This window comes from Marmota flaviventris, chromosome 1, assembly GCF_047511675.1.
Source record: "Marmota flaviventris isolate mMarFla1 chromosome 1, mMarFla1.hap1, whole genome shotgun sequence".
Lineage (NCBI taxonomy): Eukaryota > Metazoa > Chordata > Mammalia > Rodentia > Sciuridae > Marmota > Marmota flaviventris.
The window spans coordinates 93,316,149-93,429,574 of NC_092498.1; the positions used below are offsets into that span (position 1 = coordinate 93,316,149).

The following is a 113,426-nucleotide window of genomic DNA, read 5'->3' on the forward strand; positions in this document are numbered from 1 at the left end:
AGCTGCAGCAGATGGAATGTCAGATAAAGAATTCAGGATATACATGCTTCAGATGATCTGGAGTATCAAGGAAGACATTAGACAGCAAAATCAGACAATGAAAGATCACTTCGACAATGAATTACACAAACAAATCCAGGAAGCAAAGGATCAACTATACAGGGAGATAGAGGTTATAAAAAACAAACAAACAGAAATCCTAGAAATGCAGGAAGCAATAAACCAACTTAAAAACTCAATGGAGAATACTACCAGCAGAGTAGAACACTTAGAAGATAGAACATCAGACAATGAAGACAAAGTATTTCAACTGGAAAAGAACATAGACAGCTCAGCAAGACTGTTAAGAAACCATGAGCAGAACATCCAAGAAATATGGGATAAAATTAAGAGACTAAACTTAAGAGTCATTGGGATACAGGAAGGTACAGAACTCCAAACGAAAGGAATGAGCGATCTATTCAATGAAATAATACGAGAAAACTTCCCAGACTTGAAGAATGAGAGAGAATCCCAAATCCTAGAAGCCTAAAGGCAGAATGTGCAAAATCATAAGAGATGCACACCTAGACACATTATAATGAAGATGCCCAACATACAGAATAAGGAGAGAATTTTAAAAGCTACAAGAGAAAGGAAGCAGATTACATTTAGGGGTAAGCCAATCAGGATAACAGCTGATCTTTCAACACAGACTCTGAAAGCTAGAAGATCCTGGAATAACATATTTCAAACACTGAAAGAAAATGGGTTCCAACCAAGAATTGTGTATCCAGCAAAATTAAGCTTCAGGATGGAAGATGAAATTAAAACCTTCCATGATAAACAAAAGTTTAAAGAATTTGCAGCTACAAAACTATGTCTTCAAAACATCCTCAGCAAAACATTACAGGAAGAGGAAATGGAAAATAACAATGAAAACCAACAGTGGGAGGTAGGACAGTAAAGGGAGGGAAATAATGAAAGAGGAAAACAAACCATGTTTAGTAACATAAATAAACAAATATGGCTGGAAGAACAACCCATATCTCAATAATAACCCTAAATGTTAATGGCTTAAACTCACCAATTAAGAGACACAGGCTAGTAGAATGGATCACAAAACAAGACCCAACAATATGCTGCCTACAGGAGATGCATTTGATAGGAAAAGACATACATAGGCTGAAGGTGAAAGGTTGGGAAAAATCATATCACTCATATGGACTTCGGAAACAAGCAGGAGTGTCCATACTCATATCAAATAAAATAGATTTCAAGCCAAAGTTAATCAAAAGGGATAAAGAGGGACACTACATACTGCTTAAGGGAACCATACACCAACAAGACATAACAATCATAAATATATATGCCCCAAACAATGGTGCAGCTATGTTCATCAAACAAACTCTTCTCAAGTTCAAGAGTCTAATAGACCACCATACAATAATCATGGGAGACTTCAACAGACCTCTCTCACCACTGGACAGATCTTCCAAACAAAAGTTGAATAAGGAAACTATAGAACTCAATAACACAATTAATAACCTAGACTTAATTGACATATATAGAATATACCACCCAACATCAAGCAGTTACACTTTTTTCTCAGCAGCACATGGATCCTTCTCAAAAATAGATCATATATTATGTCACAGGGCAACTCTTAGACAATATAAAGGAGTAGAGATAATACCATGCATCTTATCTGATCATAATGGAATGCAACTGAAAATCAACGATAAAAGAAGGAAGGAAAAAGCATACATCACTTGGAGAATGAACAATAGGTTACTGAATGATCAATGGGTTATAGAAGACATCAAGGAGGAAATTAAAAAATTCTTAGAGATTAATGAAAACACAGACACAACATATCGGAATCTATGGGACACATTGAAAGCAGTTCTAAGAGGAAAATTCATTGCTTGGAGTTCATTCCTTAAAAAAAGAAAAAACCAACATATAAATGATCTCATACTTCATCTCAAAATCCTAGAAAAAGAAGAGCAAAACAACAGCAAAAGAAGTAGAAGGCAAGAAATAATTAAAATCAGAGCTGAAATTAATGAAATCGAAACAAAAGAAACAATTGAAAAAATTGACAAAACTAAAAGTTGGTTCTTTGAAAAAATAAACAAAATCGACAGACCCTTAGCCATGCTAGCGAAGAGAAGAAGAGAGAGAACTCAAATTACTAGCATACGGCATGAAAGAGGCAATATCACAACAGACACTTCAGAAATACAGAAGATAATCAGAAATTATTTTGAATCCTTATACTCCAATAAATTAGAAGATAGTGAAGGCATAGATAAATTTCTTAAGTCATATGATCTGCCCAGATTGAGTCAGGAGGATATAGACAACCTAAACAGACCAATATCAATTGAGGAAATAGAAGAAACCATCAAAAGACTACCAACTAAGAAAAGCCCAGGACCGGATGGGTATACAGCAGAGTTTTACAAAACCTTTAAAGAGGAACTAATACCAATACTTTTCAAGCTACTTCGGGAAATAGAAAAAGAGGGAGAACTTCCAAATTCATTCTACGAGGCCAACATCACCCTGATACCTAAACCAGACAAAGACACTTCAAAGAAAGAAAACTACAGACCAATATCTCTAATGAACCTAGATGCAAAAATCCTCAATAAAATTCTGGTGAATCGGATACAAAAACATCAAAAAAATTGTGCACCATGATCAAGTAGGATTCATCCCTGGGATGCAAGGCTGGTTCAGTATACGGAAATCAATAAATGTTATTCACCACATCAATAGACTTAAAAATAAGAACCAAATGATCATCTCGATAGATGCGGAAAAAGCATTCGACAAAGTACAGCATCCCTTTATGTTCAAAACTCTAGAAAAACTAGGGATAACAGGAACATACCTCAATATTGTAAAAGCAATCTATGCTAAGCCTCAGGCTAGCATCATTCTGAATGGAGAAAAATTGAAGGCATTCCCTCTAAAATCTGGAACAAGACAGGGATGCCCTCTCTCACCACTTCTGTTCAACATAGTTCTCGAAACACTGGCCAGAGCAATTAGACAGACAAAAGAAATTAAAGGCATAAAAATAGGAAAAGAAGAACTTAAATTATCACTATTTGCAGGTGACATGATTCTATACCTAGCAGACCCAAAAGGGTCTACAAAGAAACTACTAGAGCTAATAAATGAATTCAGCAAAGTGGCAGGATATAAAATCAACACGCATAAATCAAAGGCATTCCTGTATATCAGCGACAAATCCTCTGAAATGGAAATGAGGACAACCACTCCATTCATAATATCCTCAAAAAAAAAAAATAAAATAGTTGGGAATCAACCTAACAAAAGAGGTGAAAGACTTATACAATGAAAACTACAGAACCCTAAAGAGAGAAATAGAAGAAGATCTTAGAAGATGGAAAAATATACCCTGTTCATGGATAGGCAGAACTAACATCATCAAAATGGCGATATTACCAAAAGTTCTCTATAGGTTTAATGCAATGCCAATCAAAATCCCAATGGCATTTCTTGTAGAAATAGAGAAAGCAATCATGAAATTCATATGGAAAAATAAAAGACCCAGAATAGCAAAAACAATGCTAAGCAGGAAGTGTGAATCAGGCGGTATAGCGATACCAGACTTCAAACTATACTACAGAGCAATAGTAACAAAAACAGCATGGTACTGGTACCAAAACAGGCGGGTGGACCAATGGTACAGAATAGAGGACACAGAAACCAATCCACAAAACTACAACTGTCTTATATTTGAAAAAGGGGCTAAAAGCATGCAATGGAGGAAGGATAGCATCTTCAACAAATGGTGCTGGGAAAACTGGAAATCCATATGGAACAAAATGAAACTGAATCCCTTTCTCTCGCCATGCACAAAAGTTAATTCAAAATGGATCAAGGAGCTTGATATCTAGTCAGAGACACGCCGTCTGATAGAAGAAAAAGTTGGCTACGATCTACATACAGTGGGGTCGGGCTCCAAATTCCTCAATAGGACACCCATAGCACAAAAGTTAATAACTAGAATCAACAAATGGGACTTACTCAAACTAAAAATTATTTTTCTCAGCAAAAGAAACAATAAGAGAGGTAAATAGGGAGCCTACATCTTGGGAACAAATCTTTACTCCTCACACTTCAGATAGAGCCCTAATATCCAGAGTATACAAAGAACTCAAAAAATTAGACAATAAGATAACAAACAACCCAATCAACAAATGGGCCAAGGACCTGAACAGACACTTCTCAGAGGAGGACATACAGTCAATCAACAAGTACATGAAAAAATGCTCACCATCTCTAGCAGTCAGAGAAATGCAAATCAAAACCACCCTAAGATACCATCTCACTCCAGTTAGATTGGCAGCCATTATGAAGTCAAACAACAACAAGTGCTGGCGAGGATGTGGGGAAAAGGATACACTTGTACATTGCTGGTGGGACTGCAAATTGGTGCAGCCAATTTGGAAAGCAGTATGGAGATTTCTTGGAAAGCTGGGAATGGAGCCACCATTTGACCCAGCTATTCCCCTTCTCGGTCTATTCCCTAAAGACCTAAAAAGAGCATGCTACAGGGACACTGCTACATCGATATTCATAGCAGCTCAATTCACAATAGCAAGACTGTGGAACCAACCTAGATGCCCTTCAATAGACGAATGGATAAAAAAAATGTGGCATTTATACACAGTGGAGTATTACTCTGCATTAAAAAATGACAAAATCATAGAATTTGCAGGGAAATGGATGGCACTAGAGCAGATTATGCTAAGTGAAGCTAGCCAATCCCTAAAAAACAAATGCCAAATGTCTTCTTTGATATAAGGAGAGTAACTAAGAACAGAGTAGGGAAGAAGAGCAGGAGAAGAAGATTAACATTAAACAGGGATGAGAGGTGGGAGGGAAAGGGAGAGAGAAGGGAAATTGCATGGAAATGGAAGGAGACCCTCAGCGTTATACAAAAGTACATACAAGAGGAAGTGAGGGGAAAGGGAAAAATAATACAAGGGGGAGAAATGAATGACAGTAGAGGGGGTAGAGAGAAAAGAGGGGAGGGGAGGGGAGGGGGGATAGTAGAGGATAGGAAAGGCAGCAGAACACAACAGACACTAGTATGGCAATATGTAAGTCAATGGATGTATAACTGATGTGATTCTGCAATCTGTATATGGGGTAAAAATGGGAGTTCATAACCCACTTGAATCAAAGTGTGAAATATGATATGTCAAGAACTATGTAATGTTTTGAACAACCAACAATAAAAAATTTTAAAAAAAAGATATTTGGATCCATTTCAATTTTCTTTGGATTAGTAGTGCACTTTTTTTTTTATTTGTGATGTCTCATAATAAGATCCTTGTGTATACATTAACTCATTTCTTGTAATTATACTACAGTGATATGTGCATACCCATACGTATAGCAGCACATTTCACAATAACCAAACTATGGAATCAGCATACATAGCCTTTACAATGTTGAGGTATGTTCCTGTTATCCCTAGGTTTTCAAGCATTTTAAACATGAAGGGATACTGTATCTTATCATATGCTTTCTCAGCATTTATTGAGATGATCATATGATTTTTATCTTTGAGTCTATTGATGTGATGAATTACATTTATTGATTTCCATAAGTTGAACCAACCTTGAATTCCTGAGATGAACCCTACTTGATCATGATGCACTATCTTTTTGATATGTTTTTATATTTGATTTGCCAGAATTTTATTGAGAATTTTTGCACCTATATTAGAGATATTGGTCTGAAGTTTTCTTTCTTTGATGTGTCTTTGCCTGGTTTTGGAATCAGGGTGATATTGGCCTCATAGAATGAGTTTGGAAGTGTTTCCTATTTTTCTATTTCATGAAATAGTTTGAGAAGTATTGGTGTTTGTTCTTCTTTAAAGGTCTTGTTGAACTCAGTTTTGTACCCATCTGGTCCTGGGCTTTTCTTTGTTGGTAGGCTTCTGATGGCATCCTCTATTTCCTTGCTTGAAATTGATCTATTTAAATTGTGTATATTATCCTTATTTAGTTTAGGCATATCACATGTCTCTAGAAATTTGTCGATGTCTTTGATATTTTCTATTCTATTGAAGTACAAATTTTCAAAATAATTTCTAATTATCTTCTGTATTTCTGTAGTGTCTGTTGTAATATTTCCTTTCTCATCACGGATGTTGTAATTTGAGTTTTCTCTCTCCTTTTCTTCATTAGGATGGCTAATGGTTTATCAATTCTATTTATTTTTTCCAAGAACCAACTTTTTGTTTTGACAAGTTTTTTGTTTCAATTTCATTTATTTCAGCTCTAATTTTAATTATTTCCAGTCTCCTACTGATTTGGGGATTGATTTGTTCTTCTCTTTCAAGGGCTATGAAATGTAAAGTTAGGTAATTTATTTGTTGACTTTTTTTTTGAAGGAATGAACTCCATGTAATGAACTTGTCTCTTAGCACTGCCTTCATAGAGTCCCAGAGATTTTAATATGTTGTTTCGGTGTTCTCATTTACTTCTAAGAATTTTTTATTCTCCTCCTTTATATCTTTTGCAACCTATTGTTCATTCAATAGCATATTATTTAGTCTCCAGGTATTGGAGTAGCTTTTATTTTTTGTCTTATCATTGATTTCTAATTTCATTCCATTGTGGTCTGATAGAATGCAGGGTAGTAGCTCTACTTTTCTGTATTTACTAAGATATGCTTTGTGGCATAACATATGGTCTATTTTAGAGAAGGTTCCATGTGCTGCTGAGAAGAAAGTGTATTTGCTCATTGATGGATAATATACTCTATATATTTCAGTTAGGTGTAAGTTATTGATTGTATTATTGAGTTCTAGTTTCTTTTTTCAGCTTTTGTTTGGTAGATCTATCCAGTGGTGAAAGAGGTGTGTTAAAGTCACCCAGAATTATTGTGTTGTGATCTATTTGACTTTTTAGCTTGAGAAGAGTTTGATTGATGAATGTAGATGCTCCATTGTTTGGTGCATATATATTTATAACTGTTATGTCTTGTTGATGTATGGTTCCATTAAGCAGTATGAAATGTCCATCTTTATCCCTTTTGATTAACTTTGGCTTGAAGTCTACTTTATTTGATATGAGGATGGAAACCTCTGCTTGCTTACGTTGGCCATGTGAATGGCATATTTTATCCTGACCTTTAACCTTCAGTCTGTTGGCATCTTTTCCTATGAGATGAATTTCTTGAAGGCAGCATGTTGTTGGGTCTTTTTTTTTTTTTATTCAATCTACCAGCTATGTTTTTGGATTGGTGAGTTTAAGCCATTAACATTTAGAGTTATTATTGAAATATGACTTGTATTACCAGTCATTTTTGTATTTAGCTTGACTTGGTTTCTCCTTTGGTTGACTTTTTTTTTATTCTTTGCAGATTTTCATTGTTGTTTTGCATTTCCTCCTCATGGAATATTTTGCTAAGAATGTTCTGTAGTGCAGGCTTTCTTGATATAAATTCTTTTAGCTTTTGTTTATCATGGTAGATTTGTATTTCATTGTCAAATTTGGAACTTAATTTTGCTGAATATAAGATTCTTGGTTTGCATCCACTATCTTTTAGAGCTTGATATATGTTGTTCCAGGATCTCCTAGACTTGAGAGTCTGGGTTGAAAAATCTGCTGAGATCCCAATTGGTCTTCTCTTATAGGTAATTTGATTTTTCTCTATTGCTGCTTTTAAAATTCTATCCTTATTCTGTATGATAGACATTTTCATTATAATGTGCCTTGAAGTATATCTGTTGTAATTTTATACATTTGGTATCCTATAGGCCTCTTGTATTTGATTTTCCAATTCATTCTTCATGCTTGAGAAATTTTCCGATATTATTTTATTGAAGAGATTGTGTATTCTTTTGGTTTAAATCTCTGAACTTTCCTCTATCCCAATAAATCTTAAATTTGGTCTTTTGATGGTATCCCATAATTCTTGGATGTTCTGTGCATGGTTTCTTACCATCTTCACTGTGAGATCAACTTATTTTCTTTTTTTTTTTAATTTTTTATTGTTGGCTGTTCAAAACATTACATAGTTCTTGATATATCATATTTCACAATTTGATTCAAGTGGGTTATGAGCTCCCATTTTTACCCCATATACAGATTGCAGAATCACATCAGTTACACATCCATTGATTTACATATTGCCATACTAGTGTCTGTTGTATTCTGCTGTCTTTCCTATCCTCTACTATCCCCCCTCCCCTCCCCTCCCCTCCCCTCCCCTCCCCTCTTCTCTCTCTGCCCCCTTTACTGACATTCGTTTGTCCCCCTTGTATTATTTTTCCCCTTCCCCTCACTTCCTCTTGTATGTACTTTTGTATACCTCTGAGGGTCTCCTTCCATTTCCATGCATTTTCCCTTCTCTCTCCCTTTCCCTCCCACCTCTCATCCCTGTTTAATGTTAATCTTCTTCTCATGCTCTTCGACCCTACTCTGTTCTTAGCTACTCTCCTTATATCAAAGAAGACATTTGACATTTGTTTTTTAGGGATTGGCTAGCTTCACTTAGCATAATCTGCTCTAATGCCATCCATTTCCCTGTAAATTCTATGATTTTGTCATTTTTTAATGCAGAGTAATACTCCATTGTGTATAAATGCCACATTTTTTTTATCCATTCATCCATTGAAGGGCATATAGGTTGGTTCCACAGTCTAGCTATTGTGAATTGTGCTGCTATGAACATCGATGTAGCAGTGTCCCTGTAGCATGCTCTTTTTAGGTCTTTAGGGAATAGACCGAGAAGGGGAATAGCTGGGTCAAATGGTGGCTCCATTCCCAGCTTTCCAAGAAATCTCCATACTGCTTTCCAAATTGGCTGCACCAATTTGCAGTCCCACCAGCAATGTACAAGTGTACCCTTTTCCCCACATCCTCGCCAGCACTTGTTGTTGTTTGACTTCATAATGGCTGCCAATCTAACTGGAGTGAGATGGTATCTTAGGGTGGTTTTGATTTGCATTTCTCTGACTGCTAGAGATGGTGAGCATTTTTTCATGTACTTGTTGATTGACTGTATGTCCTCCTCTGAGAAGTGTCTGTTCAGGTCCTTGGCCCATTTGTTGATTGGGTTGTTTGTTCTCTTATTGTCTAATTTTTTGAGCTCTTTGTATACTCTGGATATTAGGGCTCTATCTGAAGTGTGAGGAGTAAAGATTTGTTCCCAGGATGTAGGCTCTCTATTTACCTCTCTTATTGTATCTTTTGCTGAGAAAAAACTTTTTAGTTTGAGTAAGTCCCATTTGTTGATTCTAGTTATTAACTTTTGTGCTATGGGTGTCCTATTGAGGAATTTGGAGCCCGACCCCACCGACTGTAGATCGTAGCCAACTTTTTCTTCTATCAGACGGCGCGTCTCTGATTTGATATCAAGCTCCTTGATCCATTTTGAATTAACTTTTGTGCATGGCGAGAGAAAGGGATTCAGTTTCATTTTGTTGCATATGGATTTCCAGTTTTCCCAGCACCATTTGTTGAAGATGCTATCCTTCCTCCATTGCATGCTTTTAGACCCTTTATCAAATATAAGATAGTTGTAGTTTTGTGGATTGGTTTCTGTGTCCTCTATTCTGTACCATTGGTCCACCCGCCTGTTTTGGTACCAGTACCATGCTGTTTTTGTTACTATTGCTCTGTAATATAGTTTGAAGTCTGGTATCGCTATACCGCCTGATTCACACTTCCTGCTTAGCATTGTTTTTGCTATTCTGGGTCTTTTATTTTTCCATATGAATTTCATGATTGCTTTCTCTATTTCTACAAGAAATGCCATTGGGATTTTGATTGGCATTGCATTAAACCTATAGAGAACTTTTGGTAATATCGCCATTTTGATGATGTTAGTTCTGCCTATCCATGAACAGGGTATATTTTTCCATCTTCTAAGATCTTCTTCTATTTCTCTCTTTAGGGTTCTGTAGTTTTCATTGTATAAGTCTTTCACCTCTTTTGTTAGGTTGATTCCCAACTATTTTATTTTTTTTTTTGAGGATATTATGAATGGAGTGGTTGTCCTCATTTCCATTTCAGAGGATTTGTCGCTGATATACAGGAATGCCTTTGATTTATGCGTGTTGATTTTATATCCTGCCACTTTGCTGAATTCATTTATTAGCTCTAATAGTTTCTTTGTAGACCCTTTTGGGTCTGCTAGGTATAGAATCATGTCATCTGCAAATAGTGATAATTTAAGTTCTTCTTTTCCTATTTTGATGCCTTTAATTTCTTTCGTCTGTCTAATTGCTCTGGCCAGTGTTTCGAGAACTATGTTGAACAGAAGTGGTGAGAGAGGGCATCCCTGTCTTGTTCCAGATTTTAGAGGGAATGCCTTCAATTTTTCTCCATTCAGAATGATGCTAGCCTGAGGCTTAGCATAGATTGCTTTTACAATATTGAGGTATGTTCCTGTTATCCCTAGTTTTTCTAGAGTTTTGAACATAAAGGGATGCTGTACTTTGTCGAATGCTTTTTCCGCATCTATCGAGATGATCATATGGTTCTTATTTTTAAGTCTATTGATGTGGTGAATAACATTTATTGATTTCCTTATATTAAACCAGCCTTGCATCCCAGGGATGAATCCTACTTGATCATGGTGCACAATTTTTTTGATGTGCCTTTGTATCCGAGTGGCCAGAATTTTATTGAGGATTTTTGCATCTAGGTTCATTAGAGATATTGGTCTGTAGTTTTCTTTCTTTGAAGTGTCTTTGTCTGGTTTAGGTATCAGGGTGATGTTGGCCTCGTAGAATGAATTTGGAAGTTCTCCCTCTTTTTCTATTTCCCGAAGTAGCTTGAAAAGTATTGGTATTAGTTCCTCTTTAAAGGTTTTGTAAAACTCTGCTGTATACCCATCCGGTCCTGGGCTTTTCTTAGTTGGTAGTCTTTTGATGGTTTCTTCTATTTCCTCAATTGATATTGGTCTGTTTAGGTTGTCTATATCCTCCTGACTCAATCTGGGCAGATCATATGACTTAAGAAATTTATCTATGCCTTCACTATCTTCTAATTTATTGGAGTATAAGGATTCAAAATAATTTTTGATTATCTTCTGTATTTCTGAAGTGTCTGTTGTGATATTGCCTCTTTCATCCCGTATGTTAGTGATTTGAGTTCTCTCTCTTCTTCTCTTCGCTAGCATGGCTAAGGGTCTGTCGATTTTGTTTATTTTTTCAAAGAACCAACTTTTAGTTTTGTCAATTTTTTCAATTGTTTCTTTTGTTTCGATTTCATTGATTTCAGCTCTAATTTTAATTATTTCTTGCCTTCTACTTCTTTTGCTGTTGTTTTGCTCTTCTTTTTCTAGGATTTTGAGATGAAGTATGAGATCATTTATTTGTTGGTTTTTTCTTTTTTTAAGGAATGAACTCCAAGCAATGAATTTTCCTCTTAGAACTGCTTTCAATGTGTCCCATAGATTCCGATATGTTGTGTCTGTGTTTTCATTAATCTCTAAGAATTTTTTAATTTCCTCCTTGATGTCTTCTATAACCCATTGATCATTCAGTAACCTATTGTTCATTCTCCAAGTGATATATTCTTTTTCCTTCCTTCTTTTATCGTTGATTTTCAGTTCCATTCCATTATGATCAGATAGGATGCATGGTATTATCTCTACTCCTTTGTATTGTCTAAGAGTTTCCCTGTGACATAATATATGATCTATTTTTGAGAAGTATCCATGTGCTGCTGAGAAAAAAGTGTAACTGTTTGATGTTGGGTGGTATATTCTATATATGTCAATTAAGTCTAGGTTATTAATTGTGTTATTGAGTTCTATAGTTTCCTTATTCAACTTTTGTTTGGAAGATCTGTCCAGTGGTGAGAGAGGTGTGTTGAAGTCTCCCATGATTATTGTATGGTGGTCTATTAGACTCTTGAACTTGAGAAGAGTTTGTTTGATGAACATAGCTGCACCATTGTTTGGGGCATATATATTTATGATTGTTATGTCTTGTTGGTGTATGGTTCCCTTGAGCAGTATGTAGTGTCCCTCTTTATCCCTTTTGATTAACTTTGGCTTAAAATCTATTTTATTTGATATGAGTATGGATACTCCTGCTTGTTTCCGAAGTCCATATGAGTGATATGATTTTTCCCAACCTTTCACCTTCAGCCTATGTATGTCTTTTCCTATCAAATGTGTCTCCTGTAGGCAGCATATTGTTGGGTCTTGTTTTGTGATCCATTCTAGTAGCCTGTGTCTCTTGATTGGTGAGTTTAAGCCATTAACATTTAGGGTTATTATTGAGATATGGGTTGTTCTTCCAGCCATATTTGTTTATTTCTGTTACTAAACATGGTTTGTTTTCCACTTTGATTATTTTCCCCCCTTTAGTGTCCTACCTCCCACTGTTGGTTTTCATTGTTATTTTCCATTTCCTCTTCCTGTAATGTTTTGCCAAGGATGTTTTGAAGAGATGGTTTTCTAGCTGCAAATTCTTTTAACTTTTGTTTATCGTGGAAGGTTTTAATTTCATCTTCCATCCTGAAGCTTAATTTCGCTGGAAACACAATTCTTGGTTGGAACCCATTTTCTTTCAGTGTTTGAAATATGTTATTCCAGGATCTTCTAGCTTTCAGAGTCTGTGTTGAAAGATCAGCTGTTATCCTGATTGGCTTACCCCTAAATGTGATCTGCTTCCTTTCTCTTGTAGCTTTTAAAATTCTCTCCTTATTCTGTATGTTGGGCATCTTCATTATAATGTGTCTAGGTGTGGGTCTCTTATGATTTTGCACATTCGGCGTCCTGTAGGCTTCTAGGATTTGGGGTTCTGTCTCATTCTTCAAGTCTGGGAAGTTTTCTCGAATTATTTCATTGAATAGATTGCTCATTCCTTTGGTTTGAAACTCTGTTCCTTCCTGTATCCCAATGACTCTTAAATTTGGTCTCTTGATGTTATCCCATATTTCTTGGATGTTCTGCTCATGGTTTCTTAACAGTCTTGCTGAGCTGTCTATGTTCTTTTCAAGTTGAAATACTTTATCTTCATTGTCTGATGTTCTATCTTCTAAGTGTTCTACTCTGCTGGTAGTATTCTCAATTGAGTTTTTAAGTTGGCTTATTGCTTCCTGCATTTCTAGGATTTCTGTTTGTTTGTTTTTTATAACCTCTATTTCCCTGTATAGTTGATCTTTTGCTTCTTGGATTTGTTTATGTAATTCATTGTTGAAGTGATCTTTCATTGTCTGATTTTGCTGTCTGATGTCTTCCTTGAGACTCCAGATCATCTGAAGCATGTATATCCTGAATTCTTTATCTGACATTCCATCAGCTGCAGCTATTACCTCTTCTAAAGTTGAGTTGACCTGCAATGCTTGTGGTCCTTTCTTTCCTTGTCTCTTCATACTGTTCGCGTTCCTTTCTTCTTGGTGAAACTGTTGTGCTATTGAATTTTCCCCCTATATATTTATATTGGTCTTGTATAGTTGCAAAGTCTCCCTCGCAGGCGCGGGCGGCGGCTCTGCCCCTCCACCAATTGGGGCAATGTGCCTACCACGCCGGCAGGCCGCTGGGCCTGCTCTGCCAGTCGGTAGCAGGTCCGCCGTCCTTGCAGGCGCGGGCGGCGGCTCTGTCCCTCTGCAGGCCTCTGGGGCTGTACTGCCAGTGGGTCGCAGGTCCGCCTACTTTGCAGGCGTGGGGGGGGGCGGCTCTACCCTTCCTCAGGCCACTGGGCCTGTTCTGTCTCTCGGTTGCAGGTCTGACCTGTTCTGATGGTGGTCTCAGTTCCGACTACCTTGCAGGCGCGGGGGGGAGGGGGCGGCTCTGCCTCTCAGCAGGCGGCTGCTCCTCTTCTGCCGGTGGGTCGCAGGCCCGCCTACCTTGCAGGAGTGATTGGAAGCTCTGTCCCGCCGCGGGCCACTGGGCCTTTTCTGTTGGTGGTCACCCTTCCCCTACCTGGCAGGCGAGGGGGGTGGGGGGCGGCTCTGCCCCTCAGCAGGCTGCTGGGCCTGCTCTGTGTTTGGTCCCAGTTCCCTCTACTATGCCGGCGCAGGGGGAGGGGGCGGCTCAGCCTCTCAGCAGGCGGCTGCTCCTCTTCTGCCGGTGGGTCGCAGGCCCGCCTACCTTGCAGGAGTGATTGGAAGCTCTGTCCCGCCGCGGGCCACTGGGCCTTTTCTGTTGGTGGTCACCCTTCCCCTACCTGGCAGGCGAGGGGGGTGGGGGGCGGCTCTGCCCCTCAGCAGGCCGCTGGGCCTGCTCTGTGATTGGTCCCAGTTCCCTCTACTATGCCGGCGCAGGGGGAGGGGGCGGCTCAGCCTCTCAGCAGGCGGCTGCTCCTCTTCTGCCGGTGGGTCGCAGGCCCGCCTACCTTGCAGGAGTGATTGGAAGCTCTGTCCCGCCCTGGGCCACTGGGCCTTTTCTGTTGGTGGTCACCCTTCCCCTACCTGGCAGGCGAGGGGGGGGGGGGCGGCTCTGCCCCTCAGCAGGCCGCTGGGCCTGCTCTGTGTTTGGTCCCAGTTCCCTCTACTATGCCGGCACAGGGGGAGGGGGCGGCTCAGCCTCTCAGCAGGCGGCTGCTCCTCTTCTGCTGGTGGGTCGCAGGCCCGCCTACCTTGCAGGAGTGATTGGAAGCTCTGTCCCGCCGCGGGCCACTGGGCCTTTTCTGTCGGTGGTCACCCTTCCCCTCGAGATCAACTTATTTTCAAGATTGTATATTTTGTCTTCATTGTCTGAGGTTCTGTCTTCCAAGTGGTCTAGTCTGTTGGTGATGCTATCTATTGAGTTTTTTAAACTGGTTTATTGTTCCTTTCATTTCAAGGACTTCTCTTTGTTTTGTTTGTTTTTAGTATCTCTATCTCTTTCTTGAAGTAATCTCTTGCAGTCTGTATTTGCTCTCTTATCTCTTTGTTGGTATGATTGATGATGATTTTTATCTGTATCTGTTCACTTAGGTCAGTCTTTAATTCCCAAATAATTTTAGTTATGTATATTCTGAACTCCTTCTTTGACATTTCACTTACTTCACTATCTATGGATTTTATTGTTGTAGTGTCTTGGTTTGTTTGGGCACTTTCTTCTCTTGTTTTTTCATGATGTCTATGTGTCTTCCTCTTTTGCAGTGTAGATCTGAGGTATTACAGCTTCTGCCCTATTGTTTTACAGTGTGCCTACTGGTTTCCAATACCTCACTTTTAAGGGAGAAATCAATATTATAGCACTCAGTGTACCCAATATGCAGCCATATATAAGTTAGCTTCTATTTTTACATTTACAGTTTTGTCACTATAAACGGGAATGATGAGTTCGGTTATCTTCAACTATATAATCAATAAGTTGCAAACGTATTTGCAAAAATGGTTTACAGTTTCTGATGGTGGAAGGGGGAACAAGGGGTTTGGCTGAAATATTTATGAGGTAGGATGTGAGAATATGGATGTATTAGATTATATGACTAGTGAGAGGATAATCATAGAAAGTTGGCTGTTAGTAGGAGAAACAAGAGATAGGCAACCCTATGCAAGAGTCCCTGTTACCTCAGCAACAGGATAACTGTTAGCACCTGTTGAGAGCCACAGCCAAAGGGGCCCCAGCAAACTTCCAGCTGCCAGCTGATGATTGGCTTACAGCGGCCCCTGCAAACTTCTAGCTGCCAACTGATTGGCTCCCCTGCGGTGATGCTCATTGGGCTGTTTCCCTGCCCTTTCAGACCACGGGGCTGCTCATTGGGGGACTTTTTGGCTCCGCCCACATGACCCAGCCAATCAGCCTCAAGAGCAGGAGGAGTCGGGGAGGTTGAGAGGCTTGTGGGAAGCCGGTGGTGGCAGTTGGGCTCTGAAAGTTTTTCCTGAGGAGCTGTTTTGTTTGGCGGGTGTGGTTCTAAAAATAAAGTTCGTTTCTTTTGACAAGTGGCTCCTGAATTGTGCCCAGCCAGACTGCGGCAAGCACCCCTAGTAGAGAAACTTCTGTTGCAGCCAGGCCACAGGGACCTTGGTGACGTCTTATCAGGTCCTTATTTCTGCCTCTTGATAGCAGTGGCGATATCCCAGTTTCCTAGTGGTGGCAGCTTCAATCCTGTATGTTTCCTGATGTTGGGCTATGGAACTATGCTTTGGTGAATTAGGAACCCCAGTGCAGGGTGGCTCGGCCCCGGAACTCCGGGTCATGGTGGCACGGGGAGGACAGGCAGACTTATGCCTAGCCTTTTGAGGAGTCTCCATACTGATTTCCATAGCAGTTGCACAAATTTATAGTCCCACCAACAGTGTAAAAATATTCCTTTTTTCTCCACATCCTCTCCAGAATTTATTATCTGTATCCCATTCTGACTGTGAGTGAAATCTCAGTGTAGCTTTGATTTGCATTTCCCTAATTGCTAATGATTTTGAACGTTTTTTCATGTATTTTTTCACCATTTGCATTTCTTCTTTTCAGAAGTATCTAATTCATTTGCCCATTTATTAATTGATTAATTTGGGGTTTGGGTGTCAAGTTTTTTTGAGCTCTTATTATATTTTAGATATTAATCCTCTGTCCAAAGAGTAGCTAGCCAACATTTCTTTCGTTCTGTGAGTTCTGTCTTCTCATTTCTAATTGTTTCCTTTCCTGTGTAGCTTTTTAATTTGACACCATCTCATTTATTATCTGGCATTATTTCCTGAGCTTTAGAGCTCCTATTGAGAAAGTTCTTGCCTGAACCTAAACGTTGAAGTTTTGACCTCATGTTTTCTGCTAGGAGTTGCAGAGTTTCTGGTCTAATCCCAAGGTCTTTGATCCATTGAAGTTGATTTTGTGTAGGATGAAAGTTAAGGGTCCAGCTTCATTCTTCTACATATGAATAACCAGTTTTCTCAGCATCATTTATTTAAAAGGCTATCTTTTCTTCAATATATGTTTTTGGCACCTTTGTCAAAGATCAGATGACTGTAGATGTGTGGATTTGTCCCGTGTATTCTATTCTGTAGCATTGTACCTGTCAATGTGTCTGTCAGTTTTATGCTAGTGCTATGAAGTTTTGATATTACAGCTACAGAGCTATAGTAATTTGAAGCTATAGTAATTTGAAAACAGGTATTGTGATGCCTTGAGCATTGCTTTTTTTGGGCTTAAAATTGCTTTTGCTTTTCTGCATCTTTTTTTCTTCCAAATGAATTTTAGGACTATTTTTTCTAGTTCAGTGAAGAATGTAATTGGCATTTTGATGGGGATTGCATTGAATCTGTATATTACTTTTGGTAATATGGCCATTTTAACAATAATAATTCTGCCTATCTGGGAGCATGGGAGGTCTTTCCATTTTTTTGTGTGTGTTTTCTTTAATTTCTTTCTTTAAAGTTGAATAGTTTTCATTGTAGAGGTCTTTCACCTCCTTGGTTAAAATCATTCCTGGGTATTTTTGGAGACTATTGTAAATGAAATTGTATTCTTGAATTCTATCTCAGCAGATTTATTGTTGGTATATAAGAAAGCTATTGATTTTTGTATATTGATTTTGTAACCTTCTACTTTGCTAAATTTGTTTATTAGCTGTAACAGTCTTTTGATATAGTTTTTTGGCTATTCTAGGTATAGAATCACATCATCTGCAAACAGTGATAATTTGACATCTTCCTTTCCTATTTTATCCCTTTTATTTCCTTTTCTTGCCTAATTGCTCTGGCTAGAATTTTTAGCACTTTATTAAATAGGAGTGGTGAGAATGGAAATTTTTCTCATCCTGTATTTTAAAGGAAATTCTTTTATTTTTTTCCCCCATTTACTGTAAAGTTGGATTTGGGTTCTTCACGTCTAACCTTTATGATGTTGAGTTAGATTCTTTCTATTGCTAGTTTCTTTGTTGTTTTATCATAAATGGATTCTTAATTTTGTTAGTTTTTCTGCCTCTACTGAGATTATTAAGGGGTTTTTTTTGTCCTTAATTCTCTTTATGTGATGAATCACATTTATTGATTTGCATATACTAAACCATCCTTGTGTCTCTGGAATAAAACCAGCTTGGTCATGGTGAAAAATCTAATATGTTGTTGAACATGATTTGCTAATAATATATTTTTTTTAATCTAAGTTCATCAGGGCTATTGGTCTGTTGATTTCTTTCCTTGCTGTGTTCTTATCTAGTTTTGGTGTGAATGTGATTCTGGCTTTATAGAATGAATTTGGAATAATTTGAGGGGTATTGGCATTAGTTCTTCTTTAAAGGTTGTAGAATTCAGCTGAGAATCTATCTAGTCCTTGGTGTTTCTTTCTTGGAAGATCTTTTTTTGTATTTTAATTACTGCTTGTATCTCATTACAAGTTTTTGATCTGTTTAGGTTTTCTATGTTCTCTTGATTCAATTTTTAAAAACTTTTTTTTACTTGTAGATGGACACAATACCTTTATTTATTTTTATGTGGTGCTGAGGGTGGAACCCAGTGCCTCACATGTGCAAGGCGCATGCTCAATCACTGAGCCACAACCCCAGACCCCTCTTGATTTAATTTTGCACCATTGTGTTTGTCTAGATATGTATCCATTTCTTCTAGGTTTTCCAATTTTTGGAGTATAAGTTTTCAAAATAGTTGCTAATGATCTGCTGGATTTCTGAGATGTCTGTGAAGATTTCTCCATTTTCATCTCTAATTTTATTAATTTAGGTTAAACCAGTTTTTCTAGTGCACTAAATCATTTCGTTAAATGTAGGAAATTGCGGGGCATGGTAGCACATGGCTATAATCCCAGTGGCTTAGCAGGTTGAGGCAGGAGGATCACAAGTTCAAAGTCAGCCTCATCAAATGTGATGCACAAGCAACTCGGTGAGACCCTGTCTCTAAATAAAAAATATAAAATAGGGCTGGGGATGTGGCTCAGTGGTTGTAGTGCCCTTGAGTTCAAACCCTGGTATCAAAAAAAAAAAAGGAAATAAAGTAGAGTCATACCTCAGATTATGATTGTTTTAAGGGATAGGGGCTATAACTTAGTGACAGAATGATTGCCTACTATGGACAAGTCCCTGTTATCCCCAGTGCTGCAACAGAAAAACACAAACAAAAAAACATCCAAAACATAAAAATGTATCATTTGGGGCTGGGAATATAGCTCATTGGTAAAGCTCTTGCTTAGCATGTGTGAGGTCCTGGTTTCTGGGTTCAATCCCTAGCATGGAGGTGGGGAATAAAATTAACTAATTAACTAATTAAGGTTGTTTTACTTTCCACATTATTATAAAAAGAGTCTAACACAGATTATGTTTATTTAAAGTAGATGGGGTTAGCTGGAATAATTTTGTGATAGTGTTCCACATAAGTGAAGAGGGTGTTATGTGCCAAACTTTAGAATTTGAATGCTCAGCCTCTGCTGTTCCCAAGGGACTTTTCTCTATCCTAGGGCCTGGGCCTCTGCGACAGGGTGGGTTCTCAGGCATGCCTGTCTCCCCTCCTGACAACTGCTATTGTGCTGTAGCCTCAAAAGGATTCCCTGAGGGCTGGGCAAGGGGGTACTAGTAAGGCTGTAAAATGAATAATTAACTGTGTTGGTGTCATCATCTCTGGATGGTCAGGAAAATTCATGGAAAATTAGGACAGGTGAAGGGATAGAACTAGGAAGGGTGACAGCTGGTAAAGGTAGAGGAGGTAGGGGGAAAGGATTGAGCCAGGAAAGTCTTCAGGCTAAGAAGTCCACAGATACCTTTGAAAGGAGGAAATTATGGAGGATTATGACCATTTCCCAGCTTACCCAGTGAGAAGCTCCAGAATAAAGGCTTGGAGGAGTCCAGAGTTGGGCAGAAATGGCCATGTATAAACACCCTGCCTTACTCGGTCACTGACTGGGGACTGCCTGGGAAGACCATGACCTGGGCTTGACTACTATGCCAGATGCTGGTGTGCTACCATTGAAGGTTGTCAGCTAACTGTACTCCCAGCAGCTGGACATCAGGTGTCTTCTCAGAGGAAGGTTCAAGGGGGTGGTGCACTTTTGTGGCTGCAGCAACATCCAAGTTAACGAAATAACTCTTGTATTTAAAACCCTCTTTGTATTCCCAAGGGCTCTCTGATGAAGCTCTGTCTACAGATTCTTTCTCTTCCAACAGCTGAGGTGCTATTTTTGCATGAGAGTTAATCCCTAGTTCCTTGGGTGTGGTTCAGTCCAATGCAGTACATGAAGGGGCTTTGCAGTTTCATCTACATAATCTCAAGGTCAGTATATGTCACTCACATTTATAAAATGTAATAGGCACATCTTAAATAATTATAAAATTAACACTTCTGTATTACTTAGCACCTAAGAAAGAAATGGGACAGTAATATTGAACATTAATATTGAAGCACCCCTCCTGGATTATATTCTTTCCTAGAATTGAACAGTTTTCTATCAATTATGCCTGTACTTTCATAGTTTTGTCACTCTATATTCTAATAATAGTTTTGATTACTTTTTATGCTAGATATAAAATGTGTGTACACACACACTCACATACACAAACATAACATTTTGATGAGTTCATTTTTTCTCTTAGCATTATACTTGAGCTTAATTTCGGTTGGTGCTTGTGGGCATAGATCACTTTCACTCCTTAACAATATTCCATTGTATGAAAATATTTCATTTTATCCATTCTATTGGAAGCTTTTCTTTTCAGGTACAAATAATGGTTCCATGAATGTGGTTGTAACTGTTTTCCCTGGTATATTTGCACAAACATTTCTTTAGGGTGGAATTTTTAGTTACAGAACCACATTTCTTAAAAAATTTTTTAGGTAATACATTTTCCAAGGTGGTAGTACTAATTCATATTCCTACTATAATTTCATGAGACTCCTTGTTGCTCTGTTCTCACCAGTTAGCAGACCTGTAAATTTTGCCAGGTAGTTTTGGTTTGTAATTTCCTATTGCTTTATAAAGGCTTTAAAGATCTGGTCAGGTGCTGTGGCATACATCTGTAATCCCAGCAGCTTGGGAGGCTGAGGCAGGAGGATCACAAGTTCAAAACCAGCCTCAGAACCTTAGCAAGGCTCTAAGCAACTTAGTGAGATCCTGTCTCTAAATAAAATATCAAAAGGGCCTGGGATATGGTTCATTGGTTGTAATGCCCCCTGGGTTCAATCCCCAATAATAAAAAAAAGTTCTACCTTCTCATTTAAGTCCTTAACACATCTTAATTTGATTTCTGTACATAAAGCTATATATCTATCCACTCTTTTGAACAATTATTTTTTATTCTCATGGGTAAAAATTTTCAAAGGGCATTATTTTTCTTATCTATCCTTCATCATCTGTTTTAAGGAGACTCAATGGATTTATCAAAGAATATAACATACCACTGCAGAGAAATGTCCATCTAAAGAATGAGGTGTGAATTTTTATTTGAAAATGAAAATAATAATATCACATAGGGTCTAAAAAATTAGCAAGAAATGTATTTTTTAAAAGGCTGACCAATGCTAGCTTGAGTGCTGTAAAATGAGCACTGTCACACATCAACTTTTAGTGGGGAATATAATCCTTCTGCAGACGTAATTTAGGGCAAACTGCCTTGAAGGCTTTAAGGGTATCCACATTCTTTTAATGAAATTTAATTTTATGAAATCTATCCTATGGAAACAAATTTGAAGCAGAAAAATCTGAATGCATCACAGCATGCATTACAGTGCTTTATACATGGAGTCATGTGCCACATGACTGTCAGTCAACAGTGAACTACATACATGATGGTGGTCCCATGAGATTATAAAGGAACTGAAGAATTCCTGTCTAGTGACACTGTAGCTATTACGATGTAGCACATTACTCATGTTTTTGGTGAAACTGGTGTAAAGAAATCATTACTCAGCAATAAAAAAGAATAAAATCATGGCATTTGCAGGGAGATGGAGTTATAGAAAATAATTCTAAGTGAAGTAAGCCAATCCCCAAAAGCCAAATGCTGAATGTTTTCTTTGATATAGAGAGGCTCCCTATCTCCCTATGATAAGGAGATAGGGCAGAGGGGTGGGAAGGGAAGGAGGGGGCATGGGGCTATTAATGACGGTGGAATGTGATGATCAGTATTATCCAAAGTACAGTTATGAAGACACAAATTGGTATGAATATACTATGTATACATACCAGATATATAAAAAATTTTTTATATATCTGGTTGTATACAACCAGATATATAAAAAATTATGCTCTATATGTGTAATAAGAATTGTAATGCATTCTGCTGTCATATATAAAAAAAATCTAATACATTGCCAGTCATATGAAAGTATAGCACAATATGTATAGTGATTTGAGCAGGACCTCTGTTGCTGTTGCTGCAACTAAGGATGACACCAAGAAGACACTGCTGCAGTTCTAGAAGGATTACACAACTATGACAACATCAAGAGTCAGCCTGGGCTACAGGTGATGTCACCAAATAGAACATGAATGACATCTGCATCTGGAAGAATATACTTAAGTATGTCCATCACTTCAAATAATTTGCTACGGAGGAAGAGGTTGCAAAACTCAACAAGTCTTGAGGTTGAGATGAGAAACACCTGTACCCTGCCTGTGGAGGAGGGTGCAACTGAGGAGCTCCTGGGGGTGGTTCCTGAGGAACTAATGAGTTGTTGAACTGGAACAGGGACCCTTCGCTAAAGAGGAGGCAACAGAAAAGGAAACTGCTAGGGAAGATAAAAAACTGGAAGTTCATAGTGAAGGGCATAGCAAAAGCTTTTGCAGACCTCAAAAATCTCCTTAAAAAGTGTGAAAACATGGACTTCAAGCCTGAAAGGTTTTCGTTAATAGGAATGTTCCCTGGTGCACTATCTACTTACAAGCAAATCTATGGTGGAAAAAGAAGCTAGCAAGCCCCCATGGACATGTTTCTGAAGAGTACCACCTCCTCAAGAGCCTGAGAACAAGGTGTTGAGGCCATAGGCGATGACAGCTGCATAGTGTTGGTGTCCCTAAAGACCTGCAGAGGGACAAGATGTGGAGGTGGAAGACAGTGATGTTGATGATACTGACCCTGTGCAGGCTTGGGCTAACTGTATTTTAGTTTTTAACAAAAAAAGTTTTAAAGGCCCCCCAAAAATTAAATAGGAAAAAAATCCTTATAGAATAAGGATAGAAATGTTTTTGTGCAACTGTGTTTATTTTCATGTAATGTTCTTACAGAAGAGCCAAAGATTTAAATAAAAAAGTTTATACAGCAAAAATGTTAATTTATTATTGAAGAAATAAAAATGTTTCTTATAAATGTAGCATACCCAAAGGGTACTGTTATGAAGTCTATATGTGTGTCCAGGAATGTCCTTGGCCTTCACATTCACTCACCAACTCACCCAGAGCAACTTTGAATCCTACAATCTCCATTCATGGTGAGTGTCTTATACAGCTGCATCATGTTCAATCCTTCATACTGTATCTTTATCATAGCTTTTCTATGTTTACAAATATGGATACTTACCATTGTTCTCTAATTGCCTCCCATTCACGACTATAATATGCTGCACAGGTTTGTAGCCTTGAGCAACAAGCTCTACCATATACCTAGGTGTTAGGAGGCTGGACCACCTAGGTTTATGTCTGTATACTCTATGGTGTTTGCACAACAAGGATGTTGCCCAGTGACTCATCCTTCAGTACATATACCTATAGTTAAGGAATGTATGACTGTACAATAGTAGCAAAAATGGATATACCTCAGAAATGGTTAAATTATGCACACACACAGTATCATGCTGTATGATGTTTCAGTTAGTGATGAACCACATACACAGCAGTGTTCCCATAGATTATATGATATAAATTATAGTTATGCTGCAGCTGTCTTAGTCTGTGTATACTCTGTGATATTCAGACAATGACAAACTTGCCTAACAACACATTTTTCAGAATATATCAAATATCACTAAGTGATAAATGATTATACAAAACAGAATATTATATAGTCATTAAGTTGTCTATTTACAACAATGTAGCACTTACATGTTTATATGTGAAAAGAAAAGCATAAAATAGTTTAAAACTGTTAGAAGAAAATGGTTAAAAAAAAAACAAAAAAAAAAAAACAAGAATGATCCCAGTGGCTTAGGAGGCTGAGACAGAAGGATCTCAAGTTCAATAACACCAAGGCACTAAGCAACTCAGTGATACCCTGTCTCTGAATAAAATACAAAATAGGGCTGGGGATGTGGCTCAGAGGTTGAGTGTTCCTTGAGTTCAATCCCCAGTACCCCCCTCAAAAAGAATGAACAACATTTATGAGATTTTAATACAGCTTACAATATTTTCCCTTTTTTTCAAATTTCCAATCTTTTCCAAAATTAATTTTCAGTGAGTATGTTACTTATACAACAGAAGCACAGAAAATATAAACATATAATTTCATTTTGATTAAGATTAATATTTTGGATGTGGTATCTATCAGCTATAAAAGGGTAGAACACACATATTATTTGTTGAAGTCATGCATCAATTCCTGAGAGCTGGATGATGGAGGGGATTGCTGCAGCCTATGTACAGTTCACTCCTAGTCGTGGTTTCAGATCAATTTGCAAAAAAAGTTATTATAGGATACTAGTTTCGCTGAACTAGAGAATTAAGCAACATGACTGAGCTTGGTTACAGTGCATGGCACACATAGCACTTAATAAGTATGTTTAAATGGATGGATATACCTAATATATCCTAATATAGAAGAGCCAGAATTCAAACTTTGGTCCATCTTGTAACAAAGGCCAAACTATCTCCATCACAGTGCCTTCTCTTATAGCTGCAGCTATGCAGAATTGTCTAAAATAGCTAATAAAGGCCATTGCCAATGTAAACTTGGCTAATAAATCCAGCAATCTCCAATTTCTGCCTTATATCAGAACTCTTTCAATTTCAAAATGTATGCTTGATTAAGGATCAGAAGATAGAAAACACAAAGAATCTCAAGTGTATTTTTAATTATTTACCATACAGAGGACAGAAAAATAAAAATCCACATGAAATCATTATATGTACATAGAACATTTTATAGTTAATAAACTCATCCATTTTTGCCATATTCTGCCAATTTTTTAAAAATATGACCTATGAAAACATCATCCAAAATGTGTTTCTTGAATTTTATGAATATTAGTTGTTATGTCACTTTTCCTTCTTTGCTCCACACTTACAAAAGGAATTTATTCGAAAATTCTAAAATAAATGAATTGTGCATACTTTCTTAGCTGTTTTATATTCTATACTGAATATTTTAAACTACAAAGATTGAAAAGCAATTTTAATGTTTTTTTCTATGTGTGATTGCTTGCCTTCTATAAGTGAACTAATCTATGGAATTAAATCATTTTGTTATCACAAGAACATAAGTATGTTTTATTATCACAAGATGATTAACTTGAATGCACATTAAAATACTGCAGAGCTGGCATATTTAATATTTATCAAGCAGAGAAAAAGAATGTTACTCTGCAATTGGCAACTGATAATTACCTCTTTTCAAAGCATTATTGTTGGATAGGTTTTATAGGGGGAAAGGAGTTATAAAACCTGACCTTCCTCATCCAAAAACAAAAGTAAATGAGTATGCATTATGAAAGATGGTGGCTAGAAATACTATGTCCAACAAAGCTATCAAGCCATCAAGGTGAAAAGAAAGGCCTTTGCTTGATTCAAGGTCTAGCATCTGAAAATCTCACTCGATAAATTTAACTGGATTTTCTTTTCTGATTATGTTTAACCACCAAATTTGATTGTGTGCCATAGAAATTTTCATTTTACCTTAAGATTAAAAAAAAACCACTGGATTCTAAAGACAGATTAATACCTGTTTAGCTCAGGATAAAAACTGATCAGTGGAAAGCACATTACAAAACAAGCTGTTTTTTTTAAAGCATTCGAACACTATTAAAGATCTTTTCTGAAGTCTAGTAAAATAAAAAATACCACAATGGACACAGAGTTTCCTCACAGACTGTACAATGGTTGTCAGCAGTATCAGGGTCTCAGGAAGTGTCATTTCAGAGCTGCATTCTTCTAAGTGGTTGAAGGAGTCTGAGCTGATACACCTGGTACTAGAAAAAACCTGAAATGATTCACCTAGTTGGATAAGAAAGGATTTCCATATCCTTGATTTATTAAATTCCATTGCTCTTTTGCATACATTTTTCCTTAAAACTCTTAAGATGAACATTTTTTGCAATATAAAATGATTTAATCATTTATACAACAAGCTTAATAAAGCTGACATTCAATGGAAAACAATGAAGTGATCTACCTTTAGTAATCAAAGACTTTAATAAATCATTTTTATTATCTTGTTTTTAAGTGTCTCTTTTAATGCTTGTGATTTTATTAAATCACCAGGCAAAACAATAAGGCAAACCATGTTTGTTTTCAACACACCTCTTGCACCACAGTGTAATTCTTAGTTAACCTTTAATACTCTGTACATACTATTCATAAATACTGTGGTGAAGTAAGGCCTTGCATCCTTGAGCAGGATGCTACATAGGGGAGGGTTAGCAGCATTGGAAGGGTCTTCAACATCCCAGATTTCAAGCATGCTGCAACCAGGCCTGAAAAAGACACAAATATATCTATATTAAAAATATATTCATGCATAGAGAAAATACATAAATTACAAAGTATTTCCTAAATTTCCAAACACTTTAACAAATTAAAGATCTTAAGTGTCATTTCAAAGAGCACAACCTCAAAATTTATAAATAATAAAATGAAATTAAGTATGTTGAATTTTCATGTCCTACTTAATGAAATAAAGGTTCAGTATACATTCAAAAATACATATTTATAAATTCACTTTCAAAATGAAACAAATATATTTTCCAAGCACCATCACCATCCAAATAACAGGCCTATTTGCAGTGAAATGAGATGAATTAAAGGAAAGCTAATCAAATTTCTGATTAATCCCAATTTGTTTGGCATAAATTTCCTGATTAGCATGAAAACATACAGTCCAAGGCAGGGAAAGGAGGTTCTTATGTCAAGTTTGTTTTCTTCAATGCTTTCCTATTTTAGGTGGTTCTGAGTAGACTAAATAAGAAAATATTTCTCACTAGAGTGGATTAAATAAGATAATCTTTCTCACCCTGCAAAGGAATCAAATTGATTTCTAATTTTTATGTTTCTAATTTTTGACACTTATATTGAGGTATAATTTATGTAAAATAAAATTTACTCATATCCTATCCTATATGGTAAAAGTTTAAGTATGGTCAAATGTGCATAGAATGTATCAACATCAACACAGTTATAGAAAGTGTCCATCACTTAATAGTTTTCCCCTATTGTCTGCAATCAATCCCTTTCCCCAAGCAAGGTCCCAGGGCTTCCCTGATCTCTTTTCTGCACTACAGAATTCAGAATCCTATCCAAATATATTAGGTAGGTAGGCTTCCCATTTCTGGTTTCTTTTCCTTAGAATGTTTTTGTATTCATACCTTAGATGTTGTAGCTCCTACAGCTAATATTGCAGATCAGTGATTTCTTAACTTTCATTACATGGAGTTACAACAATTTACCCATTTGCAAGCTAATAAACATTTGAGATACTTTGAGGTTTTATAATAATAAACAATGTTTTCCAATGACTTATGGAGGAGGCTTTGTATTGACATGTGTTATTACTTTAGGGCAACACCTAGTAGTAGGATGTTGTTTGATTAAATGTACATTTAACTTTTTAAGCAACTTCAAAATTGTTTTCCAAGGTCAATACATGATTTTCTATTTCCATCAATAATCTATAAGACTTAAGTTGTACTAAAAATTGTACTACAAATTCTCACAAACACTTGGTATTATCCATCTTTGTAAATTTAGTCATTCTAGTGTTGTTATGGGTCATTCAGGATATCTTCTTTGGTAAAGTGTTTGTTTAAATATTTTGCCAAATTTTATGTTGTTACTTACTAGTGATGTATGAGAGTTCTTTATATATTCCTGATAAAAGTCCTTGTAAGATATTTTAGCAGATGTATTAAGGCATACTTGATCAACCATTATTCAACATATTCCACATATTTAGAGTGTATAATCTAATAAAATTTAACATATGTATATACTTGTGAAACTATGGCCACAATAGAAACCATAAATATAAGACAAAATTTAAGATAGTAATAAATAAAAATTACATTACAATCTGACAATTTCTGATTAAAAATGGGATGTTTATATTTTATAAGAAAAACTTTGATTTATAAAACTCCTTATTGGAGCAGCTACATATGCTTATTTTCAAAATATTAGTTGATCTTTTCTAAAACATCCAATTATCCATGTGAACAAAGAGAAAAATGAACATGTGCTCCAACTGGCAAGGTCTTTTTCTCTGAGCATGAAATTTGTAATTATTCATATATTTTTATATCTGCTAAAAACTTATAACTAGATAAGATTCAAGTAAAATTAGAAAATAAAATTAATGAAAAGGGATTATATTAAAAGTGATTATTAACAATAGGATTTGGTTTTGCATGTATATCCTTAAAACTTGCTTTTCAAAACATTTATTTATAGTTAAATGAATTATTAGTTCAATTTAATGACTCATTGTTAGTAAAACTATAAAAGAAGACTAAAAGGTGGAAAAATCTTTCTTAATATTTGATATATTATTTTATCTTTGGAACATTTTATGTACATGTAATTAAATATACTCACCTCTCCCACAAGCTTACTCATCCCCTTTTGCACCTCTACTCTCTTGTCCCAATCAACATCCCTTCCTAGGCAACCATATACCAGTTTCTCTCGCTATAGATTTGTGTACATTTTCTGGAATTATTGCTTGCTTGCTTTTTTATGTCTGGTTTCTTTACTCAACATAATTGTTTTGAGATTTACCCATATTGTTCTTTGTATCAGCAGTTCATTCTAGTTTTTACTGAGGAGTAATACTGTATGGTCGAAATATTTCAATACTGTGTTTACTCATCCACCCGTTAATAGATATTTGGACTGCTCTTAGTTTTGGGCTATTATAAAAAAAAAACTGCTGTAAACATTTGTGTAAAATTATTGATGTGGATGTATGCTTTCTTCTATGCAAATACACACAGCAGGTGTATGTTTGAGTTGTTATGAACTGCCTGTTCTTGCAAAATGGTTATGCTAAATTACATTCACACAACCCACGTATGAGAGTTGTAGGTACTCCAGTGTTAGCAAAGTTGGCATGATCAGTTTTTTTTCAATCTTAGCCATTAAAGGAGTCATCAGACTCTGGAGTCTGTTTTGCTCTTCTGATTGCCCATTTGTCATTTTCATTCTAGGAGGCAATTAACTTGCCTACATCTGCTGTAATATATAGCAGCTAATATCTCTGTTCAGGAGTCTAAAGAAAGGCCTTAAGAATCCCTTAAACACCTTAAAGTTTTTTGATTCTTTTTTTAAGTTCAAAAGTTTTAAATTTTAATTAGTAACATATTTTTCTTATTATGTCATTTTGAGTTATGAGAAACTTTTCTCTTAAGTCTTATAAATCCAGTGTTGTTCAGCTATAGTACCAAAATGTTAATACTCCAATTTGTTGTAGATTCAAATCTACATTTCTTACATCTAATACAAATTGTCATAAAAATATAAAGAAGTATGAAAAAATTTAAGTTTAAGATAGATGTGTTTAACCTGATTTTAAACATATGATGTATACATGTACTAAAACATAACCCCAATAATATGTAAATTTTTTATGTTTTCATGTACCAATGAAAAAAATAAATGTTATAAAAGATGCTAAATGAAAATTAAGATACTAAGATGTTATAATAATTTTTTGAAATTAGATTATCCTTAAATGATTATTTCACTTTGCTAATTGAAATGATTTTAAGTAAAATGCCAAGGTAATAGTATAATGGAATTTATTTTAAATAAAGTCTTAAAAAATTAGGACTATTGTAATAAAATAAAACATTTGTTGCTTCAAAATATACCAAATCATAGTATAGTATTAATACTTACTTAGTTCTCACAACACACCATGCCTCTTCTAAAACATAATAATTCACATGTAACTCCAACAATTTATCTCTCACTTCTTTTGCAGATTTTCGACTATATGCTGAATAAACTATTTTTGTTCGGGCCCTTTAATTTTAAACAACAATTATAAACTGATTTTAAAATAAAGTATAATGGACTAAAGAAAATGTAATAGAAAATTGAAATTTCAATCCTCACAGGATGGGGTATTGGTATGTATGTAACAGAAATTATTTTTGAAATAGCTATTTCCACATTTCTACTTATATTTTGAATGCTCTAAAACAACCAGTTTGAATTTTGTATAATACTGCTTGTTTGTATGCAATCTAGTCTGGAGTTATACTGAATAGCAGGATAATTTCTCAGAATATAAAATTTGCTTCACATAATACACAATTAATTTGCTCACAGAATATTTTCAGACAGAATCTGAAAACAGATTTCACAAATAATATCTAAAGAAGCACAGAAAAATAGATGAGTTGAAGTTCAATGTAGCAAATAGAATATTTAGACACTGGGTATCAGAGAGGTAGAAGAAGCACATTACAGATTTTTCAGAACAGGGATATTCACCAAAATATGGTACAATGAATGATTTGACTTTAAATTTAAGTTCTTATGAAAAAATGAACAAATCACCCTTTACATGTTAAATGTTACTTAGGACTTCAAGCATATGGGATGTTCAATCACCACAACCAGGCATAAAACTTCAAATATTTTAAAAATTTTCCTTTAAGAATAGGCCAAAAATCCACTAAAAGAAAAAGATTACATTGACCATTAATTGAATAATCAAAATGATTTTTGGAAGCCAGTCATGTATAGAAAACAAACTTTCATGCCACAATGGAAATCAGATTTTTCATAAGCAGTTAAATACCCCAGATTTTCACAAAAGATGTAATAAGGCAAATTTCATTACTTTTTCTACCAATAAGATCTAGGAAGTTTCTTAAGTTAAGCAGAGGGACCTGTGTTAGAGTAGGGGTTGGCAAACTGGCTGTGGGTCAAAGCTGCTTCTAAGAGTTTTACCACAGCCTGTTCTCTTGCTCATACACACGTGCAATTTTTCAGTTTTCAGATGTTTATTAAACCTACTTTGAAGGAAACAGGTGCATATTGGATGATTTCTGGATAGTGATTATAATCGTTTTAATTTCCAACATGATATGAAGATGAAAGTGTGTGTTTGTGTGTGTGTGTGCAAACATTTCCCCTATTCCTAAGAACAAGTTAACAAGTAGGCAAATGATTCTGAGTGAAATATTCAGTCAATTGCTAACCTCAAGTCTGCATCTTCATAATGAGGGTGATTCACAATGGGATGAAGTGTAGACAGTTTGATGCTTGCCATTGTAGGCATAGCACCTGCAAAAACAGCATCTGAAAAATAAGATTACATTTCTTAATAAAATGTTTTAAGAAGACCAAAAATAAACTTATCCATAGTATCTGAATTTAAATTAAGCAAGATGAAGCATTTACTTGAATAAGAACCATTGATATCATTCATTTTATTCACTCAGTATTCACTGTCTACCATATGACATCTACCTTTGTTAAGTGTTATTTTGGTGTTGGGAATGGTGCTCAGTATTTTTATAAGAAGCCAATGATTTAATATGCATAAGAACTCTATGAAGTGAGTTCTCTGTTTTTCTTACTTTGTAGAAGAAGAAGCAGACAAACAGCAAAGTGAGTTGTCTAAGATTGTACAGCTAAAAGGTTCAAAGCTCACACCCTTAGGCACTCCACTATCTTGCTTCAGGATGACATTACGAGCCAGTACTACAGAGATGCACAGGACAAGGGACAATGTAAATCACATGAGTTATCATGAAATTAAAGCATTTAAAATTATTTAAAACGCTAGGGACTGAGAAAGTGTTTTAAGTGTCAAGGCTCAATAGTACATTTTTTCAAATGATTTTTGTATGTTGTGATATATAGTCATGTCTATGTGCCAGAGAACAGATACATGTCTTTCTTTAGATGATCTTTAAATATTCATAATTATGTTCTCTCAATTGCCATTTGAGTTTTCGCCATTTATACATTTCATCCTATCATTTTATAACTTGTGAGTACTATTTTTTAATGTAAAGGCATGTATAAATTCAATCATAAATAGGACTACATAAAAAACTATCTGGCTTCAGTGTCAGTTTTGTCTCCTGGTAAACCAAATGAACAAATGCTTCTAATTGTGAAGGTTGTTATCATTTTAATTAGCACAATACAAACAAGGTGTGCTATTCAGATCTACTAAAGCAACTATTTACTTTCAAATATAACCCAGCATTCTAAATGTAACTGTGAATGCAAATGCAAGACAAGCTATCTGCAATGTAGTAGGAACTATGGCCCAGTGCCACTGCCCAGCTTCAAGAGAGTATCATACTCTCAATGCAACTGGCCCGGAAAAAGATCATGACTCAAAGCTTAAGACAGTTTCTACTGAATGTGTATAGTGCTTCCTCGCTAGTGTAAACACAAAAAATTGTAAGTCAAACTACTGTAAGTCAGTCTGTGCACACACACACAGACACACACACAAAGTGCTAACCACCTAACTACACAGTATATATAAATGTCTGTATATGTGTAAAACAAAGTATGCATATAACTAAATAGCTACATACCAGGTCTGGTATTGTATTTGATCCATTGTATAATTTCTTCCTGAGGCAAATTATTAAATTCTCCTATTATGCTCCATTGATTGTGGAGGTTTGCACAACCTTGTATTGACATCACTGTCAGAATGCCAAAGATAACATTCTCAAAATGAACTTTGCAAAAAAGCCAGCCAAAGAGCTGAAATGAAAAAAAAAAAAACACACACACATTTATTTATAATTCTTATATGAAGAATGCTATTGAGTCAAAAAAAATTCTTATTGCTTAAACCAAGATTTACATTTGATATCAGTATATAAATACAGAATTATCATCAGCTATTGCTTAAAAACAATGAATACATTACTGGGCCTCTCAAAAGAATTAAAAAAGGCATACCTGATCCTTCTAGTAATGATTTGTAACCAGGGGTTAGGATTATCAAATCACACAATTTTGAAAAATCCTAACACTAGATCCATTAACATTTGGTTGCCTTGTGGGAACCAGGGAAACTTTATTAGCACTAATATGTATATTCCTCTCAGGAAAACAAACATTATGATATTTTCAAACTATATACTCATAATCAAAACTAAATAAGATGTTTCTATAGGTTCCAAAACTCCAGGTAATTTATCTGGAGTTAGATACACTAAGGGAATCCAGGATCAACAACTTTTTTTTAGGAATTCTCTGTTCCAAACAGGACTATACTTGAGCAATTATTTCGTATCTGTTCACTACTGAATGAATACTCGAGGGTGGTTTTGGTGGACAGGAAACTGGCACAAACAACTCTGAAAGACTATATTGTGGGTTGAATACTAAACAGGGGGAATGTGTACCTAATCACTCATCAGAGAAATATCAGTTACAATCAAGGAATAATATTTAAAGCCACTTGAAGATGCTTCTCTCACTCAATAGTAAATTGTTAACTAAAATTTTTAATGATTTAAGTTAACTAAATTAAAGCGCCTCATTTTATGTTTTGGATTACTCAGCAAAGCCATGGTAACTATACTAGTGTTGCTACAAAATGATAGTGTACTCGCACAAGATGGTGCCTTACCTGTCGGTTGCAGATCAAGGAAGCCATAATACACATGTGTGGTGTCAAAAACAGTTTCAGCCTCATAATTAAAACAGCAAGGGAAGTAAATGCCATCAACTGCAAAGTGTGAAAAACCAGCTATAAAACAAAACAAAGTCTTATTTTTTATATTTTATTATTAATAAGTATAAAGTATATTAAAACCATTATTATTCATTAGAACAAAGATCTTCTAACTATAATGTCTATTAATGTTTATTTATTCACTAAATGCTAGGCACTGTTCTGAGTGCTTCAGATATAACACTGAGCAATCTCTACCCTTGTGAGGCTAACATGTGAGCACAATTTAATATGAAGATACTGACAATAAATAGACATACAAAATAAATAAGTCCACTAGAATCCATAGAAAATAAATAAACCTCATATAGTCTATTAGTAAGTGATAAATGGGCAAGAAAGTGGAACAGGGAAAAGAACCACCCTTGCAGAACAACTCAAGTACTGCTAAGGGAGCCCCAGCAGCCAGGCTACGCTTTGTGAATTATCCTTGAACGAGAGTTTAATATGCAAGTCTACCAGAGAAAAAAATGACAACTTTACCTCACCACGTTCAAGGAGCTGTTTTCTGGAATAAAATAAAAAATATTATCTATTTACTGAATGCCCATTATACTATAATTACATAAAAATAGCTTCATTGATTTGTTCTTACATTTTTTGAAATTTTATTCTCTTAAAACTACTTGGGAGTTAACATTACTAAAATGTACAGTAATTTGAAAGGCATAATTTACAGTCATTGTACTGAAAGTATGTCAAAAAAGTCATTCTTCGGTTAAGATAAAAAATGTTTTGCTGATCCTTGAAGATTGTAATTCTGGAAGAATGAATACAAAGACTTTCTATTAAATATTCATATTATGTATAATAAATACTTTAGAAAACTACTATTGGAATTTTGAATTGTTTTCATTTTCACAATTAAAAACCTCATGAACATTCTTGTGCAGTAAGTTTTGTGAGCATCACTGAACATTTTCTTTGGATAAAGTTCTAGAAGAAAAATTATTGGGTAAAGCACATAAATATTTTTAGTTCTAGAAGGTGGTTCCAACTTATTGAGTACGTACAGGATACCTACTATGTTCTAACCACTGTATAGTGAAAAAGCTGAAACAGTATAGATAAATTCTTATCCTTATAAAGCTTACATGAGAGGCAAAAGCCTGCCTACTTTATTGTTCCACTGAAAGTATGGGTATTTTATAATACCCTGGATCCCTAATAGGGATTTAAAAGTAGAAAAGAGAAATAAGCCAGTGTTCAAAGGAAATTCAGGGGTATACAGATCTATAGTTTTTTTTTAAAGGGTGTTTGTGGGATGTATCTCAGGACAATTGTTACCAATTACTCTACCACCATTGTAGCTCCTTTCCTACATAGGCAGCCGAGAGAGAAAGGTTTTCCCATTTGTTCTGAAATTGTCCACTCACAACAGAATCCTGGAGTGAGCTATTGCATGCAGACAAAATGCCTGATAGGTAAGTATATATTATAATTGTCATGGACTGCCCCCCACAACAGTAAATACTAATACAAATAAATTTAGGAACTCATTTAAGATATGAATAAATAAGACACAAATAGCATGAAAGTGAAGCACCAGGATAAATGAGTAAAAACTCTGACCTCACAGAAAACAGAGCTAATGCAAGAAATAAAAGAGACTACTAAATGAAAATTCCAACTATGATCTTCAGAGAAGTTTGAGAGGATATCACATCCATGTAATCAGAAAGCTACCAAGAAAAGGAGCTTTCAGAAATTCTGAGAAAACATATGTGCATAATTCAAAACTTCAAAATAACATTGAAAATAGTGTACATAGCTGAAGTTGGTAATAGTGTACATAGCTGAAGTGTACATAGCTGAAGTTGGTAATGTTGAAAACTGAGCCATGTAATTCTGTGAAAAAAGAGAAAAAAATAGATGATATGATAAAAGCCATAACAGAAGTTCAAGAAAGAGAGACTGAGTCAAAAAATAAGGGAGCAACAATTCCCTCAGCTGAAGAAGTAAATACTCAGATCAAAATAAACCTCTCTCTCTTTTTCCCCATCTCCAACCTCTACAAATTTCCAGAAACACTTTATAGAAGATTTTTCATTTGCAATGCTCAATATTAGAAAATGAAAAAGAAATCTACAAAATGCTGAATAAAACCCTGATATATCTACTCAACAATCCATAATCAAAATGGAGGTCAAAAAAACTCTGTATATGAAACAAAAAAAGACCAGGACCAGCCAAATAAATCTTGAGAAAATGGCACAATATTGAGGCATCATAGTTCGTGACTTCAAAACATAGTACAAAACTACAGTAATTAAAACAGTATGGTAGGGGAAATCTAATGTGTTAAATTAGAGGATGAGTGTATTTTTCAGTTGTTCCATTTTGGGGATTCAAGCAATGGAAGCACTGCTTTCCAGTAAAGTGGGTGATAGCAGGAATTCACTGAAATCCTTTATCAGAACCAGAAATGCATGTATTTAGTTGCTTTGAATACAGGAAAAGAAAAAATATCCTTGAAGTTTTGCTTGTAGTGCTGATGGTGCCAATTCACTGTAGAGAGAAGAGGTCACAAAGGCAGAGAAAGAAAAACCATAAAAAAAATTGGCTTGGGAGAATGTGTGGAACACATAGACAGTCTGATTTAACTGATCCAGAGGTAGTGCAACAAGCTGGTGATCCATGTTTCTCTGCTGTTAAGTAGAGAATTAAGGCATATCTTGAAGTGGCCACATATCAGTTTTCTTCTGTGTGGCATTATAACAAGTGTCATCATACTGTTCCAGCAAGTGCCTGCCTTGAAGTTTTAGAGTGTGTCTGGTGGATGTGACTGAAGTGGTTTAAACTAACACTTGGATTAAACTGAGTCTGTCTCAAAGCTAATAGATATCAACAACACAGGATTCATTACAAAAGAGAACTACACAACAAAGGACACACTCACAATAGAGAAAGAGGAATGTTTCTCAACATGTGCAAGTCCACGACTTGTAAAGACAGGAGGAAACAGGCAAACAAGTCTTCCCCTGAAGTTTACAATTCCCCAACAAAGGAACACACAGACATTGAAGGGAATGAAATTTCAAAAAAGACTATAAAAATATATTAATTAAAATAATTAGTAGGTTAATAAAATACCTAAGTAAAGAATTAAGAGTAAATACAGGAAGTAAAAGACCAATTCAAAAAGAGAGAGATTCTGAAAAGAAATCAGTCACAACTTCTGGAAATGAAAGACAATAAATCAAATAAAATTTTCACTTGAAAGCGTCACCAACAGATTAGAATATGTTTAAAATATAATTTTCAGGCCTCAAAGACAGGGTCTGTGAAGTGGACCACTCAATAAATAGAAAATAAAAAATAAAAGAACAAGATCAGAATATAGGAACTCTGTGACAATAGTAAGAGACCAAATTTAAGAATCCTCAGGATAGAAGAGGGCATAGAGATACAGGCTAATGGCATTAAGAAACTTTTCAGTGAGATAACAACAGAAAATTGGCCAAACCTTAGGAATGAGATGGACATCCATATACAGGATGTTTACATGACACCAAATAAAAATATTTTTTAAAAAACTCGCCAAGACATATAATAATCAAAATGCATAATATAGATAATAAAGATAGAATAATAAAAGTCACAAGAGAAAAATGTCAGGTCACATTTAGAGATAAACTAATAAGCCTCGCTTTTGACTGCTCAACTCAAGCCTCTAAAATCCAGAATGACTTAATGAGAGAATGCATACTCTAAAAGAAAACAACTGTCATGCAAGGTTGTCATATCCAGTAAAACTAACATTCAAAATCAAAGAACAAATAAAAATTTTTCATAGTATGACTTAAGTATTCATGACCACTATATCAGCACTATAGAAAATGCTTACAGAAATACTACACAAAGAAAAACTGAAAAATAAATTCCAAAGCTCTCAAATGGATAAAATTCTCCAGAAGAGTAATTAAGTGAAATAAAATTAAGAACAAATTAAATTTATAAAATAAACCAAAATGGCTGGAAATAATAAACATCTCTGCATAATAACTGAATATAAGTGATCTCAACTCTCCAATTAAAAGTCAGACTGGCAGAATGGATTAAAAAACAAGATCCAACTATATGCACTTTGCAAGAAACTCATCTTGTAGGCAAAGACATCCACAGTTGAAATTAAAAGAATTAAAAAAGAAATTCCATACAAGTGGAGTCCAAAATTATGCAGATTTCAAGTAAAAAATTGTCAGAGAGACAAGGTAGGAGACTACACATTGTTAAAGAAAACAATTCAACAAGAAGATATGATAGGGCTGGGGTTGTGGCTCAGAGGTAGAACACTCACCTAGCATGCATGAGGCACTGGGTTCAATCCTCAGCACCACATTTAAAAAAAAAGATACTGTGTCCACCTACAACTAAAAAATAAATAATTTTTAAAAGAAGATATTGCAGTTAAGATTTATGCCCCAAATGTCAATACTTTTAGTTATATAAAGCATACACTTCTTGTCATTCCCTCCTAGAGAGACCCCAAAACGTGTGTGACTCCAATAAATAATATTGGTGATACCCGTTTCACCAATAGATAAGTCATCCAGATATAAAATCAATAGATATTTCCAGACTAAATAATACTATAAATGAAATGAACCTAAGAGATGTCTATAGAATAGTTCATCCAATAACAGCTGAATATTCTTTCTTCTCAGCATTTCATAGAATTTCTTCCAAAATAGAGCATATTTTAGGTCACCAAGTAGGTCTCAGAAAACAGAACAAAACTGATATTCTCTTGGCCATCTCATCAGATCATATAGAAATGAAATTAAAAATCAACAGTAATAAAAATTATAGAAACCCCACAAACTTATAGAATTAAACAATAGTCTTTTAAATGAAGAATGGATCAGAGAAGGAATAAGAGGGGAAATTAAAAAGTTCTTAGAATCAAACAAGAATAGAGATACAACATGCCAAAATCTTTGGGACAGTACAAAATCAGTTCTAAAAGGACAGTTTATAGCATTAGGTGCATACATTTTTTAAAAAGGAAAAATATCAAGTAAACAATCTAGTGGTACATCTCAAGGTCATAGAAAAGCTGGAGAAAATGAATTCCAACGCCAGTGGAAGACAGGAAATAATCAAGATCAGAGCTAAAATTAATGAAATAGAGAATGAAAAAATACAAAAGGTCAATGCAACAAAGAGTTGGTTCTTTGAAAAGATAAGTAAGGCTGATAAACTAATAGCCAAACTAAACAAGAGAGTGAGAATATGAAGTCAATAAATTAGAGATGAAAAAAGAGATGTCATCACAGACATTTCTAAAGTTGAGAGAACCATTAGGGATTATTTTGAAAACTTATAAATTGTAAAATCTAAAAGCTTTGATAAATTTTGAGACACAGATACCTTCCAAATTGAATCAAGAGAATACAAAAAATCTAAACAGACAAATATCATGCCATGAAATTGAAGCAGTAATAAAGAGCCTTCCAAAAAAGAAAAAAACCCCCGGACCCAATAGATTCTCAACTACTAGACATTTAAAGAACTAAGACCAATCCTCAAATTATTCCATGAAATTGAAAAGGAAGGAACATTCACAAACTCATTCTAAGAAGTGGCTATGAATCTGATATCAAAACCAGATAAAGCCCCATAAGGACAGAAAACAGACCAATATCCTTAATGAACATAGATGCAAAAATTCTTAATATTAGTGAACTGCATTCAAAAACACATTAAGAGCCGGGCATGGTAGTGCACACCTGTAACCTCAGTGGATCAGGAGCCTGCGACAGGAGGATTGAGAGTTCAAAGCCCACCTTAGCAACAGAGAGGTACTAAGCAACTCAGTGAGACCCTGTCTCTAAATAAAATACAAAATAAGGCTGGGGGTGTGGCTGAGTGGTTGAGTGCCCCTGAGTTCAATCCCCAGTACAAAAAAGAAAAAGAAAACACACATACACATTAAGAAGATTATATATCATGATCAAGTTGGATTTATTCCAGGGATTCAATGTTGGTTCAACATATTCATGATCAATAAATGTAATTCATCACATAAAGAGAATTAGTGAGAAGTATCACATGGTTATCTTGATGGATCTTTGACAAAATTCAGCACTGATTCATACTAAAAATGTTAGAGAAACTAAGTATAGAACAAACTTACCTCAACATTATAAATACTATATATGACAAACTTAAAGCTAACATTACACTAATGGAGAGAAACTGAGAGCATTTCCTCTAAAATTTGGAATAAGAAACTCTCACCACTCATATCCAATATAGTTCTTGAAACTCTAGCAGAACATCCAAGAGAAGAAAATTAAAGGGATGTTTGCTGACGACATGATTCTATACACAGAAGATTCCAAACACTCCACCAGAAACCTTCTAGAGCTGATAAACAATTTCAGCAAAGTAGCAGAATACAATATCAACATTCATAAATCAATCACTTTCAAATACTCCAAAAATGAATCTTCTGAGAAGGAAATCAGGAAAACTATCCTTGTTCGCATTAAGTTCAAACCAAAGCAAAACAAAACAAACTTGAGAATAAATCTAAGTAGGTGAAAGACCTCTACAATGAAAACGATAGAACACTGATGAAAAAACTGAAGACTTTAGAAGATGGAAAGACCTTCCATATTCTTTATAGGCAGAATTAATGTTGTCAGAATGGCCATATTACTAAAAGCATTATGCAGATTCAATGCAATCCCCATCAAAATACCAAAGACACAAAAGTCAGGCTGGAGGCACCACAATACCTGATCTCAAATTATACTACAGAGCAATAATAACAAAAACAGGATGGTATTGGCATCAAAATAGACATGAAGATCAATGCAACAGAATGGAAGACATGGCAACAAACCCACATAGTTATTGTCCTCTCATCATTGATAAAGGTGACAAAAATTATGTCAGAGAAAAGATAGCCTTTTCAGCAAATGGTGCTAAGAAAACTGGATATTCATATGTATAAGAAAAAAACTAGATCCATATCTCTCACCTGGCACAAAATCAAGTCTAAGTGAATCAAAGACCTAGGGATTAGACTAGAAACTTTGCAACTACTAAAAGAAAATTTAAGGTCAACATATTGGTGCAAGTGCTAATTTCCTTAATAAGACCATTAAATCTCATGAAATTAAACCAAGAATCAATAAGTGGGATGCTATCAAATTAAAAAGCTTCTTTACAGCAAAGGAAACAATTAGAAATGTGAAGAGAGATTATACAGAATGGGAGAAAATCTTTGCTAGCTACTCTCTGACAGATAATTAATGTCCAGAATATATAAATAACTCAAAAAACTTAACATCCAAATGCAAATCACCCAATTAATGAATGGGTAAATGAATTAAACAGACACTACTCAGAACAAGAAATACAAATGGTGGGGCTGGGGTTGTGGCAAAGTACCCAATTAATGAATGAGTAAATGAATTAAACAGACACTACTCAGACAAGAAATACAAATGGTGGGGCTGGGGTTGTGGCAAAGTGGTAGAATGCTTGCCTGGCACGTATGAGGCACTGGATTTGATCTTCAGCACCACATAAAAATAAATAAATAAAATAAAGATATTATGTCTACAACAAAAAAAATATTTTTTAAGAAATACAAATTGTGAACAAATATATGAAAAATGTTCAATATAATTAGCAATTAGGGATATGAAAATCAAAATTACACTGAGATTTCATCTCACACCAGGTAGAATATCAGCCATCAAAAATACAAACAATAATACTGGAGAGGATGTGGAGAAAAAGAAACACTTAACCCTGTTGGTGGGATTGTACATTAGTACAACCACTGTGGAAATCAGTATGGAGGTTCCTCAAAAGGCGAGGCATGGAACCACCATATGACCCAGCTATACCACTCCTTGGTATTTATCCTACAGAATTAAAGTCATCATATTGTAGCAATATATGCATTTCCATGTTTATAGCAACACAGTTCACAATAGCTAAGCTATGGAAACAACCTAGGTATCTATCAACAGATGAATGGATAAAGAAAATGTGGTATATATACACAATGGAATTTTATTCAGCCATAAAGAAGAATGAAATTACATCATTTGGTAAAAAAAGGATGGAACTTGAGAATATTATGTTCAGAGAAATAAGCCAAACTCAGAAAGTCAAGGATTGTATGTTCTCTCTAATATGTGGAAGCTAGAAAGGGAGAAGTAAAAAAATGGTTGGTGGGGGCACAGAGGAAATCTCATGAAAATCAAAGGGAGATGAGTAGAGGAAAGGGACCAGGGGAAGAAGTGAGGGAAGAGAGAGAAGAAATACTCAGGAAAGACACAACAAATAATATTGTCCTATTTTGTGCACGTATGAATATGTAACAACAAATCATACCATTATATACAACTATAACACACCAATAAAATAATGGGAAAAAATAAAATGCTTATGCACAGCAAAAGAAATAAAAGCATAAAGAGAGAGCCTAGGACATCATTACCCTAGATACATGTATGACGCTACTTCATGTACAACCACTGAAATGAAAAGTTGTGCTGCAATTGTGTACAGTGAATCAAACTGCATTCTGCTGTCATATATACCTAATTAAAATAAATAAATTAATTTTAAAAAGAGAAAGTCTAACAAATGGGAGAAAAGCTTTGCCATCTACTCCTCCAACAGAGGATTAATATCCAGAATATATGAAGAACTCAAAAAACTTAACATTAAAAAATAATCATGTAATCAATAAATGGGCAAAATACCTAAATAGACATTTCTTAAAAAAAGAAATACAAATGGTCAACAAATATATGGAAAAATGTTTGATATTCATAGCAAGCAGGAAAATATAAATCAAAACTACACTAATATTTCATCTCATCCCATTTAGAATGTCAATAATCAAGAATACAAATAATAATTGCTGGTGAGGAAGTGGGGGGAAAAGGTATACCGATACATATTTGTGGGACTGCAAATTGGTACTACTTCGGAAAGCACTAAGAAGACGCCTTAAAAGCCTAGAAATGGAACCGCTACACAACCTAGCTATTCCACTCCTCAGCACTTATCCAAAAGAACTAAAATCAAAATACTATAGTAATAAATTCATAACACTATTTATATCAGCACAATTCACAATAAACAAGTTATGAAACCAGGAGAGGTGCCCATCAATGAACAAATGGATAAAGAAAATGTGGTGTATATATACACAATGTAGTTCTATTCAGTCCTAAAGAAGAATGAAATCATGGCATTTTCTGATAAATGGATGGACCTGAAGAACATCATTCTAAGTGAAATAAATCAGATACAGCACTAAAAACATGTAACAAAAGCAAACAGAGACAAGTGGGACTATATCAAATTTATAAAACCCCTGTGCAGGAAGGAAACAGAATAAAAAAATTTGCTAAACATTTATCTGATAAAGGATTACTCTCCAAAATATATAAGGAATTCCTATAACTCAATAGCAACAAAATAAGAATAAGAGGAGGAATAGGAGGAGGAAGAAGAAAAAAAAAAAACAATTCAATTACAATACAGGCTATGGACTAAGAACTCGAATAGATATTTCTCCAAAGGTGACAAGGAATGACCAAATGATGCAAATTGAAATCATAATGATTTATCCCTTACATATGTCAAGATAGCTGTGATAAAAGAAATAACAGCAACAAGTGTTGGCAAGGATATGCAGAAAAAGAATCCTTGCATATTACCATAGGAAGTCAAACGTTATTTAGCTCCTATGGTTAAACAGTACAGAAGTTTATTAAAAAAAATTAAAAATAGGACTGCCATAAAATCCAGTATTCACACGTGTGGATATTTATCCAAAAGATTTGAAATTGAGATCTCGAAGCAACATTAATACTCCTAAGTGTAGTGCAGCATTATTCACAATAGTCAAGATGTGCAAACAACTTCATATCCTTGGACATATAAATAGATAAATAAAATAAAATATTACAATGGAATATTATCCATACTTTAAAAAATAAAATTTTGCAATATGTGACAGTATGAACGAACCCTGGGGTCATTACGCTAAATGAAACAAGCCAGTTTCATAAAGTTTCAATATTTCAATATACTTATATGAAGTATCTAAAGTAGTCAAATTCACAGAATATGGCTTTTGGCCATTTCCATGTTATCTCTGCAGAAATGTGTATCTGAATTCTTAAGCTATTTTGTAATCAAGTGGAATAAGAAGGAGATGTGTTCCTGTTTTTAACCTATTAGAAAAATAATGACAAGCTGTGATATCATTGGTGTTCATGGAGATGCAGGGAAATGAGCATGTTCATCATTATAATTTCTCAGTATATATTAAATTATAAAATGCTTATAGTTATGATCCAGCAGTCTTATTTTAAATTCAGTAAGGTACAGAAATAGCAAAAGTGTGAAAAGGCAAATATATAAGAATGTTTATTACTCATAACATTGTACATTATGACAAAAAATAAATAAAATTTAAATATTCATAGATACAGCAATGACAAAACACATGGTGGTCACCCATGATGGTAAACAATAAATGCAAAAAGTACTATGAAATGTAAGAAATATTTAGGCAGAAGCCCATGACACACTGTTAAATAAAAGTAACAAGCTGCAAAATAATAAGAATATTATGATTCTAATTTTTAAAATTTATATTTCCACATATGTTTTCTAGAATGATAAATATGAAGCTATTTACAATATCTGTGAAGTAGATCTAAGAGAGAGAATATTTTCTCTTTTTTTGATATACTGTTTTTCCTATATGCTATATAATATGCTATAAGCATGTATTACATTTGTGATTTAAAGGACTGCTCTGCCTGTATGCACAAAGGCTGTCATTTCTGGTATATAACCAATAAAAAGAGACTTGCTTTTTCTGAGTTAGGCATCTTCCACTCATTGACTCATGAGCCTGTCTTCTTCCACATTCTACACTCTCAAACACCTGAAGACAGTAGTCATGTACCTTCAATCTTTTATCCAATTAAACATCCCAACTTCCCTCTTGAATTCCTTATATGAGTAGTTATCAGTTTCAATACACTGTTTTTGAATGTCAAGAAACATTTCCACAGCCTCCATCTGTCTAGAACGGTTGAGTGGGTCTATTATCACCTTTATTTTGAAATGATTTCAACAAATGCCTCAAAGGTCTTAATTAGGTCTTCTGGCAACCACACAAAACTGCTAATTAAAAACTCAGCATGGGGCAAGAGATTCATAGAAACGCTCTGTGATATCGTCACAATTTTTTAATGAATCTAAAACTTCTGAAAAATAAAAGTCACTAAATAAAATAATACAACTACAGATACAAAATGTAAGTCAAGATAACATTTCCCTCAGAAGGTTCAAAATGCACTTTCTGTATCCTGAAGCAATTTATCTATGTGTGACATCTGAGACATGTTATTTTTTGTTGGCATCTGGTTAGGCCTTATATTCTAGTAATTTCACTAAAATCACTAAAAATATGACACAACAAACAGTTTTAATAATAAGTTTATAAAAACATTTCATTAATATTCAGAAAAACAACTGTACTTTCTTTAAAAGTTAAAAAGAAATAAGCCTGACCAAATTAAATTTTGAATTTAATTCAGGTTTATTACTTTAAATTCTAGTGACATATTAAATTTTAATCAATTTAAACTTTGAACTATTTCACAAGTATAAATATCTCCAAAACAAATTTGAATTCATAAAAGAAATCCATAAGAACAGTCTTGTTTTTTAAAAAAATAAACATCTAAATTTGGTTCCTATCTCTCTCCTTTCTTTTACATATATATGTTTTTAGATGTTAATGGACCTTTATTTTATTCATTTATTTATATGTGGTGCTGAGAATCAAATCCAGTGCCTTAGCCTTATACACTCTAGGCAAGCGCTCTACCACTGAGCTACAACCCCAGCCATAGTTCCTATATCTCTTAACCATAATGTTTAATGTACATTCATCTGAAAAATTAATATTTCAGTAATATATTTCATATTTAACCTGATATGTTTTAAAAACATTTACCTTAGATAAGTGTTTGTAGATAAGACACATAAAATATCACGATAAGTCTGTGAATAGAATCAAATCAATGAGATTATTCTAAGGAACATTGTAACATTTCAAGTGCTCTGATTAATTAATATAAACATCCTAAACTAGAAAGAAGTGTTTTTGAACATTAAAGTAAGTGCTCAGGAATAGTTTAGTCCCAGCTCTGCCCTAGGCAAATAACTTTTTAAAATTATAACTTCTGATTTTATTAGAAAAAAAAATGTTTTAGAATAAATCTTAAGTTCCACTTCAGCTCCAAAATTCTAACTTTTATAATGTGGATAACTAGTTTCTAATATTGTAAGTTTACATTTTTATTGTGCCAGGGAGTAGAGTAGGAGTGTATTGTTATCTACAAAGGAGTCAGCTTCTTCCATGTATTTTCGAGACTATTTTATCTTGGCCTCCCTAGCAAATTAGGAATCAATCAAATAATCACTTTCTCTACATATCTATATTCCTATTTTTCTTTCCCACCAACTTTATAGTCTATGTGAAACAGAGGAATGAGAAATGTGGATGTGGAAATTCCTTACAGAAGGTGTGCAATTTGACTTTCAACAGGACCATAAATAGTATTGTGGTAGAGAAATCATGTTATTGCTTTAAAATCTAAAATAAATACATGACTTGTAGCAAGACAATTGGTAAATAAACATGGTTCAAAATTGCTAAATAGATACATAACCCTAGAAATTTACTGTCATTAAATAGGCTCTTAAATAAACCACTCCCAGACCAAAAACATCTGCCAGAGGTATTTTAAAGATTTCTTTATTATGATATTATTTTCCTCTGCCGTGAAGACAGTGAACATGTAGAAAGAGATTTTTAAATGACTATACAAATTTTCCCTGTGTGTCTCAAGATTTCTTTGAATGTGCTTTATATTTGGAAGACACTAAAGCTGCACTTTACTTTGATTTCATAGCACATGTTACAATTAATAATTCTTTAACTTTTAATATGATTATTTGTTTAATTTTTGCCACTTTTCACTCCGCAGGACTATTCAAGACAGAAGTGGGTGTGTTTTATTTGTCCAACATACCTACAATGTTAATGTAGGTCTTCATATATAGTAAGAGATTGATAAAATCTTTTGAAGGAATAAAATTTCTTTAATAATGTGTATTTCTACAACAAAAGTATAATACTATATAAAGTAAGACCTGAATAAAAATTATTAGAAAGAGAAAACATAATTCTAAAAATAGGAAGAAATTCTGAGAAATTAGCATTAATCTATAATAATCTTTATCTTGAACCCAAAAACAAGTAATAAAATTTTTTAAAATACCTTTTTAAAGATAAAATAAGTAATCACCAAAACAACTGGAAGCAATAATGTCTTTGTGTATCTCAGTGGAGTCTGAAATATAGCAAATTATTCAAAAATAGTTATTTATTCAATTTTACATTGTTAGTAAAAATCTATGTCAAACTGAATGCAATAAGGATATTTCTTAAAGGTAAAATATCATTGTAATTAGCATAATATATATATTTATCAGCGGTCACATTCCAATATAAAAATAGTTAATACTAAGTGTTCAAAAAATTAATTAAAAACTCTTAAACCTAAGTTAGTTCTATAATATTGTCTTTTCTTTTGATTTTTTTCCTTATTTAATAATATTAAGTATTAACATGTGAGTCTACTGATGCCTAGGCCACATGTTGTCATTTCCTATACTGCAAAGTTCTGTTACTTTCATTAGTGAAACTGGAGCTAACAAGGAGGAAAACTAGCCAAAGTAATTACTAATAATATGAATGAAAGCAGAAACAGCACATCAGGTAGATATTCTCATGACCTGTTCTTGTGATATGGAGTGATTTGCTGTGTAACTAAATTATATATTTCTTGAAAGCAAGAGCAAGATCATTTTCCTCTGTATTCCCACAGCAAACTTCCTCACATATACTTAGTGGTCAATAACCATTTTTCAATGAATATATGACTGGTTGGATGGAAAAGAAAATAATGTAAAATTTCATTATAACATTGACCACTAATTAGTAGACAAGGACTGATCCAGTGACAATTTCTTAATTGTCTTTGAAGAAAAAAATTAAGCCTCAGAGAGAGGAAAGAACAATAAATTGGGAGTTCTAGGATGCAATTAGAACTCACAAGCTTTTCTTTCTGCATCTGCAAAAGAAAGAATTATGTTACACAGTTACTAAGATCCTTTCCTGCTCTGATTTTTCATGATTCTATGAGAAAGCAAATATTTAAAGCTTAACAATTTGAGCTTTTTTAAAGGATAATACCATGAACTTTATATAACTTGAGCACTTTTAAAAGATAATACTTGAATTTCTAAAACTTATAATAAATTTTATACATTTATTAACTTATTAATAATATACCTTTTTGACAATAACATGTTAAAAAGTTTCATAATATTTGCAGTATTTTTAACTTAAGATAGGGACTATTAGTTATTGATTTTACAGGTCATATGGTTAACAAAGTTATAGTTAAAATGATATAGTAAGTAAGTTGGGCATTTTTTGTGTAAAAATTTGGAATTTCGGATTAAAGGAAAAACTAAAGAGTAAAAAATAAAGAAATGTTCATACCGCTTTTTCCATAAAGTCAAATTCAGGAGCACAGGTATATACTAAGGTGTCGAAATCTGTATACCCTAAGATTCTGGCTGCTATAAGGTCACTCAGGCGAATCTGGAAAAAAAATAAAGTAAAATGAATTAAAATTACACAAATAATTATAGTCAGTAATAATTAATTTGATGTAAGAGTCATGAAGTCTACAGAGCAGATAAATCCAAGATACACAGATGTATCTAAAATGCAGTAAATCAAATGTATTATATGCTGACTTATCAAGATAAACTGAAAATAAAGAGAAATATCAAGTGAAAAAAAATGAGAAAGAGGTCAGATAAAAATAAGCAGAGAACATGATAAAGCTAAAATCAGCCCTTGTTGGGAAGAAACGACTATGCAGTTCAAAATCATGAGATTTTATAATCAGATAATTTATTATTTAAAAGGTTAATTTCACCCCAAAGATTTCATTTCACCTTTCACCACACACTATAAATCATAAACAAACTTTCTGTGCACTGTAACTTTCACAAAGCCTCAGATGCTGATTATGTTTGGTATTTCTTCACATTTTTTTAAACATACAGTTGAGTCATTAAATATGAAAGCTATTCCTCATAAGAATCAGAACAATTATATATCTAGATTTAGTTACTTGCTCTTAAGGCATTAAAATTATATGCCACACACAATCCCACTGTGGAGCTCCTATTATCCACTAATGATTTACTGTCTACAGTTGGTGAGACAATTATTTTTGCACTGAATTCTTAGAAGACCAGAAAAAGAAAAATATTTGGCACTAAAACCCTAATTCAAATTATTTGATAGGGACAGAAATTGTTTATACCAAGTTGATAATTATGAGTGTTTCATGTTCATTCACTGTTCCTCCTATCTACCAGTACCAAAACAAATTTAGAATTGCTCTTTCTTTTTCCAATTCTGAGTTTATCCTGGTGGCTAAAAAGAAGTTAATCAAACCACTAGAATTTCAAGTTTTTCAAGTCCTCATTGAAGACTACTAAGGGAGGATACCTGTGTTTCTTGTAAAGAGTTGGGTGACAAAAAGAAACAAAAATCAGAGACCATTCTCAATTGACAAATAAATAACTTAGAAGGCCTAAATAAACTTTATCATAAAATAATCTATTAAAAAAGCTAATAACAATAAAAAGGAAGGGTACAAGGGAGTATGTCAGATATATCAGCCAATAACACAACAAATAAAACTAATAAATCACCATTCAAAGTCAGCAATAAATAGTAAATGAATGTTTACACTTAGAAATTTTATTTAACATCAAAATGTATGCATGTTTTATTGGATAGAAACAGTAGTTGGCTTTTTAGAGAGGAAGTATCATAATCACTTGCTCCAGTTAGCATAATTTCAATATTAGAGAGGATATTAGTATTGGAAAGTACTAAGTAAGGTGAATTTCATACATTAAGGTATGATATGATCATGTATGATTATTTCTTCACAGAAAGTGCTATAAATCAAATGTAACTTTATGCATTGTTTTCTATTCCATAAACTAACTAGTTAAGTAGGGACTTAGGCCTAGAAAAGGGCCATCGCTTAAGATATTAGCTTTGAAAAACACATAAACAGCACACAAGAGATAAGACTCCACATATATTTTTAAAAAGCTTATTCCTTTTTATTTTTATTTTTTAGTTGTAGATGGACACAATACCTTTATATCATTTATTCTTACGTGATGCTGAGGATAGAACCCAGTGCCTCATACATGCTAGGAAAGTGCTCTACCACTGAGCTACATACAATCCCAGGCCCTCCACATATATTTTTTAAAAGTTGAAAGACTGAGAACTTTTAGCATTCTCTCTTTATATAACCATTAAAGATTAAAAATATCAAATCATATCTTAATTTAGTCCTTAATTATCCATAAATAAAACCACATTGAGATATTTAGTTCTGTATTTTGAAGCCAAGCAATGTTAAAAATCTATAAACACGAAAAAACATTTAAATAACTATATGTATTTTACCTAAAATATTATAAATAACTATACAAATTATTAGTAATTTTTTCTTTCCTAGAAGACTGAGTTAGCATTCACTGATACACTTTTTTCCTAGCTCTTGCAAAGACCATTGATCTGCAGGACTTTATTAATAAATCTGCAAATAAATAGTCTGGGAACCTTAAAGAAATGGGATTCTCTGTAAAATGAAGAGAAAAGAATAGATTTTTTTAAGGTTTTAATGCAGCTACATGCTTTTAGAAACTTAATGCTTTAATTAGAAAGTACTTACATGGTCTGAAACACCTAAGATTTTAGAGGTCAGAAATTTCAAAACGACAGTTCCAAACCACCAAATACCACCTTGAATTAGCTAGGAAATAAACAGAAGCCCAAGATTAAAAATATCATATTACTCATTAAAATGTTCAATCATACCTATATGTGACATAGAATGATTTAATCATGTGAGGAACATTAGTAAAATACATATATTGTGAGCTATAAAAAAAGATGCCCCTTTAGAAAATTTTAACAGCAAAGAATTGAAATTGATGACATTGCTGCAAAATACACAACAATAATAGAGCACTATATATCCTAAATGTAAAGGAAACTATAAAAAGGTATTTCTTTCAAATTTTGTTAAGAAAAGACAGTGGTTATGTATTTATTTCCAAATATTATTACTCAGCTGAAATGCATTTTTCAAAACACTAAGCTCTTTTCTCACTCTAGAAATACATAAGTCTCTCTTCAAGAAAAAAAAAGTCTAAAATTTGAAATTTGAACACTGAAGTTTTCATTTTCAGAAGAGAACTGTGTACTAAAACAGACAAGGAGGCTCCTGGATTTTATTATTACAGTTGTTTAAGTTTTTGTCCAGCATTGATTGAAAATAGACTCAGGGTAGTGAGAGGAATTATAACAGCCTAAATCCAAATCTCTCCACATACCAGCCAACAAGTAGAATAACACAATGGCAAATGCAGGAAACAACAGTATGAACTTCAAACTACCCATAAATGGAAAAGTAAACAACAAATACAGCAGAGTTGTACCTCATATTCCTGACCTAAGCCTTTGCAGAGAATGAGGGAGGACCCTCAAAGTACAGAGAAAAGAAAAGAGGGAAGTGAGGGGGCAGAACTGAACTCAAGTACCCTGGGAAAGAGAAAAGCCCTTGAAGACTGAGGCCAGGTACTGAGTGGGGTAAATGGTTTAGGTCTCAGAAAAGCATTCCTTTGGGATAGAAAGGAGGATAAACAGGGAGAAAATCCCTTTGGAAAAATATGGTGAAGGAAATAGAAGTAGGAAGGGAAAATTTAATATTCAGCAGAACAATCAACCAAAAATAAAAAGATAATCAGCCATGATTGCCATCATGAGGGGGAGAGGGAGAGGGACAAAGCCGGGGGGGGGGGGGGGGGGGGGCAAGGAGATAAGAGAGGAGAGAGAAGAAGAAACAGAGAAAAGGGGAAGAAAAAAGTTATATTTACTGAAAAAATTTTCTATATTGATAGAAGTAGTTGTACTTGAACTAGAAAACACCAATCCTGTCTATAAAATAATTAGATAAAAGATGCCTATATGTCTGTAAAAAAATTTCTATAAAAAAGATAAGAAAAAATTTGAGTCAAATATTTTAGCTGATGAAATCCATACCACCAAACAACACTAAGCTTACAATGCAGAAACAAAACAAAACACTATGCAGAAATAAGACCTGAATTAAATATCTTAAGACAATCAGGTAAGTATTCCAAAGGTATAAATATTTAAAAATCAGCTTAAATAATAAATTTAAAAACTAAAAAATAGAAATGAGAAAAAACAAAATTTATTAAACACAGAAGAGGAATGGAAGAAAAGGAGAATACCAGAAAATCAAGACTATTATTTTTAAAAATGACTAAAAGATTCAAACAAAAAAATAATAAGAACATTTTTAGGCTATAAAACAACCACAAAGAATGAAAATGAGATCAGAAAAGAGTTAAAAAGATCAGAGAAAGCTGTTGAACTGGAAAACTGGAAAAACAATGAATCACACAGAGCTGGTATTTTAAATTATAATCCAAGAAAATTTTCCACAAATAAGACAACCTGAATGTACATTTGAATGTAATGGGCACTAGGAAAACTGAACCTGTATGTAAACTAACTCAAGACATATTCTAATAAAACTATTTTTAAAAAATTCCTCTGAACCTCCTGGCAAGTGATTTTGGCTAGCATCAAACTGAATAAAAGAAACATACAGCCAGGCACAGTTGTGAAAGACTGTAATCCCAGCTGAGGAAGGAGGATCCCATGTTCAAGGTCAGCCTCAGCAAATAAGCAAGACCCGTCTCAAAAAATAAAAAGGTCTGGTATTAATGAGAATACCTACCACTCAGGTCTTGAGTTCTAAATACCTTTCTCCACTAAAAGGAACCAGGATTGATTCTAGGGATGGGGCAAGAAAAATACAAGATGAGCCTGGTGCATCTTGTTGAGTCAGAATGTATGCAAGCATCCAAAGACTTGTGGAGGCAGGTCAAAGGGATAAAAGATCCAGCTTGAAACCATCTATAATGGCACAATGGTATTTGTACATAATGTGAATTTTCCCTATATAAATAACAAATTATTCCAGCATCATTCATTGAAAAGTGACCAGCAAGTCAATCTTATTGAAATTCCTTGGAATCTAAACATTACCTGGGAAGAAGTGAGATTATAAGGAGTTTGTCTATGCATAAACATGGTTTATTTTTCTATTTAGTGGGATATTCTTTATGTCTTAAAAATTTAAACATAAGTTTCACCATGTAAATATTGTCATATTTTGTTAGCTTTAATCAAACACTATATATTTTTTCTTTCTGATATGTAAAGCATATTTTCAAAGCTATGTTTTCTGTTTGTTGCCAACTTTTCTATACTCAGACTTTTGTTTCTTTGATATTCTTGAGTTTATAGCTTAGTTAATTCTTATTGTTCCAAGTCTATTGCTGAAAATGCAGTCGAAATGTAATTTAAGTAAAAAAAAAATTTCCTTTAAGTATTGCTTGGCAGAATTCCTTAAATGACTAAGGGCATTGTTTTACTTGTTATTTTTCAATAGTTTGTGATTAAATTTTTGATTTTCTTTTGAGTTATCAAATTGCCTAATTTTTCTGAAGTGAAAAATATCATATATTAGAAGTCTCATGTCATCCAACAACTTAGTGATCAAATCTTTCTACTTTTTCACTAAAAGGGATAAAAAAAATGCCTCCAGAAAGCACAAACAGGCTTTCCATTTCCTGCTTTTGAATTCTGTGGAAAAATCTATTACCTCATCTTAATATAACTTTTCTAGTTTCACTTTTTCAATATATAATAGGTAAACATATAACTCTTCAATATTGAAGGTTTTTTAAAAATAGGAGCACATTGAAGACCCAGAGAAAAAGAATAAATGACATCTGAAGATGATTTTCTACCTTTGAAAGTAGCTATTGAGATTAAAGAAACTGTGTTTAAAAAAAAAACCTGAAACTTACCCAAAAGTTGAGTTCAGAAACTCCCAATTTTTGAATTTGATTTTTCTTTAAAATTATTGCCTAAAATACACATAACAGAAAATGAAAATAAAATTAACAATTATATTTTATATGAAAGGAACCTTTCAAAAACTACAAAGCCAGACTTTTCCATCTCAACTATTTTTTTTATTGGTTGTTCAAAACATTATAAAGCTATTGACATATCATATTTCATACATTAGATTCAAGTTGGTTATGAACTCCCAATTTTACCCCAAATACAGATTGCAGAATCACATCGGTTACACATCCACATTTTTACATAATGCCCTATTAGTAACTGTTGTATTCTGCTACCTTTCCTATCCTCTACTATCCCCCCTCCCTCCCCTCCCATCTTCTCTCTCTACCCCATCCACTGTAATTCATTTCTCTCCTTGTTTATTTTCCTATTCCCCTCACAACCTCTTATATGTAATTTTGTATAACAATGAGGGACTCCCTCCATTACCATGCAATTTCCCTTTTCTCTCCCTTTCCATCCCACCTCATGTATCTGTTTAATGTTAATCTTTTCTTCCTGCTCCATCTCAACTATTACCAGCCATTTTCCTAATTAATTGTTGACTTTTCAAATTTTGGACATGACATAGCTAAGTGCTTTGTGTGCTAAAATTTGCCTCTTAAGTTGATTTCTCAAATAGTTATGATGGACTTTTTCTGTAAGGTTTAAATACCTGAAAAGGTAGCTGATGTATGGACACCACCACTTTGTAATGCTAAAAAAGTATGAGACAATGTTGAAAACAACAAGAATACATTTTGTGGGGAAGGAGAAAGTGAAAAGATTGATTACCAAGAGAAAAAAAGGTGTAGGAAGCAGAAACGTTAAAATCTATAAACAGTCTCATAATCATCTGCACACAGCGAAGTGCTATATAAAGTGCAATACTGTGGATGGTATCATATTTGATCAGTGTGTAAATGGAAAGTAGCAGAGACTATTCCAGATTCTGGCTTATGTATATCAAAAGTGTGCCTAAAAGAATTACAACTGACCATGGAACCATCATTCCAAACATATCCACATAAATATCATTCTGTGAGAGTTAAGTTAGGTGAGGAGACGATATACTTATCCTAATTATGTTGTCATTGCTCAAGGAAATAAAATCAGTCTCTCTCCAAATTTTTACCTCACTTATTTTGTTTTACTCATAAATAAATTGTGTTAGTTAACACAAAAAAAACCCTATATGCATACATACATGAGAAAACATGGAGAAAAGGAAACAGAAGTGGAGATATTTGCTATATTATTGAAGGTTAATTTCAAATACTTTACCCAATGAGATAGTTTTTAATATTCACATTGCAATAATTTAAAATCTGTAAAAATATTTTACATCTGACCTAAAATATGAGATCATTCAGCACCTCAAAAGTTTTTTAGAATACAGAAAGGATTTGTGTATATCCAGTCTTGGAACAGAAAGTGGCAACGAGGCTGATTAAAAAGAATATTTTTTTTTTTTTTTACAAAATCTATACTTCAATCATCACTCTACCCTATTGTGCTATGTAACCTCCAGTTAGTTATTTCTCAGATTATTCATCCTTATAATAAAAAATAATTAACATATTTCATTCAGAAATCTTTCTAGGTCTAAAATACTTCAACCCAAATAATACTTCATCCATTTCAATGATAGAGGAATATAATAGAATATATGACTACCTCCTTGTTATACAAAGCTAATATATTAACAAATACAATTTATATATGTGAAATATTAGAAAAATTATAACTTTTATTTATTCTTTGTGGAAATTACACAAGTTGAATCATGAAATTTATTTTAATACGTGACTAAGAACTTTGATACTCTTTCTGAAGTTACTCCATTCTAAAATAACTGTTTATATCTCTTATTTTTAATTAATGGCAGATTTTTTTTCATTTCATCAATATTCACAACAACACATGGATATATAACTAATGTGATCCTGCAATCTGTACACGTAGAAAACTGAGAATTCATACCCTATTTGAATCAAATGTATGATATGTCAAGATCATTGTATTGTCTTGAACAACTAATAAAAAAAAGAAAAGAAAATATTCACAACAAAATTTAAAACTCTATTATTCTGTTTATTTCAAAAGCTTATTTGACTCCAAAGAACCAAGAAATCTTCTATGATATTAAAAAGTGTATGAAAAAGTCTAACTCAATTTGTATTTTAAGTAATAAAAAATCTGTGCTTGTGAAAAAGGAATTATGATTGCAAAATAACAACAAATATCTCAAACTGATTAGAGTACTTATCTACTCAAAATGTCCTTTCAAATTAAATTTCTTAATGATAGCGATACTAAGCCAAGTGGCTTCAAATATGTAGCTAAATGATAAGGGAACGTTTATTCTCTACAGGCTGTATTGTTATTTATAAATTTATAATATTGTGTTTTGTATGATCTAATATTTTTTAAGAAAACGTCAACATAGAAAATAACTTTTTATTATTCATTCATTTATATAGCAAATAGTTTTAGAGAACCTGTGATGTTTTAAGCATTAATCTATTTCTGAAAGTACAAATATAAATAAACATGAATAAAGCCTTCATGATAAGCCCCACATACAGGTCAGTAGGAGAAGCAGATAAACACAATAGCAAACATAATGTAGTATTCTCAGAGTATTTGAGAATGGGGTACTTGGAAAATTGTATAGCATTCAGAAGAGAATAAACTCTATTACAATTCTTTTCTTAATAGCAAATATATAATTTTAAAAGTTCATGCTTCAAAATATCATATCTAAAATTAATGTATATGCATTTAAGATAAAATTTGCTTTATTTATTTTTGGAATTTGACAATTTAATTCTAAAAATGAATAAATTTAAATTTTCCATGGAAAAAAGTCAGTCTTATTACATAATACTTTTTAATTTATTTGTATACTGCTTTAAACAGGGAAACTGTACTATACTGTATTTCAAGGATGAGATACAGAAAAAGTTTTTACTTGGGGAAAACTTTCTCAAGTTAAAAGATAATGAGAAAGGGCCATATTCATTCTCCTATGCTTACATTAGACAGAAAAGCCTGCTATTTGATGGATGAAAAAAAGAAAACTCATAAACTTAACAACACTTACCCATGTCATTAACAAAGATGAAGAATAATAAGAAGATAAGTACATTGGATTTCCAAACATCAAAATGAAACAAAGGAAAAGTGAAATCTGAAAAATGAAAAAACAAACTCATGTTTCATAGTTATTACATGAAGAGTATAATTCAAACTTCAGAGGCAAACAGCCACTTATAATGCAAATTTTGTTTGTATAAAGAAAATTAATAGTTCTTGGCCTAATTATAATAGAATTTTAAGTTACTATAAGGTACTAAGTATTAAACTTCAAGATCATAAAATCTATACAGCATAATATATTTTTTCTGTATCTGCTACTTGGATAAAGGAAAAATTAACTCTTATTTCTACTGCTTCAATAATAGAATAACATAATAAAAATATTTAAAGAATAAATATTAGTTTATTATTTTAGCAAATATTAGTTTTCCTAATCTTATTTTGATTACTACATAATTTGCATCACTTATGAAGCTTTATTCTTGTTTTATTTTAAAGGAAAATACATTTGTGAACTAAGATAAAAACCAAAGTTCAACAACATAAAATTTCTTTCTTTTTTTTTATCTATATACTTTTTATTTTTATTTTTTTTTAATTTATTTTTTTATTGGTTGTTCAAAACATTATAAAGCTATTGACATATCATATTTCATACAATAGATTCAAGTTGGTTATGAACTCCCAATTTTACCCCAAATACAGATTGCAGAATCACATCGGTTACACATCCACATTTTTACATAATGCCCTATTAGTAACTGTTGTATTCTGCTACCTTTACTATCCTCTACTATCCCCCCTCCCTCCCCTCCCATCTTCTCTCACTACCCCATCCACTGTAAATCATTTCTCTCCTTGTTTATTTTCCCATTCCCCTCACAACCTCTTATATGTAATTTTGTATAACAATGAGGGTCTCCCTCCATTACCATGCAATTTCCCTTTCTCTCCCTTTCCATCCCACCTCATGTATCTGTTTAATGTTAATCTTTTCTTCCTACTCTTCCTCCCTGCTCTGTTCTTATTTGCTCTCATTATATCAAAGAAGACATTTGGTATTTGTTTTTTAGGGATTGGCTAGCTTCACTAAGCATGATCTGCTCTAGTGCCATCCATTTCCCTGCAAATTCTATGATTTTTGTCATTTTTTAGTGCTGCGTAGTACTCCATGGTGTATAAATGCCACATTTTTTTTATCCATTCATCTATTGAAGGGTATCTGGGTTGGTTCCACAGTCTAGCAATTGTGAATTGTGCTGCTATGAACATCGATGTAGCAGTATCCCTGTAGTACGCTCTTTTAAGGTCTTCAGGGAATAGTCCAAGAAGGGCAATAGCTGGGTCAAATGGTGGTTCCATTCCCAGCTTTCCAAGAAATCTCCATACTGCTTTCCAGATTGGCCGCACCAGTTTGCAGTCCCACCAGCAATGTACAAGAGTACCCTTTTCCCCACATCCTCTCCAGCACTTGTTGTTGTTTGACTTCATAATGGCTGCCAATCTTACTGGAGTGAGATGGTATCTTAGGGTGGTTTTGATTTGCATTTCTCTGACTGCTAGAGATGGTGAGCATTTTTTCATGTACTTGAACAACATAAAATTTCAATTGCAGAGTGTCATATTTATGCAAAGTTCAAAAATCTTAGGTATTAGAGAAAGACAATTGCAAAAGTAGTGACAATAATAAATAAAACAAAAATTTAAAAAATAAAAGTTTTAGAAAGCACAACACATCTACAGTTTAGTTGAAAGTATAATCAACTATAATACAAGATTTGTGACAGTTCAGTTTTCCTTCTAGATGCCATTGACATCATTATGTATTAAATACTACCAAAAGGAAGTGTCCCATTAAAACAGAATTATTCATGTTTTATAAACTCTGAGAGCTTATTTTAATATTTGACTTATGAATTTTTAAAATATTACCATATTCATATAAATGATCTTCCGAAATTTGCTTGGCTCAATGTACCCCACAACGTACATGGGAAATAATGAGGCTATCTGAAAAAAAATATATAAAATGCAAAATTGAAAAAATTATAATAAACAAATACTTCAATGTTGATAGGCAAAGTAAATATAAGAGGGAGAGCTATTTCTGATAACAACAGGCAAAGTAATTTGAACCACTTTCAACTAAGAAGTAGAATAGCTAAGAAAAAATATAAATATATATATGCATATATATGTAAGAATATAAAAAAGTATGTAAGTATGAAAACCATAGATTATTAACAAGGCAAATTAGAAATTAGCAAAATAAAACCAGGAAAAAGATGTAAATCTATAGTAATGAGCATGACATTTTGGATTCCTTTTCTCTCAGTTCCAACAGAGGCAGATGCTTCTAGCTGAGAGGCAGCTGAGAGACGAGTAAGCAGAGCAGGCATTTTAGGCAGATAGGAAAGCAGGGTACACCAAGGAAGGAATGCTTTGTAGACTCCCAGACTTTGGTCTAAGAGTGAACCAGAAATCAAGCAGCCCTCAGAAAGACTGAAACCCACATTTGCATCATCTCAATCTAATTGCATGAAGATATTTCAGGATTGTTAGTGCCTTTCTTTACCTGTTAGAAGCAAATTTAATCTTGTCTGGAGAAAGTTCATATCAACTTAGCCTTAATTTAGCTCTATGCCATATCAAATAATTGCCAAGCATAAGAGGAGATAAGACAGTATCACAAAAACTGTAAAAACACGTTGTAAAGGATCTAGATAAGACATCAGTAAACTTGTCAGGTAAAAAGCCAAATAGTAAACATGTTATGCTTTATGGGACACATATGGACCCTGTTGAATAGACTTCTTTTCTGTTTTAAAATTTTTTTCTGCAATACTTTAGAAATATAAAAACAATTATTAGCTTGCAAATCACTCAAAAACATGTCTAGCATCATCAAACATAAATTTAAATTATGCTTGACATGTTCAAGGAAATAATAGGATCGAATATTCTAAGAGAGCACAAGTCATTAAAAAAAAGTGGGGGAAATCAAATTGGCTGAGCACCATGGTATACACTCATAATCCCAGCTACTCAGGTGGCAGTAAGATCACAAGTTCAAGGTCAGACTGGGCAACTTAACCCTGTCTAAAAATAAAAAATGTCTGGGATGTAGCTCAGAGATAGAGCATGCTTGGGGGTTCAATCTGCAGTACCACAAAAAAAGAAAGCCAAATGAAATTTAAAAACAATATTAAAATAATCAATATCAAGACATTAACAAATGAGTTTAAAAACAGGATAAACACAGCCAAATAAAAAATTGGGTGAACTAGAAGATGGATCAGAAGAACACATTTGGAAGGAAGCACAAAATGATAAAAGAACAAGAAATTTATCTGAACACAAGAATAAAGATCAGTTATGTTATACTTTACATCTTAGAGGAGAAAATTAGGTAGAAGCTATATTTAAAGGAATTATAGCAAGGAGCTTCCCCCAAATTTATAGGCAATATCAAGCAATGATTTGTGAAGTATCACAAATTCCCAAGGAAGAATAAAAACAAAATAATACAAAACAAACCTCCACAAAATCCTGAGGACATAGGCATATCATTTTAAAAGCTGCAGAAGAACAATAGCAAAGAGAAAACTCGTAAGAGCAACTGGAAATTAACATACTATAAAGCTATACTATAAATCAAGATTGAATATCAAATTGATAGATGGAACAAAATACAGAGTCTAGAAATAAACACACACAAAGGCAGGTAGCTAAACTTTGAGGAGAAAAGATAGTCTTTTCAGCAAATGGTACTGGAATAACTGTACATTCAAATGCAAAGAAAAGGATTCTAGATAGGGACCTTACATCAAAAAATTAGCCTAAAGTGGATTTTAAACCTGAAGGTATGAATCAAAACTATAAAACCGAAAATATGGGAGAAAATTTAGGTGGACCTTGGGTTTGATGATGAGTTTTAAAATATAACACCAAAGCCAATATCCCATGAAAGAAAAAAATTGTAAACTGAATTTCATTAAGCTAAAAACTTCTGCTCTGCAAAAGACACTATTAAGAAAATTAAATAATAAGCTAGAGACAGAGAAAATCTTTGCGAAACACATATGCAATTCAAATAGCAGAATTCCAAAATACACAAAGAACTTCCAAAACTAAGCAAGAAAACAAACAACCCAATTAAAAATGGGCAAAACACCTTTTGAAGAAACACTTCACCAGAGAACAAGGTGAAGAAGAACATATAAAGAAGAACAAGAACATATAAAGATACTCAACATCGTATGCCATTAGAGAATTGAAATTCAAACAATAAAGAGATATCACTGTTGCTTTAATCAGCTTGTGCATTGCTGTGACCAATATATATGACAAGAACAATTTAAAGGAAGAAAAGTTTATTTTGGAGCTCCTAGTTGTAGAAGTCTCAGTTCAGACAGTCAACTCCATAGCTCTGGGACCAAGGCGAGGCAGAACATTATGGAGGAAGGACATTCAGGAGGAAAACAGCTTGGGACCTGGCAACCAGGAAGCAGAAACAGAGCTCTGCTCACCAGGGACAAAATACAAACCCTAAAGGCAAACCCTCAGTGACCTACTGCCTCCAGACACACCCTACAGTTACCACCAAGTTAATCCATATCAGTGAATTAATCCAAGGTAGGTTACACTTCTCATAATCTAATCACTTTACCTTTGAAAATTCTTACACATTTGTGAGCCTTTAAAAAAAATTTTTTTAGTTGGAGATGGACACAATACTTTTATTTATTTATTTTTTATGTGGTCCTGGGGATTGAACCCAGGAGCCTCACACATGCTAGGCAAGCGCTCTACCACTGAGGTACACCCAAGTCCCCACACGAGCTTTTTGGGGGCACCTTATACCTAAACCATAACAAATGATTAGGACAGAATGGCTAATATCCCAAAACTTATAGAATCAGCAATTTCTTACAAAGTTAAACATAACCTTACCCCACAATCCAGTAATTGCCTGCCTGGATACATACCCAACATTTGAAAACTTATGTCCACTCAAAAACCTGAATACAAATGTTTATGATAGCTTTATTCATAATCACCAAAGCCTAGAAGCAACCATAATGTCCTTCAATAGGTGAATGGATAAACCAATTATGGTGCAATTATATATTTAAATATTATTCGGCAATAAAAATGAGTGATCAAGCCATGAAAAGACATAGAGGAATCTTAAACGCATATTGCTAAGTAAAATAAGCCAGTATGAAAAGACTACATAATGTATAATTCCAATGATATGACTTATAAAAAAGTAAAATTATACAGTTAAAGTCATTGCCAGGTGTTGTAGATAGGGTTGTAGGGTTGAATAAGTGAAGCACAAGGAATTTTTTTAGAATGTTGAAAATATTTTATATATTTGTTATGGTTTGGATGTGATGTGTCCCCCAAAAGCTCATGCATGAGACAACACAAGAGGGTTTAGAGGTAAAATAATTGGGTTACGAGAGCCTTAACCCAGTCAATGAATGAGTTTCCTGATGGGTTTAATTGAGTGGTAACTGAAGGTGGGTAAGGTGTGGCTGGAGGAGGTGGGTCATTGGGTGGCATACTTTTAGGGTATATATTTTGTATCTCTCTCCATGTTGTGATCAACATGTGGGCCACTTCCCTCTGCTATACTCTTCTGCCATGATGTTCTGCCTCACCTTGAGCCCTGAGGAATGGAGCTAGCTGTCTGTGGACTGAGACCTCTAAAACCATGAACCCCAAATAAACTTTTCCTCCTCCAAAATTGTTGTTGTCAGGTCTTTTAGTCACAGAAGTGAAAAATCTGACTAAAACAATACTATAATGGTGGATACATATCATTACGCATTTGTCAAATCTCATAGAATTGTATAAAGAAAGAGAACCTTAATATAAATTGTGACCTTTAGTAATAAAATACAAATTTTAGTCTATTAGTTCTAACAAATGTACTATATTAATGCAAGATGCTAATTATAGGGGATATATGATTATAGGATATAATCATATATCCCCTATAATTATAGGATATAATATATGGTTGTGTGGGGTGGGATGAAGTAGGGATGAGGTGGGAAGACTGAGAATGCCCTCAAAAACAAGATTTACAACTAACTTCTTAACAGAAATGAATCAGAAGATAATGGGATGATATTTTCACAACACTGAGAAAATAAATTTTAAAAATTCCCAACCTTGAGTTCTATACCAGAGATAATTACCTTTAAGAAAGAAGGCAAATTGAACATTCTCATACAAGAATGCAAAAACTGTCACCAACAGGTTCACACTAAAGGAAAATACTAATGAGTGCTCTTTGGACAGCAAAAAGATCCTCTGTGGAAGCTTGGAGACAGAAAGCATTCAAGAGGGAAATAAACATGTGAAAAATCTACTTAATCTTATAAAAGTTAATTACATAAAATAATACAGATGCTATGAGGTTTAAAAATAACTAAATATGTGTGTATACATGTAAACACATATAGCATACATATATGCATATATATATATATATATATATATATATATATATATATATATATATATATATGCAAATATATATGGACATACACACATAGCAAAAAACAAATGGCATTTAATCCAGAAGGAAAATAAATTGATTTAAAGTGTTTTAAGGTGCTTGTATTATTTGGGAAGAAGTGATAGTATTAATTTATACTGTAACTCAAAAATAAATGTTTTAATTTCTAAGGTTATCTTTAAAAGAGTAAAAAATAGTATGACTAAACGAATAAACACTGTAGGAATGTGGAACGATAAAAGCATTCAGCTGGCCAGATGGGAAAGAGGTGTATAAATATCACATAGCAAATGGGGCAATTACAAAGAAACTGCCTTAGAAAGATGATAAATTTAAAATTAATTATCAATAATTACATCATCATCAATGGACTGAATAACACAATTAAAGACAGTATTATTTAACAAGATTTTTAAAAAACTAATTATATCTAAAATGTAAAGATGCAGAAAAATCTGAACATAAAAAAATGGTGAAAGATCAATATAAACACTAAAAGAAAGGTGATATGGCTCTATTATAACAGAAATATAGGCTTTAAGGCAAAAACACCACTACCAATAAATAGGCACTTTAATGAAAGTAATATATGATAATTATGTACATAATAATAATGTATCAAAATGTTGAACACTTTACAGAACTAAAAGAGATATAGACAATTCTACCATAAGATTTTAACACAGACCCCCTCTATTAATTGAAATAAGCATACAAAAATCATGCTAGAATATTTTAATAATTAACAAAATTAGCTTGATTAACCTAACTAGAACTATACACTTAAGTTTAAAATACACCATTTCTTAAATGCATGAGAAATAGAAATTCCTGGGGACAAGTCTAAGAAAAAAAAACTATGAAGCATTATTGAAATAAACTGAATAAGAAATTAAATAAGTGAAAGTGTATATCATATTGTTTGTTTGAAGACACATCATTTAAGAATTTCAAATTTTTTATTTAATAAAGTGATACTTTTCTTCAGCCTAAAGGAAAGGAAAACATATAGAATCCCCTGAGATTTTACCTAAAAAGCAGCAGCCCAGAAAGCAGGTTTTAAGGGGCATTGGGACAAAGTTGCTTTCTGTTTGCTTGCTGTTTGAATACAGTTTATTTGATAAAATAGTTGTAGGTGTCAATAGAAAGATCAATAGAAAGATCAACCTGGTGATGAAAAAATTTACTAATTATGAAAAATGTAACACGTAGATTCCTATGTAGGAAAGCAACTAGGTAATAGATTAATTAGTTTTTTTACAAGTATATGTAATCTTCAAATCATTATAAACTTGTAGAGAGGGAGGTTGATATTTTTAATAAGAAAAGCTGCATCTACTTCCAGCAGAAGGAACATCAAATCCTCTCAGGGGTGGGGATATTTTGGTGGCTTCTTTCAGTTATTATAGATCAAACAGGTACACACTGTTTTTTGAGCAGAAGGTTTCCTTCACTTAAAAAAGACTATCATTACTGAGACTCTTGATGTGTGAGATTTGAAGTTCAATGAAGAGGGAGGAACTGGGAAAACATGTCGTATAGGAACCAGGAGTTTCCCCAAGTGGAAACCTTTTTCTGAGATATACTAATATTTGAACATCTCTGAAAACCTAGTGTAATCTTAACTTGGTTAAGCTAGCAAGATAGAACCCCAAAGAACTTGTAAAACACACAAAGAGTATGGGCTGGAAGACTCTGAACTTATGAGCTCACTTAACACTAAAGTCCCAGATCCTGTCCTAGGCAAAGGCTAGTTCTACAAAGGGCATGTGGGTGATGCTGAACCACCTTTGACTTGACTCAGATATTTTAGCATTTCCAGTGTGCTATGAGACAGAATGGCTGCATTCCCCTTGAAAAGAGTTGGGCCATTCCCAAGGGTAAACAGGGAATCCTGGTCCATTTTATTATGAAGCACCCAGAATATATGGCTGTTCCAAAGCTTTTTGTCTTTAAGAAGGTACATTTGAGTTTTTTTCTTTCCATGCCCATCAACAGGTCTTCTTCAAATCACTAGGAAAGCTTTAGGACAGAAAATTTAACTTGCCAGACGTTTCTCTTTAGAGAAAGAACTCACAGAAGTCCAAACAGCAGCCTTACCCCCAGGTTACATCTCAGAAGCAAAGAATCAGATACACATTAGGTAGATGTAGGAGCCACCTGGCCTACAGGAGCCTCCATATGGGAAATGCCATTAAAAGAGCCTCCTTACTCAAGAAAGCTCAGATAAGATTCTTCCCAACTTAGTGCAATTAGGCAGTCATCAAGCAATGTGCCTAGTAACATCATGCTAGAAAGTTCTCATGCAGAAGAGGAAAGTGCTTTGTAACAGCAGTGTGGTGGCATCTGCCATAGTACACAGAATCCCTGATAGTGATGAATCCTTCAGATTCAAGCAGCCAGATTTCTGGGCCAGGAGTAAGGATAGAACATCTACTATTGATCCTTGCCTACATAAATTGTTGACAATAGAAGGAGTAACTTCAAAGAGAGCAGTAGACATTCTTGTTTTAAACAGGATGGGGTCATGAAGTCACATTTAAATATTCAAAAAGATGTGACCTAATTTTGTACTCCAAAGAATCAGCTATATAGTGAGTGAAAATGAAATTGAAAACCAGTTTTGTATAAAATCTCAACACTCTCTTCTTTGAAAATAATTCACATTTCTATCATTTCTGATTTTACAGTTTCTTTTCTGCAACTATTCCTTTCTCTTTCCTTAGTCATAACAATCACTCCTACATGCCTGGAATTCCCCAATAAAATATAATATAGAATACTTAGTTGCCAGAACTAAATCACAGTTTCTCAGTGTCTTAGAATGATAACATCTATGGTCTTACCATTCCCAATATTCTACATTTCTATGATTGTCTTTCATAACATTTTCCTTTGAAAAAAGGAAACTTTTAATCCATAACTCTCATTTCTCAGACAATATGGGTTGGAGACATGAACTAATTTTAGCCTTAATCTAAGACACAATAGAGAAGAATATTTCCAGAAAAACAAAAGATTTATTTCATTAGTATGAACAAACAAAACTCTACACATTAGTTAAAAAAATAAAAGCCTCAGATATCCTGAGTGCATAGGAAAACACTAAGGGATTCAAACCTACCCAAACAGTTTCTTAAAAAGTTTCATCAGTCCCACTGGATTAATGAATTTGCTGACAATGAAATGTTGCTTATTAAAAATATATTCCATTATGTTGGCATGTGCAAAAAAATGAAAACCAGAGGGTAATTTCTGTGTAACAACCTGTAAGGAAGTATAGCAGTGGAAATACTTGAAACATTCTTTAAACATGCAATGTCAATTGAGTTGAGGTTATAATTGCACTTTTTGTGGACAATTGGCAGCATGAGGCCTCTTTGCAGAATTTTTCACTTTCAATTTACAGGATATTATTATTATCAGTGTTTGTTAGTTAGGTGGAAAGGAACCCTAATGAAAAATCCTAGTATCATGAAATTTCATCAGAACTGTTCTTTTATTTTCTCTACCCATTTCAGTTTCTTGACATTAGTTACTTAGATGTTTTGGGAAACAGGATATCTCAATTCCTGTAAGTGATATCATGATAAAAGCTCTGAGAAATGGTTCCTACTCAAATTCTGCTCTTTAGACAAAATGGTCAGAATTCAGCTACCCTAGAAGTAGAAACCCTACACTAGAAGTAGATCATAAAGAGCAGGAAAGACTTTAGCTATCTTGTGATGTGGCACCAAAATGAGTTGTAAGGCAAAAGAAAAACACACAGGTAGATAGATTCACAGATGTTATCTCAGCAACCAAAAAGAAAATTTGTTAACAAATTATAAATCCTTTACATTTTCATCACTAATATTCATCAAACTAACCAATACACTAATAGAATGTGGAATTAAATCATTGTAAATTATGCATTTATTATACACTCATAATTATTCTATATTTTAAAAGTCTTTCAGGGCATAAATATAATCACATGTTAAAATTCCTACAGAAAAAAAATGTTACATTTAACTTAAATTAGTTTAAAATCATCTTACCTGTGTAAAAAGTATAAACTGAGCAAATTGCCAGGGAAGCATAAAAGCAATATTGGAAGCACAGAGTGCAATGAAATGTTTTCCATTATTGTGTGAGGTCCTTAAATGGAAAGAAATGATACCAGTAAGTCTTACCACGAACATAGTCAATCATTTTTTAAAAATAAAGAAAAAGACTACTTGCAAAATAATAAAATCTAAATGATCCCCTTACCTTTGAAAAAACAGCTAACTTTGGAACTCAGTTTACTAAAAAGAACTAAAAATGCCTTGAAAATGCCCAGTGTAGAACAACTATAATTAAAGAGTTTTAGGAACAATATTTCAAAATTTATAATTAGATAAAATATTTTAAATATAAAAGTTTATTTCCCTGTAAATATGCCTGAAATTCAGAATTTAATATCCCAGGGAAGGTCAGAGATAGGACATGACAATAATCTGGCATGCCTCACAATGTTTTTCTTATATGCATAGACATAATGTTTATATACTACTATTTTTATGTTTCAGAAAATAATGAGGAAAATTATAAGTGCTAGTGGGGAAATAAGTTAACAACTATGGAATCATTTTAAGGCAAAAAAAATTTAAAAGAACAAATTAAAAATAGTTCCAGAATGTAGTTAAATCTTTATGGTTGAAGTTTAAATTGTCTGTTCTGCAATACTAAAACACATTGGTAACCAATTCCTTTTATCACAGAAAAGTTGAGTATATTTAAGAATCTGATAAAAGAAATACATATATTTTATGTAAATAATAAAACAGCAACAGTTCCTTTTGTAAAAGCTGTACTGGGTTTTGACAAATCCTTATATAAAAGTAGATAACTTTTCAAAAACAGCATTTAAAATATAATGTCAGTAATATTATCACAAAATATTCATTAAGCACTTGGTGATCTTGCATTTTATCAAGCAAAATCATTTTTGACTAAGGTGTAGAATATAGCACATGCCTTCAAGAATAATTTTAAAATATATAAGTAGGACATTTCAATCCAGGAACCCCTGTCTGGCCAGATTAATGTAATTTCAATAAATCTTCCTGGTAATTTAACTGGTAAGGGTTGGCGGAGGTACTGGCGGTTTCCTTCACTATAATCTTTCAGAGGAGGTGATGTACCAACCAAACCTATACAAATCTGTATATAGGAAGCAGACTCCCAAAGACAAATTCAACACCAAGATAAACTTGTCAGGTATGTGACACATCAGAGGTTAGTCTGCTGTCTCTCAAGATTTGTAAGCACATCTGGATGCATTTGTCGCCTTCATTTAATCAGCAATCATATAAGGCCTTAAATATTTGCATGGGAATATGCTAAGTGCTCTGTGGTTAAAGCACAGTATGGCATAGTCTGTGCTTGGGTATACTTTAATATATATATTAACACACATACATATATGTAGATGCAGGCATTTGTGTACATAAACATGATTCATAAATTAATACTTTTAAGAAAGAAAGAAGATATATGTACACAGACGATTTTCATATAAGATGGAAACTGCCAGGGATTCGAAAATGAAGCAAAATAAGGCTCCCTCAGAGTTTGGAGTGATCATTATTTCATTCAGTGAGATCTTACCACTAACATTCTATCAAACTTATTACTATGACAGTTATTTATAGTACTCTGCTACTAATTTTATATTGTTTCTCGGACCTCTTAAATTTCTGAAATGCTTCTAAACTTAATCCCAGCCAAAACTGTGTCTAAGAAAAACAGCTGAGATGACACTGGCTGATTGCTAGAAACACCATTAAGAAATAGGGGGGAATATATATATATATTCTCCCCTATTCAGAAATTATAACACATAATCTTTATCTAACACAGTATTTCCCAAATTTGTACACAGAGCACATTTTTCATGGCACCTGTATTAACGCTCCATCAAGACCACATATTGGAAAAAAGATGGGTCAGAATACAAAAATTTAGTCCTTGCAAACTATATATAAACACATAGATTTTGATCTATGGAGATATAATATATTTATCTAAAACCTGTAGCCTAAACTCTTAAATTGAGATTAATTTTTACATAGTAATTTTTAGGTTATCATCTTAACTCTACGCTCATTTTATTTATTTATTTATTCATTCATTCATTCATTTATTTTTATTTTGGGCAGGGGGAAGTACTGGGGATTGAACTCAGGGGCACTTGACCACTGAACCACATCCCCAGCCTTATTATTATTATTATTTTTTTTTTGTATTTTATTGAGAGACAGAGTCTCACTGAGTTGCTTAGTGCCTTGCTTTTGCTTAAGCTGGCTTTGAATTTGTGATCCTCCTGCCTCAGCCTCCTGAGCTGCTGGGATTACAGGCGTGCACCACCACGCCCAGCTCTTTATTTTTAAAACAACTTAAAAAAATCACCTATATTTGGTAATTGCAATTCAATATATTGAGTAAATTTTTATAAACATAAGTTAGAATTTATTTCATTTTCTTGTATAAATGAAAATTACCTGAGAGTCATAGTTAAAATATACATCTGAAGAACAAGGAATGGATATGAAAAACTTTCACGGAGAGGTGGTGTCCACATTACACGGGTAGCCTGAAATCAGTAAAATGCTCAATTTATGTCATGTTCCATTACAACAAACATTATTAATTTAAAACTTAGGGGTTGGCTTACTTAACAAATTTTAATACTAGGCTCACTAGATCCTATTTCTGTGTCTAAGAAAAACAGCTGAGATGACACTAGTAGAGCTTCTCAGGTTTGGGAGCTCACTTCCACACAGCCATTAAGTAGAGAGTGATTAACTACCTATTCCAGAAATCAGTGAAAGATACTTCAGACCAAGCACAAGGAAACCCAAAGGCCAAAGAAGAGGGTAGGGATAGGGACTGTGAGACTCCTGGACCAGGTCCACGTGCCAGTCCTGCAGGCTTGATCCTGGAGTTTCAGGCTTTGAGATGTGTACCTCTCCAAAAAATATGTAAACAGATGTCACCTAGGGCATTTGTAAATACCAAGATACCACTGAATTTATGACATACATCTTTAAAAGAGTTTACTGCAAATTTTAAAAACTGAAAAAAATCTTTTACATGTTGATCACTAATATTCATCAAACTAACAGACACACTAATAGAATGTGGAATTATATTATTTTCTTAAATCATACATGTACATAAGCTTTGTAATTATCCATATTTTGAAAATTTGGGGGTGTCTTTCTCAAACTAATGCATATAATAAATTATTCATTAAATTTTCGTATATACTTTAACACTTTCTAAGACGTATAGGTATATGAGTCAGAATTATAAAAAAATTTTATCAAAGATTCTGAGGGCTGGGGATATAGCTCAGTTGGCAGAGTGCTTGCTTTGCATGCACAAGCCCCTGGGTTCAATCCCCAGCTTCACAACTAAAAAAAAAAAAATGAAAAAGAAAAAAAAGAAATTATGGAAAGAATTTAAACTTTTTAATTTGCAAGAGTCTTTTATTGTTGTTCTTCTAAGAAATCAAAATTGTAAATCTTCAAAGATTAATTATGTTAAAAAAGTCAACTTGGGCTAAGAATGTAGCTCAGGCAAGGCAGAGCACTTGCCTGGCATATGCAAAGCCCTGGGTTCATTCCCATCACTACGCATGAACGTGTGTGCACATGCACATACACACACACACAAAGTCAACTCATACCACCAGCTGTCTGTCACACTCAAGTAAAAGGCTTTTTATGTTAACAGATACCTGAATTACAAGGCATTTTTTTTTGCTTTAAGTTAATATATTTGAAGCATTTTATGTGCAATTTTTATTATTCCCTTATATAACTTATTAACCCACTTACAACAGATAAAAAGACTTTTCTCCCATGTAATCTGTGCCATTCCAAAAGTTAGCAGTAAGATTCTTTTTTATTGCCACATCTTTGGCATCTAACGGAGTTTGTTACATGGTATACACTCAATATTTTGTCAAGTGAATCAATGATATTTCAAGTAAGTTTCTATGAGCTCTTTTTTAGGCAATTTATGTTGTTCTGGGATGAATTAGTAAGCTAATTTCTATCTTAAATTTAGCATTTGTGTTTGAAAACGGACCATGACATGATAGAAAGAAGTGAGACAGTTGGGTGGCAATGCCTCAAGTGAATGTCATCAGGCCTGAGGCCACTTCCATCCTTGGATATATGCAATGGCATAAGGTTTCAGTTATGCAAGATGAGTTAGTCCTATAGCTCTGCTGTTGTACAACATTTTATTAATGTCACATACTTAAAAATTTTTTAGGAGAGCAGGTCTTATGTTCAGTGTTCATGACAATTAAAAGTTAAGTACATATTTTATAAATAGAATGGAAAGTGAGGATCTAAAACTACACAGATATAGAATGAGAAACCCAGCTACATCAGGTAGTGAATCTTGGATAAGAAACTAATCTCTCTAAAATTCAGTTCCATATGTGTATGGTGAGGAAAAAAACTACCTCCAAAGATTCGTCAGAAATAAACAAAGTAAAGTGAAGTGCCTGACTTGACAAGTACAGTGTTTCCTCTTTTCTACAGAATATACGTGAATATTTACTAAAACCCATGCAAGATATTTCATATATTTAGTTCTAATGATTTAAAACTTTAAATCAACACAATTAAAATATCAACTTACAACATAAAGTTCTTTAAAATATTGCAAAATTACAAATAATATGAAATTACATATTATTTTAATGATATTTCTTTGTTCCTATACAGACCCTAATTTTTTCTAAAAACAAACCTCTCCATGGTTGAAAAAGAAGCACAGTACTGTAATTAGACCTCCTAACTGAGTCCCACTGTTTTATAAAAAAAAAAAAGAGCATAGTTACAATTTATGTATTGTAAGTTTTCCACAAAACTATATTAGAATTTTAAATCATGGTTATCCATACTTAAAACATAATAACAGTAAGCCATTACTTGTAAAAAAAAAATTAAATACTCAGGTAGTCAAAGTTTTAACCTTGAATGTATAAAGAGACAAAACAAACATATAACAATCTAAATTTTAAAATTTATTATATTTAAATATTTTCTGAATGATGATATAAGGTCTGAACATGATTATTTTTTAACAAACAGGTCAGCATTTCAGAGTCTGTATTCTTCAAAAAAATGTAAATGGAGATAAATTTTTGTCTTTTGAAATTGGATTTAAGGGACTGAAAGATGATACAAGAATCTAATAGCTTCATTTGATAGTAATTTCAAATTATATAAGTGACTGCAATTATTCTATTGTTGAATCTGAAGTAAGCAGTAATCAGAATACAAACATCAGATCAAGGATGGCTAATAATCATCAAAGACTAAGAGCCATTTCTTTTTTTTTGGCAGAGGGTACCAGGGATTGAACTCAGAGGCACTCGACCACTGAGCCACATCCCCAGCCCTATTTTGTATTTTATTTAGAGACAGGGTCTCTGAGTTGCTTAGCACCTCACTTTTGCTGAGGCTGGCTTTGATCTCACAATCATCCTGTGGGTCCTGGGGATGGATGTGGCTCAGTGGTTGAGTGCCCCTGAATTCATCCTTGGTACCAAAGAAAAAAACAAAAACAAAAATAGGAAAACTAATGGGGAATCATCTGCTATAGACAGACTCACTAAAGGAAATTTAAAAAGGAAGAAATTGAAAGAAGCAGTGTGAGAAACAGAGAATTCATTCTAATAGGAACTAGGAGCATGTGAATGAATCAAACATTTGAAAACAAAAACAACGATAACATGGGCTGCTATGGAAAGGTAATAGGAATACTAAACTAGGGTACTAACATGTAAGATGTGAGAGGCTGTTTTGAAATATTGTCCTAAAATACTTCACATTGATCAGAAGGGAAAAGATGTCAGTTCATTTTAGACTTATCAAGTTAGATGTGCATGTTAACATTTTATGGTTAATTACTAACGGAATAGAAATAATCTTACATTCCAAGTTAATGCCAGTGAGGGAGGGTGGCCAAAAATTCCCCAAAATTTCTATTTATTTTGTTGCTCATATGCTATAATTCCTAGTCTCTTCACAGTTTTGGTGACATTTTTATAGCCAATATTGGTTATATCTATGTATTTCTTAAAGACTAGTGACTATTAATGTATTTGGTATTCTAGAACTTTGTAAGCAATTTACAGAGACATATTTGCTATTTTTATGGACTTTTCTTCATGCTTACAAGATGATTGCTGGAACTCCAAGAATCATAACTAAGTAAAAGCAGGAAAAAATAGAGAAGGGGCAGCTGAATTTGTCCTTTTGTGACAAAGACAATGCTACACTAGCTGTAACCATGGCTGATTTTGCCCTATTTTCCACTGGGAAAAGTTAGTTCACATGGCTCTCCCAAGAACTATGGAGAGTGAGGGCAAAACACATGATTGTTATAATTAATTCCAACTATCATCAGAGACTGAGACCACTGCTACTCCAAATAAAACTGTGGTACTTCTATCAAAAAACACAGGCTAACAAATGTAAGGGTCCATCATAAGTGATGTATAGTTTTTTTTTTTTTTTCATAGCTATCTTAATCTCACATTTACAGAGATTAAAATATGAAATAATTTTGCTATTAATGCCAACCAGAGTTCCCCTCTAATGCTATAGTAATTTTATGCATAAACTAGAGACATTTTCATTAAAAACTTTGTTAAGAAATCTTAAGTTAGTTTTTAAAATCCCCACACAGATAAAAGAGAGGCCTTTAAAGATATTTCTGTGACATTTTCAGTTTCTGGTTGTATTAATAATGGTTAAGCCTCTGAAAACAATCAAATAAATGTACAAACTTTCCTTCTACTAATCAATTAACCTCATTAATTGTCCTTTTCATTTAATCAAGAAACATCAGCCAGTCCTTATAATCTCTTTGTAAGATCTTTTAATTCAGTAGTCTTACCTCAGGTATGTACCATATACGAAGAATAATCCCATCATTAGTCCATTTAAAATAAAAATCACAGCAACATAAAAGCAAGCGGGGTCTCCCAATCCTTTGAAAAAACACAAATTATTCAGTATTTAATGAACAAATGTTATAAAGCAATTGGGCATACTTTTCTTAGTGCTTTGTAATCAAGAGCTCATGAATCTGATGAAAGCATATGCTTTTCCAAATACCTGCTTTCTTTAATAGTTACAATAATCTTCACCCTTTCACGTTTCTTTTTTTTTTTTTCTTTCCTTAGTACGGGGAATGGAGCCTAGGGCCTCGTGCGTACCAGGCAAACACTCTACCACCAAGCTACATTTCCAGCCTCTATAATGTATTATGTAGTTACATTTATGCTTTATTATAGTCACACTTATACTATGATGATTTGTTGGAATTTCACACTAGTTTGTCTGCAACTCTCTACAGAACCACTTCATCAATTCCAAGAAAAAAGCCATATCTTGTTATACTATTCATGTCTTTTGCCAAGCTCTGGGATGAATAAATATAGTACCCCACCTCAAGGAGCAACTTAAGCCTATATGAGATGATCCAAATATTTGATTAATTATTGCATGTAGCAAGAATGTTAACATATCTTGTATGTTAGATTGTGTTTTTATGTATAGCACTTTGTGTGTTTTATAATCATCATTTCATATAATTATTAGATGAGATTTATAAGATTATTGGGATGGAAGTATTCTGTGTTGATATTGAAAAAAAACAGAACATAGAAAATTACTTGCTAAGATGTGCTCAACTTGTTGGATCTAAAATCTGAAGTCTGGTCCATGTGATTCCTTCTTATTCCTGTTCACTCCTTTCTGCCCACTGTAATAACTTCTCTGGTTTTACACACCTCTTTTCAATGCTAGACCACCCTAGCCTGTCACATGCTCTCAATCTGCTTCCACTTCCTTCACCTCAGTGATTATCTATGTAGAGATGACTCCAAGTTGATTCCAGAATGCTCTTCTTGTTCCTAACGTTATACATCCAGGTAGCCACTTGACACCTCCACTTTGAGGTCTCTCAATTACCTCAAATTAAATATCCACAATGAAATGTAGTGATTCAACCTGCTACTTTTCATGTTTCCTACCATTCAAAGGAACTCAAGCTACAAACCAAGTAGGGTTACATGGCTCTTCACTCTCCCTCTTCTCTCCCATCAACTGCCAAATCATGTTTATTCTACTTCCAGAATCTCTCTGAAATCCAGGGATTTCATAATATTTTTCTACAATTGCTTGCTGAGACCACAGCCTTCTTTTACCTGGCCTTACTGAATCCACCTGCACCTTATATTAATGGCCTTTCCATATAGCTGTCAAAGTCATGTCTAACATGTGAACCTACTAAAGTTCTTCAATGGATAAAGTACAAAATTCTTAACCAGCATCTGGCCCATCATGATCTGACCCTTGCATGCATTCCCAGCATCATTTCACACCAATTTTCTTCTCTATCTCTGTGTTCCACTTCTAGTCTTTCAGTTCCCTCTTGCCTCCGGACTTTTGAATATGTTGGTCCCTCTATTCTTGAAGCATTTCTCTCTATTTCTCTTCAAATATTTCTCACTCCTAACCTCAGCAAACTTATTTTCTCATTTGTAATATTCACCACAGTTCTAACACTTAACAGAACTCTAATAGTATACAGTTTATGAGATCAAGGACACATGTCCACTAGTCAATTGCTATGTCCCAAGTGTCAAACAGTAACCTGTTTACTTATTGTGAACTTAGTAAGCATTTCTTGTGTTCCTTATAAGGTGATGGTTTTTCATCCCTCAGAAAAAGTTATACTTCTAATTGATTGAGTCTTTTATTTAATGAGGCATTTTCTCCATTCCTTTATGTTGTAAAAAACATAATTTTCCCTCAGACAGCAGTTTAGTTTTAGATTTTACAAATGTCATGTAAAAGAATCAGTAAAATATTAGGGAAATGTAGATTTATTTTTTATCTTAAGAGCTGAATGTTAAATGTAAATACATCTATACAAATGCATTTGTAAAATATAGTCAAGTAGTCATTCTGTGGAGAATCTAAAGAAAAAAACAACTGTAAAAATGTTATGCAAGTAGATGTATATGACTTTGAACTAAAGTCTTTAGGGACTTGGATTGTAAAAGTGCTAGATTACAAGTATCTTAAATAGAAATGACTATTACATGTCCTGAAAAACTGTTTAGATAAATTCCAAAAATGTTTCTTTGACAAAGACACCAGTGTAGAAGATACATAGGAAGAGTTTAATTAGAATTATTCATGGACTGTGAGCACACAATAAAACAATATTTCTAATAAAATCAAGTATTGTATTAGAAATATTGTATGTGTAAGTATGTGTGCATAATTAAAGTTATATAATAACTATTACTAGCATTGTTGAATTGTTTAATCTATCCTCAACATTTACTTATTGAAGTCTTTATTTTTCTTCAGTATTATCTCATTCTGAAATGGAAAACTGATTTTTACTCAAGATTGCTTTACACTGGCCAGATGCGGTGGCTCATGCCTATAATCCCAAAGGCTGTGAAGGATGATGCAGAAGGATCATGAATTCAAAGCTAGCCTCAGCAACTTGGCAAGGTCCTAAGCAACCCAGCAGTACCCTGTCTCTATATAAAAATTGGCTGGGGATATGGCTCTACAGTTAAGCACCCCTGGGTTCAATCCCCAGCACCCAAAAAAAAAAAAGAAAAAGAAAAGAAAAAAAGATTGCTTTACATTGAAGTGTATTAATACTCAAACAAGGAAATACAGAGCCTTCTCAGAAATCTACTTGAAAGTGTAAAATACTTATTGGGGTAAGACATTTCTAGGGTGTTCTAGAGGAAAAAAATAATCACAGTAGTTTACAGTAATTAAAAATGAGTCCTAACACTCTGAGATGTTTATGGAAACAGCAAGGACAGCACTGCAGCATTTTAGGAAGAAACATGCCTTCACAGCTTTGAACTTCGTTAAGAGGTTCTACTCTGGTGACATTCCAGCAGGTCTTAGTTTCTACCCCAAATAAATTCGTTATTCCCACGAATGTGCGATACCAGTAGGCTATGATTACCTATAAAAGATAAAAACAAAAAGAGAGAATGGAAGAAAATATACTCTCTTACAATAATAATTCTTCCAAAACACCAATTTATGATGGTCACCTTTGACATTATAAATATTCACAAGTTTATTTAAACCATTGCATCTAGGAAACAGTCATTTTAAAATTATATATGTAATATTTATATAATCCACTATAAAATCAAGTCTAAAAATATATAATTAAAATAAAACTAATAAAAAATACTAAGTTTTACAGAACATTTAATAACATTTCATTTAGGTCTCTGAATTTATTTCCTCATTAAAATATATAAAATATAGTTTATAGCAGCACAATTCACAATAGCCAAGTTATACAATGAGCCCACAGAGCCCTGCAGTAGATTAATGGATTAAAAAAATGTGGCATATACACATTGTGGAGTTCTACTGAGTTATAAAGAAAAATGAAATTATGTCCTTTGCTGGCAAATGGATGGGATTGGAGAACATCATGCTAAGTGAAATAAGCCATAGTCAGAAAGTTAAGGGTTTTTCTTTCATATGTGGAAACTAGAGAAAGAAAAAAATAAATAAAAATAGGATCCCACAAAAATAGAAGACCAATCTCCCCACAATACAAAAAGCAGGAAAAACTGATCTGAGAGAACTATACTACTACAAGTTTATACCTGGACTAGAGGGACTATGGAGAACAGTACCAACAAGTTTATTGCTTTTTGTAAGGTTAAATATTACATGACTTGGCTCTAAAGTGCTTGTAGTAAATAGGGTTCAATGACTTCTTTCAAAGTGGAGCTGATAATGGAAATAGCAGAGGTCACACATTAAGTTTAAGAATCGATATCTGGATATGCTCCCAACCCAGGGCTCTTAATAGGGAGAAGCTTATGAAACAGGCTCTTGCTTAAAAGAAGCAATAACTATCCCAATAGATGGGTAGACATACAAGCAATATGAAAAAGCAAGGGAACAAACCACCCCAACAGCCTATAACATTTCAACAACTGACACTATTGATGTCACAGTGGAGGAAATGTCAGAGAAAGAATTTAGAAAATTCAGGGTTAAAATGTTCAATGAGCTGAAAGAAGATATAAGGAATGAAATTAGAAAATACAGGAAGTGAAACATCACTTCAGTAAAGACTCTGAAAAAGAACCAAGTGGAAATCCTAGAAATGGAAGACTTAATAGAGCCAATTAAAAATTCATCACCGATTTGCCATAATGATTGCAAAAAAATGATGGCATTTAGAAAATGAAATATTACTCAGTCTTAAGAATAAAATGATGGCATTTGCTGGTAAATGGATAAGGCTGGAGAATATCATGCTAAGTTAAATAAGCCAATCCCCAAAAATCAAAGGCCGAATGTTCTCTCTGATATGTGGATGCTAACTTACAATAAGGGCCAGAGGTGGGTGTTAGGGGAGAATAGTGTTATTTTAGATTAGGTAGAGGGGAGTGAAGGGAGGGGAGGGGAATGGGGGTAGGAAGACTAGTAGAATGTATCAGATATTATTACCCTATGTACATATATGACTTCATGACCAAATGACTGGTGGGATTCTACATTATTTATAACTGGAAAAATGAGAAATTATACTTCATTTATGTATTATGTATCATAGTGCATTCTACTGTCATGTATAGCTAATCGAAATCAACTTAAAAAGAATCAATAAATGGGATGGTATAAAAAAAATTCATCCCCAATAGATTAGACCACTTTGAAGATACACATTCAGACACTGAAGAATTAAACTACATAATCTTTTGGGGAAGGGGCAGGACTGGGGATTGAACTCAGGGGCACTCAACTACTGAGCCACATCCCCATACTTATTTTGTATTTTATATAGAGACAGGTCTCACCTAGTTGCTTAGTACCTCACTTTTGCTGAGGCTGTCTTTGAACTTGATTCTCCTGACTCAGCTTCCTGAGCCCCTCAGCTTACAGGCATGTGCCACCATGCCCAGATTAAACTGTATAATCTTGAAATAAAGTTGATCATAAAAAAAAACTCAAGAAATATGGTGTTACACCATGAGACCAAATTTAATAAGAGTCACTGGGTTACATAAGACTCCAAAATACAAACAAAAAGGATGCACCATCTTTTCAATGAAATACTATTAGAAAATTTTTTGAATCTTAGGAATTCAAATATAAGAGTCATATAAAAATCCAAATAGTTATCAGAATAGATCTTCTCCAAGACACCTTATAATGAAAATGCCTTATGTGCTGAATAAGGATAGAATTTTAAAAGCTATAAGAGTAAAATGGCAGGTCATATTTAGAGGTAAACCAATTTAGATTTCAACTTATTTCTCAACCCAGACCCTAAAATCCAGGAGGGCTTAAAATAATACACACACATCTCTTAAAGAAAATGGGTGCCAACCAAGATTACTATACCCAGAAATATTATCCTTCAGAATTGAATATGAAAAAACCTCCATAATAAGCAGAAATTAAAAGCATTCATCATGACAAAACCTGTATTATAAAATGTATTCAAGTAACTATTTCATGAATAAACAATAGAAAATGAAAACAAAAACCAGGATAGGGATGAGCTGAGTAACTAAAGTAGAATCAGTCTAAATGAAACATATTAGAAATAAATCAAAATGGCAGAAAATACAAATCATCTCTCTATAACAACACTGAATGCAAATAGTGGGCTAAACTCTGCAATCAAAACACATAGATTGTCAGATTGAATTTAAAAAATAAGACCCAACAATATTCTGTTTGCAAGAGACTTGCCATTCTGACAAAGACATCAACAGACTGAAAATGAAAGAACAGGAAAAGATATACCACACAAATTGTAGCCATAAATAAGCAGGTATAGCTACTCTCATATCAGACAAAGTAGACTTCAAGTCAAAATTAATCAGAAGAGGCAAAGAAAGTCATTTCATACTGGTTCAGGAATCATCCAACAAAAAGATATGATTATAAATACTTATGCCCCCCAAAATGGTGCATTTACATATATAAAAGAAACTCTTTTCAATGTTAAAAATCAAATAGGCCACAATACAATAATACTGAATGATTTCAACACACTTCTCTCACCATTAAATAGATCATCCAGTGATAACTAAGTGAAGTTTCTTCAGAAACTTAAAAGTATTTATTAATAAATGCACCTAACATATCTATAGAATATTTCATACAGCAATAACTGTTTTAGTCAACTTTTGTATGACTGTGACTAAAAGACCTGATAAATTTAGTAAAGTAGCAGGATACGATGTCAAATACATAAATCAGTCACTTTCCTATATTCCAAAAATGAATTTGCCAAAAAGGAAATTAGGAAAACTAACCCATTCACAATAAACTCAAAAAAATAAATACATAAATGAAGAACTTGGGAATTATTCTAACAAAGGAAGTGAAGGACGTCTACAATGAAAACCACAAAACACTGAAGAAAGAAATTGAATAAGACCTTAGAAGATGGAAAGAACTCCATGTTTTTGGATAGGCAGAATTAATATTGTCAAAATGTCCATACTACCCAAAGCCCTATACAGATTCAATGCAATCCCCATCAAAATACCAATGACATTCTTCACAGTCCTAAAATTCTTATGGATGAATAAAAGGCTCAGAAGAGCCAAAGAAATTCTGAGCAACAAAAGTAAGGCTGAAAGCAATACAATACCAGATCTCAAATTATACTGCAGAGCAATAGTAACCAAAATAGTATGGTACTGGAATCAAATAGACATGAAGATCATTGCAACAGAATGGAAGTTACAGAGACAATCTACATAGTTATTGTCACATGATCCTTGACAAAGGTTCCAAAAATATATATTGGATAAAAAAAGCATTTTAACAAATGGTGCTAGGAAAACTGAATATCAAGGGAAATAATTAAGAGTATGAAGGCAAAACCTACAGAATAGAAGAAAATCTTTGCTAGCTACTCTCTGATAGAGGATTAATATCCAGAATATATAAAGAACTCAAAAAAATTAACACCAAAAATAAAAAAACAAATACCAAATTAATAAATGGGCAAAACAACAGATATTTTTGAAAAGAAGAAATACAAATACATGAAAAATGTTCAACATCTCCAACAATTAGGGAAATGCAAATCAAAACTACATTGAGATTTCATCTCACTCCAGTCAGAATGGCAATTATCAAGAATACAAATAATAATAAGTGTTGGTAAAGATGTGGGGAAAAACAAAAATGTACACTCACACTTTGTTGGTAGGACTGCAAATTAGGACAACTACTTTGGAAAGCAATAATAGAGATTCCTCATAAAACTAGGAATGGAACCACCATGTGATCCAGCTATCCCACCCCACAGTGTATACTCCAAAGATCTAAAATCAGCATATGATAAGGATCCAACATAATTCACAATAGCTAAGCTATGGAACCAAACCAGGTGGCCTTCAACAGATGAATGGTTAAGGAAAATGTGATATATATCCACAACAGAATATTACAGCATTTGCTGGTAAATGGATGAACAGAGACTATCATGCTAAGTGAAAAGCCATACCCCAAAAGTGAAAGGTTAAGTTTTTTTTTTTCCCTGATAAATGGAAGCTACTCAAATATAAGGAAAAAGAAAGGGGTAGGATTCCATAAAAAATAGAAGATTAGTAGAATAGAGGGAGGGAGTGTTGGTCAGGAAAATGGAATAACAATGGACTAAATCTGGCCTATGTATGTGTATGAATATACTACAAATATACTACAGTGAATCTCATCATTATGTATATGCACAAGACACTAATTTAAAAAACTATAAGTTAATAGAAAGATCACTAGAACAGAGGAAAGGAAACGGTGATGGAGAAGGGAAAGGGAAGGGAACTGGGGGCTGAATTATAGGAAACTATATTCCATGCTTTTATCAAAATAAATCCTAATGTTATATATAACTAAAAAGAACCAATAATTTTTTTTAAAGAACTACTGCTCTGTTAAGATTTAGAAGCATCCTACAAGTTTGAAAACTTACCTGGTCTCTCCACAACAAAAGAAGAATTTTAATGTCCACCATACAGAGAACATTTTTGGCTAAAGGAATACTACAGCTGCCCAATTTGAAAACAACTGCTACAAGAAGCAGAGGCAGATGGTGGCTAAGTAAAATCCTTCAGAGATCATCTCCCTACAAACACACCAAACTACCTTCACAAGAGCTAAGGAAGACAAGTGAGACACCACACTGACTAGTTTTAGTATAATAATAAAAGACACAAGGGTAGGAGGAAAAAGTTGCCCAAGTCACAAGTCTCCCAACTAACTTCAGCAATGCAGAGAGAGATGTTTTCTGCCTGGGGGAAGGAGAGGTAATTAAATCCAGGCCTTAGACTTAAAACCCAGTACCAGCCCTGTCATGGTGAACCCACTGTGAGGTTGAACCCCACAACCCCTGCTCCAGGCCTGCAATACCCACACTGAGCTACTAGAACTGCATTATCCAATAGGCCTAAGAACTGCTGTCATCACCCCTCCCCCAACCTCAGGCTTCAGGGGAAGGAGGCAAAACATTTCTTCAAGATAAAAATGCTAAGCAAATTAGGTATATCAGGGATACAAACAATACAATAAAGACCATTTATAACAAACCAATAACTAATATTATATTAAATGGGAAAAAGCTAGAAACTTTATCTCCAAGATCTGGAATAAGACAAGTATAACCACTTTCACTATTTTATGCAAAAACTATTAAAAGTCCTAGCCAGAACAACTAGGCAAGAGAAAGAAATAAAGTGCAAAAAAAGAAAAGGAAAGGAAAAAACAAGCTGCATCCAAATTGGAAAAGTAAAAGTCAAACTCAGTTTTTTTCAGATGACATGATCTTATTATATAGAAAACTCCACCAAAAAAACATCAAAAAACTAATAGAAATAAAAAATTCAACAACAATCACAGGATATAAAATAAATATACAAAAATCAGTAGCTTTTTTATGTACCAATAATGAATTATCTGAAATAAAAAGTAATGTCACTTAAAATAGCAACAAAAAATAAAATTCCTAGAAATATATTTCATCAAAGACGTGAAGAAGAAGAAGAAGAAAAGTAACCAATCCGCCAAGTCTTATCGAGGAGGGGAAAAAAAAAAGCGGGAGGCATTATACTTCCTACCTTCAAATATACTACAAAACAGTAATTGAAACAGCATGATAGAATGGGATTATATCCAATTAAAAAGCTGCTTTGAACAGGAACAATAATATAATAAAGAGATAAGCTGGGATAAGCTGTATTATTATTATTATTATTATTCCCCCAGTTTTTTAATAACTATTATTTCCACAGGAAAGATATGAAAAGAAGGTATGGGTGGGTTCCATGCCTTTCCCTAACTAGCTACCAATGCTCTCTCTAATCTTTGCTCACCACCCTGAGATCTGTGAGAAATGCCTGCAAGTAAACTGCAAATTCCTTTGCTAATCCACACTAGGTAGGTGAAGTTGGAGTTCATTGTTGCTATGGACCCTATGGATTTTAAATTGCTCTAATCATACTGGTCTTCAGCTTGATTTGAGGTTTTTCCTTTTGTGCTGCTCCCTAGAAACTGTGCCTTGTAGGTATAGTTTTCACAAGTGGTCCTACCCCTTCTTCTTCTAGAGATTCATCTGTTTTCTAATCTATTTTTTTTTTTGTTTTTTATTTTTTTTCACTGCTTGTAAAAAAAGCAGTAAAAAGCTGAGAGGAGGAGTAAGGAGAGATTACCAAGGAGTACCTGAAACTTCTAGGATGATGGACAAGGCCATGGTCTTGATTGTGGTGATACAGGTGGGTACATGGGCCAAAATATATCAAATTATACACTTTACACATGACTAGTTATGGGATGTCAGTTACACCTCAGTACAGCTATTTTAACATAAATGAATTGGAAAGTAAGAAATACAACTGCTTTTATTCATGGACATCATCATCATATACATAGGAAAATTCAAAAGAATCTATTAAAAAAAAGCTTGAAAGCACGATCGTGACACAGGTTTAAAGTCAACATTCAAAATCAACTACAGTACCAAAAAAATTTAAAATTTCAAATAATACCATTATAATAGTTTTTTAAAAGAAGTACGTAGGTATAACTATATACTAGAAAATAGCACTGCTGAATCAAATTAAAAATAATTATCAAAATAAAGACCTACATACCACAAACATGGATTATAAAATTTAATATTGTTAGGGTGTCAGTTCTTTCTAATTATATTTATAAATCCAATGTAATCTCAATCAAAATTCTAGCAAAAATATTTTTAAAAGTAACAAGCTAACATTTATATTAAAATGCAATTTTGAGAAGAAAAAACAAAACTAGAAAACCTTTTTCTTTCAAAATTTATAATAAAACATGGTATTGGTATAAATAGAGAGATTTACTGAACAACAGAGTCCAGAAATGGGTCAAAAATAATATGGTCCATTTTCAATAGATGTGCTAAGACAATCCAACAGAGAAAAGAATTATAACAATGGAGCACAAAGAAACTTTTTTGTGTTACAAAGATGTTTTATAACTAGACTATTATGATGGTTTTGACAAATCTAGTTTCATAGATTTGTCAAAACTCAAAGAACTACACACTCAAAATGAGTGTGTTTTATTGCATTACTGTAAATTAAACCTCAACAAAGCTAATTAAATCAAAAGAAGTCAGAATGCAAGAAGACATGCTCAGCACATCTCACTAAAGATAACTACACAAAAATATTAATAATGCCAAAGGTCAATAAGAAAACCACCACCAAATAGGTGACAAAGATTTATACAGGTGACTGATAGACAAAAAATCCAAATGTCTATTATACATGGCAATATATTTAACCTCACAAATAATAATAGAAGTACAAATTAAAACAAAAACATATCCCAGCTAAAAGAAGAGATCCGATTATTTGAAATCTAAAGGATATGAGAAAAACTGATTTCTACACAGCAGTGTGAATTGCTATATTTTCTTGAGAGATCTGTTTAACAATATTTGGTGAAGATGAAAAAGCACATATACCACAACATAGCAATTACACTTCTATGTGTGTATTCTAGAGAAAATTTTGCACACATACAGGAATAAACACATACAAGAATATATATTTTAAAACTGGAATAGAAAGATTGGAAATAATTTAACATGTACAAATAGGGAAATGTATAAATAAAATTTAGAATTCATAAAAATGGTTAAAATTAAAGGAATAAATATATATACACAATTTAAAAATATAATGCTGAGGGGAAAGACACAGTGAGTATAAGGGCATTTATGAAGACCTAAAAATATATTTTAAAAATCCTTAAAATAAGAGATTGGATGATTATGCACATGAAATTAATGACAAAGGAGCAAACTGGACTGTTAACAAAACAAAGGTGACTTCAATGATATTTATTAATGCTTATTTTAAAATTCTGAAGCAAAAGATGACATTTATATATTCTAAATGGTTGATTATACATTTCTGATATTATTCTTTTTAGTTTCTATAATTTTAAACATTACAAAATCAAAATAATAATTTTTAAACCTACAAAACATGAAGGAACAAATGTACTAACTTTGAATTCATATTCTGGATTTTGAGATAACTTTAATCCAAAAAGCAAGGTTTACTTCTCGATAAATAAATTTAGCATTTATCTTGAGTACAAAAATTGAGTTTACAAATTTTCTGTTGTTTCTCAAATTTCTAGAGTCGGCAGACTCCCATGAAAAATAATTTAAAGTTGTAAAAATTGTAAAGTAAACAATGGAAAAGAGTATTAATATTACCTTCCTTTTTCTTTCCCCAGCCCTGGGGATGGAACCTAGAACCTCCCACATGCAAGGCAAGTGTTCTTCCACTGAGCTGCACCCAAAGCTCCTTAAATCTTACTTCAGTAATGTAAATCCAAAGTCACTGCTCTGATCACCATTTTCACTGCCCCTCCATGTGGTCCTCACAGCCACCCACTCAGTCTCCAGAGCCAACTAACCGATGCAGAACACTTTTTGGCTCTCCTGACTCTTTCCCATTTGGCTTGTCTATTATCCTGGTCCTAATTTCATACTAATGTTCATTTTTTAAGTTCATGTGGGCATGGTTTTTGTGGTCTTTAAATATTAAGGGAAAAACTTTTGGTACTATGCTCAACTACAAGAATATTTATAATCAATAAACCTGAAACCCACCACCCGCTTTTCTTGTAGTATCATTATATTTTATGCCTTTATTTTAAAAAATTCACTCTACAACTATTATTTGTCTCAAAATATTACTCACCTCTGGATAAAGATGGAAGCGTTTCACTGTATTAATTACAAGGGGATACTCAGTAAGCCTATCATTCATAATCATCCACAGTCCTTCCAAAAATGAAGGTGCTTCAATAATGGTCTTGAAGTAGGAATAATAAAGTCCCTTTATTAAAAAAAAAAAAAAAAGCCACAGAGGTCAAATATAAATAAAACTTTAAAATATTTTTACATCTCCTTTTAGAACTTTTTTCTGAAAAAAAGGTCAATAATAAGACTTTTTAATTACTCCTTGATATTACATTAGTAGACTTAAAAAGCAAGTTTTTTCAGATATCGCTTTACTATTCTATCAGCTTTTCTGTGTGCTTAAAATTTTTCAAAATGAAGAATTTTTAGGGATGGTCAAATGTTTGAAGAAGCTTTTCTAACAGGGCCTTAACATATGTATACAATATACTTTAAATTTTACCAAATCTGGTTGTGCCCACTGTCCTTGGAAGTTGGCATATAATGAATTTTATCATAAATGGGGATGCCTCTGTGACCCTGTGCAAATTTTGCATGTGAAAAATTTCCTTTCTTCCTATGCTTTTAAGAAATATCACATAATGATCATAAACACAGCTTGAGAATGGAACTTCATGCTTCCAGCTTATTTCATAACTCTATCATCGCTGCACAAAGTGAAAGCTAAATGTCATTGACTTTTGCTCACAAATGCTGTATATTGAAAAAAGAATTATTTTAACATATCATTTCAGCATGTGAAATAATGGCTTCATTAGGATAGTAAAAGTGCCTTTGATTTAAAATTCAAGCATTTTTTTAAAAGCACGATTTTTCATATCACTTTGTCAACTTGCTATTTTCAAATAAGATAGAAAATAAAGGGCTCCATCATTTATAAAAGGAAATAAAGGTCTACATTGTTTGTAATAATACACTCTGGCCCCAAAATAATAAAAATAATTTCAACTTTAGACTCATTCTTCCTTCATCCAACTATTTTATTTTTTTACACACAAAATATCTTTTATTCCAAATTATACAAAACCAAAACCCCAAACAAGTATTACTTATAAGATCCACTGATATTTATTTTTAAATAATATTACATAAATTAAAAAAATCTGATTTCACTCAAATTTGCCAGTAAATCATTAGTTTTTTTTTTTTTTTTTTTTTTTTTTTTTTGCTAACTATACTCACCAAGTTGTAAGAACAAACAAAACATCCACATTAACACTTGACAGGTTTGGACGTGTGATAATACCTGGATATTAGGCAGCATCCAATAAAAACATCAATATAGTTTTCATTCATCAAAGGAAATATTATTCAAGTTTCCCAAATAAGCTTAAGTTATTTGGGGTTTGAATTTTTTCAAACGGCCAAGTTAAAATATAAGAACAAATAGTTTTCATTTAGTGGGAGCTAAAATCAATGTGTGTACTTCCAATTAAATATCTGTCCCACGGAACATGATTCATTTTTAAGAGTCAAGCCAAACCTTTGCTGCCTTCGCTGCTCCAATGCTTCAGTTGCTTTGCTCAAAACCCGGCAACACCCCCCTCAACCCACCCTCACACACACCAGGCCTTTGTATGCCCCTGTGGTGCTGGGGATCAAACCCAGGGTCCTGCACATGGTAGGCAACCACTGTACCGCTGAGCTACACCCTCAGCCCTTTTCCCCTTTCTTTTCTCTCACTATGCCTTCAGCCTTTCTCTCTGTTCTGGTTGATCCATACTGGGACTGTCCATGGTGGTCTAGAAGGATCTTTTTGTCTCTCCATTTATCAGTCTCCATTTTCATTTCATCTTTTTCATCTTTTACCAATATATTGAATTATTCTTGGCCCTGTTTGGGTAACAACAGTTGCTATCTCTTGAACATCTTTCATTAAAACATTACTGTATACTTTGAGAAATATTTTAAGTCTGTTATGCTCCTTTGGAGTACTTTTTTTTTCCAGCAGTCATCTTCCCTTTCTACTTACTCTGAAGCTTTTAGCCATTTAGATCCAACTCACTGGAATTCAACTACCTAATTTTTGATAGGCCAAACAACACTAATGGCTCCTCAATTGAAGATCTGTTTTAGCTCATCTCTGATTGGCCATTTTCTCATAGTTTTGATTGCCAAAATATCAGGTCATGGAAGTATTTTCCTTTCAGTGCAGAAAGACAAGGAACACAACAATTAAAAGATATTTAATATGCAAAAGACTGTATTTAGGAAAGCAACGTATATATTTAAATAAGTTATTGATAACAAGATATTATTTTGTTATACATGCTTCTGTTCATTTCCTCCCTTTGTTTTCACTAAAACCCTATGAGGAAACTATTATTTCTACTTAATAGATGAGATGAGAAAGATAACTGATTAGCCATCAAACAATGAAGCACATTACTGCTGAGTCCTGTGATCTGTCACCAAAGCCCACACTCTGTCACAGCTACCCTCTTTATTTAATAATAGTTTATATCCTGTCACAGAAATATAACTTTTAAAATATTCATATTTTAAAATATGCTATGCAAATATTTATGAGTCAAATTCTTCAAAACTTTACAGGTGTTAGAAAGATGAAAATAAACAAGAAGTGGCTAAAGGACCTAATATTCTGGAAATTTATAAAACAGAAATTAGACACAAAATTCATTTCCATTCCTAATAAATTTCTACTTTACATTCTTTCTATTTTTAAATCACAAATGAATTCATTAGAAGAAAGAGGCTAACCATTTCAGTGCGAAAAGTCATCTCTCGTTCCAAAGATGAGAGGTGAGAAAAATGACGGTCATTTTCAAAAAGTGATATTAAATGTATCCTAGGGAAAAAAATGAAATATAATAAGAACAGGTGTCAAACCAATGCTAAAACATTTTTAGGTTATAGCTAAAGTAAGAAAGCCATATAAAAATAAATTTTTATAATAAATATTAAGATAATAGTAGAATTGTTTACTAACTTACATGTTTGGGGCATTTATAATCCAGTGTAGCACATATGTGAAATTTATTAACTTGGTTCTTAAACTTATTTCTATGTATATCCAAAATTCCTCCAATTCTCTCCTCCCTTCCTTCCACCCTAGGCTTCTAAATGAGAACACTGGCAAGTTTTGTTTTGTTTTGTTTTTTAAGTTTAAGAAGTGATTCAAATGTACCAGGTTGGGGAAATACCTTTATTAACTGTAGAAAAGTATTCAGAATATAATTTTAAGTAAAATTAGATGAAATTGATTTTTAAAGAAGTATAATATCATATAATGGATCAACTTTAAAGTGCCAAAGAACACAGAACTATACTTAAAAGATATTTTAATAGTGCAAATCAATAGCTGTAGGCAATGACAAAATATGTGATAAATAAATTAGTTGCAGTTAACATTTATGTGATCCTTAATTATGTGGTGCTTTCCAATGAAGTTGAAAATAAAGCAAAATTCCATCCATCAACTTGGTTTTCCACTCCCCCTTATTTACACGTGGGTCATATGTCAGGAGACTAATATCAGTAAGAATCCTTCCTACCATTATAGCTAACATCAAAAGCTTCCTGTAGACACAATGGCCAGAGCAGCACTATTCCAACAGAACACAGCATCCATACTTCCCAAAAGTAGAAATCTGAGCTCAGTTGAGACAAAAATATTCCAGATGGAAAATATTATTATTTTACAGATGATTTTTACAAATAGATCACTTTTGTAAAATAAAATGCCCATGCACAGTAAAAGGCTCAAAGTCATTTATTTCTGCCTTTACTACTACTAGAGTCTTTCTCTTCAATTCTACCTGCTCACCAGTTGACAAGTATTAATAAAATTTTATCTCTAAACTCATGTCACTTAACAACACATTGATACTCTAAAGTAAGGAAGTATTTTAGTTTAAGCTACAAAATACACTAGGAAACTTAAATATTCAAGGAAATACAGTGGGGAATTCTTTGGTAAAGCCAGAATATTTAAATTTGTAAGTAACTATTCTCATAATTAATCTATTTTATAAATTCTGCTTCACATATGAGATTTATTAAAAATAACGTTTATAAATTGGTACACATATAGCTATTCCATATACATGGCTAGAAGTTATGTTTTACTATATGAAAATATTGATGGCAAGTTATAAACCAAATTTTTTTATTTATTCCAAAAGAAAACTAAATCTTACCAGTGCAAAATTCCCACAATAGCAGCTGGAAAAAGAAAAAAAAAAAAAAGGAAATTAAAAGATGCTTTACTTGAAATACCTTTAAAACAAGTATTTCAAATGCATTTGCTTACATGTCCAGAGAGATAGAAAATAAAGATAGATGGCCAGCTACTTCTGGTTCATGTGAACATAGGACACAAAACAAATTGCAAATCACACTTACCTTTTGCAAAGGGACCTTGACAACTGAGCAAAGGGGGAGACTTGAAAGGTTTATATATGCCTCTTAGATAATTTGTAAAGGAGTGATGAAATATGTGCTTTTGAAACTTTTGGGGTTTTTTTCCATATTATTTTCTATTGTCTCTTATTTTCTATTGTGTAAATTTTAAAAAGGAAGTAAATAAGTACACTAGGCTCAGATTTTTTTTAGAAAAGACTTAAGCCAACAGGAGCCACTCTAGAACACTGTCCCTTGGGCTCATCAGAAAATGGTTAAATGTAGAAAAATCACTTCTTAAGAGCCCATTTGAAAACCCCATTATGCAATTCAAACCTTGAGGAAGTGTCAGCTCTTTGTGAGTTCCCAGATCTAGGTACCTCTAAATGGCCCATAACATGCACCCTGTGCATGAGGCTTTACTAGAGGGCTATGAGGTCCTATAGTCACTCTTTAGATATGGAGCTTTTTAAAGAGAGACAAACATAGTCTGTGCCCTCTGGTGACCAGAAAGTTGCTTTTTAAAAGAATACCATGGAGCTGGGGAGAAGAAAGGGGTGAGAAGGGATGGGAAGTAGTGGAGGAGGCAGAACAAGAACACCACAAACCCTACTATTCTCACAGGGTTCAGCAGCTTTACTTGAATTAATTAATGCTCTTTAGGTTATTGTAATCCTTTGGCTAATTTCTGAAGTTTTGAAAAAGTTGATTTTGATAATCTTCTAAATATCTTCCTTATTGTCAGGGAGAAGTGAATTTACTATTTCAGAAGTCCTGCCTTCCTTCTAAGACTTTGTAATAATTCTCATGGTTGCCCCAAATATATTTAGCAAGTCGTCTTAAAAACCACAAACATTAACCCCTTTAAAAATTCAAAACTTACTCAAATTGGCTAATAAAATAAAATGCAAGTTATTCAATAAAGGAATTAAAAATTACAATGATGAAATCCCTAATCATGTTTCTCCAGCTCTTTTTTCATATTACTATCCTGGATTCATCTTAAATAATTTCCACAAAATTTACCTGCTTTATATCAGGATGGGTAAACTGCAGCCTATGGTTTGTTTCTGTACTTTCCACAAGCTATAAATGGTCTTTATGTTTTTAAAAGATTGTAAGGAAAAAAAAAAAGATGAAGATACTGAGCAGGGTGGCACATGCTTGTAAGCTCTGGAGGCTAAGGCAGGAGGATTGCAAGTTCAGAACCAGTCTCAACAACTTATCAAGGCCCTAAGCAACTAAGCAAGACCCACTCTCAAAATAAAAAAATTTAAAAAGGGCTGGGCATGTGGCTCAGTGGTTTAGTGTCCCTGGGTTCAATCCCTGGTACCAAAAAGAAGATGATGACACAATGGACACTATGTGCCCTGCAAAGTTTGAAATATTTACTCACTGGTTGTTTATACATTTGTTAACATTTCCTATCTAATGTAGTCTGAGTCACCGTTCTCTCTAAATTGGAAAAAGATGCCCCTCTGATAAGGCTTCATGAACTTTAAGAAATACAGTAACTGTACTATTCAACTATATTTGTTCTCTCTTATTCTCCTGAAAATGAAATGCATTGGCAAAATTTTTTTAAAATAATATTTTAAGTGGAAAAGATCAAATATTCTACCAAATCCAACGACCTTTTCAAAGATCCTCAAAAGTCTTTGTCTAACTCTCTCCTCCTCACCCTATATTCCACACCTCCCCCCGCCAAAGGACAGACATGGGTATAATATACAGTTTTCCAGGTGCATGAAGTGCTTAGCATTATGCCTTTACATAGTGATTAAAAGTATGTCCCCACACCCTATGTCTAACAGTCTCACCCTGAGGGTGACCCAGTCTTCAACTTGACTGAAACAAACACCAAGGGCCACCAGCACTCCCAACTGCTTTTACCTCCACTTCAACATTTCTCTATACAGTAATCCTTGTTTTTTTTCTATTCTCTACCACCTTAGAAGAGAAAGTCTCTCTCCTTTTTTCCATAGTTTCTCAAGTTTGTGTTTTTAATTTCTCCTCCTTCTCAAACATTCCAAAATGTTGCTCCATCAATTATTTCCTTTCTTGGATCTTTCATTTGTTGAAAACTGAAATTTTATCTTCCTAGAACTGAAAACACTTCCCTTAAGGTAAGAACCCTTCCAAGTGTGGAATATGACTGCCCCTGTATCTCTCCCATTTAATGACAAGACCCTTGGCCACTTTTCTCCTTTGAAGTTCCCAAACTCTTTAAATAACCAATGACCTCTTAGTTATCAAAATCAATGCCCTGTTTCAATTCCTATGCTCTTCAATCTTCCTGTAGCATTTGATCATTTTCTTGGATTTTTTTTCTCTCATTTCTGTCACACCAAATCTCCACATTCTATTTTCCTAAAAACATTTTATACATATACCTGTTTTTTTTTTTTCCTTTTCTTCTCATCCTCTGAAACTAAGTTTAAAAGTTTTCTCCAGGTCTCTTTACTATATCCCCCTTTCTCTCGCCACATTGGTATCTCTTGGCAATCTCAAATTCTCAACGATCATTTCTACACTAATTATTACCACATCCATGATCTTCAAACCTGAACTTTCTCTCTCCCTCCACCTCCCTCAGTTCCTGTTCTAACCACCTATCTTGTCCTGTCAATCTCTGTCTGGCCCTCCCCATTCCTACATGCTAAGACCATTATAGCCATTCTGTTTCCTTTCTATGTCCAGCCCAGTGTCCACCCTGCTGCTGAGTTAACCTCTGTGTAGCACACTCCTCATCAAATCATTCTCCAATTTGAAAGTCATTCAGTGCCAACACAGTGAATGTACTAATATGCCACTGAATTATTCCCTTTCAGGTGGTAATTTCAAATTATCTCCTTAAAAAATGTTTTTGAAGAAAAGAACCAATCAGTGCCTTCTTACTAATAAATAATAAAGGTCAAATGCCCAACCCTCGGCCTTGATTTGGCTCTTCAAGGCCAATCCCAATCAACCTTTTCAATTTACTTCCTACTTTCTCTTTTTTACACATCTTTCCTTTCAGCCTAATTTGGCTTTCATGTTGTCTTACTTCTACAACTTTAATCATACAGTTCCATCAGCCTCTAATACTTGTTCTCAGCTCCGTACATCCAAATATTGGCCCTTTGTGACAATTTGAGCCCCAATTTTCCCCAACAGTGTTTCCTGATCTCCTTTCTCACTCCCAGCCCTAAAATATTAACTTGTTCTTCTAAGCTCCCATAACAACTGATATGGTCTGTCATTACTGCACCCAACACTCATCAGGTGCCTCTCAAGGACCAAACTTCAGTGCACTGGAACTTGGATTTGGGAAAATGGTGGGGTTTCCAAACCCATGTTGATTCTGGATGTGGAATATGTCTACTGACATAATTAGAAATGTGATAAAAATCTAAACATGAACTACCATTATTTCTCAAGTATTGTTATCACTCCATGTGTGGAGCTTCCACTAACCTGGTGGAAAAGAAAATACAATGACTCGCATTAAAAGACATTTATCTATGTCTCAATTTATATTGGTATTCAGTCTGATCAAGGATTGGGTTCAAAATAGAGACAACAATAACATTTAAGTTATATCCCAAACTACAAAAGATGAAGGAAGAAAACTATTTCAAGTACCTAAATAAGACAAAATCCCCAATTTTAAGCACGGAAGCACCACCAGACCCAAAGTAAATGGGTATCAGCACTGGGTCATCTTTGTCCACTCTGACCCTAATTTTAACTATCAAAGATGTCAACTAATTTGAAAAAAACACTTCCTTTGTTTTGCTTTATTTAAGATGAAGAGAAGCATAAAATATCTTTACCTCCCACCCAAAGATCTTGCCAATCACTTTTACAAAGTGTGAGAATTGGCTTCCTAGGTTAAATAATATTTTATTGACATAGAAGTGACCACTAAGCCCCAAAATCCTACAAAAGTATTTTAACACAAGAAGTAAGGAGGCTGGGAATTCTTGGCAAGTGCTTCTCCAGCGCTTGGATCTCATCATTATTGCTGCTAGGAACCCACAAAAGCTTGTTAAATTCTTCTCCATTAAGACTCAAGAAAACCACTTCAAATCTTTCTCGGCTCCAAGGGAAAAGCCTAGCACCGCGGGACCCTGGCAGGAGCGCCATCAGGCTCCTTCCAAGGGCTCTCCTGCTTGCTCTGCTCACCTATGCTGAAGGTGGTCCTGCTCGAGACCTTAAGGGTCTGCAATACGTGCACCTTTTCGCGGACCTGTTCCAGGAAACCGAAGAGAAATTGAAAGCGGCCGAAAAGTAGTGTTTTGGCGAGCTGTTCCAGATGCAAGCAGTTTTGCGCGTTCAAATTTCGGATCTTCCGCGGCGTGTAATCCCGGGAGCCCCCTGGCAGGTTTCTGCCGCTTAGGGACGAGGGCTGCAGAAGCAGCTCCGGCTTTTCCATCTCCTCCTGCAGCTCTTTCTCTAACTCGGGCTCCCCGGCTCCGGCTCTGGTGGCCTTGCGCCGCCGCTTCGACTGCAAGGCGCGAGTAGATTGAGGTGGCTCTGAAGTCGCTTCTTTGAGTTTATTCCTCGTTTGCCCGACCATTTTCTCATAGTCCCTGTTCGGATGGAGCTGAGTCTCTCTAGGCAGCGGGCCCAGCCGACTCAGGCGAGGTCCCAAGGGGCCTGACAGGCCTCGCAGCCTCAACGACTGGTCCTCGCCGCCGTTGCGGGCTTCCCAGTCGTCATGGCAACCGAAACCTGGAGGGCGGGGGCGCGAGCCTCGCCGCTTCGCGCCGCCCGCGCGAACAGCCTCCGCGCAGCACCCCCACGCACGCCACCTCCCAAGAGCCGCGCTCCACGCCAGCTGCACGCGCGCGCCACCCGCGCGCACCGCCTCCCGAGCACAACCCTGTGCGCATCCAGCCGCCACGTGCCATCCCACGAGCGACGGGTACCCAGCCCGCGTGAGTCAGGAGATGTCACCCCACAGCTTGAGGTGGACGTGTGTACCGTGATACCATGGTTTTCTCCTTACTGTCCTTTATTGGAGTTCCACCAGGGGCGTCAGAATTCCTCTGCCATAGAAAGGTTGTGTTCAAGGCGTGCAGCACTTTCCTAAATCAGTCTTTACCCAGGACCAACTAAGAGGTGCGCGCTTGTTGTCACAGTCACCACACCATCCCATGGAGGCCTGAGTGGTTGGTACAGATGGACAGGAGAGGGTGGTGCGGGGTGCGGGGTGGCATATTCCATGTCCTCTGGCACAGTCCATAATGCAGCAGTCATACTGCTTCACGTTCCATCTGTTTTGTTTCGTTTCGGGTTTTTTTTTTTTTTTTTTTGTCGATGAGATTTAACTCCCTAATCCCCAGTTCCCCGTCAGAGCTATAAATCACTGTAGCCAGGTTAGTGACCCTGATGCAGCACCGTTTAGAAATGTTCATGGCTCCACATAGCCCATAAAGCGTAAACTCCCTGGTTTAGCTCATCAAGCCTTCAGTAATCTGCCCACATCTACCTTTTCAACTTTCCCATTTCCCAGACTCTGATCTTCCATTCCAGTCATTCCAAGTGAGAGGGCCACAGCAGGAGGCTCTGTAACTGGCTTTTAAAAAATCCTTTTCTCCCTGCCCACCTGAATTTTGTCACCTTCGGGCTGCAGTAATTACGCCTTCTCTGAGAGTCTAGAGCTCTTATGGACAGTATTATTCATCTGGATACTAGTTTAAATTCACTAAGCACAAAAATAAAAATCTTTAAAAACACCCAAAGTTCAATAAGTACTGTTACCATCAATGTGTTGTTTTACAAGGTTGGTTGTTATTGTTTCTCCCCAGGGAGCATTTCTACATTCCTGTACTGTGGGGTTTTTTTGTTGTTGTTTTTATGTTTTGGCACTCAACTTATAGGAAATTGCAGATCAGGGATATAGTAATTTGCCCAATTTTTAACAGCTAGTAAATTCTACCTGTTCAGTACTGAGTTTAAAATACAAGGTATTTATGAGTGGTTGGTAAAAGTGTTCTTGAATGAATACACAAAATAGTACACTTTATGTTTTAATATTTTGGAACAATAAGGGCAGTGCAATAATTGTATTTTTCGTTTTGAATCAGATATATAGTAAACATAGGATTAATTAATAGTGTTTGGCACTGTTCTAAATCTTTTACATAGAGGACCCTCATAGGAAAATCAACAGTGTGACACTGAGCTAGTAATTTAGCCACTCTAAGATTAATTTCTTCATTTGAAAAATGAGTGAAGTTCATCTATCTTACTGAATGGTATTATTGAATGAAATAATGATTGTAAACCACCTAAAACCTAGTGCATACTTAATTAATGTTACATTACCATGTTTTAGATGGAATATTTTATGGGACGCTGGAGAGTATTACTTCCAATTAAAATTTTGCTCACCTGGATTCATAATCATCAAGTTATATATTAGTTATATTATTGAACAACACTACATGTTCTAAGTTCATTAGTTAACTGAGAAAACTGAAACAGTTGCCTAAATAGTTATGTGTTCTGTTACTAAACAGAACAGATCTGTGTGTAAGAGGGAAATTATGATATTTATTTTATCCACAGTTCATTAGAATCATGCATGTTTTCATCTTTTTATATCTTCTGTAAGAATGATCTCTTTTGAACCTAATTATCTTAAACAGTTATTTGAGTCACATTTCAGCTACATGCTTATTAACAATAACAACTTAAACCAATATTCCTGATATTTAATTCTATTATAAAATAATTTAAATAGCACAATATAATTAGATATAATGCAATATATTTCTACATTATCTTATGTTGTTAGAAATGAAGATGCCTCATGATACATCAACTGATTTTCCTTGCATAAAGATTTCTAATCCAGTCATATGTATCTAAAACTTGCCTATTTGTTCCCTTTGTCTTTTAGTAAGGTAATTGGTAATTTTTTACCAAAAAAAAAAAGCAACTTAACTATGTAACCAGCAGGTGGCAATAATGACCTGTGAATCAGAATTTTTAAACATTTTAGGTAGTTTTAAATGAATGAATTAAATTTTTTTTAAAAAGAACAAAATCACTGTTATTATAATGAATCAGTTTACTAAATATGAAATGTAGGGAAATGCCAAATGTAACCCCACATAATAACAATTATATAGCATATTTCCTGTATGAAAATCATTAAGATAGTCATCATGATCAATAGTTTTCCGAATAATAATGACTATGTTTTAGTTGGTTCAGAAAAATTGTCTATAAAATTTCAGTGTTTTAACTTTGCACAAATACACAGATACATATTTAAATTAAGCTAAGCTACATCAATATCTACCTTGATTATATGGACTAATTTAGATAGAAGGAATTAAATGAACACCATTTTGAAAATGTTATAAACTTTGCACTTTTAATTTGATCGTTTAAAATCCTGCTTTCACTTTGATTGATATTATTCTGCATGAAAGATGAGTTTTGTGCTACTTCGAAATGTCTTATACATTAATATGCTTTTTATGGTGCAATGAGTTGGAAATGGAATCAATATATTTATCTTTAGTCTATCAAAATTAGTTGTCTTCCAAAATGCTGGCAAAATTCTTAGGATCACACAATTATGTGAACTACACTTAAGCTACATTTCAAATCTTTTAGATAACTTTATAGTTTTACTCACTTTAATTATACTTCCTTAAGACCTTTTCTATACATTCAAAGATTTTAAAAAATTTATTTGTTTAATTATATATCTCTATTTTGGTCTCCTAAAACTAGGGTATATGCTTCTTAAAGGCTATTTGTTTTTCAGATAATTTCAAATCTGTCTGTTTTTATATATTAAAAGAGCCTTTCAAATTATTCTTCAGCAAGTTGCCTCTGCTGAAAATGAGTATCTTATGTATTGTGTATTTTATAAAACACCTGCTTATTTAATCTATAATCATTACAAATCTAGGGTTGATTAATTTTTAAAACAGTAAAAATTTTACTTTAAAAGCTAATATTGAATTACCTTATAGAGCTTTTAAAAATTCTAGCTAGATAAAGGTGCTGCTTTAAAGGGGAAAATGGAAAGTTGTCATACAGTGAAGCATACAGCAAGTTTAAAGGTAAATGCATCTTTTTTTAAATTTTAATTTGTTATATATAACAACAGAATGCATTCCAATTCATTTTACACATGTAGAGCACAGTTTTTCACATCTCTGGTTGTACACAAAGTAGAGGCATATCCTTAGTTCTTCATACATGTACTTAATGATGACCATCGCATTCCACCATCTTTCCTACCCCTATGTTCCCTTCCTTTCCCTCCATACCCTTTCAATTTGCCCTATCTAGAGTTCATTTAATCCTTTCATCCCCACTCCCTGTAGTATATTATGAATCAGCATCCTTGAATCAGAGAAATGATTCAGAATTTGGTTTTGGGGGATTGGCTAATTTCACTTAGCATTATATTTCACAGCTCCATCCATTTACCTGCATGCCATGATATTATTCCCTCTAATGCTGAATAATATTCTATTGGGTATATATACCATGTTTTCTTTATCCATTCATCTACTGAAGGGCATCTAGGTTGGTCCCATAATTTAGCTATTGTGAATTGTGCTGCTATAAACATTGATATGACTGTGTCCCTGTAGTATGCTGTTTTTAAGTCCTTTGGACTTATAAACTGAGGAGTGGGATAACTGGGTCAAATGGTGGTTCCCAATTTTGGTGGTTCCCAAATGGTGGTTCCCAATTCCCAATTTTCCAGGGAATCTCCGTTATTGGAAATTTCCTTATTGGCTGGACCAAATTTGCAGGCCCATCAGTAATGTATGAGCGTGCCTTTTCCCCCACATCCTCGCCAACAGTTATTGTTGTTTGTATTCTTAATTGCTGCCATTCTGACTGGAGTGAGATGAAATCTTAAAGTAGTTTTGAGGCATTACCCTCGTGTACCGCGTCACTGTGCGGGAGAATGACGAGTTAGAAAGGCTAAAAGCTATCTTGTTAGGAATTTCCAGCAAAATTGGGGTGCTCCAAAATCTAGAGGAAGGATTTCCATCGCACGAGGATCAGCTACGGGGGCTCAAACACGAGAGATTTGTCCGCATGGAGGGTCACGCTGCTTATTCAGCAAATCGCCCCGTGGCTAGAGTCTGAGGCACACACTGGGAAACGAGGAGATAGCAACGCAAAGATACATCACTGCAGTTTCCGCGGGCTTCTGCCAGCTGTGCAATCACCGTACTAAGTGCTGAATTCTGGGTTTGAGACGGGGAAGGAAGTGGTCCAATTCGGTTCTCCATACCGGTCAGACCACAGAGGAAGCCAGCGGCCACCATCTTGGAGAGCTGACGTCACCATCCCTGTTTTCGACTGATCGCAGCTCATTCAGCCATAGAACAGGTAATTTCAGGCTGCCATTCGCCTGCGGCTCACAGACAAATTACTCAGGTTCAGTGCTAATTAACCCGAGGAAAAAAGCATACATCACTTGGAGAATGAACAATAGGTTACTGAATGATCAATGGGTTATAGAAGACATCAAGGAGGAAATTAAAAAATTCTTAGAGATAAATGAAAACACAGACACAACATATTGGAATCTATGGGACACATTGAAAGCAGTTCTAAGAGGAAAATTCATTGCTTGGAGTTCATTCCTTAAAATAAGAAAAAACCAACAAATAAATGATCTCATACTTCATCTCAAAATCCTAGAAAAAGAAGAGCAAAACAACAGCAAAAGAAGTAGAAGCCAATAAATAATTAAAATCAGAGCTGAAATTAATGAAATCCAAACAAAAGAAACAATTGAAAAAATTGACAAAACTAAAAGTTGGTTCTTTGAAAAAAATAAATAAAATCGACAGACCCTTAGCCATGCTAACAAAGAGAAGAAGAGAGAGAACTCAAATTACTAGCATACGGGATGAAAAAGGCAATATCACAACAGACACTTCAGAAATACAGAAGATAATAAAAAATTATTTTGAATCCTTATACTCCAATAAATTAGAAGATAGTGAAGGCATAGATAAATTTCTTAAGTCATATGATCTGCCCAGATTGAGTCAGGAGGATATAGACAACCTAAACAGACCAATATCAATTGAGGAAATAGAAGAAACCATCAAAAGACTACAAACTAAGAAAAGCCCAGGACCGGATGTGTATACAGCAGAGTTTTACAAAACCTTTAAAGAGGAACTAATACCAATACTTTTCAAGCTACTGCAGGAAATAGAAAAAGAGGGAGAACTTCCAAATTCATTCTACGAGGCCAACATCACCCTGATACCTAAACCAGACAAAGACACTTCAAAGAAAGAAAACAACAGACCAATATCTCTAATGAACCTAGATGCAAAAATCCTCAATAAAATTCTGGCGAATCAGATACAAAAACATATCAAAAAAAATTGTGCACCATGATCAAGTAGGATTCATCCCTGGGATGCAAGGCTGGTTCAGTATACGGAAATCAATAAATGTTATTCACCACATCAATAGACTTAAAAATAAGAACCATATGATCATCTCGATAGATGCGGAAAAAGCATTCGACAAAGTACAGCATCCCTTTATGTTCAAAACTCTAGAAAAACTAGGGATAACAGGAACATACCTCAATATTGTAAAAGCAATCTATGCTAAGCCTCAGGCTAGCATCATTCTGAATGGAGAAAAATTGAAGGCATTCCCTCTAAAATCTGGAACAAGACAGGGATGCCCTCTCTCACCACTTCTGTTCAACATAGTTCTCGAAACACTGGCCAGAGCAATTAGACAGACAAAAGAAATTAAAGGCATAAAAATAGGAAAAGAAGAACTTAAATTATCACTATTTGCAGGTGACATGATTCTATACCTAGCAGACCCAAAAGGGTCTACAAAGAAACTACTAGAGCTAATAAATGAATTCAGCAAAGTGGCAGGATATAAAATCAACACGCATAAATCAAAGGCATTCCTGTATATCAGCGACAAATCCTCTGAAATGGAAATGAGGACAACCACTCCATTCACAATATCCTCAAAAAAAAAAAAAATAAAATACTTGGGAATCAACCTAACAAAAGAGGTGAAAGACTTATACAATGAAAACTACAGAACCCTAAAGAGAGAAATAGAAGAAGATCTTAGAAGATGGAAAAATATACCCTGTTCATGGATAGGCAGAACTAACATCATCAAAATGGTGATATTACCAAAAGTTCTCTATAGGTTTAATGCAATGCCAATCAAAATCCCAATGGCATTTCTTGTAGAAATAGAGAAAGCAATCATGAAATTCATATGGAAAAATAAAAGACCCAGAATAGCAAAAACAATGCTAAGCAGGAAGTGTGAATCAGGCGGTATAGCGATACCAGACTTCAAACTATACTACAGAGCAATAGTAACAAAAACAGCATGGTACTGGTACCAAAACAGGCGGGTGGACCAATGGTACAGAATAGAGGACACCGAAACCAATCCACAAAACTACAACTATCTTATATTTGATAAAGGGGCTAAAAGCATGCAATGGAGGAAGGATAGCATCTTCAACAAATGGTGCTGGGAAAACTGGAAATCCATATGCAACAAAATGAAACTGAATCCCTTTCTCTCGCCATGCACAAAAGTGAATTCAAAATGGATCAAGGAGCTTGATATCAAATCAGAGACACGGCGTCTGATAGAAGAAAAAGTTGGCTACGATCTACATATTGTGGGGTTGGGCTCCAAATTCCTCAATAGGACACTCATAGCACAAAAGTTAATAACTAGAATCAACAAATGGGACATACTTAAACTAAAAAGTTTTTTCTCAGCAAAAGAAACAATAAGAGAGGTAAATAGGGAGCCTACATCCTGGGAACAAATCTTTACTCCTCACACTTCAGATAGAGCCCTAATATCCAGAGTATACAAAGAACTCAAAAAATTAGACAATAAGATAACAAATAACCCAGTCAACAAATGGGCCAAGGACCTGAACAGACACTTCTCAGAGGAGGACATACAATCAATCAACACGTACATGAAAAAATGCTCACCATCTCTAGCAGTCAGAGAAATGCAAATCAAAACCACCCTAAGATACCATCTCACTCCAGTAAGATTGGCAGCCATTCTGAAGTCAAACAGCAACAAGTGCTGGCGAGGATGTGGGGGAAAGGGTACACTTGTACATTGCTGGTGGGACTGCAAATTGGTGCAGCCAATTTGGAAAGCAGTATGGAGATTTCTTGGAAAGCTGGGAATGGAACCACCATTTGACCCAGCTATTCCCCTTCTCGGTGTATTCGCTGAAGACCTAAAAAGAGCATGCTACAGGGACACTGCTACATCGATGTTCATAGCAGCATAATTCACAATAGCAAGACTGTGGAACCAACCTAGATGTCCTTCAATAGACGAATGGATAAAAAAATGTGGCATTTATGCACAATGGAGTATTACTCTGCATTAAAAAATGACAAAATCATAGAATTTGCAGGGAAATGGATGGCATTAGAGCAGATTATGCTAAGTGAAGCTAGCCAATCCCTAAAAAACAAATGCCAAATGTCTTCTTTGATATAAGGAGAGTAACTGGGAACAGAGTAGGGACGAAGAGCATGAGAAGAAGATTAACATTAAACAGGGATGAGAGGTGGGAGGGGAAGGGAGAGAGAAGGGAAATTGCATGGAAATGGAAGGAGACCCTCAGGGTTATACAAAATTACATACAAGAGGAAGTGAGGGGAAAGGGAAAAATAATACAAGGGGGAGAAATGAATGACAGTAGAGGGGGTAGAGAGAGAAGAGGGCAGGGGAGGGGAGGGGGGATAGTAGAGGATAGGAAAGGCAGCAGAATACAACAGACACTAGTATGGCAACATGTAAATCAATGGATGTGTAACTGATATTATTCTGCAATCTGTATACGGGGTAAAAATGGGAGTTCATAACCCACTTGAATCAAAGTGTGAAATATGATATGTCAAGAACTATGTAATGTTTTGAACAACCAACAATAAAAAATTTAAAAAAAGAATAGTTTTGATTTGCATTTCTCTAATTGCTAAAGATGTTGAACATTTATTAATATATTTGACAACTGATTATATATCTTCTTCTGGAAGCATCTGTTCGGTAGCTTAGCCCATTTATTGATTAGGTTATTTGGTTTTTTGCTGTTTTGCTTTTTGAGTTCTTTATATATTCTAGAAATTAGTGCTCTATCTGATGTGCAAGTGGTAATAATTTGTTCCCCATTAGTAGGCTCTCTGTTTACCTCACCAATTGTTTGTTTTGCTGAGAAAGTTTTTTATAGTTTGAATACATCCCATTTATTGATTCTTGATATTAATTCTTGTGCTATAGGAGTCTTATTAAGGAAGTTGGGGCCTAATCTCACATGATGGAGATTTGGGCCTATTTTTTTCTTCTAATAGATGCAGCATCTCTGTTTTAATTCTGAGGTCCTTGATCCACTTTCAGTTGAGTTTTGTGCATGGTGAGAGATAGGGGTTTAATTTCATTTTGTTGCATATGGATTTCCAATTTTCCTAGCACCATTTGTTGAAGAGGCTATCTTTTCTCCAATTATGTTTTTGGCACTTTTGTCAAATATAAGATAACTATAATTATACGAGTTGGTCTCTGTGCCCTCTATTCTGTACCATTGGTCTACAAGTCTATTTTGGTGCCAATACCATGCTGTTTTTGTTACCATTGCTCTGTAGTATACTTTAAGGTCTGTTATAGTGATGCCACCTGCTTCACTCTTCTTGCTAAAGATTGCTTTAGCTATTCTGGGTCTCTTATTTTTCTAGATGATTTTCATGACTGCTTTTTCTATTTCTATTAGGGATGTCATAGGGATTTTGATTGGAATTGCATTAAATCTGTATAGTACTTTTGATAGTATGATCACTTTGACAATATTAATTCTGCCTATCCAAGAGCAAGGTAGATCTTTTCATCTTCTAAGGTCTTCTTTAATTTCTTTCTTTAGTGTTCTGTAGTTTTTATTGTAGGGGTCTTTTGCCTCTTTTGTTGATTCCCAAGTATTTTATTTTTTTGAGGCTATTGAAAATGGGGTAGTTTTTCTCATTTCCCTTTCTGAGGATTTGTCACTGATATATAGAAATGCCTTTGGTTTATGGGTGTTGATTTTGTATCCTTTGCTGAATTCATTTATTAGTTCTAGAAGTTTTCTGGTGGAACTTTTTGAGTCTTGTAGGTATAGAATCATAACTTTGGCAAATAGTGCTAATTTGAGTTCTTCTTTACCTATCCGTATCCCTTTAATTTCTTTCGTCTAATTGCTCTGGCCAGTGTTTAAAGAACTATGTCAAATAGAAGTGGTGAAAGAGGGCATCCGTGTCTTGTTCCAGTTTTTAGAGGGAATGCTTTCAATTTTTCTCCATTAGAATGATGTTGGCTTGGGACTTAGCATAGATAGCCTTTACAATGTTGAGATAAGTTCCTGTTAGCCTTAGTTTTTCTAGTATTTTGAACATGAAGGGGTGCTGTATTTTGTCAAATGCTTTTTCTGTGTCTGTTGAGATGATCATATAGTTCTTATCTTTAAGTCTATTGATGTGATGAATTACATTTATTGATTTCCATATGTTGAACCAACCTAGTATTCCTGGGATGAACCCCACTTGATCGTGGGGCACTATCTTTTTGATGTGTTTTTGTATTTGATTTTTCAGAATTTTATTGACAATTTTTGCATCCATATTCATTAGAGATATTAGTCTAAGGTTTTCTTTTTGATGTATCTTTGCCTGGTTTTGAAATCAGGGTGATGTTGGCCTCATAGAATGAGTTTGGAAGTGCTCCCTCTTTTTCTATTTCCTGAAATAAATTGGAGAGTATTGGTGTTAGTTCTTCTTTAAAGGTCTTGTAGAACTTGGCTGTGTATCCATCCTATCCTGGGCTTTTCTTGGTTGGTAGACTTCTGATGGCATCTGCTATTTCGTCACTTGAAATTGATCCGTTTAAATAGTGTCATCCTGATTGAAATATTTAAATATCATCCCAATTCAATTTGGACACTCGTATGACTTAATAAATTTGTTGATACCTTCAATATCTTCTACTTTATTGGAGTACAATTTTCCAAAATAATTTCTAATTATCCCCTGTATTTCTGTAGTGTCTGTTGTGATATTCTCTTTTTCATCACATATGTTAGTAATTTGAGTTTTCTCTCTCCTTCTCTTCATTAGCATAGCTAAGGTTCTGTCAATTTTATATATATTTTTCAAAGAACCAACTTTTTATTTTGTCATTTTTTTTTCAAAATATTGTTTTGATTTTATTGATTTCAGCTCTAATTTTAATTATTTCCTGCCTTCTATTTGATTTTATTGATTTCAGCTCTAATTTTAATTATTTCCTGCCTTCTATTGCTTTTAGTGTTGATTTGTTCTTTTTCTAGGGTTTTGAGATGTAATGTAAAGTCATTTATTTGTTGACTTTTTTTTCTTTTAAGGAATGAACTCCATGCATTCAACTTTCCTCTTAGTACTGCTTTCATAGTGTCCCAGAGATTTAGAAATGTTGTGTCTATGTTCTCATTTACCTCTAAGAATTTTTTAATCTCCTCCTTGAAGTCTTCTGCAACCCATGTTCATTTGGTAGCATATTGTTAAGTCTCCAGTTGTTGGAGTAATTTTTATTTTTTTATGTTGTCATTGATTTCTAATTTCATTCCATTATTATCTGAAAAAATGCAGGGTAGTATATCTACTTTTTATATTTGCTAAGAGTTGCTTTGTGGCATAATATATGGTCTGTTTTAGAAAAGGATCCATGTGCTGCTGAGAAGAAAGTATATTCGCTCGTTGAAGGATGAAATATTCTATACATGTCAGTGAAGTCCAAGTTATTGATTGTATTATTGAGTTCTATAGTTTCTTTGTTCAGCTTTGAAGATCTATCCAATGGTGGTCAAAGAGGTGTGTTAAAGTCACCCAAAATTATTGTGTTGTGGTCTGTTTGACTCTTGAACTTGACAAAAGTTTGTTTGGGGCACATGTATTTATAATCATTAAGTCTTGTTGGTGTATGGTTCCCTTGAACAGTATGTAGTGTCTTTCTTTATCCCTTTTGATTAACTTTAGCTTGAAGTCTACTTTGATATGAGGATGGAAACCCCTGCTTGCTTCCACAGTTCATGTGAGTGGTATGACTTTTCCTAACCTTTCACCTTCAGTCTGTGGATGTCTTTTCCTGAGATGAGTCTCTTGGAGGCAGCATATTGTTGAGCCTTTTTTTTAATCCAATCTGCTAGTCTATGTCTTTTGATTGGTGGGTTTAGGCCATTAACATTCAGGGTTATTATTGAGACATGATTTGTATTCCCAGCCATTTTTGTTTATTTTTGGTATTAAACTTGACTTGGTTTCTCCTCTGATTAGTTTTTTTTATTGTAATACTTCCCTCTGCTGATTTTCATCATTGTTTTTCATTTCCTCTTGTGGAATATTTTGCTGAAGATGTTCTGTAATACAGGCTTTCTAGTTGTAAATTCTTTTAACTTTTGTTCATCATGGAAGGTTTTTATTTCATCATCAAATCTAAAGCTTAGTTTTGCTGGATATAAGGTTCTTAGTTGGCATCCATTTTCTTTCAGAGCTTGGTATATGTTGTTCCATGATCTCCTGGCTTTGAGGGTCTGGGTTGAAAAATCTGCTGAGATATGAATTGGTCTCCCCCTATATGTGATCTGATTCCTCTCTCTTGCGGCTTTTAAGATTCTACCCTTATTCTGTATGCTAGGCATTTTTATTATAATGTGCCTTGGTGTAGATATGTTGTAATTTTGTACATTTGGTGTCCTGTAAGCCTCTTGTATTTGGTTTTCCAATTCATTCTTCATGCTTGGCAAATTTTCTGATATTATCTCATTGAAGAGATTGTGTGTTCCTTTGGTTTGAAACTCTGTTCATTCCTCTATCCTAATAACTCTTAGATTTGGTCTTTTGATGCTGTCCCATAATTCTTGGATGTTCTGTTCATGGTTTCTAACTTTCTTCACTGTGTAGTCAACTTTATTTTCCAGATTGTATACTTTGTCTTTATTATCTGATGTTCTTTCTTCCAAGTGATCTCTAGTCTTTTGGTTATGCTTTTCATTGAGTTTTTACTTGGTTTATTGTTTCCTTCATTTAAAGGATTTCTGACTGTTTATTTTTTTTTCAGAGTCTCTATCTCTGTCTTGAAGTAATCTTTTGCTACCTGTATTTGCTCTCTTATTTCTTTGTTGGAGTGATCAGGTTTTGCCTGTATTTACTCATTTAGGTCAATCTTTAATTCACAGATTATTTTAGTTATGAATCTTCTGAACTCCTTCTATGACATTTCATCAAATTCTCTGTCCATGGGTTCCGTTACTGTAGGGTTCCGGTTTGTTTGGGGCACTTGTCTATGTGTCTTCCTTTCTTGCATCGTGGATCTGAGATATTACAGTTTCTACCCTATATTCTTGTAGTACCTGTGTAGATTGTCTGTACCTCACTTTGATGTTGGGCTTCCAGACCCCACTGTTGTCCCTCAATTTATGCTACTGCAACTAAAGATAGTGGCAGCAATAGTTGAGATAACTCAAGATAATAGTGAAGGTGCCCTAAGACGGATGCAGTGTCTTACAGAGATGGGGCTGAAAGGGTGGGCCTCACGGTGGCCTCACACTCTCTTTGGGATGCCTGCTTGAGAAGCAACTGCTTCTAGGCCCTGTCTGTTGTCAAAAAGGTAGGGGCTACTGTGTGGGGAAGGCTATGGCGATCTCTGCAGTGTCCCAAGATGGAAGTGGGTTAGGCTTGGCTCCCAAGTGGGGGAGGGGAATAGCAAACTTGGACCTACCCTGGGCCTGGGTCCCCCGTATGTTGGTGTGGGCAGATCCGGGCCAGGCCTGGGCTCCCACGGTGGTCTGCTGGTCAGAAGAGGTGGTCCTATACCAGAGCCTGAGCTCCCAGCGGGTGTCTGCCAGTGGCGGATGGACCCGGGCCTACTGTGAGCCTGGGTCCCACGTAAGTCAGTGTGGGTAGATCTGGGCCAGGCCTCAGGGTAAATGCATCTTTATGTGATAATTTGCACAGCAATGCATTTTGGACTTTGGGAGAAATGGTATCTCTGTTAACAAGATAGAATTTCTAAGAATTCCGGTCTACTTCCTGTATCTGTGAAGGAGCTGTCCTATACCTCAAAAACAAACAAAACAACTAGAACTCTGTAAGCCATTCATGCTATGCTCAGTGTAGTTTTCTAGGCCTATCTCAGATGACAAACTTTGAACAGTCATATACAAGCATGTTTCATTCAAAGGGAAGGAGATGATCAATGAACTAATTGGGAGAATTCTTTTATCCCTAAGACACTGCACAATTGCTTAGTATATGCACACTGATTTGAACAGAATGGTACTTAGTAGTCATTGTTAAATGACTTAACTTCTATCCTGTGCACAAACTCCATCATATTCATATTATTTCTATCATTGCCAAAGTAACTAATAAACAACGATTTAATTCAATATCAATATTCACTTTAATATTTAATATTTGAATTTAATATTTAATTCAGTATTAATAAGCAAAACCTTCAAGTATATTGAAGAATAAGTTCATTAAAGAATAAATTTTAGAATATGGACATATTAAATGCAAAATGACAAAAATAGCAATGACACATACTGAATCTGTGTACTGTGTATTACGTAACATAATAATTTAGCTTGATTTAATTTAAGCTTTGACTTTGATTATGATATAGTGACTAGAAATTCACTAGACTGGGTTCAGTATACTTTGGGCAATTTACTTCTGTACCTGTAATTAACTCAACTATGAAAGATTTTGGACAGCATGTCCTTAATAAGGCCTTTTAAACTTTTTTGATTCTCGTTGGTATTTGTATACATATTTAGGAAGCTGGACGGATGTACCTCTGAGTCATACAATAACTTGTACTAAGCTCTCTTCTTACCAGTGTTTCCCTTCCCTTCTCTGTCTTTAGCTCTGTGTTCTGGCTCTGGTCTCTGTTCCTCTAGTACCTTCTATTTCCACTTGCTGTCTTGTCTCTAAACTCTATTATTCCTATTTTCTAATTACTTCGATCCACTAGCAGCCTATGTTAGTCAGCTTTATACATCTGTGATCAAAATATTCAATAAGACCAACTTAGAGGAGAAAAGTTTATTTTGTCTCACAGTCTCATAACTGAAATGTTGGGGTTGGAGGGAGCTCTTGGGAGTTCATTGGAATTGGAAATATCAATGTGCAGTCATGATTTCTAATATATTTTATGCTTATTCTAATAGATGTGTAGTGGTATCTCATGTTGTTTTAATTTATAACTCCCTAATCACATGATGCTGATCATTTTTTCATATGGTTATTTTCCATTTACACCTTCTTAGGGGAGATATACATTCAGATAGATCTTTTACCCTTATTTTAATTAGTGTTTGTTTTCATAATGTTAAGTTTTTAACAGAGGTTTAGTTCATGGTAGGATGACTCCATTGCTGTGGGCCCAAGGTGAGGCAGAACATCATGGTGGAAGGATGTGATAGAGGAGTGGTATTCAATTCATGGTGGCCAGGAAGCAGAGAGAGATTCAGAGAAGATGAAGCATTCCAGGGCACACCCCCAGTGACCCTCCTCATCTAGCCATGCCCTACCTGCCTACAGTTATCACCCAGTTAGTCCACTCAAACTAGGTTATAGCTCTAATAATCTAATCATTTGACTTCTGAATATTCCTACAGTAACTCGGGAGCTTTTGGGGGACGCCACATATCCAAACCATAGCACAGCCTAACTGGAAACTAGAATATAAGGAGCAGGGGGGAACATCCATGAATAACTAATAAATGCTTACATCAAGACCATAGAAACAAAAACAACTACCAGATCTTTGTTTTGGGCAGCAGAGTCCAGCTTGCACATAAATATTAATTCATCTCCCAAAAATAAATATGGAACTTTAAAGTCCTCTCCTTGTCTCTGCTATAGTCTGATGAAACCCTTCTTGAGATACTTACCAATGACAATTTTTACTCCATTAAGTGAAAAATTGTTGAGTTATCCAGGTTTTACATTTCATTTTTACTTTTCTTTTTTAAGTGTCAAATAATTCAATAAATCATCATTGTCAGTAGGAATTTGCTCTACATTTTTCTCTTTTTCCATTTTATATTGGAGCATTCTAATTGTACATAATAGTGGGATTCATTGTGATATATTTGTGCATGCATGAATGCATAAATGTCTATTACATTCCTCCATACCTTTTTCCTCAATCCCCTTTGTCTACTCTAATGGTCTCAATTCTATTATTTTTTAGTATTTTTTTTTTAGTTGTAGGTAGACAGAATACCTTTTTTTATTTTTATGTGGTGCTAAGGATCAAACCCAGGACCTCATACTTGCAAGGTGAGCACACTACCACTGAGTTATAACTCCAGCCCTCGATTTTATTTTTGATGAGGTCCTTTTCTTTCCTTTTTCTCTCTTATGTTTCACATACGAGAAAAAACTTAGGACCTTTGACTTTTTGAATCTGGCCTATCTTACTTAGCATGATGTTCTCCAATTCCATTCATTTTCCTGCAAATGCCATAATTTCCTTCTTCTTTATGGCTGAATAAAACTCCATTATAAAACTCTACCTTTTTAAATCGAGTCATCCATTGCTGGACAACAAGGCTGGTTCTATAGTTCAGCAATTATGAATTGTACTGCAATAAACATGGGTAGGCAGGTATTGCTATAGTTTGCTGACCTTAATTCTTTTGGATGTGTTTTAAGGAGTGGCATAGCTGGGCTGTATGGTTTTTCCATTTCTAATGTTTTGAGGACCCTCCATACTAATCTCCACAGTGGTTGTACTAATTTACAATCCCACCAATAGCATATACACATTTCTTTTCCTCCCGCATCCTCACCAACATTTATTATTTTTTTGTATTCTTAATGATTGCATTCTAACTGGAGATGAAATCTCAGTGTAGTTTTGATTTGCATTTCCCTGATTGCTAAAGATGTTGAACATTGTTTCATGTATTTGTTGGAGCTTTTATATTTCTTAATTAAGGTTGTATACGTGGGTTCAGAAAAGACAAGGTTGATGACACAGCTAGCCTGTGGCTTGTCCCCCAGAGTTTCCTTTGCAGTAAGTTTTGTCCCCAGTGTAGCAGAGTTGAACTGGTGAACCCTTTAATAAGTGGGCCCGAGTGACTAGGTCATGGGAATTCCACTCTTATGAACGGATTATGTGGTAAGAGTAGATTCATTCCCATAAGCTCACCTTTATGAAAATGGTTCATGAGTAAAATAAATATTTTATAAAGGATAAATAAATATTTTATAATCATCACCATATTAATGATCAAAATGGAGAATGGATTGTGTACATGATTTTTATTTATTTTCTAAGGAGTCCAAAGAACCAGCTTTGATTTTGTTCCCTAGGGGGAAACAGAGAGAAAACTAAAGTAAAATAAATAAACAGGAAAGAAAAATAAACTAACATAAATTACATAACTTAGGTTTCACCTGAAGCTATCAAATAGGCATAAATAGCTTCTTTGTACAGATAACAGAAGTTGAGGCAGAGAGAAAATTCTGGACAGCCCACTCTTATAAGTATACAAAATTTAACTTCCCTGGAAATCTTCAAGATTGACATGTTGAGCTACCTACAGAATTGAAATAAAAGATTTTCTGGGTTGTATTTTTCTTTTTCTTTTTTTTCCCAAAGTTTTAAATAAGAACTTTGTGACATATAATTCACATACCATAAAACTCACCCCCTTTAAAGTGTGTGATTGAGTGATTTTATTAGATTCACAAAGTTATGCAAACATCACCATTATTTTATTCCACATTTTTACTATTCCTGAAAGAAATCTCATATCCATTAGTACTTATTTCCATTTCTCTTTCCTTCCAGTCTCTGACAAGCAGGACATTTCATATAAGTGAGGTTGTATAATATGTTGCCCTTTGTAACTGGCTTCACTCTCTGAACATGATGTTTTCAAGGTTGATCCATGCTTTAACCTTTCATTTATTCTATTTTACAGATATACCATGTTTCATTTATCTATTCATTAGCTAATGGACTTTTGAATTTTTCCCATTTTTGCCTATAGTGAATTATAACACTATGGGCATTCTTAT

General features: G+C 34.2%; 1 protein-coding gene across 1 annotated transcript; it reads right to left on the reverse strand.

Annotated features, from left to right (window-relative positions):
• Positions 1–26,335: 26,335 nt before the first annotated feature.
• On the reverse strand, positions 26,336–95,851 carry Dpy19l2 (dpy-19 like 2). Its single transcript, XM_027939695.2, has 22 exons — positions 95,458–95,851; positions 91,089–91,113; positions 89,650–89,737; positions 86,927–87,064; positions 77,514–77,634; positions 74,521–74,614; positions 72,364–72,421; positions 70,095–70,186; positions 67,608–67,707; positions 58,965–59,042; positions 57,037–57,123; positions 53,888–53,947; positions 50,650–50,730; positions 48,372–48,473; positions 47,083–47,154; positions 45,753–45,799; positions 34,214–34,238; positions 33,626–33,745; positions 32,574–32,748; positions 31,215–31,314; positions 29,902–30,027; positions 26,336–26,486 (listed from the first exon to the last, which is right to left on the reverse strand). Exons 1-22 carry the CDS (start codon positions 95,849–95,851, stop codon positions 26,336–26,338), a joined length of 2,334 nt encoding a protein of 777 aa, XP_027795496.2.
• Positions 95,852–113,426: the final 17,575 nt, after the last annotated feature.

Coding starts and splice junctions, on each gene's coding strand:
- Dpy19l2 (XM_027939695.2), bottom strand. CDS start 95,851: ATGGTCGGGCAAACGAGGAATAAACTCAAAGAAGCGACTTCAGAGCCA. Junction 89,738..91,088: donor ATTGTGGGAATTTTGCACTG/GTAAGATTTAGT, acceptor TTTTTTCCCTAG/GATACATTTAATATCACTTT. Junction 47,155..48,371: donor TTGACTTTATGGAAAAAGCG/GTATGAACATTT, acceptor GCTATATTTCAG/ACTCCACTGAGATACACAAA.